Below are 134227 nucleotides of genomic sequence, written 5' to 3'. Positions count from 1 at the left end.
TCCATATCCTGGTCATCGTCGACGGCGATGGAGGTGTCGTAGCCAGCATACTTGTCGCTGGTGTCGTACAGATCCTTGTCGAAGTTTTCCGCGAGCGAGATCTTGTTGTTGTTAGTGCGCTGGCTGGAGGAGTCCTTGAAGCCTTTCTTCCCTGATGCCGCGTTGCGCTCCGCCTGCGCTTGGCGCACTTTCTCGAAGTCCGCTGTAGCATTTTTGTCAGCACATATCGCAGACCGCAGCCAGCCTGCCGAGTACTTACCGTCAGACATGTCGGCTGCGGCGGCGGACTTCCGCGGCGACAGCTATGTGTTGGTCAATATCAGACTGCGCGATCCAGACTGTCAGATGGTAAGTAGTACCTTCGCGGCAATCGCTGAGCGTAGTGCGTTAGAGGAGAGGTGGATGCTGTCTCGGTTTCGAAGGCGAAGACATCTAGAATCCATGTTAGACTTTTGCGGGACTTGCCGAAGCCGAAGCCGACAAACTTTCCCGAGTCGCGCCCTTTGCTTTCACTCTACCGCAACAAAATAAAATACGGAGGAACTTCAGCAGCAGAAATAACACATTGCGAGTCAACTGTGGCCCCTACGCAATGCACATATCGATAATCTGGCTGCTCCCTGCCATCTTAAATCCGCATGGCCTAACTACGATGTTGCCGCAAAGAAGAATATCGTCTTGTCACATGGAAAATCGAGTACGTGAATAGAATCAAGTCAAAGCCACCTGGCCCGGTCATAAAACGCATGCACTCAATACTGGAAGCTACTTTGACACTCACACACCTTGACGGGCTCGAAATGCCACTGCTCATGTCTTTCCATAGGCTCAGCTAGAGACCGAAATTTGGTGAACACCAACCTTTCCGGCATGTCGATTTATCAGCTGCGCGGTCTCCACATCATCCCTATACTCTGCGATCTCTTGGGGCGTATGATGGTGGTTGCCGGACCTCTGGCTCACATCAGCTCCAGCATCCAGTAAGAGTCTCACAATTTCGAGATGGCCACCTTCTGCTGCAGCCGCCAGAGCTGTGGCGCCCATATAATACCCACCGCCAGCATTGACTTCTGCTCCCGCGGCCATGAGCTTTTGGACCAGCTCAAAATTGCCTGATGATGCAGCTGCCTGTAGTGCTGTCATCCCCCTGTACTTCGAAGGAGGCGCATTAACATCGCTACCCTCAGCAAGCAAGCGCTCAGCAATCTGAGTATATCCTCCGCTGGCGGCCGCCTGGAGTGCAGACCTGCCAAAGTGATGCGCATACGGAGCATTTGCGTTGGCGCCTCTCTCGAGGAGAACTCTAACAATGGCTGAGTCTCCGCCTTCACAAGCTGCCTGGAGCGGAGTACGGCCCATGTATCTGTGGGCTTGTAAGTTCACATCGGCGCCGGCTTGCAGCAATCGAAGCACAATGGCCTCATGTCCGGCACCAGCGGCAAGGGCAAGCGCCGCATGACCGCCATTGCTTCCTCCAGGAGCATCGATGAATGAACCAGAGTCAATCAATACCTTCACTACCTCAAGATGGCCAGAAATCGCAGCCGCTTGCAAAGCAGTTCCTCCGTAAAAGCCTCTGGGCGGTTCGTTCGGCTCTTGGCTCTCCTTGAGTAGTCTGGTCACCAATACAATGTCGCCTTGGAATGCGGCAAGCTGTAGCTCGGTCCAAGCCTCTGCGTCGTCAATGTCATCGTCTTCTTCGGCAATCATTTCGTTGCGAATTCTTACACTGCGAAGCTCTCTGTTCGATAGTGCGAAGAAGTTCTACCATGACGCGCGGGGTCAAATTCGTCTGCCGAGCCGGTTTTGATGAAATGCTCCAAGTCTACGAATCCTACGGCAGCTTTTCTACTATCACGGACATGCTTGTTGCAGTCGGAGCAGAACGTATGTATGAGCATTGCTCATGACCTCTGAGCCTGAACGTCGACTTTTCGAGGAGCTGGAAAATATTGCCATGCAGTAACAAAGGTCCCGAAGATCTGTGCCAGACGTGTTCAGACAAGCGTCGACCTGAGTCCCAGACACCGACAGCCACTCACATCAACTGCGCGCGACTCTCCCATTTGCTTCAGGCCACGCCCGACGCACGATTGGAGCCCCGATACCCCGACATCACACTCGTCATACAACAAATTCTCTCACTGCTGGCTTCGGCACTGACACCGCGATCACTGCAGTTACTTCGCCTCATAGGAACAGTGATTGGCATCAACACATGCCTAAGCCCATGGCACGTCAGTCCACAAGAGCTCGCCAAGAACCACAAAATCTTCGAGAAAGCATCGATGCATCTACCGGATGTGACTCGGAGGCCCACGCACATGGCCAAGACCCTTGGTCCGCAATTCCTTACGACGCAATGCTTGAGCAGTCCAATGCTCGAAAAGTCGGAGTCTTGGCTATACGTGTCCAGCATGCCACCTGCAGACCCTACCGGGATATTGCTGTATGCTGAACGCCCAACCTTGGCAAAGTGGTCCGACTTGCCAACAACATCTCTTGGGCTTGCTTCTTGACCGCAACATGCTCGGTACGTGGTGACACGTAGAATGGCCGGACTTAAGGTGTTTCTCGCGATCCACACCTACTCCATTGTATCGCCAAGTATTCCTGAATTCTCATCAAGCCATACCCAGCTTTTCTTGACTGCATTTAGGTTGACGCGGGAAAGCGCCAAGCATCTCGCGACAAGCCTCCACTTCAAGAAGAGTCCTCCCGACCCTCCGCGAAGTGCTTGAATATATCTCACCCTCCTTCAGCATTCGGGATCTTGGCTTTACACGCGGGAGCCTCGGTAAGGATCGTCGCAAATCCAGATCTCTTGGCTTAGGATCACGCTCCGTCTGGCATTATTGCTGCTCCGGCAAGTACTTGCAGTGCCCAGAAAGACGGCGTCGAATTTACGTTTCAAAAGCAGAGCGTCGCAGCTACCCAGAGCTTGATATATTCTTCAACTTCAAGAAGAAGATCGACGCTAAGCAAATAGGCGTCTTGGCAAGGATAAGATTGATGTGCCGGATGCATTGGGTAACGACATCCTCTTATCTTTCGTTGATTTCTTCTTCCGTATGGCTCGCGCCGGTCGATCTTACCATTCTGATCTGACCCTTCCCAGTTGTAGGCTGTACAGGTCCTGCTTGGCCCGAGAAGCCATGCCATCATTGATGTCTGACGCCTCGGAGACGGAGCCATATGCACTCCCACACAGCCTGCAGGATCAATTGGAACAGATTTAACCCAGGCTACCTCTGATACTTCATAGAGTTGTGAAGTGGGATATACCGGGGTATTTCCAATAGATTTTGGTACAACAGGCAACGAATATATTACCCGCCGAATTGGCTACGAATACATCTTATCTTGAGCCTCGTCTCATTGCCGCGGAAAAGTGCAGAACAAGCAAAGCAGAACACATTCCCTGGCGTCACAACACGAAAATGGTCTCTTCGACTTTATGGGGTCGGCTCCTGCCGACGTGGTCCTTTCTCCCAAGCTGGTCACAGCCGGGCAAGGCCTTTCTCAGAGCACAAATCTTCCTTGGTGAGTCTTCTCTTGCCCTACTCATATAAGCCCCAGTCCATCATTCTACGATTTCTACAAGTCATTCAAACACGACAGCCCAACATCGCATCCATCCTGACATATCAGGAACCCAGACACCGACCACGAAAACTACGACGCAATCCTAAAACAAAACACACGTCGTAACTCCCTCAACCGACAACAAAGTTCAAAATCCCTCACACTCTCCTCAACAACAGCAGTCATCACCGTTGCTCCCATGCCCTCAACCATGCCACCTACCTCTTCCCACTGTCATCGTTGTTCAGGCGACGGCACCGTCCCCAAGCCTTGTCCTCACTGCAAAGCCTCTGGCAAAGTTCGTCGCACGTCGAGTTGTGTTGATTGCGATGCCGAGAGGAATGGATGTGGGAACTATAACTGTCGGAGTTGTGATGGCGTTGGACTCGTGCTGAGTGAGAGTGATTGTTGGAATTGTAATGGAAGTGGAAGTGGACTGAGGTTGAGTTGTGGGGATTGTGGTGGGAGTGGGGTCAGTGTAGTTGGTGAGGAAGGGAGGAGAGATTCGAGGGAAGGGTAGAGGTTGAGGGCCAGTCGGGGATCTAGATGTGGTTCTTTGCATCAAGGTGTTGGTCAATGGAAAAGAAAGCGATGGGGTCGGTCTGATGTAAGCGATGGGCGCTGGTTTTGGTGCTGGCTGATATGTGTCGGGATGCGATGTTTTCTGCTCTCTTTCTTGTTGGTATTGTGTATGATCAGTCTCTCGTAAATGACGCTTTCGATTTCTCATCATCTACATGTAGCTTCCATTACGTTTCGCGCGCAGGCCGATAACACCGTTCGTGCTTCAGCTTTCATTGATGACTTTCATTGTCTTCGCTGATTTGGTGAGGAGCGCCAGGCTGCTGTCGTCTCTTAGTCACATTGTGACTTCTCGCCACGTTCGTCTCCTGGAAATAGCTCAAACCTGTAGCGAGTGCTATCAATCAGGGTAAACGGACACTTCTCAATCTCTTCTCGTGGGCATCATTCAACGTTCACAATGACAATTTAAGCAGTCTCGTTCAAGAACGGAAGAATGAAACCTAATAAGGCATGTCGACTGCCGCCAAGATGAATGATGACATTTTCTTGATTAGTTCATGAAGCTACTATGCGTCGGCAGTTGTACAATGCCAAGCATGTAGTCATCTTGGTATTGCTGAACCGACACTCATCCTCTTGTTCAACGTATGACGGGAAGTGGATCCCGTGCATGGAAAAAATCCGCTGGATACATATGCAATCCAGTGATGGCTTCAAGCGGGAAATATGGTTGGCGTCAAGTTGCAGTGGAGCGTTATGTTCTGGATTGATGTAACCCGTCCAGACTCAGTGGAGTCCAGAATGGATAATGAAGTTCTCGCGACGAATTGCGCCAAGGTGATCGATTGCAGTGGCTCCGCTGTAGATGATGAAGTGTTGGAAAGCCTCGGGAATCGCAGTCTTCTCTGGTCATGGCAGGACGGTGTGAGAGTGCGCTCTCTCTTATGGCGATATACTCTCCAATTGATCGAGTCCAATCGCTTCGAGTGCTGGACATGTGCTGGATTCCTCCAAACAGTATCCCATCAGGAGACGAAGCGGGCCGTCTGCAATCGTGTCGGCATGCCGTCGCCATAGAAGCAGGGGCTATATCAGACTTTCTGCGCGCCGATCCGTGCCTATCTGTGATACAACCAGACGGGCAAAGTAAAAGATGCCCAGAAAAATACTTCGTTGACTGCGTCCGCGTGCTCTCCTCCCGTAAGTCATTATAAACCGATATCAATCAAAGGTGTACAATCGGCCGTGATCGAATTCAGTGGCTCCATCGGCAAATGTTCATATCAGAGTTTCCTTCAGAAGCCCGCTACCGGACCGTCCCTATCTTACACGTTGCTAAGGATCCACTATAGCCCTGGCCCAGGCACATTAGATACAGCTAGACCCTCGCTCCACACTGCAGGAAAACATACGTGTGACTCCATTGACTTCTCCGTCCTGTTGGCTTCTGTGCTGTCGCAAGCGTTCCACCGAGGCCCTTGGGCACTCTCATTACATGCCACAGGCGGAGAAGCAGAGATAAGAAAGAACGCAAGCGTTTCGATTTGGCGAGAGAAGATATAAGGCAGGCGCGCGGATATGTGGCAGAGAAAATATCATCAACCTTTCGTCCATCACCTACCATACCATTTCGATCAAGAGCGACAAGGCTCCACAGCCTGATGCCCTCAACTTGCAGATCTTGTCGAGGAGTTGGGCAGGTACGGACGCCATGTACCTATTGTAACAAGACTGGGCAAGTTCGACAGACGAAGATGTGTCCGCAGTGTCGAGGAGCGTCAGGAGAAGTCGACTGCGGGGAGTGCAGAGGAAGAGGACGATCGATCCGAGTGGTGGTCTGCCAGATATGCGAGGGCTCCGGTCGGCGACCAAGCTACGGCACTTGCGTAGACTGCGACGGGAGTGGAACCACTTGAGGGACGACCGAGGCGGCGAACAGGGTCGCGCTTACGGCAAGCTTTGATATGCGACCTGTGTCAAGCACGAGCGATTTGCTGAAAGAGAGCTAGCATCGCTAGCCGCCGGTCATGCAGCGTGGATTTTTTTTCCTGGGTTGTTGATTGACGCAGCTGCATCGTGGTGGCCGCACAGGAGGTGTGCCGCGTTCCAAGCTGTCGATCGAGCAGATGCTATCAGCCGCAACCGCAACCGATACAACAAGAGCACACAAGTCCCCCGGAGTGCGAAGCCCTGGAGCACAGTACACTGGAATTCTACGCCTAGCTCACAAAACCAGCGCACCGGAGCAGGCTTCTCTCGCAGCTTTAGCATCCGGGCCTGATCCGGACTGGCAATCCGTCCCGGTCTTTACCACTGTGAGAGCTGCTGTCATTGCAACACTTTCATATGTCATTCATCCGGCCTCGTGGCCGCTCAGAAGGTCGATATACGGTTCTGAGCGCCGCCAAGATGCAACCGTCCGACCAAGCTCGTCAGCTGTCCTCACAGCCTGTCGTGAGAAGGCCAGGCGAATGTCTCGCGTGAGCATGGATTGTCTGATCACGATGTGATCTGTCGACTTGGCCTGCAGGCCGTTTCATCAAGCAAGCTCGGCGAGGTCGAATTCTTCCATGCCGATCGGATTGAACGCACAAACAATTGCTCCTCTCGCAAGCGCAGACAATGTCGGTGGACCCATGGCAAGTGCTTTCTTTTCTCGTTCGATCGTCGCCTGCCTGAAATGGATGTCGAAGCGAAGTTCTTGCTGTTTTTTGGTTGTGATCTGTACAATACCGTTAGTGTGACAGAGTCGTTAAAGCGATTTTCTTGTTTGTCTAGCTCAGTCAGCCTGATATATACAGTTCACAGCGAAAGCTATGAAGCAAGTATCGATAACGCAATTGCTTTCACCTGTACGGAAGTTGCGAGCCTCAGGCCAAGATGCATGGCGCTAGAGAAAGCTTGATTTGCGGATGCAGGCGCGAGCCGCATGTCGGCCAAAGCAAGCAAGCCAAAGGCCTCCTGGCTTGTGTGGATGGTTATGGTTGTGCGCGTGTGAATACCGCTGGTGATTGCGCGCATTCTCCCATTTGCCCTTGCGATTTTTCTGGATATTGCCTCGCCAACTGCTGCCTCTTGCACGCACCTGGGAGTGCGCATACACACGGCCGGCGATGGATTCGAGCAGAAAGCGAAAAGCGGCGCCCAACGCGACTCCCACCAACACCGGGGGCAGCGCATCCAAGAAGATCAAGTTGCTGGTGAGTCGCCGCCGTTCTCTCGGTGTCTTCTGCACACGCGCAGTGTTGCGAGATGGATGCGGGCGCGGGCGCTCAGGAAGTGCGTGAGGCGGCGGAAGATGTTGTCGCGAAGATGCAGGGCGTGCTCGCGGTGACGAAAGGGAAGGGAGCTACGCGACGGGTTGAAGTGTCGAGAGCATGGGCGGTGGGCGGCATCTTGAACTACCCACCACTCAAGCAGCACTTCCGCCGTCCGCCGCGCTGCACCAGACGCACTGCACAGTCCAGAGAACTGCCAACCCGCATAGACCAAGAAATCCAGACTAACATGACATGTCTCGCTGCAGAACTCCAACCCGGCACCGCCAGCAAACGGCGACGGCAACCTGAGCGCAGTGCAGAGAGTCGGCTTCAAGCTGATCACGCAGCTCAGTAAAGCCAGCGACAAGACGTGCGTAGCATACTCACATTCAAGCAAGCTCGATCTCTTGTGCTGATGACTGCTGCAGGAATCGTCCCATAACAGATGCCTTCCAAGAACTCCCTTCGCGAGAAGAGCTGCCGGAATACTATCAGGTCACCCGCCTGCCAATAGCTATCGATACCATTAAGGAGAAGCTCCAGAAAGATGCGTATCCTACAGTCAGTGCTCTTGAGAGCGACTTCAAGCGGATGATCCAGAACGCGAAGGACTACAACGAGCCGAAAAGCATCATCTACGAGGACGCCGAGCGGATACGCAAGCTCATTTACAACTTCATGAAAGTCAACAACCCAGAGTATTCCCGGAACCCCAATTATTCTGCCGTTGCCACCCCGATTCCAGATGCTACTGCGCCGCCGTCGTTGACGAAGATCACGCTGACAAACGGTGCCCATGCCAAAGAGAATTATAAGCCTGTACAGTCTCGGGAAGCTGCAAAAGATGAGTCGGCAAGCAAAGATGCCAGTACGAAGCTGCGTCTATCTGTCGCCCCAAAGCTTTCAGAACCCCCTTCCGATCGCAAGTCGTCGGTTGCACCCAGCGCAGCTACTGGCGGAGACGACTTGGAGCAAATAGACATGGACTTCACTGGCAAATCCTTCCAAGAAGCCCAAGAGATGATCTGTGCCGAAGCTATTCAATACACCGATGAGGACGGCATGGCAATTTTCACACCTTTCGTGTATCTGCCGAGTAGGAAGCTGGAAGATTACTACAAGGTGATCAGACATCCAGTGTCAATCAAGGGTGTGCAGAAGCTTGTGAAAGGTGTACATGGACGCAATCCTCCAACAGGCCACACCGACTTCAAGACTTGGGATCAGTTTGAACAAGAGGTCAGCTTCATCTGGCGCAATGCTCGGGACTATAACGAGGATGGCAGTGACATGTATCAACTGGCAAATGAGTTCGAGGTAGGCAACGATACTATTTCGGAAGTCTTGTGATCTAAGCTGACGCGATCAGGCATACTTCAAATCCCGCCTCGCAGAAGCGAAGGAGAAGGTGGAAGAGCCAGCCAGTACAAGACTCAGGCTGGGAGGTCCAAAGCCGCCACAGAAGACTGGTATCACCTTAAATCTGTCGCAGCACCGCGGTTCTCCGACACCTGGGGTCAGCGTTGATAACGAAGCTCTGGCGCGCCAACGAGCAATGGTGCAAGCTGGTGCGAATGGACATCAAGCACAGCAGCGGCCAACGCCAACAACAAACGGTGTTGTCAAGCCTTCACCACAGCCTACAGCTCCTGATGCGCCGCGGCCGCCAAGCAGCGCTCAGCTCCCCGCGCCGCCTGGAGGCGCTTTCAGGAATGAGAAGATGTCGACAATGTCGCCTGCGCCTCAGCAGGCACTACCTGCACACCCCCTTACGAATGGCATGATGCCACCACCACTGATGCGGCCTCCAAGCGGCTCTCCGTTCCCTGCTGGAATGGCTGCCCACGCTCCAAGCTACCATTATGCGCCGCCTCATGCATTGCCCCAGACGGCTCTTCGAAACTACCCAGCATCGCAAGCGCTGCTCCCTGTCGTCAAGCTGTCGACGCATCCACAGCTCCGAAACATTACTACACCATACAGCTTGGACATTACGCCTCACGCAACTTTGTCACACCAGAGCACCACCATCACGCTGCCGTCAACGCATTACTATCTGTCCATCGCCCCGACAATCTCACGCGAGCTTGCGGTGGGTCGCGCATACAAGCTGTTCGTCAGTGTCAATGGGACTCGTCTTACGCAGCGGGATACACAATTCCATGCAGACACTGGCAAGCGGACGCACGTGTACGAGGGTAGTTTGGCGCAAGGTGTCAATAGAATTGAGATCGAATGTGCCGCTGCCAAGATTGGTGAGAATGGCGATGGCAAGGGCTTGGATGTTGAGAAGGTGACAGTGTTTGCCAATTTGCTCAGGGCGTAGGCATTCTCGCTCAGTATTGGTATGTAACAGGAGACAGCATAGCATCATTACTGAAGACCATCCCACTGGCTTTCGCTTGCGACGTTGCGATGCTTTGGACATGCGCAATCACACATCTTGCGTTCGAACTGCGGCCGGGCGAGGAAGGCAGTCCGCTTCCTCAAGAATAGCAGGAGCGAATGCCAAGACGAGTGAAGCACGCGCGCCTTCCTGCTTTACTGTCTCAATGCCTGCACATGGAATCAACAACCTCGAGTCTGCTCAACCCTTCACTTGTTTTAGCAACACACGTCGACGACAACAAACATTCGCTTCCACGACCTGCCATCTTCCCGGCACATCGAACCCCACTGCCGCTCTCGCTCCCACAAGCCCAAGCCAGCAACGACTTCTTCAGGCGTACCCAAGCAAAAAAGCAATGCATCAAGCTAACATCCTCGACTGGTCCACCCTCTCTCCCCGCGCCATCAAAGAAATGATCTTCCTCTGGATCTTCCTGCACGTCCTCATGCTCTATTACGCGTGCAAGCTTGCCAGGAGGTTTGAGGAAGCCATCGATGAAGCAGATATGGATGTGCGACTCGGCATGATCGAGGACGCAATCATCTCGGTGGGCGGCCGGTACTTCTTGCAACTCATCCTTTGGAGAATTTGTCTGACCTTGGTCGCGGCGCAGTCTTCTGATGGGCCGTTCTTTGGTTCGGTGGACTGTGGGGAGGGTGATGGGGCGAGGTGTTGTGTGCATGTGAGAGAGGTGGTGGTTAGGCGTGGTTGATTGAGGTGGTGAGTGCCATCTGGTGTTTACTAGGTAGGACGGATGCTAAGTGGCAGGCCGCTTCGGCCTTGGTCCTCCCTGGAAACGATGGTTTGTAAGGTTCTGCAGATGTGGCGAAGGTCGACGAAGGGAATGTCAAAGAATTGAGGGTACAATGCCGTTGCCGCAATTTTATCTGCTGTCTACGTTATCTCTGATCCTACCACATATCTCTCGTCCAGGTCGGACATTGACTATGCTGCGCATGTCGAGCATGTCTTTCCACAGCATGAGTAACTCAATTCTCCTGTACTGAGTAGACTACAATGTCAGGATGTCATTGAATCATTCTGCTGCTGCTCATATCTGCACAGCCAACTGGTCAGCCAGAGCCTGTACAATTATCCATGATGACGGTTCGTCTTTGTTGTTGCTCCAAGAGAAGGAAAAGTTGGAGAGCTACCTTCTTCTCGGGGTCTTCTTGTAGACTTCCCTCCACCTTCCACCTTCTTCCTTCCGCAGTGTGACTTCTACCTAGCGGAAAGAGCCTCCCTGCCACACAAAGACACTCCTTACGCTTAATCAGGAAGAGGCTGAAAGGGACATCGGAGATCGGGGAAGAGAAGTCTGTTCAGCATTTGCAGCTGTCGACTTGCACGATCCACGACAAGGGTTCGGGTTGCCCGCATATGCAAGTGTCACTTCGATACGCACACATGCGAGATGCCGTCTGAGCACTCACAAAACTGGAATGAATTGACTCCAGCAGGGATACTTCATGACCATTAGCGGCTTATTCTGTGAAGGATGAGGACCCAGTTCCTGGCTCAAAGAGAAGGCCTCTCAAATGGCACTTGTTACTATGATGGCACGGTATAAGCACAGTCATAGCCTCCTGGTGCTGATCAGTGCTGATCACAAACGGAGATCCATAGCAGCGCTCCATCTCTTCGGCAGCGAGTCGCTCTACCGTAGGATGTCAGTGACCGTCGCTCGAGGATGAGTAGGGTGAGAGAGCTTACTTGTGATCCAGAACTCCGCAAGTGGAAGAGTGACCTGACCAGCATCATGCTGCTCCAAACAGATATCGAACGGATGCTGCTTCGCGGTGGGGGTTGCGACTGCGATCTCCACGGGTGACCAGATGTCGAGCTTGCACGCTGTCGAGGTCATCAGTAAGAGCCGGAACTGGGGTAATGATACTCACCAGCAGCATTGAGGTTGCCGGTTGTGCGACGATAAGCCATCTTCGCTGTCGTCCCGTGGGCTGTCTATCGACGCTGAAGCAGGTGTTAGATGAAGGCGAGTGGCCCAGTTGTGGATCCACTTCGCCCATCTCGCTTGGCAACGGCGAACTGTGAAGCTGGAGGATTGCGCATCTTTTACGCTGCTGACGAATTTCACGACTTCCACTATCTACTACGCTTTCTTCGCATCGCGTTCTGCCTTTCTGAGCGCACGCTTGCGAATATCTACATGCATCTTTCTGTTGATGTTGAGCACAACTCCGTTCATGGTGCCTGCAAAGCTCGCAATTGCCCAGTGCATGATCCCATGTGACCAGTAAGGAGTGCTTGTTGCTGCAATACCCTGAGCACCGCCCGACCTTCCAATCCTCGACAGTGCAGCGCGAACGAATTGCTTGGGGGTCGGAATCAGTGCAGATGATCGCTTGATCTTGCTCATTGCTGAGGTGACTAGGTAGGACTGCACGAGCTGAACCTGAATGTTGTAGGGCGCAAGCTCGCCACTGAGAGCCGTCGACCACTGCTGCAAGAAGGCCTTACTGCCGCTGTAGGTTGCGAGCAGAGGTGTAGGCATGATGCCGCCGAAAGAAGCCATGGTCAAGATCAGCCCGCGCTTGCGCTGAATCATGCCAGGCGTGATGAGCTGGGTGACACGAAGAGTGCCGAAGCAATTGATCGTGATTATATCCTTCATCTCCTTCTCTGGTGTCTCGCTGAAAGGCACAGGTATGCTGTGACTTTGACCAACATTGTTGATGAGAATCGAAATGTCGAGATCACCGACTAGCTTTTTCAGGTTCGAAAAGTCCTCGTCTCTATTCGCTGCGAAGTCCATGGCGTAGATCTTGGTTTGAACGTTATGCTTTTGCTGAATTTCGGAGGCGAGCGTTTCGAGCTTCGATTGTGTTCGTGATACCAGCAGGATATTGAATCCCTTGGCCGCAAGCTGCAGGGCATATTCCTTTCCAATGCCATCGGAGGCGCCGGTCACCACCGCCCATGCTCCTTTCTTGCCAAACTTGGACAACTGTCACATGTCAGCAGTCATACAGTACTGTCCAAGGGGAATTGAATACCGAGATGCCTGGCAGGATAAAAAGTGACGCGATAAGTCGCCAGAAGGAGAAGATCTTCACCGAGATGAAGAGCAAGCCAATGAAAGCAAAGACGTGTGTAGAGGGCGCTGCCCAAGGGTCAATTGGCGATATACTCTCCATTCTGACAGTCCCTTGCTTCCTGATATTGAGAGGAGTGAATGATTCAAGGAGACGGCAGAACGTGGAAGAGCTCGACGTGACGTTTGGAGTGGCTCCTCCTCTCTCGGGCTTGGCCAACGCGACCACTGCGCGTGGATTTGTCTGCAGAACAGTACAACACCACCCAGACATCTGCATCGCGACCAGCATCTGACCCCATCACACACTCGAGCATTAAAAGCATGGCCAGCTCGATTGCGTCCTATCTGCCACCGGGCGATGGCTATCTGCCGAAGTGGCTGTTGTTTGTACGTGTTGCGCCCTTTCCTGGCCTCATTGTAGCCTATAATACTTACATATGCTAGATCGCTGTCGTTTCGACAGCCAACAGCGTCCAATGTTACATCTCCACTGCTGGATCCAGGCAGGTGTACGCTGGCAAGCCGCCTCTCAAGGCCATGAAGGGGTCCTCAAAAGGCACAGATCTGAGCCCGGTCAATGACCTCAGCGCCAGAACGTTTGGCACTTGGACCGCACTCAGCAGCATCATTCGTCTGTACGCGGCATACCACATTCAGGACCCTCTTATCTATCAGCTTGCCCTGTGGAGCTATGTGATTGCCTTTGCGCACTTCTTCAGCGAATGGCTTGTTTTCGGCTCGGCAAGATGGAACCGAGGCTTTGCATCCCCTGTGTTTGTGAGCACGTTCACCATTTCTTGGATGCTTTCGCAGTGGAGCTACTACGTGTCGTAGGCGTCCACTGCACGAAGTTCGAGTGCCGGCGTGCACACCTCAAAAACATCATCGAGCATTACAAATCGGGCCGAGATCTTGCCATTGGAGTTCTGGTGAAGAGTCTTACTATTAGTCATGCTTCGCAGCTTCATTGAGTCATCCTATGCTACTACTACGTGGACTTCACACTCTGGCCTTGAAAGGCTGAGAGATCCGATGAGCGAGTTACCGCTACCACTGGAGCTGCTGGAGCTAGAAGAACCCGTTGGTCCGGCCGCCGAAGATCCGCTGGAGCAGTCAATCGCATCTGGACATCGATTAGCTGACACGAGATAGAAATGGAAGGACGGAAGCACACTTACTGCACTCTGAGGTGCTCGAAGAGCTTGTGCTTTGTTCATCCTCGCTTGCAGCAGCAGAACCTAGATCACATTGTCAGTCATTCCTGGAGTGATTCTGGGACAGCTGATACCAACCTCCTGTCAGGCCGGGCAGAGTGCTGTTGTTGTTGGTAGTCGACGTTCAGGTGGAATCGGAGTTGTTTGTTTGTCGTGGCAGCAGAGCAGAATCGGTCCTGCTTCCAACCGGTGCAGCAAGTGCAAGACCAGACAACAGGGCCACGAGAACGAGAGAGTACTGCATCTTGATCCCGACAGATGATATTCTTTGAACAGCGCATGTGGTAGCGAAGGTGAAGCGGGAGATGCTGAAAGGGTGAATGAGACACGTCTGGGAAGATGCATCGAGGATTGATATATTGCCAAAATCAAGCCATCTGGCAGCCACAATGTCGTCGCTGGCTGCTTGCCCGCAATCGGCACACCTCTCCGTCTTCTTGGCTACAAGACTACAGCAGCTCTATGTGACTTGTGGCAATAATGTGCCGGTTGCAGTATAAGGGATTCCCTCCGCGCACATGCGGCTAGCAGAGCAGTGCGAACCTTGAAAGGGTGATGAAGTTCTAGTGTGGAATATCAGAAGGTATATGTTTACTATGCTATCTAATCAGAACCAACATGCCAGCACTAGCAGCGTTCCAGTTTGCAGTATCAAGCAAACTATAATGGTCCCAGAGGAATTAGTTTAATCTGTAGTAATGTTCAAAAGTGAACTTAGTAGAAGCACTCTAGCGTCCAACTTTCTTAATTAAGCCCTTATCGATTATAGTTACTACTATATTCTCAATTTTAAAAACCCCGGGCTTTTTAAGCCGCACTACTTCAGTTTTGCCTTCTATACTAATTTTAGTAGTAAACCGAACTATTACTATCGCTATATCTAGTCTATAGTTCTAATAATTAGTATTGTTACTTATTTATATTATTGCTATCGCTCTACCGATTTTCTACTACCGCCCTACGCTATAGACCTCGCCGTCGCTATAGCGCCCCTTACTAAGTAAGACAAGGCAATTATCGGCTAGTTGTTAATAGAAGGTATATCGGCGAAGGATATATAGTTATCGTAGCACTCGAAGAATAAGAGGGGGTCGTTTACTACTATAAAGCGTTATAGTACTAATCTAAAGAGATATAGTACAGTTAATAGCTTCTAAGGTAAACTAGGACGACCGAAGAAGGTGCTACCGCATATAAGAGACTTTATAATCGATATTCTAGCTGCTAAGGGCACAACTTAGATAGATAAGGTTTAAGACTAGATAGTGCTTAAATTTAGAGTATATATCGGCGTTACTACTATCTAGAGGTATATAAGGAATAAGGACTTTACCTATAAGGTAACTTAGCGACAGGCTTCTTAGCGAGACCTATAGGCGGAAATAGCGTACCTAGTTAATATAGAATACTAGACAAGCGAGCAGATTGTCTTCGTAGATAAGACCTATTATAGTAAGCGCTCTACTATCCGAAGGCGTAGATAGGCACCTAAAGGATTTCCTTGTATTATAAAGGACTATCTACACCGTCTATAGCGATATAGTATCTTACTAGTATACTTAGTCGACGGCTAGCTTCTAGGAGCAACACTTATTAAGCAAGGCAGTGTCGATAGCGACTTGTTTATTAAATTATTATATAGATCTAAGAGAAGGTGCTACTGCTTTGTAATCTATATCTAGGTCTACGGTCTATTATTATAATAGATAACTATACGACTTATTAACGAGAACGAGTCCGTAATCTCTGTCGCTTATATAGCGTTCTTACTAACTTCTTACCGCTATATTTACTATATCTTAACCTAATAGAGCTATTATTTAGACTCTTTAAAGGATAGATTAAGAGGCATTAGGATATAATGCCTAAATATAGCCGGACAGACGAATAGCAGTCTTAATTCGAGCGTTATCTATAGCTAGCAATCGATAGTTAGGGTAAAGGTATAGACTATAGGAAGTTGTTCCGCTACGCTAGTATAGCTTCCTAGTAAGATAGTCGATAGAATAGGAACTAACCGTTAGATTTAGGCGTTTAGATATAGATTCGAAAGGCCTCGGTCGGCGCTATAACCTTATTAAGAAAGCGTATTAATCTATATAGTACTAATTAAGTAGTGTCGATTAGAAGATAGTAGGTTACATTTCGTAAAGGGTGCTAAGTATAAGAACCTAAGCAAGTGAAGTCTCCTGTCCTGCCTTAGCAAGCCTATGTAACAATTATGTAATGTTATTATATATAGTACGATGCAGCCGCGCTAGCGATAAGCTTGCTTAGCGTATACGCGTAATGCTCGATTACTCGTACGGACATGCTCGGTAGCCGGCACGGCAGATATGCTATCCGTGCTAGGCCTAGTTAATAGTAGTCGCTCTGCCCTATTCTAAAAAAGGTACGGTTTAGTTCTACTTTCTACTACGGCGATTAGTAGAGGGTGTTCTATACGTTGCTATATACCTATTTTCTTATAGTTCTAAACCGTCTACCCTTCGTAGCGGCCTATAGAACCCCGAAAGATAAACGCAAGCGATCCGAACGCGCCGGGCGCGGGAAACGCGTAGAATAATACATTAGGAGCGCCTATAGTATTAGAAAACGACGCGGCGATATAACAATACGAGGCCGAATATTAGGCGCGCCGGGAAGCGACCCGCCTACGGCTCGAACGATTTCTAGCTAAGTAAGAAGTGCTTAGGCTAGAAGTATAGGCTTAAGAAGCTAAGCGAGAGAATGCGCGTCTTCGTGCCCTTAGGGACGCAGGCGATGCGCTAGCTCCGAGCAGCGGCACTACCGGCGAGGGTCCTACGAGGACTCTACCCCTAGACGAGGACGAGGACGAGGAAGAATTAGCTAATAAGTCGATTTAGAGGCCTGAATCTTAGAGAGCTAAATCTATCTCGTATCGACTACCTCTTTCCGGAAGTGCGCTAAGCGTAGCTACTATACTTAGCATAAGCTACGTAGTCGCTAGTCTTGCGGCTATTAAGCCTCGCCTAAAGGAACCTAAGCCCTTTAAAGGCAATACGATTAAGGAGTCGAGGCGATTCCTTAGAGAACTTTCTATTACCTTTGCACTATCCGGAGCTACCTATTATACGGACGAAAGTAAGGTGCTTTATAGTATTATATACCTCGCAGGCGATACGTAGGAGCGATAGTATAATAAAAACAGCCTTAAGGACCTGCAAAATTATACCTACTAGGACTTTAAAACCTTCTATCGGGACTGCGTCGGGGACCCTATAAACCGTATACTAGACGTAACCCTCGAGTATAAGGCGGCCCGTTAGCGTAAGGGACAGTTAGTCTAAAGCTTTGCCCTTAAGCTCGTAGTACTCGAAGATCAACTTAGCGACTATAGCGAGGAGTATAGGATCCGCTATCTCCTCGTTAAACTCTAGCCGGCGATTCGTAGCGCGATTATTAAATACTATACGGTGCTAACGACGCGTTACGAACTCGTAGAGCTTACGACGCGTATCGAGACCCCTAATAAGCTGTCTAGTAAACGCAAGGATCGTAACTACGATAAAACCGGAGGTAGCAAAGGCAAGAAGCGTCGATCTAATAGTTAGGCCCGTAAGCAGTAGTTAAATCGCGACCGTAGCATAGGCGGAAAGTATACGAAGGGCGATAACTCGTAAGGCGGATATAATATTAGTAAAGTCGAATATTATAGCTATCGCTAGAAAGGCTATTATAAGAACGCGTACCCGAACCGCTATCTCTAGAAAGACGATAACCCTACGGTGCGCAAGGTAGCCGCTAACGCTAAAGAAAAGAAGAACGACTCGAAGGCTAAGGGAAAAGATAAGGCACCTCCTAAGAGCTAGGGATAGGTGCGGAGTCTTAACTAAGTAGCTTAGTAGTAGTAGTACCTACGGGACGCGTACGCGGAGCAATCGTTACGTAAGAAGGGGAAGTGTCCGTCGAATGCTTATTAGATAATGCTGCTAATATTAATATAGTATCTCAAGAATTCGTTCTACGACACTAGCCTTAGCGGATTGTTAACGCCGTACTGCCTAGTACCGACAGTTTCTAGGGCGACCGAGGATACTACTACGGAGCGCATTATCTGCGCTTACGGATCGCCGACTCTATAGGCTAAGAACGCATTACTACCGGAGTGTTCTATACTTTCGAAATACCCCTCCCTAATATTATTCTTAGTAGGCCTTAGAGGCGCGATTAAAAGGTAATCGTCGATAGCTCGACGGATGCCTAGACCTATAGGAACGAAGCCGTAGCGCGTTCGATACGCGTACGGGAACTATAGGAATTCTAGAAGGATATGCGTAACGCCCTATACGTATATACGATTAGCGTTCGCTAGCTCCGCGATATCGCTAAAGGTTCCTCCTTACTAGAAGAATTTAAAGACTTCGAAGACGTCTTTATAATAACGCCCGAAGCGAGACGCAAGCTCCCCGAAGACGTAGAGTATACGATTAACCTAATCCCCGGAACGAAGCCGCTATATAAACCTCTCTACTATTCTTTAGGAAGAGAGCTTAGCGACCTTCGTAATTACCTAAGCTTAGCTTTAGACAACGATTGGATCTAGCTTAGTATAAGCGAGGCAGGTACGCCGATCCTGTTCGTACTAAAGAAGGATAGTAGTCTAAGACTCTACGTCGATTATAGGGGGCTAAACGAGATTACTATCAAAAATCGTTACCCCCTACCTCTTATTAGCGAAACGCTTAATAGGCTTAAGGACGCCGAATAGTATACGTCCTTAGACCTTTAGGATATATATTACCGTATCTATATTAAGCGAGGCGACGAGTAGAAGACTGCGTTCCGTACGCGGTATAGGCACTTCGAGTATAAGGTAATGCCTTTTAGGCTTACTAATGCCCCTACTACGTTCTAAGGATACATTAATAGGGCATTAGCTAGCCTTATTAATATTTGCTATATCGTCTACCTTAACGATATTCTTATCTATAGCAAAACGCGAGAGGACTACGTACGAGACGTACGCGCTATCCTTACGCGGCTCCGGAAGTTCGCCTTATATACGAATAGAAAGAAATGTTCCTTTTAAAAGAAAGAAGTCGAATTCCTCGGGTTTATCGTTAGTACCGAAGGCGTATCGATAGATTAGCGTAGGGTAAACGCTATTACCGAGTAGCCTCGCCTATTAACGCTAAAGGAGGTTCAATCCTTCCTTAGATTCTGTAACTTCTATCGGAGGTTTATTCTAAATTACTCCCGAATCGTTATACCGCTAACCGCCCTATCGAAAGGAGCCGTAAATAGCCGAAAGCTAGGGCAGGTCCCGTAGGGCGAAAGCGAGGAGCAAGCGTTCCGCTAGCTAAAGGCTGCCTTTAGCTCGGCCTCGATATTGCGATACTATAATCCTACGAAGCCCCTACGCATCGAGACCGATGCCTCTGCGTTTGCCTTAGCAGGGATTATATTATAATAGAGTAAAGATAGGAATTGGTACCCTATTACCTTCTAGTTACGAAAAATAGTCCTAGCCGAGACAAATTATAAGACCTATAACTAGGAGCTCCTAGCGGTTGTCGAGTCCTTTAAGCATTAGCGCCCGTACCTCGACGGCGCCTAGTATACGACCCGCGTAGTTGTCGACTACGCTAATCTTAAGGGCTTTATAAAAATGAAGCAGCTTATCGGAAGGTAGGCAAGATAGGCAACCTTCCTTATACCTTTTAACTTTACTATTGAATATCGGGCTAGTAAGCGAAACCTAGCCGATATACCTTTACGACGTAGCGACTACGAGAGCGAGTCGTAGGCGGTAAACAACCTTCTCCCTATATTGCAGTCGAAACTAGCTCTATAGTCGAATCTGCCCGAGGATATCGAGCCGATTATAAAACGCATCTCTATTATATATATAGGGATACGAGACGCTAGTATAGCGCTAGCGGAACGTAAGAGTTTTATTAGCAGTCCCGTAAGAGTAGCGGCTACTATCGTTAGGAATAATAGGCCCTACTACGAGACGCCTAATATAATCCTTAGTTTCGTACGCACTCTATAATAGTTAGAGTAAGCGAGAGGAGGAGGCTTATACGAGACAAGCTTACCGTCGGGTAGCTTAGCCTCGTTAAGTAGTTCTAACCTCCCGCCTAGCTATTCTCGTCGGGGTGACTTTATTTACTACGGCGATGCGCTATATATCCCTAAGGACTACGCCTTACGTACGCAGCTAATATGCATACACTACGACGACCCTTTAGCTAGATACTTTAGTATAGCTAAGACTATAGACCTAATACGCCGAAAGTACTTCTAGCCGAAGATAGCCGAGAATATTACGGCCTATATCCGTATCTATAGAATTTGTTAACAGTCGAAGGCGAAGCGCTATCGCCTATATAGCGAGCTCGCTGCTCTATCTATGCCGACCCGACCTTAGTAAGAGTTAACGATAGACTTTATTACCGATCTCCCGCCGAGCAAGCTCGGCGCCTACGTATATACTGCGATCCTCGTAATAGTCGACCGCTATACGAAAATAAGCCTCTTCATCCTAACGACGAAGAAGTATATAGCAGTAGAACTCGCGGATATCCTTTAAAGGGAGGTAATTAGGCATTTTAGAGTACTATTAGGTATTATTAGCGATCGTAGATCGCTATTTACTAGCTAGTTTTAGAGCGACTTCTGCTTCGAAGCGTATATAAAGCGTAGGCTTAGTATAGCCTTCTATCCTTAGACTAATAGGTAGACCGAACGCGCGAACTAGACCCTCGAGCAATACCTACGATATTATTGCTCCGAGAACTAGGATAATTAAGCTAAACTATTGCCTTAGGCTAAGTTTGCCTATAATAACAGCGTTTATCCTACGTTGCGTATAAGCCCCTTTAAGATACTCTACGGCTTTAACCCTAATTTGATACCGAGCGCAAATAAGCTGCTAGCTCGGGACGAGCTAACTAAGGGAAGGGTACTAGTAGCTATCGACGCTGCGGAGCGACTACGGAAAGCGTATAAAACGCTTGCGGAACGCTAGCAGAAAGTAGTAGAATACTAGGCTAAGCAATACAATGCACACTACACTGCTAAGACATATAGTATAGGCGACCTAGTCTTGCTATCGATAAAGAATATTAGCTTAGATATCCTAAAGAAGAAACTTAGCCCGAAGTATATAGGGCCTTTCCGCATTATTAACGCAGTTAGAGCGTAAGCGTACCGCCTAGCACTACCGTTAAGCACGAAGATCTACAATGTTTTCTATATTTCCCTCCTCGAGCCTTAGTATAGGCGCGATAGCGAGGAGCATAAGGTAAGTATACCTATCGCTAAAGGTAACGAGTAGCAAGTAGAAACAATCGTAGTAAAGAAGATAAAGAAGCGGAAGGCGTACTATCTTATTAAGTAGCGAGGTTGGCCTAAAGAATACAATACTTAGGAGCTAGCTATTTATATTAAAGATTCTATAGCGTTAGACGAGTTCGAAGCTTAAGCGAAGCGTAAGCGTAGGCAGTAATCAAAACAAAAGAAAATAAGACTTAAGAAAAAAAATGGTAGACACGTGCTCGTTTCGCTACTAAAAAGGGCCTATCGGCCTAATATGTATATAGATAGCGCCGCGCAGGCGCGGCGACGGCGGACCGCCTACCCTACTTATCCTTAGAATCCTTAGCCTCCTCCTCCTCTTCGATATCTATAGCGGTATCGATAGCGGCGACGGCCTTAGCGCCGACGCGCTAAGCGAGGTTCTAGTACGGTTAGTATACGAAGCGTAAGCGAAACGAGGCTATAAGAAAAACTATACCTAACGACCAATCTCTACTAAACTAGCTAGGTTAGTACCGATATACTCGAGGGCACCGAAGAGGTTAACGTCCGTAAGGGACCCGCTAGCGGCCCCCTTGCGGGCTAGGGCTTTACCGCCGGGGGTCACCTTATTCTTATTAGTATAAAAGACGTACAGCGCAGATAGGATAACTAACGTCGAGGTTAGTATACGAAGCGTAAGCGGAGCGTATAAGGAATATACGTACGACTATAGAGTCTAGCTCGGCCTAGAGTGCCTTTAAGGCCTCGTTAGACTCCTCGATAGAGTCGTAGCCGTCTAAGTTATATAGGTCGCGCGTAGAGCGTACGGCGCGAATGCGCGCTAGTAGCGACACTAGTAAGCGGGCCGTAAGCGGAGTATAGGTATAATAGCTGCCGCGGTAGCGATCGCAGTTGCGCTTAGTAGTAGGGTCTATATTGCTACCTATATAAACCTTAGTTAGGTCTACTAAAGCGAGTTAGTTGCGAAGCGCAAGCGCGTAGCAAGTAGCGAGAATACGTACCGTTAGCCGTTATATGCTTAAAGCAACGGGTACAGCCCTCTAGGACTTTTAGGGGGCGCTAGGTAGGCGTAGTAGGTATCGAGGGCGGAGCGCCTATAGCGCGCTTGCCCGAGGTACGCGAAGGAGTAGATATACTAGTAATGTTTTTTTGGATAGATGTTTAAAAAAGAAAAATCTTTAAGTAATACTAGGGGGGCGTAAGATACAAGTAGGTAGGGGGTAGGCGGGTAGTATTCGGAGCGCTTAGAAAAAGAAGAAGTTTTCAAGCGGGCTTCGAATGCTTTAAATACTCGCCTCGCTTTCGGATAGCTTACGTTCTCGCGTAGCTACCGCGTTCTTAGAAATTTAGGCAACCTCTAGTTAGTGCTAGAAGTAGCCGCGCTTTGAATCTACAAACAAACAAGCAACTACGAGGCAAATTATAACGTGCCTAGCAACTATAGCCTAGCGATAGGTACGCATAAGACGCGCATATATAGCGTAGAGTATAAGAAATAGTATAATTTACTATATTGCCCTATAGCTAGGATAGCTATACCGGGGGAAGGAGATAATTGTAAGAACCTAAGCAAGTAAAGTCTCCTATCCTGCCTTAGCAAGCCTATATAACAATTATATAATGTTATTACATATAGTACGATGCAGCCGCGCTAGCGATAAGCTTGCTTAGCGTATGCGCGTAATGCTCGATCACTCGTACGGATATACTCGGTAGCCGGTACGGCAGATATGCTATCCGTACTAGGCCTAGTTAATAGTAGTCGCTCTGCCCTGTTCTGAAAAAGGCACGGTTTAGTTCTACTTTCTACTACGGCGATTAGTAGAGGGTGTTCTATACGTTGCTATATACCCATTTTCTTACACTAAGACTCCGCTTTCTATAGTAAGCGGGGAAAAGTCTAGTCTATATATTTCGAGCGCAAAGAACACAATATACAGAGCTCGTATCGGTACGCAAATTTTTTAATAAATACTTTAATACATATAGAATACAATAGGAAATGTATATTGTATAAATACTATAATTAGGTAATATAGTATAGACATAAATGCGAAAAAGTAATAGAATTTAGGATCTAGAAGTAGGGTCTTAGCGGTACGATATAGAGAAGCTAGCGGTCGAAACGTATATAGTATATACTATACAAACTGAATATAGAAGAACTAAATAGACAGAATGTAAGGATTATATATAGACTAACTTAGCTATTATTTTCGTACCTATATCTTATATAGTAGTAGTACTGTATTGCGATCGGAAAGCTATCCTCCTTAGCTTGCTATAGCTTCCCCTTCTTCGACTATACTCTCCGGTAGACTCGATATATTAGCTAGAATACGACTCGCCCTATATTCCTTTAAGAACCTATTTACCTTAGACTCGAGCCTAAACCTAGTACTATTAGTAGATACGTCGTTAGCCTTTAACTCCTTAAACTTCGCTAGGTTCTTAACTATTTGTAGGTACTAATCTTCCTTAACTATCTACCTTTAAGCGTCTCTTATAGAGACGGCTATAGCTAGAAAGCGAGTACGAAGCTAGCGATAGTAGACAATAAGCACGGCTATCTCGGTCTCGTCGTCTATAATAGGTAGACTTAACCGCGGAGCGCCTTGTTATAGCGGCTAATAATAGTATAGCGGCGGCGGCGGCTAATAAGGCTATAGATTAATAGGCGGTTGCGGTTAAGGCGGTCTATAATAATAGTAGTATTGCTATTAGACTAACGGCTCTAGCTACTATTAATTCTTGCCCTTACTAGCCTTGCCTTACTCGTTCTTAAGGTGCTTTACCTTATAGTACCGCATTATCTCCTCGATAACCTTCTTATTTAGTGCCTCTACTAAGCACTTTTTATTAATTGCTATTTAATCCCTCTAGAAGCTAAGAATTGGTACTATAAGCTTATAGTGTTAACCTATTAGCTCGTAACAGCCTATAACGTTAGCCTATCGTCTAAGGGTATACTATAGGTCTATATAAGTATAGGCCTTACGAATAGCCTCGTACTAAAGCAAGCGGTTATCGGTCTCTTATAGGGTAAGCTTATTAGTATCCTTCTTCTTACTTGTTTTAGCTATTCGAGGTAGTAGACTAGAAGGCAGGTTAGGAGCATTAGAAGAGGCTTTAGTCGGTAAAGATAGCTGTTGCTATACTACTAGTTTATCGCTAATCTTCGGACCTAGCTTAGAAAGTAGTATATCGGCTCTATAGCTCTAGTATTTAGTAAGAAGGACCTAAATACTAAGAGGCTTTATCTAGCGGAAGTATTTAATAATACTATTACCTTTGCCTATCTATTCTTACTAGCCTCCGGTTATAAGGAAGTCCTTAGATTATAGCTTGCTATTCTTTAGTAATAAGGCCTGTATCTTATAATAGCGGCGGACTAGGCAATAGTTGAAGCCCTTTACTATAGTATAAGCTATTATAGTAGTCTTAGCAGCGTCAATTAATCGTCGAATACTAGTAGCGCTATAGCTTATAATACTATAGTCCTTACTAAGGTCTTTACGGTTAAAGTAGAGCTATAGCTCGAGATTAATAGCGTCTAGCTCTAGTAAAGGCTTCTTGTTTACTAAAGGGGTAGCTTCTATAGTAGTAGAAGAAGTAGTCTTAGAAGGCTTTAAAGAAGAAGAAGAAGGCTTCTTCTTCTTAGTCGGCTTCGGTATAGCTTCTTTAATAATAGCCTTCTTTAGAGGCTTCCTAACCCTCTTTGTAACCTATATAATAGTAACCTCTTTAGTATATAGTTCCTCTCCTTCTTATCTACCTTCTTGTCTACCTTCTTATCTACCTTCTTATCTACCTTCTTGTCTACCTTCTTATCTACCTTCTTATCTACCTTCTTATCTACCTTCTTGTCTACCTTCTTATCTACCTTCCTATCTACCTTCCTATCTACTTTCCTATCTACCTAGCAGCAAAGTATTACTTATTAGTAAGCCGATATCACTTTGCTAGGTCTTAGTAACCTTAGTTGCCTTAAATTAGACCTTCTTTGCCTTCTTCGAGGTACTCGCTATTAAACCTGCCCGTAAAGTCCTCCTTTTGCTCGTAGACTAGCTACTAACTAAAGTAGCGGCAACCTCCGCTTTTAGCTGTTTTGCTAGTAAATAAGCATCCTCGGCGCTCTTTAGCGTACGCTTCTTAAGTACTATAGAGAGAAGTAGTAGGGTTTGTAGAGCGTATTATAGAGTATATTGCGGTAGTTCTCGAGGTTAGCTTCGAGCCTAACTTCTCGTCCTTCTAGTCTACCTTCTTGCGTCCTATAATAAGGCAATATCTACTAGATCTCTTCTAGTATATATTAGTCCTTCGTCCGTAGCTATTAAATCGCTAGTATTATTATATATCGAGGCGTCGCTTAGTAGTAGTGTTTCTTCTAGAATTAGAGGTAGAGGAACCGTATAGATTTACGACAAGTCGGGCAATTTAGTCTAGTCCTACGTAACTATACCTTATAGTAGAGGCAATAGTAATAAAGATTCTCTTTAGATTAGATATTAACTTAGACTCTTGCGATTATAGTATGTATTAGTCTACTAGACCGACCGTAGAATACTAAGAAAGCTAAAAATAGGTGTTTAGCGGGTCCGCTTAGTAACTAGCTATACGCCCTATTATCTGCGCTATATTCCTATATAATAATAATACTACTAATTAGGTTGATATCTATATCAAAATAAAGCGGCGAGCTTATAGTATTTATTGGGAAATCAATGGAATTTATTGGTGTAGTATGCCGGGAGTGGTGGTAGAATTAGTGTAGTAGAACACATAGGGGCACCATCAGCTGCCCCGCGGCTAAAAAGCCCGGGGTTTTTGAAATTGAGAATACCCCGATTGGGCAGCCTCAACAACACCGCCTCCAACTCTGAAGGAACGCCCGGCACCTTCTGCATACCGATCAAGGCATCACACGGCGACTCGGAAAGTCAAGCCTGCAAAGCGGCTCAAGAGTCCGGAACGACGGGCGAGAATTGAGATGCTGACGTTCAACCAGTTCTTCCACAGGTCACGAGATCACAAGGATATGTATATGCAATTAAATGCAGAACCGCATCAAGAGCAAGAGCGACCTCGGTTGGGGTCTGCATTGGAAAGGGCACTTAGCACTCAATATTGACGGGCAGTGGCACAGGACGTAGAGGTCCTTAGACCTGCGGAGTTCCCATTTATGGATTGTGCCTTGCGGCGAAGCCAATTATTGACAACGTCCTGACGGTGTTGAAGATCTGTCATCAAAGCAGTGCTACCACCAACGCCGGCGCTGGAGAGATTTTCAAACCCCTGTTCGGGCATCCTAATAGTATCGTGATACCGTACCCCGTTCTCCTCACTTCTTCAAACCTTCTTGTCGACCTTGCCTCACGAGCCACAGGAGCAGATCCACCTTAGTAGCAACAGCGAGTGGCTTGAGTGAACCATCATTATCACGTTCCGTCACAATTGCAGCCGCGTTCCAAACGAAGAAGCGCTCTAGGTAGCTAAGAGGTGTTTCCATGGTGATCTCGACAAATTGGCGTTTGCTCTCTTCGCCTTCAGCGCCCTCAGGACTGACCTCGATGGGCTTGAACTCGTCGGTCTTCGAGAAGTGGAACATGACATCCGCCACCGGGCTTTTGATGTTCACCCGACCTGAGGACAAGTACGAAAGACAATTACCAAGCGTGACCATGCCCACCAGTCTTTTGCCTGATCCTGAGGTAACGGGAATCTGGTCGTAACCCTTGTCGCGCATGAGTTCAACGGCATCGTCGACGCTCGCAGTTTCAGCGATGGTTTGGATAGGTTTGAGTCGAAGATCCTTTATCTTGGCGTTGGCATGCTTCTCCTTGGTGTGGATGGGCAGCTGGGCTGGAGTTGAGGCGTCCGTATTAACGGCGTCTTCCGGGTCGATAGCGTGAGCCTTGGGCGTTGGCGGAGCAGTCAGAGGGTCTGCAGGTGGTAGCAAATCATTTGCTGCCAGCCAGTCATCGTCGACAAATTTGGACAGGTAGCTTCGAATGCTGTCTGGTAGAATGACTACCACCGAATCGTCCTCGCTGAGTTTGAGATCCTTGATTGCTCTCATACACGCTGCCATGGCTGAGCCGGAGCTTCCACCCACAAGTAGACCCTCTTCACGAATGAGTCGTCTTGCCCAGTAGAAGGACTCGCGATCATCTGTTTTGTACCAGACATCGACCTCGTTTTGAGCCAACACATCGGGAATGAAGTCGTAACCGATGCCTTCTACCTTGTAGGGAGAGTCTTTGCCATCGTCGTTGAGCTCGGCTGGCAGAGCCAGGATAGAGCCCTTGGGATCAGCGGCGACTATTTGCACCTTACTTCCGTGTGCCTTCCTGATTCCTCGCGAGATACCTGTGATTGTGCCTCCAGTACCGGCTCCAGCGACCACTGCAGCGAGGTTGCTGGGCAGCGCACTGGTCTGCTCAACAATTTCGGCCGCAGTGCCAAACTCGTGAGCCAGAGGATTGTTTGGATTGCCGTACTGATCCAGAATTACACCGCCTGGTATCTCTTTCTCTAGCCGTCGGGCCACTCCAATATGACTCTCCGGACTGTCCCATGCCGCGCTGGTAGGTGTGCGGATAATCTCAGCACCCAAAGCCTTCAGCACGCTCACCTTCTCGCTGCTCATCTTCTCTGGCAGAGTGATAATGGTTCGATAACCCTTGACTGCACCTACGAGCGCAAGACCTATACCGGTATTGCCACTCGTCGGCTCAATCAAGACACTGTAACCAGGCTTGAGGCGGCCTTCCTTCTCGGCCGCCTCGACCATTCGCAACGCGATTCGATCCTTTACACTTCCGCCGGCGTTGAAGAATTCACACTTTGCGTAGACTGTCGCCTTGACGCCGATCGACTGCGGCACCTTATTTAGGCGCACTAGAGGTGTGTTGCCGATGTTTTCCAAGATGGTGTGCATGACGGCTGGCGGGTTGCGCGGTTCTCTCGATGTTACGTGTGACATGTTGCCTGCGCTGGATCTGTTTGTAGGGAGGGTTGGTGTTTGATGAGAGCGAAGGCGAAGGCGATGCCGACGGCGAATCCAACGGCACTGGTAGGTGTCAGCGCAGGAACTTACTGAGGTTTCAAATGGGCCACTTTGGAGTAGCTATGAATCCCTCCATCTGCAGCTGCTTCCGCCGACTCGAAATGGTGATGCCGGTCCTGTGGAACATCTACGTCGCAACCAGGCCCAGGCATTTCTAAGGCCTCGCGGAAACGCTGAGTAAGTGGCATAAGCAGGAGTCCCCTCCGCACCTCTCACCTAGACTACTGGTCTCTCACAACACTCTTCTACACACACAACAAGATGGCGCCACGCTTGGCATGGATTGGCCTCGGCAACATGGGAAGAGGCATGGTGAAGAATATCGTCGAGAAAGGTGAATTTTCGGGCCCCGTCATTATCTACAATCGAACTGCTGCCCGAGCCGAGAAACTTGTGTCGACCCTTCCTGAAGGCAAAGCGAAAGTCGTCACTTCTATCCCTGATGCAGTCAAGGAGGCCGACATCATCTTCACTTGCGTCTCGGACGATGCTGCGATTGAAGAGACGATTGACGCAGCTTTGAAGGTGCCGGAAGCCAAGGGCAAGCTGTTCGTGGATTGCTCGACCGTCCACCCAGATACAACCGACAAGCTGGCCAAGAACATCAACAGCGCTGGTGCCCAATTCGTAGCAAATCCAGTGTTTGGTGCGCCAGCCATGGCCGACAACGGTCAATTAGTCTGCGTTCTTGCTGGACCAAAAGCACTGGTGGACAAGGTTCTGCCATACTGCAAGGGTGTCATGGGTCGGGCTGAGATCAACTACTCCGATCAGCCTCATGGAGCGGCAACCCGACTAAAGATCATCGGCAATACCTTCATCGTGCAAATGATTGAGGCATTATCAGAAGGACATACGCTGGCCGAGAAGAGTGGACTTGGAGTCGACAATTTACATCAATTTATCGAGACCATGTTTCAAGGTCCTTATACCGCTTACAGCAAACGTCTCATGACTGGAGATTACTACAACCGCGTGGAACCTCTTTTCCAGGCTAAACTAGCGCGCAAGGATGCAGGCCATGCACTGAACTTGGCCAAATCTTGCGGTGCGAGAATGCGAGCTGTGGAGCTGGCAGACGAACATCTCAAAGCCGTGGTCGATCACGCAGGGGACAAGGGCGATATCGCCGGCATCTACGGAGCAGTCAGAAAGGAGTCTGGACTTCCGTTCGAGAACAAGAGATGAGACTTCAGTAGATCCAGGGCAATACTTATATATGCAACATGACCAGAATGAGTCGGCCTTGCGTCGGTCAGAGGTCAATCTCATTCCATGTGCACAACCAAAAATGATGAATGCCATCTTGTAGTGTCCGCGTTGCTAGGCAGCATGGCAAGTGAAGTATGTATACTGTAATCTTGACTGTGTATCTGTCGAGCACTATGCCAAGCCAAACGATCTACTGTGCAGGAAGTACCCTGCTCCGAGGGCTGTTCTGTTCTGATTGGCTGCTTCCGTCCATGAATAGCCAGCTTCGACTCCTTCGTCCCGGCTTTCACTGTTCTTCGAAGCCAACCATACCACAAACATATGCGATCAGAGGCTCACAGACCATAAACATGAGCATGATGTCGTGTTCAATCTCTGCTTGGCTTGTCAGCACCCATACTTCATTTTCTGTACTCATGGATGATGAAGAGCTGCTGGATCCTGCGGGCTCCGCCACTGCAGCTGAAAGCCACCGAGAAGCATCACGACGAATGAGATCGTTGTAGGAATCAAGAGAGGCATCCAGCCTTACACTGCGGTAAGTCGTCATGTCTTCCACATCCTGTTCCTGGGAGCATCCAGACCCTTTCCTCGAACGACATGTCGCTATCAACAGCCCATGAAAGGGTGTCCCTCTTTCGTGAGGCTCCGATGGCTGCTGGAGACTTCTCAGATGACAAGAGCAGTAAGTCAATGTTAACATGTCGTTTGGGCTAGCTAACAGGCACAGAATCGAGAGGAGTCCAGAAACATCGCTTCAATTACAAGCCTGTAATACTCAGGACAATTCCGCTACTATGCCTGTTCGTTCTCTCTTTGCTCCTCATCGGACTGCTCCAGTGCGCTGTTGTCCAGCTACCGCATGGCGTGAATAGGCTGGGAGCCTCATCTATAGGTAGTCATGAGAAACGCAACTACGATATTTTTGTCCGGCAAGACAGTGCCTCGGCTCAAGATTCACAGTCAAGCATATCAGCGAGAGAGAGCACGACCGTCGGTTCCACATCGAGCAGCAGCACACCCACGTCAACGAGCCAGATCGACGTTTCTAATTCGCCATCCGAACGACCTACAATGTCTGCAGCGACCTCCGACTACCTCGATCAAGATCGAACCACTACTCTAGAAGTTACCACGCAGCAGACTGCGTACTTGACATCCTCAGAGACAGTCGCTTACAGCACGGCTGAGAGTGCTTACCTCGATCAAGATCAAACCGCCGAGTCCACGACCACAGGCAGCGACTACTTGACATCGAAAGAGACGTTCACGATCGTGCCGTCTGCACCTATCAGTCAGTATCTGCAGACAGGGAAGACAGTCACACCTTCACCAGCCTCTGCGGCTCAAAGCGAGTACGTCCAGACCAGGGAGACAATCCGTCCGGTCGCGACTACCTTCCTCGTTGTATCTACTTCGCAGAGCGCAGTGATAGTACCCATCACACAGTCATCGAGCGATCGGACAACAGTGCAATCGAATACTCGGTCGGCCTATCTCACGCAGGGCGACCATACTCGCACATCTACGTACCTTACCGTCGTAGCGAGTGCTTCCAGTACCGCGTATGTTCCGGTATTGGTAACAAGGACTGTGACATCCACATCTGGAGGACAACGACCGACAACAACATCTGGCCAGGACGGCGCCGACTCAGAACCTGTCGGTCATGGAAAGTCCACTGTGGTTGTAATTTCATGGAACCAGAGTCAGATATTTCTCAGCACTTATCTAGCCGTTCTGCTCGCGGTCATCTACCGACTGCTGTTCAGCGTGGTTCACAACATCGAAAGCATGAGCCCAAGATACCTGTGCATCCAGATACATTAGGGGCAAAAATGAGCTATCTAGCTGGAGCTAGGATGCTTGACGACTTTGAGGGCTCCGAATATGAGAAGCCAGCTGCACGGAATGCCAGGTTGCGTCTTCTCAGGAAGGAGTATGAGTTCAGAGCAACGATACGAAAAGATGGAAGACGAGCGTGGCTCGTTGACGAAGCCCACGACCAAAGAAGAAGCTATGAGAGCGTTTGACCGCATAATGATTGAGATACCCAGACCGCCACTTCAAGGCTGCATGCTACCTGATTTCGCCCCCTGTTCTCTAATCTCCAGGTACTTCCTATCGGGGTAAGTAAATGCATGGAGCGACGACCCCTCTCGAGGAATTAGGTTGACTTCGTCCGCCCCGGAAAAGCGAAAGTGTGGAGTACAGCCTCGCGTGGCATTCGGGTCACCATTGTGTCACAAGACCTTGCTATCAGCCAACCTCTGGGTAATCGCCGCCGCCGGCATTGGCTGGAGACGTGCCGGCCCTCATCAGCAGACCAGACATCTCTGCGACGGCACTCCTATTTCAGTCTTCGATCAGGCCCTTCTCGAGTTCCCAATTAGGTGCGCCAGTCCATACGCACCTCAATGGCAGCAGCACACCAAAAAGCGGCCACTATGGCATTGCATCGCGTTCCCCATCATCCACTTCTTCTGTATCCCAGATCACTCGACAAAGCAGCATCACAATCATGGCATCCTTGATGAACTTTTTCGGACGTGGCAAGGCCACAACCGAAGAGCCAAAGAAGAACGGAACAGTGCGAGCACTTCCTGCAGCATGGTACACCTCACAAGAAATGTACGAGCTTGAGCGTCGTGCAATCTTCCAAAGACGCTGGCTTTTCATCACCCACAAGTCCAGACTCCAGCAGCCAGGCGATTTCCTTCGCTACAAGATTGCAGGTTACGACTTCGTCCTCGTCGTTGACAGGAACAATCAGATCAATGCTTTCCACAACGTATGCAGACATCGCGCTTACAAGGTCGTTGAAGAGGAGTCTGGACGCAAGAACATCCTTGCCTGCCGATATCATGGCTGGTCGTACGGATTAAACGGAAAGCTGGCGAAAGCCCCAGATTACCAGCAGATCGAGGGTTTCAACAAAGATGACAACAGCCTTCTTCCCATCCACACTCACGTCGACGACAATGGATTCGTCTGGATCAACATGGATGCGGGCGAGAAACCAGAAATCTCCTTCGAGCAGGATGTCGGCGAGCAGAACGTCAAGCAGTCTCGATTCGAAAAGTTCAATTTCGACAACTACGAACTCGATCATGTCTATGGTGAGCACACTATATCTCTGATCTCGCAATTCGAACGCTTGCTAATTCATCGAACCAGAACTCAACGGCGACTACAACTGGAAAATCGCGTCGGACAACTTCAACGAATGCTACCACTGCAAAACCACACATCCCGACGTCCCAACTTTCCTCACAATCGACAGCCATAACTGCGAAGGCGACAACGGCCATCTCCAGCACGACCAAGCACCCACCAAGGAACAAATAGAGAAAGGATTCGATTGCAACAGCACTTACTATTTCCCACACGCCTCCATGACAGTCTCGTAAGTATCCATGCCCAATCCCAACTCCACCCTCCACTAACATTAGATCCCTCTAGGCCACACTTCCTGATGATCCAAAAATTCCTCCCCGGTGGCCCTTCCAAGTCCGTCATGCACTACGAAATCTACCGAAACAAAAGCTCGTCGGACGAAGATTTCCACGCCATAGCCGACACATATTCTCGCGTCATGGGCGAAGACAAAGTCCTTTGCGAGAGAGCACAGTCTAACCTCAACGCTGGGGTTTTTGTGAATGGCGAATTGCATCATCGGTGGGAGAAGGGACCGCTCTACTTTCAGCAGCAGTGTCGCGAGGCCATCACGGAACATTTCAATAAGGAGAAGGCGGCAGGTCGTGAACTGAATCCGGCGATGCAGAAATTGAAGGAGGGGGAGAGTAATAGTGATTTGGAGATTTGTGCTTCGCTGGCGTGCAATGCGAGGAAGGAGGTTTTGGCGTGGTAGAGGAGAGATGGGGATGTCGGTTCGGATTTGGGTACGTGCGGGCGTTGCTGAGCGTTCTTCGGACTTGGGTAGGTACGGAGGTGGTATTAAGAATTGGTCTACAGCGTCAACGCACATCGGAGTGAAAGTTAGCGTCCGGAGCCCTGGAAGGTGCATAATATTAGCACTTCCGGCACCGCTAATTGCAGTATCCTATACTAAATCGAGGTGTTAGCGCCGCGGCTAAGTATAGTACCTATAGAAAGGCTTAGCTATTAATTCCTCCGACTAGAGGGCTTAGAAGTTACGTATAGGCACTATCTAGGGCATATATAGACTATCTTTTAGTAGATTTAATAATATATTATTTTATAAGCTTTTTATAATATTAAAGAAAGGAAAAAGGAGTAATTTAGAAGTAAGCTAAAGGTCGTTATATAATTAGGAGTAGGTCTATACTAGATTAATAGTATTCGAGAGTATAATTATAAAGGAGGCGCGGAGGAGTAGTTAGCGATAAATAGGTGCTTTCGGTAGTATCTACGTATATAGAGTCCCCTATTAAATAGTTAGCTTCTCTCTCGTTCCTTTGCAATGCTATATACTTATACTAACGAGTAGTACGCGTAGTATAGCTATAGAAGGGGTTGTTCTAGCGCTATTCGTACTCGTAGTGCGCCGGCTCTTCGCGATTAACGATATACTAATCTTCTAGAGGTATACTGTCTACTAGACTAGCGCCGTCTAGCTTTTATTAAAGCCCTTAAATAAGGTAAGAAAGATAGAGCGTAGTTACGCCTACTTTCCGACGTTATTAGTAGCTATAGAAGTCTAATACTATTAGTTATGCCCTCTATCTATTTACTTAGTTTAATACCGGTATTTAATCTAGCTCTATTGCCTTATTAGTCTAGAAGTCTACTAAGGCTAGCTCTATCGTAGTTATCGCAATCTCGTCGCTCTTAGGTTTTATAGTTTAATAACCCTCTATGCTATTAATTCTATATCTAATAGCGCGACCGCATACTATCTATTCTACTACCTATTTACGACCGTCCGCTAGAGTATAATAAGTCGGAGATATAACTTCGAAAGTAGCGCAAGCTTAAATAGCAACTTCTAAGCTAAATACGTCGTTTATAGGTTAAAGTTATCGATTTAACTAAACAAGAGTCTCAATCTTTAGATAATAACTTAGCCTTAGTACGGATTAGCCCGCGGACCCGGCGATTCCTATTAGATCGGAATTAATTTCAATTAAAGCTCCGAAGGCGGGGTACTAGCTTCTTCTAACACTTCTAATATCTCCTTCTAAAGCGATTAGCTATTTCTATCGATATAATATACTAATTTATCGTACCCGACACTACCTACTATACTACTTGCAAATCGTCTATCTAGCTAGTTAACTCTACCGAGTATTAAATCCCTTCTTTTTAGACCGCTAGGGCTATTACTAACGTACGAAATCGCGACCTAACAAACTACCGAATAGCGAGTCTACTACCGAGCCGTGCTTCTATACAAACTACGTACTACTATTAAACAACTGCACCGAATAGCTAAATAGCCGCTTATTTATATCTTAGAGTAGTCTCGTAAGGCATTATCGACTATCTATTATATCGTTTATAAGCCTTTTACTCCTAGGCGCTACTAAGCCTACCGAATTAACGAATTCGACTATTCGCGCCCTATTCCTCGAGAGATTGCCCTTACCTACGTACTAACTCGACGACGTAGCTGCAGGCTCTATATAGACACCTAAGAGCGCCTTATCGTCGACTATATTACTTAGAACGCTACAACTCGTCGTATAACTTAGACGGAAGTTAGAGACTTACTCGGTTTAAATTACAGTCCTATAACCGTCTCTTGTATCTATAGAAGGTATAGTTATCGCCGCTACGTTATACGCCCTCGGCCCTTCTATAACGACTGTATTCGACGCCTACGCCTCGAATAGGCTTAATTCTATTAATACTTTACTAAAGAAGACTAGGTAAACGTTTGTTAAGGGCGGCAACTAAATGGTTCAAAACGAGTTCTCGAAGATGTCTATCTACGAGAGGCGCGCGAGAAGCGTAAAAACTATAGCGCTAAGACTTGATACCTAAGGCATCCTTAACTAGGAATAGGAGGGTTACCCCGTAACACTACCCCCCCCTTAAGCGGAGGTATTGCGACGCTTGTAAAAGCAAAGAGATATTGTACAAATCGTTATACTTGTCGTTAGAAGCGGCGCTAGCGGCGGCGCTAGGCGGCAAAGTAGTAAGTAAGTGCGATAGTGCGGTATCCTACGGACGATACGAGAGGTGTATATAGTCCCTTATAGTTAGAGCCTTAGCTAGAGTCTAGAAGAGCTATACCGGAGGGCTATACTAGTAAGGTGTTTAATACTTCGGCGGACGGGTTAAGCGGAAGGTATATTGCGTACTAAGCGGCGAGGTGCTGCGGCCGGCGGCAGCTTCTTAATCGGCTCGTATAGTATCTAGCCTGCTAGCTTCTTCTAGCCTAGTATAGGCCCTACGGTACGAGGGTTATCGTAATACTAGTTAGCGATAGCGTCCTCTACGGTGCCCTTTAGGTCCTTCGTGTACTTATTGTCCGTTAGCGCACCTCCTGCCTACTATACTATATAAACAACTTCTTTCTTACTACGGCTGTTCTTCTATCGACTAGTAACAACTTTGTCTACTTTCTATCGTTCTTTACCTTGTTCGTCTGCTTCTAGCGGTAGCTCGGTATCGGTTTAGTTCAGATATAGGTTGCCGTTATCGAGGCGTAGGAGTAAGGTATAGAAGCGATCGTAGATGCGTATAGTGTTAGGCAAGGCTAGTTAATATATATCTAAAGCGATTACTCGGGTGATTTCGAACGGACCTATATACTTATAGTCGAGCTTCTTTACTAGGCATTTAGTCTAAATATTGCGGGTGTCGAGCTATACCTTATCGCCGATCTTGTAGGCGCGTGCGGGACTATATCTCCTTGCTTTATCGTTAGCGGCGGCTATACGTGCTTAGGCATATCGCATTTGAGTAATAAGGTGTTCGTATAGAAGCTCTATTTGTTTCGCAAATTTATTAGCTTTAAGCTCGGACGTACGCGCGGGACTAGCCGCGGGTAGGTCCAGTTTTATAAGCTTAGCGGCTAATAATCGTATGCGAGGATTGCGGCTAGTAGTAGCAAAGAATCTACTAACTCCGGTAGTACTAGATTGAATACTGTTAGCGGCGAATTCTACGTTCGGGATCTAGTTAACCTAGTCGTCTTAGGTATAGTTAATATATACGCGGAGGTACTGCTCGAGCTCCTTATTAGTGTTTTCTAACTAACCGTCGGTAGTAGGATAGAAGGCAGTAGACATACGCTGCTTAGTGCCGACATTGCGTATAAGGCGACTAAAGAACGTTAATGTCTACTATAACCCGCGATCGCTATAGAAAACGTCTATATGTCCGATATCTCGCTATATGTACTAATACTAGAGGTTACTAGCGTATTCCGCGGTTATGTCCTTCGCTAGCATAAAGCGCTTACGTTTCGAGAGGCGACAGGTTGCGGTAAGCAGATTCTCGTAGGTATTATTGTCTAAGCGAGACAGGCTAGGTAGCAGCTTAACGATATAGTCTAGTGTAACCTACGTCTAAATACCGTCTAGAAGAGGAAGCTGTCGGAGATTGCCTTAGAACTAATTATGCTAGGTCTTAATGCGGCGGTAGGTAGCGTAGGCGTAGACATATCTGCGGATATTGTTATACATTCCGGGCTAGTAGTAGTCTCGTGAAACCAACTCGTAAGTTTTTTCGCGGCCTAGGTGCCCTATAGTAGGCTCGTTATAATATATACGCATAACTTCTTAGCGCAGGTCGCCGTCCGGTACGTAGATCTTATTGCGGATACGTATATAGCCTTTATTATCGATACGACAATCGACTAAGGAAATGCCTGCGTTAAGCTTAGCGAGAACCGTAGGACTAATGCGGTCTTTGTCTACGGCGAGGGCTTCGCGGATTGCTATCGCTAATAGATCATCGTCGTACGCGGCCTTAATAAGTTCTTCGAAGGATGTATTATCGCCGACGTTAATTACCTCTAAGGCGGCTAATGCAAGATAGTACTAATTATATACTAGATTCGCGGCTTCGGAAACATCGATTGTTAAGTAGGCTACTTATAGCTGCGCTATGCCTTCCGAGATATTGTGAGGCTTAAGAACGACTTGTTGTCTATTTCGTACATTATTAGTAGCGTCTTAGTCCTAAGCTCGGCGTATAAGGGCGTTAGCTTTGATATTCTGCTTGCCTAGCCTATAGTCGATCTTGAACCTAAAAGTAGAGAGGAACTCGCTCTACCTTACTTAACGGCGGTTTAGCTGTTTAGTAGTTATAAAGTATTAGAGGGTGCGATAGTTAGTAAGCACTTTAATGATATATTTACTCCCTATTAGCTCGGGCCTCTATTCTTCGAATGCTCTAACAATTGCTATTAACTCCTTATCGTAGATCTCGTAATTGCACTCGGCGGGTAATATCTTCTTAGAATAGAATGCAACTAGCAAGAGGATTCTATCGGCATTCGGTTGTAAGAGCACGCCGCCGGTAACCCTATCGGATAAATCGGCTTCTACGGTATAGGGTTTCTCTAGATTATAATGTATTAGCACTAGTGCTCTTGTAAAGGTAGCTTTTAAGGTCTTAAAAGCAGTCTAGTACCTAGCAGTCTAAACGAATAGCGTTCGTTGCTTTAGATCCTTAGAGTTCATGCCTTTAGTAAGTGCTATTATAGGCATTACGATCTTAGAGAAGGATGCGATGAATCTTCGGTAGAAGTTAGCTATACCTAGGAAGGCGAGAACGTCCTTAATGTTACGAGGCGTAGCCTAGTTAAGTATAGCCTTTACCTTAGCTAGGTCTATCTTAAGACCCTCGGATGTAATAATAATGCCTAGGTATTTAACTTCCTTAGCGAAGAACTTGCTCTTAAAGATATCGATCGGAAGTTCGTATTCGCGGAAGCGTTAAAGTACGGCCTTTATATACTATATATGCAAGTCTCTCTCTCTATCCGTAAAGATAACGGTATCGTCGAGGTACGCTAAACAGAACTCGTCGAGGAATTCGAAGAGGGCCTTGTTAATATATCGTTAAAAGGCTGCAGGCGTATTACAGAGTCTAAAGGGAACTACTAGATACTCGTATATACCGTACCTCGTAGTGAACGCGGTCTTCTACTTATTACCGGCCTTAATGCGGATTATATTAAAAGCTGCGATAATATCGAGAACAGTAAACTACTTAGCTCGTACTATACGTACTAGGGTCTCTCTAATCTGTAGAATAGGATACCTATCCTTTAGGGTGATCTTATTAATTGCTCTATAGTCGACGCAAACTCGGAGACCTCTACTAGGCTTCTTAACGATAAGGACCGGTAAGGCTATACAGGGCGCCGCCTCTCTAATCGTACCGTTAGCTTTTAAGTCGTTAACGTGCTTCTTAATTACTATATTCTCTTAGCCGCTTGCCGGTCTCGGTCTAGAGAAGGGCAGCTTAGCTCCTTCTTAGAAGTCGATAGTAAGATCGATACCTTCTCGATAGGGCGGTAGCTTCTTAGCTCGTTCTTGCTAGAAGCAGTCCTAGTATTCTTAGAACTCTAGCGGGAGGAGTTGTTTAACGGATATCTCGTCGATAGGCGCTTTACCCTTTATATAAATGCCTACATCTTCGGATAATAGGGAGCAAGCGTAGATCGCGACTACTGCAATAGCATCGTTAACAGAGTACGAAGAGTCAGTAAAGCCCTATATAAGGTAGCCGGAATCTTCCTTGTCTTCGAAATAAGCCTTACTAATAGTTATGTTAGCGATCTGCGGTATTAACTATGCCTAAGGGGCGTATATGTCGGAGGTAAAGGAGGGCGTCGTAAATACTAGACTATAGTCTATAGTTTCACATTTAAACTAATAGCCCGACCGGAGAGTAATAATGCCTACTGCTTAGTCGATATCGGTAGGTCGATGTCTAGTTTACTAGTCGACGCTAAGGATAAAGTCGTACTAGCTAATATCGGTAACCTATACGTTAATTTTCTCCTTTATACCGTTAAGGTCTAACTCGGTATACAAGACTTGCTTAATCTAGCTACTTCCGGCTTGCTTGTAATTATTAATGCCTAGCGGACGAGGTAGGCGGGTACGATTAGATAACAGTTTAGCCTATCGCGGATGCGAGCATATAGACGTATAGCCTAGGTCGATAAGGATTCGAGCGAGCCTGTTGTCTGTAAGGCTAGTAGCTACGATATGCTTACCGACTTTCGGTAGGAGGCTTACGTCGACGTATACGGCTAAGGAGTCAAGAATAGTAGGCAGGTCGCTTAGAGCTATAATAGCTTGAGATTTTAGCGATAGAGCTCGTTTCGGAAAGGACGCCGTTAGGGCTATAAGAGAGTATTTAGGAGGGTCTTTGCTAGGTATACGGATATGTTTAGGTTTACTCTAAGTAGTATACTTGTACTTAGAGCTTACTCTTTTAACTAATCCTCGTAGGTAGATAGCGGGTTCTCGATAGAAGTCGCTGCATTCGTAGGCTTCGTATTCACATTAGTGCCTCTGCCTCTACGGTTCTTATAGAATAGGAAGAGAGGGCAGGCAGTCTCCGTACGCCTATACTTGCTATCTCGATAAGCAAAGTAGGTCTCTCGCGACTTAAATAAAGCCTTAGTAATCGGCTTGTATTCGTACTTCTTGCTATTAACTGTTACCGGCTAATCGTAGTTATTACGCATATCCTCGTTAGTCTAGTATAGTATCTTCGACGGGCGCTTATTATCGTCCTTATCCTTGTCCTTGTCCTTCTCCTTATAAGATCCGCTACTACCGCTACCGCTATTAGATTTCTTCTATAGCTTCTAGCGGGTAGTATTAATATCGAAGATGCGGAGCTCGTCTCGTATAGTATAGAGTATATCGAAGAATTTAGACCGAATAGATTGCTTAAAGCTATCGTTAAGCTTGTCGCGCAAGTTGTCTATTATTTCTTTATCGTTGTTACTAAAGCTAAGGAAGGGCTAGTAATAGATAAAGCGAGGCTAGAAGTTCGAGAAAGATTTATCTTTTCCTTATTAGAGCTTCGTAAACTTAGCGCGCTTCGTATACTTCTAATACTAATTACCCTAGCGTTCTTCTATAAACTTAAAGGCATCTTAGTGCTTAGTAAACGAGTGGATAACTAGCTCGAGGTAGTTGAAAGCATTAGAGGTAGTGTTATTAAGTACGGCTCGGATCTTCTTCCTCTTAGACTTCTTGCTCTCGCCTAGTGTATATAGTATCTTACTCTTCTATTCGCGGAACGGCATATCCTTATCCTTAGCCTTATTATTAGCCGCAAATATAGCGGGCAACTTAGTAGACTTGTCCTTACGCTTGTACTTGCGGTCGCGGCTATTATAACGACCTCGGTATCGACCTCGGCGGTCTCGGTCGTACTCGTCGGACTCAGACGTAGAGCTGCTTAAGGAGCCTAGATTATCGTCTTTATCGCTAGCGGCGTACGTATTCTTAAGTTCTTCTCGCTAAGTGCGCTCTCGCTCTCGCTCTAGGCGCTTCTTAACCGGCGTATTGCGGGAGCTCTTAGTAGGAAGCGTTTATTCGCGCTTGCGACCGGTAGTACCGGTGCCTCTATTCTAGCGTATAGTAAAGTAAACGTTATCGGAGTCTTCTTCGAATTAGGCGAGGAGGTCTTCGTTATCGGTTTATAGCTTGCTACGGCGCTTCGGGGTATTGCTAGCATTAGCTTTAGCAATAGTAAGTTGTTTTTCTAAACCTTTAACCTTCTTCTAGAGTTGCTCGATCTCTGTCTTATCGGTATCTCTAATAGAACGGTACCGGGCAATACGCTCTTTAGCTTTCTTTAGCGCTAGTTCGTAGCGCTTACTCTTCTCGGTCAGCTCCTTTAGTTAAATAGTGTAAGCGTTATTAGCATTCTTTAGGTACTAGACGCGAGATATAGCGCTATCGCGTTCCTACTTCGCTTAATTCACTTCATTAATAGTCTGTTATAGAACAGCAGGTTAGTCGGCCTATAGTAGGGCAGCATTGTTAAGGAGGTCTAGCTACTTATTAGGGTACTTTTGCATACGCGTAGATAGGTCTTATATATCGGTGATATCCTTAAAATATCTAAGGTTATAACGTAGCACTTCCTCGCCGCGTAGATTCTAGTCGCATAGTATCTAGTCCGTAAGGTCTAGAGTCGACATAGTACGTGCGCGAGTGCCTTAGTCTAGATTGGGCTGAATTCTGCCGGAGCTAGTGCTAGCTGCTAGTATATATAGACGAGATCTTATTCTTAGGGCCTTTATAGACCTAACTAGGGAAGGAAGCTAGGAGCTGTTTGCGTCTTACTTACGTCTAGCCTACCGACCGCGACGCTTCTAAGGTAGGTCTTCCTCTTCTTCGAAACCTTAGATATCCGGCGGTAGAGGCGGCGGAGCGGGCTTAGTCGGGGAGTCTTTAAGGAAGCGGGCATCGTCGATATTAGGATCCGTGCGGCTAGTATAGCTTATACCTATAATCTCTTCGAGCTCTTCCTATATATACTGCCCCGGCTTTAGCTCGCCGATCGGAGCGTCTTCGCCGCCTTCCTCCTCTTCCTTATCGGACTAATCGTTAAGGCCTATATTAAAGTCGAAGGAATTGTTATCGTCTTCGGGGTTCTAGGCCGATTGCTATTAGAGAGTCTAAGACTAAGCAGACTACTAAGTGTTGCTATACTATAGAACTAGCGGTAGAGGTATCGAGCCGTCCTATTACTACTAGGACATATTGTCCTTACCTAATAACTTATTATTAATGTATACGAATGTATCTTCTAACTAAGAAGAGTCTATTCGAAGCACTAAAGACTAAAGCACCGTACTTCGCTTATACTATACCGTTTATATAGCGACGCGCTCCGGGCGTTAGGCCTGCGTATAAGTAGGACCGGGATACGACTACTAATTACCTAATAATAGCCGTATCTCGATCTATTTAGGGATCTTCGAGAAATGTTAAGGGCGGTAACTAAATGGTTTAAAACGAGTTCTCGAAGATGTCTATCTACGAGAGGCGCGCGAGAAGCGTAAAAACCACGGCGCTAAGACTTGATACCTAAGGCATCCTTAACTAGGAATAGGAGGGTTACTCCGTAACAACGTTCTATAGAGCGACGAGTGTGCTATACGTAATAGATTATACGAGAGGCTCTTTATTACTCGACTAGTTAGTAAGCGTAACTAAGACTACTATTCGAGGCCTCGCTTCTAACGCCTTCTATACTAGATAATATAGGCCTATATTAGTAGTATTAGCGGCAAAGGACTACTCCTGCTATAAGATAAGACGTAGGGCAATATTAACAAAGAGTTATACTATAAGAAGGTCTTGCTACTAGTTTAAGAAGAGATTAGTCGTATAAATAGCCTTATTACTAACTAAGAACACCCTCTCGGTTACGAGCCTGCCTTGCACTTAAGAACAGCACTCTTCTAATAAGACTCGGCGCCTATATATAGAGCTAAATATATACTTAATTAGTTACGAGCTCGCCGTATTATTCTTATAGACAACTAGCTACTTTTATTACTAGATTTAAACCCTATCGAGAACCTATAGCGAGTAATTAAGTAGGTAATTAAACGCTATAGAAACAGACCTACTAGCCGTAACCTTTAGCTAGCAATTGTCGAAGAATACTATAACGTACCTATAGAATTAGTATAATAATAGATTAATAGTATGCCGGCTCGCTATCGTATAGTAATTAACGCTAATAGCGGTTAAATATAGTAGTAGATAGTATAGCGCTTACTTAGTTGTCTATAGTTGTCTACATTCTTTAAACTAGCCTTCTATACAGCTTTAAATACCCTCGTTCTTAACCCTAATCGTTACTAAACTAGCTGTCTATACGGCTTTAAACTAGCCTTCTATACGGCTTCTAAAACACCCTCCTTCTTAACCCTAATCGTTACTAAACTAGCTGAAGAACTAAAGTTCCTAATAATCGCACTAATTAGCTTCTAATACCTAGGTATACTATACTTTGTATAGCAAGCGGTGCCGCTAAGTAAGGGTCGCGATACCCTAGAATGCATAAGCGCTCTTTTACTCCGATGTGCGTTGACGCTGTAGTCAGTGGTATGTATTTATCGATAAATCGAGGAGATCAACAGTTGGAGCGGGCGGTTATGATAATGTAGATGTCTATGTGGCACTGCATAGAAGAGTGTGATGCAATATGGCTTGGCTTGGCATCGATTGCGGCTTCGGCGGCCGGAGGCCGATGGTTTCGTCATGATCCGAGCTCCAGTCTTTGTAGCCGAGAAGTTCGCTGGACGGGAAACATTCTATCATATTACACTCTCTTGATCCCGCCCACCACGACGGAGAGAGCGAGGGCATACACCGAGTCACGAGAGCATGGTCTACGGACGAAGCCAGGCATGGCGAACATCGCTCCAGCAATCGCGAGCATATACCGTTGCCGGAGCGCCATGTAGAGCCTGCCAGGCTCAGCGGCTTGCGCCCAGTCTTCCCTTGCATAGGACAATCCCGCGGTCTTATCTGCCATCAACCACGCTGCTATCATCACGACACTTTTCTACATCGCCAGCAAGGAGAAAAGACAAGACGAGCGAGGACTTCTTCACCGCACTGACTGGGAGACCTGGCAAGAAAAGCGAAGACGCAGAGGCCAAGGAAGAGAGCACAAGCGAAGCGATAGAACTAGACGCGAAAACGAAGCCTTCTGAGCCGACGCCGATACCGAGCGATGGCAAGGCACCAAGCGCTGGAAGTGGTGCGGGTACTGGAGGCGAGTCTGGTAGCGGAGATGGTGGCAACCGCAAGAAGGGTGGCAAGCAGAGCAAGGAGCTCACAAAGCCCCAAGTGCCAGATGTCTACCCGCAGGTGCTAGCAATTCCGATTGCGCAACGCCCGCTGTTCCCTGGCTTCTACAAGGCAATCACAATTAGAGATCCGAATGTCATCGCAGCAGTTCAGGAGCTGTTGAAGCGAGGGCAGAGCTATGTGGGCGCATTCCTGCTCAAAGACCAAGAGAGCAGCCAAGATGTCATCAACGACCCCAGCGAGGTTTACGACGTGGGAACTTTCTGTCAGGTCACAGGCGCCTTTCCTGCTGGACATGGCGAGGATAAAGCTTTGCAAGCCGTCTTGTACCCACATCGGAGAATCAAGTTGAGCGAACTGATCCCACCCAACCGAGGCGCACCTGCAGCCCCAGAACCAGAATCACAAGTGGCGCAAGCGACCATTGAAAGCGCAGTGCCATCAGAAGAGCAAGGCGAGAAGCCAGAGACGGAAGAGAAGAAAGGTGGCGTGACAGCAAGCTTCGAGGAGCAGACGCCTGAGAAGGAGAAGGAAAAGTCTGAGGAAGGGGTCAAGGCTGCGATCCAGCCTACGGACTTCTTGCGATCTTGGCCCGTCAGTCTGGTGAAGGTTGACAATCTCAAGGACGAGCCTTTTGACAAACGATCGGAGACCATCCGAGCACTGATCTCTGAAATCGTGAATACTTGCCGCGAAATTGGCAATGCTAACCACTTGTTCCGAGATCACGTCTCTGCTTTCGCCATGTCACAGTCCGCCGCGAACATCGCCGACGAACCCGCCAAACTTGCAGACTTCGCAGCTGCTGTATCAGGAGGGGAGATGGAGGAAGTGCAAAGCATTCTTTCTTCCTTGAACATCGAGCAGCGTCTCAGCAAGGCGCTAGAAGTTATCAAGAGGGAGCACATGAACGCGCAACTCAGCAGCAAGATTTCAAAAGATGTGGAGAGTAAGATTCAGAAGCGCCAGCGAGAGTATTGGCTCTTGGAGCAGATGAAGGGCATCAAGCGCGAGCTTGGTCTGGAAAGTGATGGCAAGGATAAACTGGTTGAGAAGTTCAAGGAGAAGGCCACCAAGCTGGCCATGCCTGAGCCGGTGAAGAAGGTCTTTGATGAAGAGCTAAATAAGCTCACCCACCTCGAGCCTGCTGCATCTGAGTTCAACGTGACGAGAAATTACTTGGACTGGCTGACGCAGATTCCATGGGGTCAACGAAGCGCCGAAAACTTTGGTATCCAGCACGCTCGTGATGTCCTGGACGAAGACCACCACGGTCTGAAGGACGTTAAAGACCGCATCCTCGAGTTCATTGCTGTTGGTAAGCTTCGCGGCACTGTCGAAGGCAAGATTCTTTGCATGGTCGGCCCACCTGGTGTTGGAAAGACAAGTATTGGCAAATCGATTGCCAGAGCTCTCAACCGACAATATTACCGCTTTAGTGTCGGTGGTCTGACTGATGTCGCCGAGATCAAGGGTCACCGAAGAACCTACGTCGGTGCTCTGCCAGGCCGCATCATCCAAGCCTTGAAGAAGTGCCAGACCGAGAATCCGCTCATTCTGATCGATGAAGTTGACAAGATTGGCCGTGGCCATCAAGGAGACCCGTCAAGCGCACTGCTGGAATTGCTGGATCCTGAGCAGAACAATTCTTTCCTCGATCACTACATGGACGTGCCTGTGGACCTTTCAAAGGTGCTCTTCGTGTGCACAGCCAATATGACTGACACGATTCCACGACCACTTCTGGACAGAATGGAAATGATCGAGCTCTCTGGATATGTCTCCGATGAGAAGATGGCTATTGCTGAGCGTTACTTGGCACCACAAGCCAAGGAGCTGTGCGGTTTGAAAGAAGTTGACGTCAAGCTTGAGCAAGAAGCCATCACCGAGCTCATCAACAAATACTGCCGTGAGTCTGGTGTGAGAAATCTCAAGAAGCAGATCGAGAAGGTCTATCGCAAGTCAGCACTTAAGATCATTCAAGACCTTGGTGAGGACGTTCTCAGCGAAGATAAGGCACTGACCGACGAAGGCAAGGCAGCTGCTAAGGAATCCGAGAAAAATAATTCCGAAGTCAAGGACACGCCTGAGAACATCGAGAACGAGACGACTGAGAAGCCACGTGTGGCGCTCAAGGTGCCCGATTCAGTGCATGTCACCATCGGCAAGGATAACTTGAAGGACTACGTTGGACCGCCTGTCTTCACTTCCGACCGACTTTACGATGTCACTCCCCCTGGTGTTGCCATGGGTCTTGCATGGACGTCAATGGGTGGCGCAGCGCTATACGTGGAATCCATCCTTGAGAACGCGCTGTCATACAACTCACGACCAGGCCTGGAACGAACAGGAAACCTGAAGGCCGTTATGAAAGAATCAACACAGATTGCATACTCGTTCGCGAAAGGACTTTTAGCAAAGCAGTTCCCAGGTAACAAGTTCTTCGAGAAGGCACGGATACATCTGCACTGTCCCGAAGGTGCCGTACAAAAGGATGGTCCTAGCGCAGGTATCACAATGGCTACCTCACTATTGTCCCTGGCATTAGACAAACCTTTGGATCCTACGATCGCAATGACCGGCGAATTAACAGTAACTGGAAAAGTGCTCAGAATCGGTGGCCTGCGCGAGAAGACGGTCGCTGCACGAAGAGCAGGCGCAAGAATGATCATCTTCCCTCGGGACTGCATGAGTGATTGGATCGAGCTGCCAGAGGTAAGTCTCAACATATATCCACAACGCTTCACGTCTACTAATTCTGTATCAGAACATCAAACAAGGCATCGAAGGCAAACCCGTCGACTGGTACTCCGATGTCTACGACCTCGTCTTCGCAGACGTCGATAAAACCACCGCCAATGAACTTTGGAAAAAAGAGCTCGCCAAGCCACCGAAAGAGGAACGCGAAAAGGAAGAAGATGATTGAAAGAAGAAAGAAGAATTACCAGCCTCTTTCTTGTAAGATAACTATATGTTCACCTACCTGTAGTTACGCGACCACGTCAGCATTGGGTGATGGCGCCCTGGGAGTTGCCATGCCAGAGCGGATGTCGAATTTCCTTAACTCCGCTCTTTGTACATATTACTCGCGCCGCAGCCCGCCGGGGGAGGACAGAGGGCGGTGGGAATGACTTAGATATCAGAAGTAGATCATGCATGTAAAGTGGAAAGAAAGAAGGATCGTGAAGCATAAAGGCCGCCTTGGTACTCACAAAACATTCACTCGTTTCATAGCCCGCGTGTGATTCTCCGCACCGTGTCAGTCAATCAAACGAAGACGATCAATCCTGTACAACCATGCATGCCATGCCATGCACATCTATAAAAGTTCATATACACAAACAAGCTTTCCTTTCTATTTCTTCCCACATGATAATCAATCAACCAGCATTATCCGCCACAACCTCTGGCGGCGGTTTCCCATTAAGCCCACCATTAGCTTCCTTGCCCCGTTTCCTCATCCCATCACCAGAACTCCCATTCGCCGTAATCCGTACCACCACATCATCCTCCTCCTCCTCCTCGTCCCTAAACTCCACCCCTCTCACGAAAACTTCCGATAAAGCTTCAAGTCCTGCGACAAAAACACAAAGCACACTCGCGATGACAAACATACTAATACTCTCCCCAATCTCCAACCACGAACCCTCATCCCTGACTTCCCAGAAGAAACGGAGGGTCAAGTAGTCTCCGATTCCCATGACTACGGCGAAAAGTGATCCGCCTCTGAGACGGAGTCGTTTCGTCAGAATTCCAAGATTGGCGCTTACGAGAGCAAACGGAGCGAGGAGTTTGAGGAGGAGGAGGGCGCCTTGGCTGAAAGGATCGAAGACTGGGATGAGGCGGTAGACTGCGTCCAAGGAGAAGGAGGAGACGGATGCGATGTTTCCGGTGCTGAAGAAGGCGGATTGGAGAAGGAAGAGGAAGAAGAGGCAGATTCGAGCGTCGGAAAGGGTGAGGCTGCGGTAGTCACCTGTTGCGAGGGCCTTTTCTCGTTGTTTGGCTGCGGATGCGGCGGTGTTTAGAGGTGAGTGGATGTCCTTGAGTGCATCGCCGGATGAGCCGTTGGTGAGGCTGGACGTTACTGAAGGTTTGCTGAAGGATTGGTGGATACGATGTTCGAGACGGACCCAGGAGACTAGGGTGATCGAGATGGCGAAGTAGAAGAGTCCCTCGTATGAGATTGTGAGAATGATGAAAAGTGGACCGAAGGCAAGGAAGATGATTGCCAAGCGGTGTAGATAGTGATCTCGAGGTCGTAGCGCGTGTAGGAAGGGCACTGTCAAGGATGCAACTGTGATCATCGTCAGCCAATATGGACTCCTGGTATGTCGCGAGACAGAAACGACAGGTGATTAGCAGATCATTCTATGTCTGGCCCATATCATCGCAGTATCATTATCCCGCCGTGGCTCCTGACAACTGACGGCTCCATCTGGAGACGTCTGCCGGTGCTGGAGATCAAGCGTGGAGGGTGGCAAGTCCAATGGTGGTAAGCCTTCAAGACCCGATAGCCATTTATGGTATGGTATGGCCTCGCCGGACGAATTGCAACGATGATGCGAGGTCTCCTCCGAGCACCCATCCAGCTGTGGTGGCACGCGGATGATTTCGTCTTGCAGAGCGATCATGAGTAGCTTCCGACGAGGGCAAGCATCTGCTAGATCCGACCAGAACACGACATCATCTGTTGCGACGCGCCGTTTTCGATCGTTGCAGAATAGCTTGTGTGGCAGGCGAAAGCACACCTCTGCGATAGCGGCCAGGAGGAAAGCCAAGGGCAAATATAGCGTCAGGAAGAAGCCTAGAGGAATTCGGGTCTGCCATTTTAGTGCTTTGAATGACTTCCAAGGATGTTCCAGTACATTGAGCACATCGTCCAGTTTTCGGGCCTCCTTGACGTAAATGCCCATTCTCGGACGCTTTGGAAAGGTTGTGGAGAGGCGCCCACGACGATAGCAAGCAATATCGGCATATAAATGAAGGCAGAACAAATGATGCAGCGGAAGAAGATAGCGCTGCATGTGAGAGTTGCATTCAGAACAGAAGGGAAAGTGGCTTACCGAGTGTGGCCCAGCCCACGATCTGTGTCCCCAGTGGAAGGCCCGCTTTAGCTTGCAAGGAAGCTACGCTCGACCTTGTGACCGCGATGGCAAGTGCAACAAGCCCGACCTGGGTGGGAAAGTCAACCTCCCGACATAAAGTTCTTCATCGATATTACTTACCTGCACTCCGAGGATTGTTCTCGAGACGCCATCAGCGCCAGCAGCGGCCAAGCCAGAGTTAGATGGCGCACACTGGACCAGCAGACTCTTCTCGAATGCGATATACAGCACTCCCAGCATGAGAATGAGAAAGCCTCCAAGCGATCTAGAGCATGAAGAGTCAGTGCAGTCTTAGGCTGTTGACAGGATCGCCTCACATGAGATTGGAGCTTTCCACTTTCATAGCTGGTAACAAGGTGAAGATGCTCATGGAAACACAGCCCAGTGCCCAGGTAGCGCAGAGAAGCCAGTTCTTCTGGACAAATCCGGCACCATACAGCACAGGCCATACAGAGCCCGCAAGGTAGAGAATGGTGTAGATCTGACGATGGTAATAGCTTTGTACCTGTGAGGAGGTCAGTCTGCGATTCCGCCACTATGCAGTTGAGGTGCCGTCCGTACCATGACTTCTAGAAGGGCAAAATATGCTGCCACATTCAATGCCAGCTTAGTGGCATCGGCTGTGGTGAGTTGTGCGAAGAGCTTGTTTCTGCCCTCAATGAGTGCTTGTCGGCGTGCGAAGACTTCTTCCCAGAAGGCCACTGGAAAGATGGCGTAGGCATAATACGTGATTGGTGACGACTCCACGAATAGCAGGCTGAAAAGAATGACGAGAATAGAAGAAAATGCAATTATATGCCCCGTGGATCTTGCTGGCTCAATCTTGCCGTCTAACATGTAGACGTCCACGGCGGTGGTGAATGCAAAGGCAATCCAGCCTGCGTAGCCTGCTGTGACGAGAGTCCGGAGGAAGAGCCAAGCATAAGTCTGCAGGTATCGCAGTCCCTCCAGGCCAAGCTTGATCAACTCGTCTGATCGGGCGATGGCCTGCTTGTACTCACGCTTTCGGATGAGCTGTTCGATGCCTGCGAGCCTGTTCTCAACACTATGCTCGGCGTCGGCAAAGCCAGGATATGGCTTGTAGCGCAGGACTGTGGCCATCTTCTGTCGCTCCTTGACATGATACATTTCCAGGATCTCTTTGGAGTTGGTCAACATAGCTTGGGCTTTCTGCTCGTCGGTCGCATCAAGGAAAGATAGTGGAAGCTCTCCCACAGAGTTCACAGGAAACTCGAGGCCGGCCAAGTATGCCATGAGTGTAGCCACGTCGGCCTGATTGACATCATGGCGTTGCACATGATCAAGCCTCCAATCGTGTGAGAAGCCGTCTTCGTGTCCCGGTGCTTTGCCTCTGCGGACGGTGTTCGGCTTCGCGACACCAGATCCCCAAGCGATCAGTGGTGTCCTGGTGTTGTCTGGATGTCCGTCACCATGGCTCCCCCAGTCGCTCATTCCATGGTCTGCTGTGAAGACAAAAGCGGTGTCATGGTCGTTGTAAAAGTTGTTGATGATCTCCGTAATCTCCTGAACACCTTTGTCAACTATCTGAATGTTTCGCAAGTATTCTCTCGAATACGGACGATAGGCGTGTCCTGTCGTGTCCAACCCCAGCAGATGCAGGAAGAACACTATCTTCTCCTCGTTCAATTGCGCATTGAGAACGGGATCGGTCTCAGCATCTTTGAACAGCTGCTTCACACGATCGAAGACCCAGTGGTCAAGCTCCGTGGCATCCTTGCTGAAATCCTCAAATTCATGGCCATATGTGGCATCTGTTACTCGACCAGGAACAGCACCAGTTGAGAACATAGGCAAGATATCTGGACTTCCCCAACTCCATGTGTGACTGCTTCGATTAAAGACGCTGTCAAAGTTGACCGGGTTCAGCTTCCACCCTGTCGCGACCGCAGAGACATCCTCATAGAGTCCCGCTATTAATGCGACATGTCCAGGCCGTGATTCGGTGGGTACGCGAGTATGAGAGACACCGAATGTGCCATGTTCGAGGACGCGAGAGCGTAGGAAAGGTGCTAAAGGCACGAGCTCATCTGTCGAAGTATCGTTGGCGGGCCTTGATGGATCGGGGAAGAATTGGAACGCTTTGTCTGCTCGGAGGCCGTCGCCTTCGACATAACGTCAGTATGGTCTGAGGGATGGCAGTACTGTTTGGCAGCATACCAACATAAAGGACGAGTCGCTTGGCGGGTGCTGTGGGCGCATCGACTCCGTAGGCTCTCATTCCACGCACAATGGGTGAGACGAAGTAGATGTCGAAGATGGAGTAGGCGTAGATCAGGTGGAAGACGACGGCAATGCCCAGGAAGCCCAGCCGACCGAGCCTCGCCATGCTGACTGCTTGCGCTCGCTGTGCTCACTGCTCAGCGAGGGGAACATGAAGTGAGCGATTCTCCATTCTCGACCATCCCGTCCAATACCATGCGCGTAAACGTGCATGCCGCGAATCCATCAAGGTTCCTAGAGGATGCAGGGGTGCGCGCAGGTGCTAGCCGCTTTGGAAGGTGCCGCATTGCGACAACACCATACAGTACTCCTTCACGCTAGTTGCACTCTCACATGCATACATATCTATCTATATTCGCGGGCCCCGATACTAGTATATATATATATATTCCCTCGCCCTCACATCCATTGTTGATCACCATCCATCTTCTTCCCGCCAGTCGCACTCGCACTCGCACTCGCTCCCTCCCTCCCATCACCACCCGTCGGTCCGCCAATATTCGGCACAACCGCAATCAACTTCTTAAGCTGAAGCCTCCTCCTCTGCGCCTTATTCTCACTCCACCTGGCCTGGAAAGTCCCAAAAAGACTCGGTCTCCTAGAATTCAAACTTTCCTCACCATCATCACTCAGTCCAGCTTTACTGCCATCAAGCGCCCGAGCAGGTAGCGCAACATGCGAAACTTTGGTGCGGCTGGGCGTCAGAGGAGGAGATCTAGCATCATCGAAATCCGCCCCGCCGAGAGACATGTCATGAGATTTGACCGGGCTGGGGTACAAATGCGGTGATGTGGGCGAAGCTTTTGATGACACGGGTGAAGCGCCTCGAATGTCGGAAGAGCGTCGTCTGCCGTGCCGCGTTACGCCCTTTACGCGCTCGTAGATAGTCTTCTTGCTCTTTTCTGAGCTGCCGTTGCTTGGGCTCTTCTTGTGAAGACTGGATTTGACTGGATTGCTTCCGAGAGGTGACATTGGTGTCACATCTGGCGTTTTGACTGCGGTCTTTGGTTGCGCTGCTACGATTTCTGGGGGGAGCAACTTCAGGCCGGGAAGTTGAGCAGTTCCGGCATTGCCATCGATGCTTGCCTTAGTCTTTTCGAGCTCGCTCTTTTTCGAGCTTGCACGTCGCATTACGTGCGGGTAGAACTGTGATTCTCGGCTATTCTTACGATCTTTATGCTTTCTGGCCTGCGTCGGCGATCCAGGTGTCCTTGGTATCGGTATCGATGTTGCGGCATTCAGAGCTTGAGGCGACGTGTCGCTAATGTTTGTGGGCGGCGAGATAGGTATCATTCCAGTCGTGCTCCCTCCGCTACCCCGATTATACAATGACGACGGAGTAGGTGAGATCCGAAGAGGGAAGCTACTGGAATGAATGGACTCCTCGCTCTTCGTCCTTCTGTGCGAAGTGGACCCGGACGTAGCGCCACCAGGACTACCACGAAGCGCACCTGACTTCCGAGCAGGCTGCTTACCCATGAATAGTGGCTGCGGTACCATTTTCATATGCGTGCTGATACTGTCGTCCGAGTCATAGTTCGGAGATTCAGAGGGCCTGTATTGCTGGGCCAGAAGTGCATTGCACTGGTCGACCAAATTGCGAGGTTCACCTTCGCGGTCAAATTGGTAAGTCCCGACGCTGGAGGAGCTCCTTGCTGCCTTGGGCGATTCATTAGTGTACTGTCGGCTCCTCCGTCCCCTCTCTTGCCGCCGTCCACGTTCAGCATCGTCCACGAGGGCTGCGTGCTGCCTGTCCTCTGTAGATTGTCTTCGCTCCTCAGCGACAGGCGGCACCATAGACCTCACGGGTCCCGTCCCGACATGAAATGAATTCTCATAGGGCGCCTTGCTGGGTGCAGGAAATGGGAACTCTTGATGCGAAGTGCTGACAGAGGGTGTAGCCAGCGGCGTCGAGAGCAGTCTTTGCCTACCTTGATTGTCCACCAAAGTTGCGACCGTGAAGAGAGGCGGGGCCACAGGTGTGTGCACCCCTCCCAGTGCCTCCAAAGTAGCCATGCGCACATGCCCGTGCAATCTCCCTCTCTCGACAGTCTGAGCTCGAAGCTCTTCTGGGAGCAGTCGCACCGCACCGGGAGCATCTCTTGCTTCTTTCGCTTTCTCCAGGGATACCGTCTCTATCTTTCTCTTCGAGCCAATTGGAGGAATTACTGCTGGTGGAAGAAGTGTAGTTACAGGCCTTGAGTGAGTAGGCGAGGTAGGATCCGTCACTGCGCTTAGAGTTGGAGAAGGAGTATTGATGAGCGGCGAAAATACACGTGGCTCGAGCAATTGACCAGATATCCTGCTCAAAAGATCAGGAGTGCTGATACTATACGCAATAGGCCTGTGGTGTGCGAGAGGAAAGTCATCATCAAGGTCTTCCGTCCTCCACGATCGGTTCGAGTCTGTGGCCCACTGGCTAGGAGTACGACTGTAGACGCTTGAAGATCTCCTTCCAATTGAGGTATTGGCAGATGTAGTAGAGTCCTTGCGCACCGGGGTTGGTGGAAGTGGCTTATTTGGGTCGTGCTCGAGCGGTGGCGTTTGCCTCAAGAATGCCTGAAATGACGGTACCGCCTGATTCTCAGTGCTGAACGAGAATTGAAAAGATGCCGCACTCGGCAATTTCGGGTATTGGTTCGTAGTCGTCGGGGATGGCGAGCCTGAATTTCCACTTGGAGGCTGCTTGAGGAGCCCGGACGGCATATTCCAAGCAGGATTTGGTTTGAATGTCGATGCCGGCCTCGCATCCACGTACATGCTGAGATTGCCATCTATTGAAGCGTCAGGAGATCATCAAATGGCGAATAGGAAATCTAGAAGTCAACAAAGAAAGCATACGTCGTGCTCAAGCTCGTTGCGTCAGGACAATGAGAAATTGCACAAAGGCATATATCCATCGAGCCTAGTCTGGATCTCAAGGTGAACGCATTCTGGATTGTGTTCACAACACAGCGCCTTGCTAGGCTGGGCGTTCTACACCCAATCTTGGTTCGTTGACCGCCGCTGGTCTGACACTGGAAAGCCCCGAACGCCTGGTGAGGTTCAACTTGAATATCTCATTTTCATGTTTTGGCTACCGGTACAAGGCATCATGATCGCTATCTCGAAGTGGTAGCATCTCCGGAATCGTCTCTCGTCGCACCGGCCTTTTCAAGCTCCTCAGCCTGTGGTGTCTGCGGAATGTCGACTAGCACGGCAGGATCGGCTTGACGATTTAGGATCTGTTGAGCACGTCGCTAAAGAGCTGTGAGCATTGCGCATGAGCCGTTCTGCGGGTCATACCTTTTTCTCAGCAGGACTCAACCGTGGATCTGCTTCTATAGCCTCCAGAGCCGTAGCTTTGGACCCTCGTCGCGCAAGCCGAAGGGTTTCGGGAGATGCAGGCGTGCTATCGAGCTCTACGGGCTCATTATTGATAGATGCGATTGAGAGCGTAAGCTCGGGCGCCTTAGAAGTGACTGGTGAGATTGGGGTTTCGTGACTTTTTTCGTCGTTGTTCGAAGCCATACTCCGTACCGGGCGGACAGTGAAGCTGCTTGGGCCTGGAAAGAGGGGTCGAAGTCTCCAGATTGTAGGAAGGTCACCTCTAATTCTCCAAAGGAAGAGTCCAGGCGAAGTCTTATGGTAATTTCCTTGTAGTCAATATGCGAAACGAAAGCCTGTGACGGTCATCAGGAGAAGGTCGAAGCTCTGCGGAGAGCTGACAGCTCCTGGCGCGAACTGGCCAGGAATGCTTGGCGTACGACTCAGGGCCTCAGGCTATCGGCATGTCGCATGGGTACGTGCAAGGGACAAGGATGCTGACAAGAAGCAAAACGAATACGAAGTTTGGACGTGTAATGTCTTCATTGCTCAATTGGTATCAAATGTATAGAATCACGGCTCTAAGAGGCCGTCAAATATATCAGAATACAGAGTACAAATCGCCGCCTCTAATCCGAGATCGCCTTGATCGCGTGGTCGGCGTGATGGTGTTTCCCTGCGTGGACTTCAATGTTGTGAATCGCGGACTGGAGCGCGCTGGTGATGTCAATGTGGAAGAATGGCCGGTTCAAGCCTTGTACCACGGCAACCTTGACGTTCGTCGTGTTGTAGGCTTGAGACTTGTTCAGCTGGCGGTCAATGTCGCTGGCACCGCTGTCAGATGGGTTGATACTGTCCACCTCCCGGTTACCAGTCTCAACATCCTTCGTGTTATGGCGCTGAATGTCTCGGTTCTGCTTGTCCTCTGCTGCCGCTGCAGCGCTGGACGATCCACCGAGTTCAGCAACGCTGAAAATTGGCTTCCATCGTGAGAAACCGTCATCGCCGTCAACAGATGGGTACCCAAAGCCAGCAGACGCAAGGGCACGCTTCGTCCAACGATTGTTGATGCAGGCAAAGTGCCACTGCACACGATCCGGCGATGCATGCCTATCAAGCTGGTTCCTGACATCGATCAAGTTTTGGACAGATGTGAGATCAACGTTGTTCACAGAGGACATGTCGATGATGATAGCTTTCAGAGTCGGCCGGTGATCATCAACAGCGACTTCTTTGCCACGTCTCGGACCAGGGTCATTCCAAGGTCGATCGCCAGGTCTTGGATAACTGTGAGGGTCCGTCCTTTGGGTCTCCTTGAAAATGACATCAGTCATGTAGTCAAGATAGTGGTTTGCATTGGGGTAGTTGAACCCCTCCGAGAAGCGGTAGATGAAAACTCCCGGGTAAGGATGTTCGGCGTGAATGTTCGGGTTCGAACCGTCACCATGGTTGATCGGCAGGAAAACATTGCGAGCTGACTTATCTGGATCATTTTCGGCTCCAATAGACACGTTCCCAGGCTTGCCTTCCTGTCCCTCGACTAGATGGTCGCCTATGACCGAGTGGACCTTGACGCGACCAAGGAAGCGGCCTTGCGCCTTGAACGCTCTGAAGAGGAACAGAGCCATGGAAGATGCAATCGTGACGTAGACGCCGATCTCGATGGTTGAAAAGACTGTGACGATGACACCAGCAAAGAAGATGATCATCTCTACCGGCGAGACGCGCCAGAATTGGTAGACAGTGTTCGGTGGGGTGATGAGATCGCCAACAGCATGGATGATGACCGCACTGAGAGCTGCGCTTGGAATGTAGAAGAACACTGCTGTCAGAGCGTAGATGGCCAGAAGCACCACAAGAGCGGTGATGACACCTGCGAACGGAGTGCGTACACCGGCCTTGGATTTGATGGCAGTTCGCGAGAATGAGCCAGTCGCAGGATATGCGCCAACGAAAGGCCCAAGCAGGTTTGTAACGCCAATGGCCACCAGTTCCTGGGATGGGTCGATAACATAGTTGTTGACTCTGCCAAAGGACTTCGAGATCGAGATGTGTTCGATGAGAAGTACGATGACGGAGGCCGGAATCTCACTCGCAAAGTAGCTGACGATCTCGCTGTTGACCGTCGGGACTCCGGCATGCTTGAAGCCTCGTGGGACCTCGCCGAGGATGGCGATAGGAGAGTTCTTGGGATTGTGTTTCTTCAAATGTAGGTTCATCAGCCAGCTGATCAGAGTGTACAGAAGGATGACGAAGGCAGTGCGAAGAGTGTTGCAGAAGAACCAAATCTTCTTGCGGTTGGGTTGCTTTCGTGCCAGATAGTTGAATGTCGCTCGAATGAGATAAAGCATCGTCAGGGCGGTCAAGCCGAGGGCGGCGTCCAGCTTGGTGTGTCCCAGGTTCTTGAGTGTGTTGATAACGACAAGATATGTCGATGCCCTATTGTTGACATGGGCTTTCGAGATGCCCATCAAGCCTGGTACTTGGCCGACTGCAATGTTGATGGCAGAACCCGTCATGAATGCAGAGATAGAAGTGAGCGAGATGAGCTCCACCAGCCAACCAGCGCGTATGAGGCCAATAAAGCAGACAATGCCACCAGCGATAATGGCCAGGGCGCGAGCGACGGTTGCAGGATCGATGTCGGGTGCTTCTTTCTGCACTTTCAGCACGACGTTGCCGACAATCGTGGACATGACTGCGACGGGCTAGACTGTGTCAGTGGGAGAGCAAGCGACGGGCTTTGTTCGTGCTTACACCAATAGTGATGTCTTTGGAGGTGGCGAAGAACCAGTAAATCAGGACACCCATGAAGGATGAGTAAAGACCGTATTCCGGAGCAAGCTCCGCAAGCTTTGCGTATGCCATACTCTGGGGGACGACGACGGCGCCGACAGTGATACCAGCGACCAAATCTCCTGCAAGCCATTGTAGGTTGTATCGACCGATCCAGTGGGTGAAGGGGAAGAGGTTGTGGAAGTATTGCAAAAGGTCATGTCCACGTGGAATGACAGAGCGCAACCACTCGGAGGCTGTCGGTTCCTCTTCGACGTAGCTGTCGCCGCTGTCAACCGAGAACACGGACTCTCCCCGTGACAGCTTAGACGCTGGAGAGTCATTGCGGTACTCCAGCTTGATACCAAGCACTTTGGCCAGGCCGTGGCCAAGCTTGGTTCTGGCAGATGCCATGTTGTTGGAGAAGCGCAGCAAAGTGGGCCCAGGAATCGGAGAGGGTCAAGAAGTGGTGATATGTGAGCCCAACGTCGAGACTGGGTCGGAGCGCTATTCTAGACCGGAGAAGACTTCTGGAACAGATACGCCACCTTCAGGCAAGCGAATAACAACAATGCAGCCTCGTGCAGGAAGGCACGATCTAGGAGGGCCCGGATTGGTAGAATTAGAATTGTGCGGCGGCCGTGGCAGGGTGGCAGCAAGCGGTTGCCAGTCAGAGTTCTGATGAGGGCAGTTGCGAAGAATCACGACAGTCCAAAAGCAATTCCAAAGGCTCGGATGGGTAGGTCTAGGCGTCGTTGGCGATCGACTTGGATTCGCCGGCCTGCAGCGAATGAGCAAGCTGGAGGATTGATGGTGTGATCAGGGCTGGTGAATGCAAAAGAATGCTCGAGCCTCGAGGCTGATGAGATTGGCGAGCAGGCAGGGACTTGTATTCTATCTTGCAGCAGCAGCTGTGATCCAGCAGTGCTCTGCAGGGCAGATGAGTGATGACGGGACGCCAGAGATTGGTTTTTCCTCGGGCGTCATCACGCGTGGGAGGTGTCGTCGAGGAGGGCAATAATTATTATTTCACGCATCATCGCATTGCGGTTGAATGAAGAGCGGGTCTAGTGTCGCAGGGAAACGGCTTAGCATGAGCACGCAATAAATGGCTCGTCGGCAGCGCGCTCAGTGCTGAACAAAGAACACGTGCGCCAAGGGTCGCGTGCATTCCATTGCATTGCACCATTGTTCTCCAATCACAACGGCCTCCAAAGGCAAGGCGGCGTGGGTGAAGGCACTGATTCGATCTATGTGGGCGTGGGAGAAACGCGCGTGCGGTCAAGATGTCTGGTCGTTCTTTGGAGTCTCGTCTCTTCTCACCGTTGTGTCAATCATCATAACAAGCATTCCGTGGAGGACCAGGCAAGCTTTGTGATGAACATGCCTCGCCACGGCAATAATTAGAATCAGGTGCCTCGTAAGATCAGGGTGGCAGCCGGAAGCGCAGGAAGTATAAAGCATAATCAGGCGCATCACTGATCAGGCTGGTGTCGGCGGCGAGAGCAGGAGCACGAGCGCCGCGGCGTTGTTGTCTGCATTCCATTTCGCCGTCGCTGCAGAGTGTCGACATCGCGCGGACGAAGCATTCCGTGGTGGAATACGGCATCGCGGTCTTGGTGTCATGTTGATGCGTGGAGGTCGACGGTCGTGGCTCGTGGGCCTCAGAAGTAACGGTATCGCGGTCGCAGCGGTGAGGGACCCCATGTCTAATTGGCAACAAGAGTATGTAACTCTCGTGAAAGTTCAGAAGGGGACGTGTCCGTGTCCGTGTCCGTGTCCGTGTCACATGTCCGATCAGCTTGGCGGTGCACAGAAAGAAGGAGGTCATCAACACCTCGCACTCGCACGCGACGACGCGTCGGCACATCGCTTCGACAGAACCGACTTGACGCGACTGATCGGACACCATCATATCATACTGCTACATCTACTGCCGCCCCCGCCCGCGCCCAACATGACCCACCTCGACCAACTCCTGCAAAAGGCGCCCGACAATGGCGACCGCATCGCCGGCCTCGACGAGCTGCGCCGCGTCATTCTGCTCGACGGCGTGCCCTCAAACAGCGATGGCATGGTGCGATGACCAGCCAAGACAACTACCTCTGCCTCCCGACCTGCTCGGCTGACGTCCCTCTAGTCAGAATTGCGAATCTACGTCTGGCTCATTCTGCTCAACGCCCCGCCATTGCCGACGAGCAAATACCTGGACTTGGTCAAACAGGGAGCATCACCCGCCTACGCCAAGATCAGGAATGACACTTTCCGCACCCTCACCACCGATCCTCTATTTCGTCGACGCGTCACCGAAAACAGCCTGACGCGAGTGCTGAATGCCGTCGCCTGGAAACTGCACGAGCTGGATGAAGCTCGCGTCAAGGGATGGATGTCCCCTCCCACCTTGGCCTTGCCCAAAAGCCTCGATGGCAGCGAGAACATCTTCCATTCACCAGCCTCAGTGAGCACGCGCCACGGCCTGGGCTCAGTCACTGGCACCGATGGCTCTGAAGCTGGAGAGCCTACTGCACACATCGGCTATGTGCAGGGCATGAATGTCATGGCCGCGCCCTTCCTCTACGCTGCCCGCAGCGAAGCTGAGGCTTTTGCCGCCTTTGATCGCTACATCAATTTCGAGTGTCCGGGCTACGTGCGCGGCAGTATGGATGGCGTGCACAAAGGCCTTGCCCTCGTGGACCACATCTTGAGCATCGTGGATCCGAAGCTCGCGTCGCATCTGACTTCCAAAGGCATGAAAGCAGAGATCTACGCCTTTCCAAGTGTGCTCACCTTGTGCGCTTGCACCCCGCCCTTGCCGGAAGTCCTGCAGCTGTGGGACTTTCTGTTCGCTTTTGGACCGCATCTTAATCTGCTCTGCATAGTCTCGCAGCTGGTGCTGATTCGTGACTCTCTTTTGAATAGTCCAACGTAAGTGTGCGAGATATTGTCTTCGGCTAGAATGCGGCTAACATCGGCCAGACCCAAACCAGACTTCAAGCCGTTGCGAGCACGCAAGGTGATCGACTATACGGTCAACTTCGCGCGGAAGATCCCCGATCATCTGTACGAGCAAATGCTAAATCACGCAAAATAACTCAACTTTGCATGGCCCTTGCAACACATGTACGAACGCACCGCACCCTACGCCATCTGCTTCCTCTACATTCCATCCCTACTCAAATGGCGGTCTGCATCCGGCAACAATAATTATCTTGAGACCTGTCATAGTACACGCGCGTCACATTGCTCCGCTCGTGCCGGAGGCTCCGCGCGTTCGAATAGGTATCAGCCAAGCAACTGCATGTGACCAAAGTGCAACGGACGTGCTGGTTGGTACTGGCACACATCCTCAGAATGAATATTGAAGGAAACTTCTTCCCACGATTGAAGCGATGCCATCTGTTGGTCGTCCACAGCGACAGTGCAGAGAAGCACGACTATAAGCTCAGCTTCGGCGACTCATGACAACGAGCGTCCACTTCCTCCTCCCGCTGCCCTCTCCACGAAAAACCGCGCTTGGCGGCTGACATTCCGTACACGTCAACACCGCCAACGAAAGCGTTACAATCGGTAAAGCCGCCATCTTCCGGCCAGATGATGCTCAATTGCTGCGATACAGGGACTTGGCTTTGCGTTGTCTAGTGCGCAGCTAATGCGCACCTCGTCATTCCATAGCTCAGTATCCAGCGAAACACGCCTACGGCTTGGAGGGTTTCCCCCGACGGCCCTTCATTGCGCTTCTTGAGTCCGCATTCCATCGTTTGAACGCGAGGCATTGTAACCGGTCGGGTTGGAAGTGTAGATGTATGACACTGTTCGCGATAACAGGGTTTCGAATAATGCCAATCATTTCAAGGTCATCTCGTTGGAAATACGCGTTGACGATCTGCAAGAAATGCTCGTCGCGGGACGCTTTCAATAGTATGAGCTACGCGTCGGAGTGACGGTACACCTCCGGTTTGCAGCAAGTCGCAAGCCCGGTGGATCAGCTCGGCTGGCTGGTAGCTCAAGCAGAGACATTGTACGATGCTGGAGCTGTTCTCCTTGCAGCGCAGCAAAAAGGAATTGTCGGTTCATTCTCCACCAAGATGAACTCGACGAGTCCTCGACCGCCAGCGAAAACCATGATGCACGACGTCCAAAGCCCTCAGCGATATCCGACGGCCACGTTCTCCCGTGTAGCCGACAACCAATTGGAAGGGAAAGGAAGGGAAGGGGTGATTGATCGTCTAGCATGCCAACCACGCTAGAATACGTAATAACGTGAAAAGCGACGCTAGAATACCCATCAACTTCATCCCATCATCAATGATCTCTACTCAGCTCCCCATCCTCTCCCTCCCAAAAACCTTCTCATCCCTAAACCTCCTCTTTTCATAATTCCAAAGACCTTCTTCTCCTGGAACATAGACCCCATATCCGCAAGGTCGCTTTTTCCACTTCTCAAAAAAAAAAGATTTTCGCACTTTCAATTCGATAAACTTCTCAAGATTATTTTCACCTTGCACATCACTCTCTTTTTCTTTCCCCCCTATTCTGCATATCAAGGCTTGGTCTCGTCGATGATGCTCTCGTCAATTTTCTTTTTTTTTTTTGCGGCTCGGCTGTTTCACAACTTGCAACTTCTTCCCTCGAACCAGAAGAGAGAAAAAAAGATTGTGTGTGCTGTGATGTATACGTTCTTGTGAGGATTGGGAAGATGAGATTTTGTGGAGGTCGTGGATCAGGAGGAGGATTGAGATGGTGTGCTGGTGAAAACTGTTGTTTGGCTGATGTGTGAGTCGTGATTGCCTCTTGTGAGGCATACAAGGCTGTGACTCAGATGGCAAGGACGCGGCTGAGTAGCTTACCTTCCCGAACTATCATGTGTTGTTCGGTGATCAGCCCGGCTGGTCTGGAGCTTTCCATGCGATAAGTTGACCAGTCGTACATTCTGGGAGTGAAGAAAAGAGCATGACTGGTGAATACGAACTTCTGCGATTCACAAATGATCACGGATAGTTTGGATAATTTACTTGTAGCATTATTCCGAAAGTTCTTCATTCGTAAAGAGCGTCCTCGCCCCTCTTCGTGAAAGAGGGTTTAGTCCCGTCGACCTTTCTACATCCATTGTACATCATGTACATCCATCAAGTCTGCAGCTTGGAAATGGACCTCTGCTATGCAAGCTCTATGGGCTTACAAAAGGTCAAGGGAGATTGGAATGCTGATGGTGTTGCCGTTGAGGACGTCGCAGAGAACAACCTTTTGTCTCATTAGCCAAGTGGTCTGCAGCAAAGAGAATGGATTGATGCTTCTTACAAGACCTGCAATCTGGTTACAGCTTGTGTACTTGTCTGGCTTGTCACTTGGGCACGACTGCGAAGCTGGTCAAAATGTTAGCGATAACTATGCAGCGTGGCAGTCGCCATCATGAAACAGTGATGTGGGAAGCGTACGTTCGCAAGACGAGCAGCCGCTGTGCTTTCCCTTTGGACAGCAAGCACCCGATCCAGTGCGTGCAAAGATATTGGTAGCTGCGTCTTCAACTGCGGTGACTGGCGCCGCCTCTGGGACAGCAGCCGGGGCAGCGAGAGCAAGGGCGCTGAGGCCGAAAAGAGTGAAGATTGAAAGCTGCATCTTGAAGTAGCGAATTTGTTGAACAGTCAAAGGCCTCTGGATTGGATGGTGTTACTTTTGCTTGTAAAGCTATTGATTGCTGTGATGATTTGCTTTTCGTCGCAGACCTGACCTCTATTCTTATAGACAAGAGCTGCGCAAGATCTCCCGTCACCGGACGCCATCAACGTAACACTCAGTCCCAGCCTCCTGGAGAGGAATGTCCAGAGAGGAATGTGCGGAGAAGAATGTCGGAAGAAGCGACACGCGAATGCCACATGTTGTCGTTGAATCGTTGGTGTAGGTTCTGACAACGATTCAACGTCTGTTTCATGTAGTCCATGTGGCTTATCCGTGTCGAAAACTCGATGCCTACGAGCTTGTCCGTAAAGCAGATGCCAGAAGCTGACAGCGCATTGTCAATGCCTCGCCGTCTGGAAGATCCAGATCCGATTGCCGCCCAGCTTTTACAGCGACGGATCCTCGGCATGACAACGTGTTCTGCTGCAGATAATGTCGCGCTGTCCCCAGAAAATCATGCTTCGTGGCTCCAAAGAAGCGTCATAGCCTTCGCGAAGAGTCAGACCTGAGACGGGTTAAGTGAAGGAGCGATTAAGAGCAGGGGCGAGGGGTGAAGTGGGCTGACGCAACCCCGGATAAGCCAGATCCCAGGACATCCCAGCTATTGCATCTGAAAATCGCTTATAAAGAATCTATAGATATCTGTAACATCCTGCCCGTGTCGATCAGCGCTTGAAGTGGCTTACGAAAGGATGCGCCGAAGTAATATTACATAGAGCCAAGACAAGATTCGACGTGGCCCAACTGGAACGGCGTCTCAGTGGCTCGGCATTAAGTTCAATGAGTCGTAGGGCTGAACGAAGAGCGAGTGCTGTGAAAACGATCAACGCATACCAGCTCAGGATTCCGGATGGGTCACCGAGTCGGCCGGAGGCGGCAGTCGAAACTTCCATCTGAATGGTAGTCGGTGACTGCTGCGGTGTTCAAAGACGCCTAATCTCGTGAATTCTCGAGTACAGGTCTTGTGCGCGAAAGGAGCGCTTAATTTCGGTACCTGCGACGAACATCATATTCCTCCGTTGTGCATCGCTCTGGATGGTAAGCGTTGCGGTGAGGATCAGGCGCCGGTGCCGCGAAGGGCCTCCTTCAATCCTTCAATCATAATGTGGCCGCGTGTTTCCTGCTTCGTTGTCTCGGTCTGAGGAGGTCCAAGCATTTGTCAGGCAGGGCCCGAAAGCAATCAATGCGAACAACGCGCGTATGTGGCTTGCTGAATTATAGACTGAAAGGGGCCGCAGTTCGGGAGAGTAGGATATGGAGCCAGAGGATGCTGATATGCTGATCGCATTGCTGTTCAGCGCTGGACACTCGTGGCGCTTTGAGAGATATGGGGTGTTCAGAGTAATTCATGGCGATGATTCGTTCGGCCACAAGCATTGTGGTCATACATGGGCCTAGCCGGAAAATACATGTATGCCAATGATGACATGCGATATATCATTGTACGAAGGAAGGATGGATGGAAGCAGGTGGTGGTGAGTGCGCAGGGATCGGCGTGTCGGCTTGATGGCGGCCCGTGCATCCGAAAGTGAGGTCAGAGGTCGGCCAGGAATTGGTCCAGCTCCATCACCACCTTGTCAAGCTGCGTACGACGATGCTGGCCACGCAGAGGCTGTTTGGTGCGTCGACACAGCTTTTGCGGCAATCCTCTGCACTCAGTCGCGCGCAATGGCGAAGCGTGCAGCGCCAATGGCACCGCCAGCTCTCCTCAGACTCCCACTCCCTCAGAGCGCACCAGCCTCCGCGAATAGCACACCTCCTGCGCTCGCAAAAACGATACCAGTCCACAACTGAACAGGCAAAGACGGCGGCGACCAAGGCTGCTGTTGGCACAGCAAATACTGGATCACGGCTGATAGCGTACATCTATGGCACTGGGCTGGTGCTCTTGCTCTCCTTCGGCTACCTCTACATCACCGATACCCGCGCCAGCCTACATCAATACTTTGTCGTCCCTCTCATAAGGCTTGTCTACTCGGATGCAGAGGATGCGCATCATGCTGGCGTTCGCTACATCAAAGCTCTTTATGACTTCAATCTTCACATTCGGGAACGAGGCAACCAAGATAAAGAGCTCGGAGATTTGAAGGTGGAAGTATTTGGCCATGTTCTCCACAACCCACTGGGAACATCCGCGGGCATCGACAAAGATGCTGAAATTCCAGATGCGCTCATGGCATTGGGACCTGCAGTCGTAGAAGTTGGAGGCACCACGCCACTACCGCAGCTGGGCAATCCGAAGCCCAGAGTGTTTAGAATCCCTAGCCAGAACGCCTTGATCAACAGGTACGGCTTGAACTCTGAAGGAGCAGCCCATGTCGCAGCACAGCTTCGTGAACGGGTACGGCACTTTGCGTATGCCAGCGGCCTTGGGCTGGGCCCTGACTCGGAGAAGCTGGTTCTCGATGGCGAGGCCGGTGTCCCTCCTGGCAGTCTTGTACCAGGAAAGCTACTGGCTGTTCAAATCGCGAAGAACAAGACAACTCCAGATGCCGATATTGCAGCGGTCGCAAGAGATTACGTCTTCTGTGTCGACCATCTTGCCAAATACGCTGACGTCTTGGTTGTGAACGTGTCGTCGCCCAACACGCCAGGACTCCGAGATCTACAAGCTACTGCTCCATTGACTGCCATTTTGTCTGCTGTAGTAGACGCTGCCAAGTCTGTAGACCGAAAGACTAAGCCGGCCGTCATGGTCAAGGTGTCGCCGGACGAAGATACCGACTCACAGATTGAAGGTATTTGCTCAGCAGTCTGGGCTTCGGGTGTAGACGGAGTTATAGTTGGCAACACAACCAAGAAACGACCCGACCCACTGCCTCAAGGATATGTCATACCTGTGAAGGAGGCAGCGACGCTTACAGAAGTGGGTGGCTATTCTGGCCCGCAGATGTTCAAGCGTACTCTCGATCTCGTGAAGAGATATCGCATAAATCTCGATCAAGGCCCACAAGAGGATGCTCGAGACTCAAGTCAAATACAAAAGCAAGTGCAAAGTGTATTGGAGCCGGTGGAGGACAAGGACAAGAGTGTTGACGAGACTGTCACGCGTGATCAGCAGCGACTGAAACCCATGACTTCTGAAGCCGAGCAAGAAAGCAAGCAGCCTCTTGTTCAGATACCGGATAGACACCTGTCGGAGCCCACACAGCCAACCAAGAGCGTTGGTAAAGCCTCTGAGTCACATCCAGTCGCTGGGTCGTCGCCTAACATCCTGCCAACGACAGAAGGCAAAGCGAGCTCTCCTCGCGAGGCTGCTGAAGGCGCGGTCAAGAAAGTCATCGAGTCTGCTGAGAAGCCCACGGAAGCTGTAAAGAAAGTCGCTTCGAAGGTCTCCTCACAAGCATCAGCTCCAAGCTTTTCTCCAGCCTCAAAAGTCATTTTCGCCTCTGGCGGCATCACCAACGGCGAGCAGTGCTTGGAGATTCTAAATGCAGGAGCAAGCGTCTGCCAAATTTACACTGCAATGATGTACGGTGGCGTCGGCACGGTGACGCGAATCAAATCAGAAATGCGAGAAGCTATTAAGGGAGTTAGAGATAAATCCTCGTAGACTCGTGCGGCAGCAAGACAAAAAATAAAGCCATAGATGACGGGTGAGATTAGATCCCTAGACACAGGTGTATATACACTGTACAGTACTCTACCCAAATCATCGATAGATTCACAAAAGTCGCTTGTGGTAACAAGTGCAGCACAGCGTGTTGGCTCAAGCATCTCGATCATTTACTTCAGGAACCTGAACAACCCTCAAACACCAAAAAACCCTCGCTAAGAACAATCAACTTCGTTCCTCAATCGCTTCAATTCCATCCAATTATCCCCTGCCCAACCAAGATTTGATTTTGAATCAACGACACCCTCCTTCCAATAACCCCATCCCCTCCAACTCCCAAATCCATTCTCGGCGCCAGGAATTCGTCCTTCGTGACTTGGAATTCGTGCAGTACTGATGCGTCTAGCGGTTGCTGAGACGTCAGATCACCGTCACGATGGACTATGAAGTGGCCTCCGCCGTTCAGGCCATGGACGATGGCCGTCGTTTGGCTTTCTGAGTCGGTGTTGATGAGTCGTAATGAGAGTTCGTGGTGGTGTGAGGATGGTTGGGTGGGTTTTAGGATTGCGATTGTTCCGCCTTGGGATGGGCGGGAGGATGAGCCGTTGCACATTATGTATTTCTTCGGAGAGGTGTGTCTCCTATCAAGATTCTAGTCCATCTCGGCCGATTATTCTTGTCATAGGACTGGTCTTTGAGTTTGTATGTTGTGGTCTGCCGTCTAGGTTCTGTCAAATGAGTAAGTAGTATGCAACCGCACGTCAAGCGTTTCTAGCGAGTCGCGGTAAGTAAAGAGTGACACGCGCGTGCTATTATGTACTTTGATGTCCAACTGGGATGGTCTTCATTCCGTACACGTGACGAGATTGAATGAGTGCATTTTGAGCATGTTTACTGAGCACGTTTCTCATGTGGAAATGAGACTCGCGGGCGTCGAAATCTGCTGCCATCGCGATCGATGTGCTTTTCATCGTGGCTTCTCGGGAGGAATTCAGGATCGTTGGCTATGGCTGAAGGGTGTGTGAGTGAAAGAAGAAGGAGAGGTTTGGCGTGGTGGCTTATATAACTACACACGTGACAGCGCAAGGACCACACAACAACACTGCAAATTTAGCAGCGAAAGACACCTGATCAAGAACATCATCCTAGCATTTGATCCCAATTGCAGAGGCTTGACTCCTGCGCCCGGCTATCTGGAGGCATCAGAGCGGGATCGAGAAAAAGAATGGCGTGAATCGAGAAGTCGACGCTGTGATCTGCAGCGCTGCCCTTCGGTGGGCACCTTTAGTGATTCTTCACTATTTAGTGGCGCCGAGAGGACAATAGCAGGCTATATACTGCTATTGTAATCGGTTTCACGAAGAGCGCCTTTGCGCGGAGAACCTAAGGGATATATAGCGGACCTTCTTAGTACTTACAACCTCTAGGCCTATCTAAGAGGGTCGGATAATACGCTAGCTAAATGGCTCTTTATATATAAACCCCCCGACGGAAGCCTACTAGACTAGAGCCCTTAGGAGCGTCTAGAGGCCCTTTAAGGCCTACTCTCCTTCCCTTTTCTCCTCCTCCGCGGTATAGGTATAGCGGCGGTAGCGGCAATACTAGCTATAATAGGAGGGGCCTAGTAAAGAGATTTTTAGGGGCGTCCGAAAGGGGTACCGAAATTAGGGTTAGCAGTACCCCTTAGCGACGGTAGAATCGCCTAAAAGCCTCTAAAGTTGTATTAATAAAGATAATAGAACACTCTCGTAACGTAAGACCTAGCCTTAGCTATACTTTACGCCCGCCTTCGAGTATTTAACAATCTTTATCGAATTTATTAGTTACTAGTCTATCTAAGGAAGCTAGTAGACGCTTACGCGAGAATTAGCTAGATACTACTAGTAATAGTAAGTCCGCGAACGACTTAGACGCTACTCTAAGTCCGAGTAAATAGTTAGAGACTAATGCCTTCGTAGCAAGTTTCTTAAGGATAGCGCGCTAAGATCTAGGGGATTAGGCCGATAAGCCCTAAAAGGTCGAGGACTAACGTACCGCAAAGAAGGAACGGAAGAGTAAGAAGAAGGAGAAGCGGGAGGCTAATAAGGCTAAGAGAGCTAAAACTATTGCTACCGAAGGCTCTAATAGTAAGGCTCTAACTCGGCTATATAGACGTAATAGGTATACGAGCCTAGAGCACCTCCCGGCCGACTGCCCTAGCAGTAAACTAATCTCTAGTAAAATAGAGGTTAATAATTAAGCTGCTACCTAACCGACGCCGCGCCCGTTAACCCCTAACGCTTCTGCTTTTAAGCCGTTACTAATTAGACGAAAGAGGGGAACTACGCCTTTAATAGTAGGCTCCTCTTAAGTAGAAGTACCGAGGAAGAAAAGTAAAGTACCGAAGGATAGGCCCTAGAAGGCCTACTCTAAGAGCCGCAGTCGCTCTTTAAATGTTAAGGACGTTACGCAGTCCTTATTAGAGACGTCTGTCTTAGGATCGAGCTCCTCTAGGGCCGCTAGCTCTACTACGGCCCGACTAATACCGGCTATTTATAAGCTAAAGGCTACTCTTACTAAAACGTCTATAAGGGCGAAGAACGTTTCGAGTAGTCTTTTAGATAATACGGCTTATTAGTATACTAATAGAAGGCACCTATTTATTAGGTAGCCGTCCGCTCTATCGGACGACCCGCCTAAACGACTACACCCTTTTATTAAGGCGGCTTTTCGATCTAGTATAGTACTAGTCGGTAGGATCGAGGAGGCGGTATACTAGGTAGGGGGCTTTGTTATCGGTTTATACCGAGTTAAGGACGCCCGGAGAGCGTTAGGGAAAGACTTTAACTATAATAGTTATCGGATAGAGGTTAGTCTGTTTTAGACTAGCGGACCTAGGATATTCTACTATAAGAACGCCCCGCCCTCGAGTAGTTACCTAATTGCTACTACAATTGCTAGCCTTAAAGAGCGTCTAAAGGATATCTCCTTTTAGTTAGGTTAGTAAGTGTAAGAAGGGTTATGTTAGTAGGTAGATAGGGTAGTAGTAAATCAGTTTAGTATTCGATAAGGATCTAGGAGGAGAGGGAGGAAGGTAGGAGAGTTAGCCTAACGCTAAGCGCTAAGCCCTACCTAAGGCATCGAGACCCTAGCTTTACTCGGCCTAGTCACATGCCAATTACGTATAGCCTCTTTAGCCCTAATACACGCTTCCCTTTTAAAGGCCGCGCCCTCGTAGCCTGCCTATATTCTAATCCCGACCTCTATTGCCGCTAACTTAGCAAGTCTAACAAGCTGCTTAGCCGCGCTAAATTGAACACTTAACTACCTAATTATATAACTATATCAAACCTTACCTCTAAACAATACAATATACAACTCTAACTGCGCTATCCTTATATATAATAAAGTGAAGGGATATAAAGCTATAAGAATTGAGGACTATCGACCAATTACAATACGAGCGTACCTTCCCTACTATAATAGGTAGGTATACGGGATATTATAGCACTGCCCCCGTTCTAAGTAATGTCGTACCGAGTTCTCTACGTCTACTCTTAAAAGACCTAGAAATGTCCGCTTCCGAGGGTTGTCCGTTCCGAGGGATTATTCTTATTATTACGAGGGCTATTATTGTTCGTAGTTTCGCTAGCCCCAATTAGTTAGGTTTAGCAGCCTTCAATTGTCAATCTTATCTTATCTTTTAAAAAAAACACAGCTCGTCTAGTTTCTATAGGTAAAGGCTATTATAAGTGCAGTAGTAGAGGTTCGCCTTACTTAAAGGGTTAGATAGATCGAGGAGTAACCTATTGTCCGCAAGATCGACCCCGGCTAGCTTAGCTCTATAGTTTTGCCCTTAGTTAGTCTATTAGTCGCTTAATCTTTTGACTTAGTTAAAGTTTTAACTTAGCCTTAAAGTTTTAATTAAACCTTTAATAGGCTTAAAGCTTTGATTAAAGTTTTGATTAAAGGTGCCTTAGGCTCGTAGTGTAGGTAAGGTTGTGTCTATAGGCGTAGCGACAATAGCAAGTAATGTTGACAATAGTAGCGCTAGTCGTCTTAGCGCTAACTTTACCTTCTTTAACTAACAACAACTCGGCAATACCGTCACTAATATAGCGGTATCCTTCCTTTCTTAAACAGTAACACACCCCGCAACACTGTTACTAATATAGCCGCGCCGGCTACGCCGGCCGCGACGATTGCCTAGGCCTCGAGGCCTCGACGGAATAAGGGAATAAGAGGGGGACCTATAGGGCGCGTTAGTAAAGAGGTAGAATCCTTAAAAGAGTAGGCAATTAGTTAACGCGTCGTAGCGCGCTTGTTGACACTCGGTGCGCGTTTACTATAGTAGTATAGTCTTATTGTCCTTTGTTACTAACAATTGCTTGCTTCTAATTAGTTAGCTAATAGCACCCCGGGGGTAGCATTAATCCTAGGCCTTAGTAGTAACATTATAAGCTTTTAGCCTTCTTCTTGTTCTTTACGCTAGTCTAATACTTATCCAATAACTCGGTTATGTCCTTAAAGGAGTCTTTAGCTTCCTATAAGTCCTATTCTAGTGAATAGCCTTACTATCTTAGTAGGTACTCCTTCTTGCCTTGCCTAGTCCGGTGCTTTAGGATACGTTCTACAGACTATAGCTCTTCACTATCCGCTAGTATGTCTTCGTGTTTAGTAGGGGCTTTATCCCCCTCGCGTAGGTAATATAGCTTAAGGAGGGATACATAGAAGGTATTATAGATAGTATAATAAGGAGGAAGCTATAACTAATAGGCCTATACGGAGGAGCCCTTAACTTCTCGAATACGGAATAGACTAATGTATCTTAGTGCGAGCTTAGGCCTTGTTTTGCTATTAGGTAATAGGTGTTTGCGGATACGGAGGTTCTTAGTGCTTAGCATAACTATATCGCCTTACTTGAAAGTTATTAGCGTATAGTGTTTGTTATAGTAGGCCTTCTAATATGCCTAGGCCTTTGCTAGTTTGTTAGCTAACTTAGCGTGAATCTCTCGCATCTTTTAAACCCTCTTAATAGCCGCTAGTGTTTCGGGTACTTAACGCGCTTCCCTTTCCTTGCGCTCGGCCTCGAGCGACAGGGGGTCTTGTAGTATAGCAGCGTTCTAACCTATTATAGCTATATATAGCGAAACCTTAGTAGATGAGTGTACACTGTTGTTATATACGAATTCTGCAGGCTGTAGGAGGTTAACCTAGTCGTTAGGGTTCTCGTTAATGTAACTGCGCAGGTACTGCTATAGGGTAGCATTCTGCCTCTCTATTTGACCGTTAGTCTATAGATAGAAGGCTATTAATAGCCGATACTTTAGTCTTAGCTATAGGCATATCTCGCTCTAATAATAGGATGTAAATGTCGTGCCCCGGTTAGAGACTATCCCCTTAGGGGTTCCCTAATAGGTATAGAAGATATTGCTCTATAGAGCCTCTACTATGTTAATAGCAGTCTAATCCTTCCGTGCCGGGATATATCGAGCGCCTTTAGTAAACCGATCTACTATAACAAGGATAGCATCGAAGATGTCCTTACTGCCCCTACGTTTAGCAGGTAGAAGGCCTGTAATAAAGTCTATTATAAGCTCTACAAATGGCTTGTAAGGGATTAGTAATAAGGACAACTCGCTAAAAGGCTAATGTTTTAGTGCCTTAATACGTTAACACACGGCATACATGTTTACGTAGTCCTTTATATCCCGCTTACTATTTAGCTAGTAGTATGTGCGCGATAGTAACTCGTACGACCTCTCTATACTATAGTAACCGGCAAGCTTACTATTATAGTGTCGCTTAAGAAGCTCTTATCGGATCGAATGCTCGGCAGGGACATAGAGCCTGCCCTTATAGCGTAAATGGCTATTAGCATCGATCGACTAATTCTTACTAGATCTAATCTTACGGCCACTTCTAAGCTAATCTATACGAGCAGTAGTAAAAGCGTCCCTTTACTAAGCACGTAACAGCTTATCTATAAACGCTCGTCTATCCCCTTCTACAAGTTCGCTTAACAGCACCCTCGCTATCTTGCGTAGTACGTACTATATGTATCTAGTAGTACTAGTAGCCGGATCAACTGTATTAGTGCTTTAATCGCTATTACTATATATAGCGATATCGACTAGGGAGTTATTATAACTTCTCCTATCTGTATCCTTAGCCCTTGCCTTAATACGTACTATTAATATAGCAAGAGCATTAACATGCTTTAAGCCGTCGCGGAGTCCGGTAAGCCGCTTATCCTACGCTTGCTTATTAACAATACGGGCTATAGCAATCTTATGCTATAGGGTTGGAAACAATAAATTAATGGATTACTAAGTCCCGCTGTCGTAATTAGGTCGCCTCGATAGGCTATTAGCAGGGTTACTTACGCCTAGCCGATGTAATATATTAAAATCAAACCTAGCGAGGTAGACGGCCTATCTAGCCTGTCGACCTATAACTCTAGTAACCTTAGTAATACTACGGAGGTTGTTATAGTCTGTATAGACCTATATCGTATATTAGGCCCTATCGAGGTAATGCCTCTAATACTTAAAGGCCTCGACAATAGCTAAGAGCTCTTACTCGTAGGTCTCGTAGCGACGCTTAGCATTAATTATCTTCCTCGAGAAGAAGGCAATCGGGTGCTAGTAATTGTTATTAGCCTATTGTAACATAATAGCTAATATAGCAAACTGTAAAGCGTTAGTCTTAATGCGGATCTATTTGCTTAGTACGAAATAGTGCAATAAGGGGACTTTAGTAAAGCGCTGCTTTAAACCGTCAAAAGCGGCTCGCGCCTTGTTAGTCTATTTAAACTCCCTAGTCGGGTTGGCCTTGGTTTTAGTAAGCTCAGTTAGGGGCATTACATACCGTAAATAGCCCTTAATAAATCGGCGATAGAAGTTAGCAAAACCGAGGAACGACTACAGCTCCTTAATTAACGTAGGAATAGGCTATTTAGTAATAGTTTTGATCCGATTAGGATTAGCCTTAATACCCTTAGTTAACACGAGGAAGCCGAGGAATAACACCTCTTTAGCAGCAAAGGTGCATTTAGAAGGCTTGTAATACAAGCTATAGGCCCTTAGGCGATCGAGTACCTTGCGGACTATAGCCTAGTATTCCGCAATGTTAGGAGAGTGTATATAAACTAGGATGTTATCTAGGTAAACTATACAGAGGTAATCTAATAGGCCTAATAGGGCCCGATTAATATAGGACTAGAATGTAGCAGGGGCATTAGCTAGCCCAAATAGTATAACTAAGTACTTAAAATAGCTATAGCGAGTACGAAAGGCTGTCTTCTATTTATCGCCCTTGCGAATACAAATGCGATAGTATGCATCCTTAATGTCTAGTATAGTATAGTAGTAGGTACTAGAAAGGCGGTCGAGGGTCTTATTAATAAGAGGAAGTGGACAGCGATCTTTAATAGTAATAGTATTAAGTCTACGATAATCGATATAGAGGCGTAGGCTACTATCCTTCTTTAGTACGAACAGGATAGGGGCACTAGTAGGGCTGTTACTATACCGAATGCGGCCGTTAGCTAGGTTTTCCTCTAGGTATTTACGCAATACAGCAAGCTCTCGCTTACTAAGGTTGTAGAGGGGGCTAAAAGGAACCTCCTTGCCCTCTATAATATCAATCTTATAATCTATCTCCTTAAACATAGGCAATGTCGATACTAGGTAATGTTTGAATACATTAATATAGGTCTCTCGAATAGGCACTAGTATACGTTCGAGCTAATTAGGGTCTATACTATTAGGGGGTACAGGTTCATCGTTATTACTACCGAGTAGGTTAGCAGTCGGATTAGCTAAGGCGGAGGCTAGTATTAGGTTGCTAATAAACAGGACCCTAATATTATTAGGATACTCGCTAATATCGATATGTTTAATGTCCTCTTTCCTAGCGATTCTAAATCGCTATTGTTGACTGCCTAAGTCTATAACTATAGTATAGTACTTAAGAATAGGGTTGCTAATAACAATGTCGGATAGGAGGCTGTCTATATCTACCGCGTAGGCAGTAAAGTTTAGTAGGCGTTTATTTCCGAGGTTGTCTTTTAGAACTATAGGAACATAGTAGGCCCTATAGGTTAAGTGCCGAGCGTTATTAAACTAAGCAAGGGTTAGTAGGTTAGTTTTCGGCAGTTGTCGGAGGTCTAATTGCTTAGCTAGGCGATAGCTAATAAGGGCACTAACTGAATTTCCGGGATCTAGTATAACCTTTGCCTTATAGTTGGTGTCGCGCCTAGATATAAGACAGGTACGTATAATAGCTAGCATAATGTCGATAGTCTTACGCCGTATAAGGCTAACAGTTAGTACGGCGCTTACTCTTTTTTCGAAGGACTGACAGGGGTAGTATTAGCGGCTAAAAGGTGCTTACGGTGCTTAGCGGTAGTACGGTCGATTCGGGCCTAATCCTTAGGTTTGTCGTATTAGCCTAGTAGATAGCTAGTGCTATTACAGTTGAAGCACTTCAACCCGGTTAGTAGACTACCGTAGCTGTTGTTATTGTTAGCAGAGCGGTTAGCATTGTAGGGATACGAGCCCCTTCTACGGCCCCTATCGCGGCCTCCTCTATATAGCCGGCGGCTACGGCCTCTTCTACGGTTATTGTTACTGTTCCTATTGTTAGTATTGTTGTTATAGTAGGAACCTTGGTTTCCTCCGCGGCTACTACGATTGCCGCGGTTAGTACTAGCTAGTCGGATCCTCGATTCTAGTCGTTATTAGAGCTAAATAGCCCGTTCGGCTGTTTCTACTTCGACTATGAATTAAATGCGTATTAGGTTAGCCTGTTCGAATACACGACGGCGGTCTAATTTAAGGACTAATTCCTATCGCAATTTAGGGCGTATTTCGGAAATCTAGATAGAGTCGGTCTTAGCTAGTAAATCGTCCTTAAGGGTCTTTAAATAGGCCTTAAATAAGCGAGCCGATTGATTAGTCTTTTGTTTAGCTCGAAGGTATTAGTCCTAAGCATATTGTTGCCTTAGTATAGGGTTTCTAAGGGTGTCTAGTATAATAGTCTTGTAGTCTTGCTACTAAACAGCGGTCTAATTAGTAAGGGAGTCGAAATAGTTATCCTAGGTGCGTTTTAGGTCTCTATTAATGTATTGCATAGTATAGACGACTAGCGAATAGTCGTCTAGCAGGGCCCTTAGTGCATTCCGCTAGTTTAATTCACAATCACGTATGTAATCATTATACTACTTACGGCTAGAGCCATCAAATACGGTACAGTCTTTAAGCTTAGCATCCTTCTTTTGAATAGAAGGTACTGCTACTAGTTCTAGTCTAGCAGTAGTTGTTAGGGCTTCCTATAGGCGGCGAATCTCGAGGAGATTATCCTTTAGCTGTTATTCTTAACGTAGGGCAGTAAGCCTGTTTTAGGTAGCTTCTTAAAGTCTCGCTACTAGCTAGGGGCTAAAGGCTAGCTAGCTATATCGTCGATTGACAATGTTGTTAAGAATGTCGTTAACAGGTAATTCTAGATTATTACCTGGAATCGTAGGTTCTTCTTTAATAGGCTCTCCGGCAGGCTCTTTAGTAGGAGGTACTTTAGCAGGCACTTTAGCGGGGACTGTGCCACTAGCGTTGTCGTTGCTAGCGCTGCTAGCAGCAGCACGGTTGTTGTTTCGTAATAAACCGGCTATTGTAAGGGGCGACACTAATAATGTATTATTAGCCCCTAAGATACGGATGTAGCGGGATTAGTAGATATCGGCTTAGTATGCTTAACTTAGTATAATAGGCCGTATAGAAGGCCTTACTTGATAATTAGTACGGTTGTTTCGATAGAATAGTACGTATAGGTCCCGTTCTTCGGGCGTAATATAGTTAAATCGATGGTTTTCGTAGCTATACCGCTAAAAGCTTGAAATAAGGACTATCTAGCTACTACCCTTAAAGGGTAGATCGAATACTGTATAAGAAGGGTTATATTAGCAGGTAGATAGGGTGGTAGTAAATCAGTTTAGTATTCGATAAGGATCTAGGAGGAGAGGGAGGAAGGTAGGAGAGTTAGCCTAACGCTAAGCGCTAAGCCCTACCTAAGGCATCGAGACCCTAGCTTCACTCGGCCTAGTTACATACCAATCACATATAGCCTCTTTGGCCCTAACAGCAAGTCGGCTTTAGTGCCCGTATAGGCCAATTTGTTCTTTGTTTTAATAGGGTTTATAGTATCTAATAGGTTGAGATCCCCCTAGGGAAGGCTAACCTAGGACATACTAAACCATTTATAGCTCTCTTTGTAGCGGCAAAGCTTAACTAGTCCTATAATGTTTATAATAAGGCTTACCCTACCCTAGCCTGTCTAGAGGTAGAAACAGTTATTCTTACGAATAAATAGGGGGTCGAGTCGATACTGCCTTTTAAACCTAAGTTATAAAGGGACTTAATGTACGTATTTGCTCTTTGAATATTAACTCGGTACGCAATCCCGCTAGATTTCGTACGGTCTATAAGTTTATAAGAAGCCGCTAGTTTAATGTTATATTGCTTTAGGATACGCGCCTAAGTAATAAAATGTCTTTGTATTATAAGCTAATATTCCTAGGTATCCTCTTCCTTAACAACCCGTCGGTTGCGGACAGAGGAGGCGTAGGCATCCTAGTTAATAGCTTTACTACTGCGTTTGCTAAAGGCTTACCCCTTTACGCGGACCTAGATAGGAGGCTTTTAGTTTATAGGTTAATCTATAAAGAGGTCGTATTTACTGTCTCCTATATATACGCCCTAGCGAACATTAGACCGAGGCTTAAGTACTTTAACTAAGCGTCGATAAGATTAAGTGAGTTAGTAGAACCTATTAACTATAACATAGTTAGAGGGGACTAGAACTAGTGCTCCCTAGGCATTAATAGAAGGAGCGGGGCTCCTAGTCGGGTTTCGGTAGTCTTAGCTATAAAGCAATTTATAGGTAAACTGCGATCTAATAATACTAACTTTATTAATAGATAGAGAGAGCTCTATCCTAACCGCATTGAATTTACGTATTTTGTTCTATCCTCCGGGATATCGAGGATCGACCGTATTTACGTACGGGCTAACTAGTTTAGTAGGATAGCTTAATAGCGAATACTATCAAATAGCGGGATTTCTGACTATAAAGCGGTATCTGTTGAAATTGGACGGCCTAAATCTAATAAACGAGGACTAGGAAGATAGCGGTTACACCTATTAATACTAGACAAAAGATAGGTAGTAGCTAGCTACTACTAAGCTCTTGTCCTGTTACCCTATAAGGACCTTATTAGTAAATAGCCTAAGTACAAAGCGGGCATTCAAGCCTGCCTTCGCCTAATAATAGAGGAGCGGTATAAGCGATTACGCAAGCTCTCTAGGAATTTGACGAGGCAGCGCTCGACTTTGATAAGTAAGCGAAGGTCTAAAGTAGTAGATCGAGACCTAGAGCTTAGGATCGAGGCTATAGAGGTAAAGGAAAGTTACCTCGCTAAGTAGCAATTTAAGAACTACTCTTACTACGCCCTAGCTAAGCACTTGCTACTAGGAGAGCGGCCTACTAAGTAGTTCTTCTCTTTATATAAGGCAATAACGTATACCTATATCTCTAGCCTATTAGACAATAAAGGTATAGTTCGAACTAAACCTAAGGAACTCTTAGCTATTGCCGGATAGTTTTATAAGGAGTTGTATACTAAAAAGCTATCGGCTAGGTAGGCCCGCGATAGGATCTTAAACTGTTTAGATAAGAGGATTAGTACGAAATCGGCAAAGGACTATATCGACCTTAACTATATAGATAAGGTTTAGTTATCGCTTAAAAGAGTAGCCGTAGGGAGGTCGCCGGGGTTTAATAGCTTACCTACTAAGTATTACAAAGCTCTTATCCGCGTAGAACCGAGTACCGTACGAATTAGGACTAATAGGAAAGTAGAACAAGAACCGCTACTAATTGCCTACCGGATCGCTAAGGTTAGTAAGCAAATAATAGTTAGGAACGAGCTCCTAGAGGGATAGATAGACGGTATCCTTACCCTTCTCTATAAGGAAAAGGGCTCTCCCGAGGAGCTAAAGAATTACCGACCGCTATCTATAATAAATGTTGATTATAAGATCTTTACTAAGGTTCTTATACAAAGGATAGTACACGTATTGAAGGATGTTATCGGCCCCTATTAAAGTGCCTTTTTACTAGGGCGCTTAATTGACGACAATGTTAGGACAGTTTAGTTCCTAATCGACCGACATCGACCTCGAGGCAATAGACCCCCGATTAATAAAGAGCCTATCGCTATCCTCTTCCTAGATTAGGAGAAAGCCTACGATAGAGTTAGCTATACTTTCCTTTAGGCGGTATTAAGCAAACTCGGCTTCCTAGACTAGTTTATTAGGTAGATTAAGCTGTTGTACTCTAATGTACGTACTCGGGTTTACTTAAACGGCTTCCTTAGAGATTCGATTTAGGTTTACTATAGCGTACGCTAAGGTAACCCTATAAGTTGTCCTCTCTATATCGCAGCTATTAAGGGATTGGCCTAACTTATCCTAAGGGACCTAGAGAATAGAAGAGATTTCTAAGGTCTTTACGAAGGGACAGGTTATTAAGCTAATAATATATGTAGATAATACGGCGGTAGTTCTACGTAATTAATTAGAGGCAAACGCCCTAATAAAAGCGCTTAATATATACTCCGCAGCATTAGGTGCAAAGGTTAACTAGGATAAATCATACATCCTCTATATCGGTAATATCTAACTATTAGCTTTACCTAGTGTCTAGGTAGTCTCTCCGGAGCACCCCTATAAACACTTAGGGATCCTAGTAGGGATAGATATCGATATACAATTAAAGGACTTCTAGGTAAAGATCTAGGACAAGTTCGAAACGGTAGCCTCCTAATAGTTAAAATATTACCTATCTTTAAAAAGGAGAGTGTTAGTAGCGAATGCCCTAATAATGTCCTTACTCCGATACGCGATAAGGTTCCTTAAAGTCCCTATATCGACGAGAAAGGCGTTAGAAAAGGAGTACTATCGCCTAGTATAGGATAGCCGGAGATACACGATTACTAACCTAAAAGCCTGCTACGCGAGAAAGGAAGGCGGCTTAGGCTATATAGATATTAACTCTATTATTAATAGTAGTGTTACTGCTACTATAATGCGAGCTACTACTAGACCTAGTCTAGTATAGGCCTCTCTAGCGAACGAGGTATTAGTAGGATGCGCTAGTACCTAGTCTATTAATAATGCAGTTACTAACCCCTAGATCTAGGCCTTCTCTTCGCGAGTTTAGGCGGTTCTAGGTTCGGTAGGTTACCTCTAGAGAAGGTAGAGTTTACTCTATAACTTTACTAAGGAGGACTGTATTATCGTAATAGACCCGCCGAAGACTCGTAATAATATACTATCTACCGCATTGTTCTACTACCCCCTAATCTCTCCGGGACTAAGGGCGGGGGCAAGGCGGTAGAATAGTAAGGGATAGAAGCTACTCTAGAATATAGGGGCTCGGCTATTAGGGGACGTATAGGACCCTAATAAAAGAGCCCCTAATATTCCTACTACAATTGTTAGTAGAAGTAACATTAATAGGGCCCGTAAGGCTATTAGGGGCTTAATTAAAGCCCTACCGACGGATTAGCGGGCCCTACTTAATAAGAGGGATAGACCTTAGAGATCTCGGCCTCGTTATAAATACAAGTTTAGAACCTATAGCGACCCGGCTAAGCTTAGCAAAGTCGGCTTCGCTACGGCGTATAGGACTTTCGTTGCGAGGCGCCTAAAGGGATATAGCTTTAATAGGCTAACTTAGAGGTATCTCTAGGCATATAAGTTAATAACGGGATGTAAAATAGACCTAGAGGACCTCTAGAAATTACTCCGCCTCCTATACGGTACGCTAAAGGCAGGTAACCTACTCTAGCGGATCGTATATAGAAAGGTCTAATCGGGCTCTTAGCTTATATAGATCGAACCGGTATAGTAGATGTGCCCGGTAGACGGGAGGGATCTCTCCCTAAACTATATTTAGCTAGACTATAAGGTCTCTAAGGCGGTTTAGGAGGAGTTCTACTTAATATAGTATAGAGTCTCCTCGGTTTAAGTTCTAGAGGTAAGGACGTTAGACGGGCTAGTAGTCTTAACCGCCTTTTTACTAAACCTCCGTAGATTAGATAAAAGGCGCTAGCTCGTACTAAGCTAGGCTCTAGTATAGGGTTTGTAGAAGTGTTACCTATTATACTCCTTTACTAAGCCGGTTAACTATTAGCGTATCGATACGGCAGTTGAGTTTTTTAGGACATTAATTAGGAAATAGGTCTACGTTAATCGGATAGCCTACTTAACTAATAAGTATATAGGAAAGAAGTACAACGCGAGGACCTTTAAGTAACTCTAGGGGTAGGAACCGAAGCAGGTTAGGATCCGACGGGAGCCTCGGATCCTTTAGTAGGTATATATTACTAGAGGGCCCTTCTAGGCTTTAGTGTTGTTAGATTTAGAAAGGATTATATAGGATTAAGGTAGCGTAGTATTCTAGTCCTCGCACGCTCTTCCCTTAAATTAAGTAGGTGCGGTACTAATTACTATCGACGGAAGATAGTATATAGGGGAGCGATAGTAGAAGGGTTCGACTCCCTTAACGAACTGCCGGTGCCGGGTATCTCCTCTATAGCAGTTAATGAATGGCAGACAGGGTAGTAGCTGGCTGCTATATAGTTAGCTGCTGGAATAAAAACAATCTTATTGCTCGATCTGTAGCGCTGGTTACAATGTCAGTTTCAGAGGGTGCAATCCTGGCTTCCTGACACATGTGTTGGTCTCGCCGCCGCAGGCTATCCGAACTTGTTCACGAGTCTAGGTCCAAACAGTACCGGGCTAGCACCAATGTTGTGCCACTCGGTAGGTCAAGGGCCTTCGAAAGGGCTCCACGCAAGCCATCCGAATGACCGTGCCCACTGAGGAGGCTGTAAGAGATTATCCGGCATACTGCGAATCATACTTGCCGCGAACCGTCATGGGCTTACACTGCTCTTCGTGGTGCAATGGTGGTATGGAGGGTGAACGAATATGTGGTCTCTGGCCGGGGAGTGCGGCGCACGCCGATGTTGTGAGGAGAGAACCGAGATGGGAGGACTCCAGCTATCCGCATTGCAACGAGCAAGGTAATCGGCTTGTGTACTTTGGCAATGGATGGTCAAAAAGAGACATTGCGGCGGCGTCGAATCTTAACGATGCTGGTGTCGAGTTGACTCCCTGGTTGCACAAATGTAAGCATCTGTGCAACGGTTTCACGGTTGGTGAATGAACAGGTGAATAAACAACGACTAAATATAGGGTCACAGGCCGCTGTAGGCTGTAGCATTTGCCAACCGTTAGCATACACCCTCTTCGGGGGCTCTTCCAACGTTTCGGTGCTATGTATTATCATAATTATCTACACCCTGTAGAAGAAACTCCGACCCCTGCGGCTGCTGCTTTATCCAATAGGAGAAGCAGACTGTAGCGGCAACCCACATCGGACTCTATGCCTGTATTGAGTTACAATCTTCTACTCGGGCGGCGGACGCAGGGACGCTGGCATTCGGTTCTTGAAAGAGGGTGTATATAGGCCCTAGCTACGTTAATAAGTGCACTATCTACGGCTTAGCGGCCAGCAGGTAGAAAGCAGGATTCTGTTATCTGATTTGTTCTCTCCGCTAGATTAGAATAGGGCAAGCACTACACGGATAGAACGATACTTTATTATACGGAGGACAATAACCGGCCTTGTTAGTAAGGAGGTCCATCCTAGTGTGAGTTTCATTACTACTTTATTACGTCGAGGAATCGAGGATTACATTAAGGGTAAAGTGTTGTTTTCCCGGATACGAGACTGCGAGTACAAATAGTGCTTACGATCACTGTCTTTCGATCGATCTTAGCATTCACTAACACAACCTGTCCTCTACAGTCGACATCGCAAAACAGCAAGAACACTATGCGGTCTATACTCAGCGTCGCTGCGACTATTACCGTTCTCGCATCAATCGGTTCCGCAGCGGTAGCCGGAGATGAATGTAATTGCAGCTCTCTCGCTAGTTGCTAAGCACTAGGAGCTTTTGGATGTATACAGCTTCAGAGCCCAAGCTGTGTCGACGAGAGTAGTGGCTGTGCTTCCGATTGCCGTGCCCTATTACTTAGCTTTTCCTATACCAAGCACTAGTAAGTAGCGCATTTGCGAATTGTCGATCAGTTCTTAACACAAGATATAATAGGTCAAACGACAAGCAATGCGTTTGTAGCTTACAGAGCGCTAACAAGTGTTAGCAAAGGGATAGGGAGGCGGACATAGCCCACTGCTTTCCTAAGCAATGTGTACACAGCAAAAAATATGCCAGTCAAGCATCCGTTTGCGGTACCCACATGCGCATACGCCGTGGCGACTAGTACTTTTCTAGTCTTCTCAACAAGTGCAAGTCCGAGGGCCACACAGGTCTACACCCAGACTGTACAGCTCAAGGAAGGATGTGTGTTCAAAGCCTCGAATCGAAGGTTCAGGCCATCTTGTTCGCCACCAGGAACTCATCTTGTGGCGCATCGAATCTCTGGTCCTCCTGGTTGTCCAATATTAGGTAGTCTACGCAAATACTCATGATTCTATAAAAGTGACCCACAACGGCTCGAGGAACGACATAGAGATGGCGACAAGCGTAAGTAAAAGATCCTAGAGCCCAGCTCCCGAAGTTCTTGCTATTGTTTTGAAAGTACAGTCTCCTGTGGCGGCGGATAAACGGTAGTCTAAAGGCGATTCGAGGTTGAAACGAAGACGGGAGATGCGCCGGTTCGGTAGCAGTCAAACCATTCAGAGCTCATAGAGCTCTAATAAACGCCGTATGCTTAAGTTTCATCTACATGAGAAATATCGCTTTCGGCGATGTAGCCAAGTCCTTCGTTCAGCTTTTCCAAAACTTGTCGACCATCGTTTCCGTCATCCGTAATTCATCATTCCATATCTCAGTCGTAGTCACAACACTCGTCCTCGGCTTATGCGCCGTTGCCGTTGTAGGCAAGGTAGTTAGGGCTGCGAGCGCCAGCGGAAGTGATAACATCCTTGGTGCTCAAGTCCTGAATGCGTGAGCAAAGAGCGGATGGGCTGAGAGAACCCTCAAGGGCGATGAGGTAGGCAGCAAGACCAGCGATGTGAGGAGTGGCCATGCTAGTGCCAGAGATGGTGTTGGTGGAGGTAGTAGAACCGATCCATGAGGACTTGATGTTGACACCTGGAGCAAAGATATCGACGACTGGGCCGTAGTTGGAGAAAGAAGCCTTAGCATCGTTACTGTCAGTAGCACCGACAGTGCAAGCAGAAGTCTCGGATGCTGGAGAGTAGTTGCGAGCGTCCTTCCCGTCGTTACCAGCGGCGATGGCAGCGAAGACGCCAGCAGAAGTGGCTGACTTGACGGCATCGTTGGATTGCTGGGAGAAGCTACCGCCGAGAGACATTGAGATGACAGACTTGCCAACAAGACCCTTGTTCTGGGCGTCCTTTACAGCCCAGTCGATACCTGCGAGCACTTGCGAGTTGCTGCCAGAGCCGTTTGAGCCAAGAACCTTGACGCCGATGATGTTGGCCTTCTTGGCAACACCGTAGGTAGATCCAGCAACGGTGCCTGCGCAGTGCGTTCCGTGTCCATTTCCATCAGTAGCGGACTCTCCGGAAACAAAGTTGGCTCCCATCGTCGCACGACCACCAAATTCGCTGTGCTGAGTGTAGACACCCTGTATTGTCATTAGTGGAGCCTCATTCAGATCGAATGCCATGCACGTACGGTGTCGATAACGTAGACGGTTGTTCCGGCGCCCGCAGAGGTATCGTAGATGTAACCACTCTGACCCTTGGCTCTGTGGGATATTCTAGCAAGGCCATACTCTGCTCCGCTCTGGAGAGTAAGAGCACGCTTGACGAGCTCATCAGGGTTCATAGACACAGGAGCCGAAGCGAAGACCTTGGTATCAGGCTCAATGGACTTGATACCACCAACGGTGGAGATCAAAGCCAATAATGAGTCGGGGGCATCGAAGGCGAAAGCCTTGAAGCTGCCGATTTCGTATTGGTGTGATGGTGTGATAGCAGCCAGAGTTCGAAATGCTTGAAGAACTGTTGCTAGAGGCGAGTTTTCGTCGACGCGAGCGATCCATTTGCCTGCAATGGTATTCGGGGTCTGCCTCTTGTCGATGATTACATCGGCAAATGCAGCTGGCACTGCCAGGAGGAGAGTGAGGAATGAACGCATGTTCAGAACTGTCCTGGAGACTGCTTTGACGACGGAAAAACTGCTCTGAAATGCTGATTGCTGCTTAATGATTGATGCTGAGGATGGAATTGTTGTACCTCTTTATACTTATCTTGCCTACACACATTTGCACACGGCCGTCCGTGACACCTCTACCGTCCTGGGTTTGGTCTGGAGACGCCATGCCGTTATCATGGTGCCGTCTCGCTTGTGGCAATCTGTTGTGTTGGAAGATTGACAGTCCGCATCTTGCAGCCGTCTCTGCCACTGGCACTCGGAACAGAGTTGCGGGTGTAGCGACGTAAACGGTTTCGCACATCCGAACCTGCGCATGGTCGAGATCCTTACCGTCCAACGTAGATGCCCGTTTGAGACAAATGCGGCTCACCGAAAAGCTGGTTGGTTCGAAGAAGGTGCAGGTTGCAGACGGAAGCTACTAGTAAGGATGCACATGATCTGCTGAGGCGCATATCTGTACCATCACAGCTCAATTTTCCTATTCGGTGTTCGCCTGACCATCTTTGATAGTTCTTGGCAGCGGCACATCTGTTGCACATCATTGCTATAAGGCGTAGGCGACAAGCGTTTCCAAGAGTTGTAGATCGTTCCCAAGTGACGCCGCTCAAACGATTCGGGAAAAGCTGCCGCGATCTACGGACGATGGCATTCCTCGGCTAGAGCCAAGACAACCAGCGTCGAAGAACGGTGCGGATGACAACCACTTACCTGCCCTGTCCAGTTAGACAATAAGTTGCTATCTGTGATACAAGCAATACCATGCCAGTGAGCTTGTACAGTAGAGCTGCAACGGTCAGATGGCTCGAAGTGCTTATACTTCTGATTGCACTTCGTTTGCACCAATGAGGTCCTAGAAGGCAGAGGGAATCACGACCTAGTGCAGATCGCTTCCAGCCTTGCAGCACTGAAGTCGGAGGAGACTTTCCAATGCGTGGTAGTCCACATTCGACCGTGCGGGACTGAGCCAAATTCTGGTTTGGGTGAGTGTGCAGAGAGGACTGTAGTCGCTGAACGTCGTACAGAAGCTTTTGGGAGCGATTGGTGGTCTTAATAGACTCTGAGAAGAGCCACAAACGTGTGGGGAACATCGGAGTTGGAGAACGTGGCGGATGTCTCAAGCCAGCCCTAAGCGGAGACTGTGTACCAAGATTGCTTTCAGCTTTCGATGTGGCGTCGAGAATCCTAGATCTGGTGAATAGAGACTGCGAACGTTGAATATCAAGTCGTGTGTACTGCTAATGTTGCGAATACCTCTCGCTCACCTGCCAGGAAGTTTGCGCACCCCATAAACACAGCTAGGACCACGCTGCTTGCAACGTTCCAGAACATTTGGAGCGGTTCCTTGATTAAATTCGCCGAAGGCTACTGCACCTCTCGTGCACGCTATTCTCGCGTGCTGTTCGTGCGGTCGAACCTGTAACAATCAAGGTTTAGCAAGGGCTGCTACCAACTAGGCACGCCATACACTTCTGAACTGCATGGAAAGCCAAGGTCGTTAGTTAGGGCGCCATCGTCGGAGCACCTGAAAATCGCCGTAGATAGCCGTTGCTTGCAGCTGGCACAGCCTCGTATCGTTACCTTGAAATATCCTAAGCCCGAGCTGACAGACCATGGCACTATCCACGAATGGAAGGTGTGCAAGATATGGTATACAGTCGTATCTTGAGGCAGCGGCAGTTTACCCAAAGAAGAAGGCGCGTTGGGCTCAAGTCCGTCTAGCTTGACTGCGAAAGTGCTGATTGCTCATCGTTCCAATCCGAGCCACGATACGAAAGCTGATTTCGGAAAGCTCTCCTCACCGATGGCATAAATCATGGTAAGAGGCGCAATAGGGCGGCCAGACAGACGGCAAGATGAGCAGTAGTTCCTTGTAAGCGTCCCGCTCGGCAAAGACCACGATTGCGCCAGTATTATGCCATACGCGAGCTGGAGTTGTTGATTGACTAATCGCTTTACTGAGCGCTGCGCACATGCCTCAGCCCGGTGGATTCCTGCTGTCGATATTCTTGGCACCGGTCATTGTCCCAGCTCCTTCAGCTAATATGATGCCAAGGGTAGTCTGAGATGTTCGCATCGTAGAAATTCCTGCATCTTGCCATGCGGAACTTTGGTTGAGCATGCTCGGTGACGCTCTCGAATGATAAGATCATCGGAAATGCTGGGTGCCGTTTGGTACGCGTTGGAGAGCCATTCGCGTGCTTCGTCCATTTCCTTGGTTCATTCAGAGGCGGTGGAGGCGCTTGCCTTTCAGCTCGATCCGGGTCCGCTCTTCGGCGTCACGACCGCATGCGGCCATTTGCGGAATTGTCGAGGTCCTGTGTTGGTTCACAACGTGACGGTGTAGCAAAGGGAGAAACGTGAGATGTGGTTGAAATCCTGAGTCAATTTTTGAGCTTTCGCTTACGAATTGGTAAGCAGGGATGAAAGGAGGCCAACCTCAAATATGAAACTTCAGCTTCATAACACAGTTCGCCTTCACCACCTTCGCTCCATATCGGAACAATCGCATGGTCAGTCGCCTCCATCGCTTTAGTCTCAACATTGATGGGTGCTTCTAAGAGACCATCCACAACCGAATTCCACAATATCCTACTTCAGATTGTCATCCTTCTTCCCCTTTCCAACCCATTTCCATTTCCATCCCCATCCCCACCTTCATTCTCATTCTCATCCCTCCCTTCCCAAAACTCCTCCCAGACCTCATCCTTGGCCTCTGGCGAAAGAAGCACCTTGAGATGCCCCTCCAACGCCTCCCAATACCATCCAGTCAGCCTTTTGGCACCCCAGAGCTTCATTCTAAACTTCTCTATAAATTTCGACACAGCTTGGAGTTCCATAGCACGACGAGTTGAGGTCGGATCGAACTGAGCATGACGAGTCGGAAAGTTTGGCCATGAGACTACTGGAAGTCCGACCGTGGTGTAGGAATTTGAGGTTTGAACGTTATGAGTCGGAGCTTGTGCACTTGATCCCATGAAAGAAGTATTGACATCGTAGGGAGGCCGACGGATGGAGAATTCTGTGAAGATGAAGCGGACGCAGAGTGATCGGAAGGCGGATTCGCGCTGTCTGAGAAGGGGAGTGAGGGGGAGGTTGGAGTCGTGCTTGTGGAGGGGGACTTCGGAGGCTGTGGTCGAATGTTTAGATGGCTCTGGACGTGGTTTGTTGGTAGTCATATTTCTGATCATTTGAGAACGAGGAACCGAACGATGGTCGTGGCGATGACGAGACCAAGAGGCTTGTCATGACCAAGATAATTATTATGTTGTTTGCTGCTAGAAATGGAGGCCAACTGGTCTTTGAATGCTGACACAAGACATGATCTCGCTGCCTGCACGTCGCTCGCTCGCACTTCTCGCAAAGAGGCAGGGTCAGAGTGTTTGCCCCTTTCAAGTACGAGTATGTTCTTCGCCACTCCATCAAATTGGCAAGATCCGATGTGGTGTAGGTAAGTGGCAACTTCCACACTGAACGCCATCGCTGCCACATTCGCTGACCTGTGGCGCAGTGGCTAGCATTTCGGATTCTCAGCAGGCCTCTCATGAGGCCTCAGAAGCATTCCGGAGACCGGGGGTGAGTGATGATCCATGACTTGAGCGTGATTGAAGGCAGCCTAACGCGGTGTCCAGTTCAATTCCCCGCATCGGAAGAAATATTTTTTGCCATCATGTGAAAGTTCGTGGATCCATTGTGTTCAAGCTGAGCTCAACTGTTCGGGCTAATTTAGTTTTTGTTTGCGGAGGTGAAGGTTGACCGGGGAACTCGGGATTGCTCAGTCACTCGTCAATCGACCCAATTCCTTACTATCGTCCGGCGTCAAACAGTGTATATGTTCTTCTGTTTTTTCTATTGCAGAAGACTTCTTTTCAATATCTTCTCTTCTCATTCCAAACACTTTCATAGCTCGGGGGTGCCGCTCTTTGGTCATCCTCAGGCAGAGTCTCTAGGCTAGGTCGAGTCTCGCTCCTAGCTGGTGAAGGAAATCTCAGCGCCGTATTGATAGCCGTGCTAGCGACTGAGGCATCATCGCTGACTGGTGATCGAGGGTCTTCCAGCTCCTGGCGACCGCGCTGGACCGTCTTTTCCGGAAGCTCAGGCAGCGTCTCTTCTTTGACAGGAATCTCGTCTCTTGGATGATCTTCTTGCGATCTAGCCTGCTCGAGCTGAGATGGCTCCGTCTCTGGTTGCTGTTCGACTCTCCGACTGAAGCAACAGCATGGCCAGCAGCAGGGGATGTTCACAAATGGTGGTCCTTTCTTCATGACTGCGATTAAAACAGGTATGTCGCCCAGAACTTGGATCTTGCGGAGGTGTGCTACTCTTCAGAGCCTCGTGGTAAGGTCAATTGTCGGCCAAGCGATCTAGGAACGAGGGAGATCAAGATGTGTTATGTTGCTGCCTGAGCTGGGGTGTTCAGCTCATCTCACGATGTGCTGTGCCGCCAACCGAACTCTAATTGCTGTAGCACTACGTAGCCCTCGAGGGAGGCGAATTTAATACCGCATGCCCCCACGTTCCTAAACAGGATGTTTGTTTACTTCTCGGTATATATATATATATCTTCCTGTCGCGTTCTTCCTCTTTCTTATATTAACCTCGCTATCGCTACCGTAAGTACTGTCCCTCCCTATTTATCGCTAATTTTAACGCGTAGGACGATATATATCGCGTAGACGCGGTATATATATTTCGCGTTAGGGGTCCCTTTCCGGCATTTTAGCCGGAAATTCGACCTCGCTGTCGCCCCCCCCCCCTCTACCTCGGGATCCCGCTCCGCCCCGGGGCAAAGAATAGTAGGGGCCCCCGCTAGCCGAGACCGTCGGACGGCGGGGACCCTCCGAAGGGAGCCTACGACCGTAGGAAGGGGGGACCCGTCCGTAAGGTATACTCGAGGCGCAGGGGTACTATTCTGCGCGAGACACTGCCCCTTCCGCCGGAGGCTATTAGTATCTTTCTTTTTAAAAACGTCGCGAATAAACGTATATCAAAAATCGTCGTCTATACTCGTCCAAATTCTCGTCCAATTTCTCGTCTAATTTCTGTCTTCCTACCTCCGTATTCTGCAGTAGGTTGCCCTTCGCAACGAGCGTGGGGGTAAAAAGACCGTGCATGCGGTATTAAATACGGGCCCCCCTCGAGCGGTCGGATTGGCTGGCAGGTAATCCAGCCTCGGCATAGCGGCAACTACTTCGCAATCGCGTACGAAAGCAGGAATGGCGCTGTATCAAAATAAGTACATTCCGCTTGATGGGTATTGTAGCAATCCTTTTCTCTGCACCGTTCGACGTAAGTGGCGTGCCAGCCAGATGCCTACCTCCCAGAAATGCTCAAACGCCAGGGCTATGCAAAAGAAGAAGTAAAGATTCCATGTAGGCGACTATCGACCATCCTCAACGGACTGCAAATGACGCTTGAAACGCTCGGCCTTGGCCTTAAGAAGCCGCACAGAATCAATGAAAAGCTCGTCGCTGTCGAATTGACCAGTGCTCTCAATGCTGAAGATGAAGTGATCTCGTATACGGCCAAGCTTGACCTTGTCCTTGAACTCGTCGTATCGCAAGCACTCTCTGCTGACGGTGTCCTTGTATGGGTCAATGACAACAGCCTTCTTGCTGCCGCTTTCCTTGTCGTCCTCGAGACCGATCACACCGCGAGGAAAGCACTTCTGGAATGCTTTCGCGTCTGCGCCGACGATAGGCTTGGTAATTTTGATGTCTGGAAGTAGGCGATATGAGGCTGTGGCTACAGGAGAGAACTTGGCGTGGTCCGCACCAATGCCTTTGCAGCAGTGCATTCTGACGTTGATTGTCTGACCAGGTCGCAGCTTTGCGATCAATATGTTCGGATTGACTGGGCGGATGGCATTCTCGCCTCCAAAGTACTCCCTTTGTAGCTTTCCTTGCGGCTCAAATGTCATCTGGTGTGCGTAGACATTCGAATTAACATATTTCTCGGTGGGATCTGTGCTGCCCTCCTGTGCCACCTTCTTGCCGTCAATGCCATCCTCCTCCTTATTCTTCCACCTGCACGTCACGTTCAGGGTCATGACGACAGTGTTGAAGTCTGAGTTGACGGATGACGAAGTGTCACCCGACTCTTCTTGCTCCTGCTCCCACAGTGCTCGAGCTGCGTAGTCGGACTGAGGTGGAGGCTTCTTGAACCAGTGCATCCACCGCAGACCATCTTTGCCACCAGTGAGAGGAATCAAGCCAAGTCGGTGTGCGAGCACTTCGTCCTGGATGATGCTGGTGTTGTCGAAGATGAAGACATCCTCGATGGCGAGCGTGGGCAGTTCGGCGAGCAGTATTCGTCGATATGCATTCGCTATGCTGGCGTCTACGCCAATGAGGGAGAAGGCCGAGTTGAATTGTTCGTTCTGACGGAACTCGACTTGGAGATTATTTCTGAAGCGCTCGAGGTTCCATGTGTCGTCTTGCGCGGGGCCATAATGACCAGGAATATCGGTCGAGGCGGTATTGGTGACAGTCTCAGGGTTGATGTTGACGATGCGACGCTGCTCCAGCTGTTCTGCGGTCAGTGGCGCCCACGAAGGCATTTTGGCGGATGTCGATTGCTTGTCGCATACTGTTCACGTTCAAGCTTGAATTTATTCTGGGCCCTGGCTCACAGACAAAAGTTGACAGGCATGTTCGGCAGCGCAGCCGAGAGCTTTGCGGTCCGAGGCTCCCTCCCGATCCGTCTTCTCGTCATTGAATGTGCTGCTCTACCCATTGGCCATCCAGAATACCACCATCTTCACTCTGTGCTCTCCGCTCCCCGCTCTCCGCTCTACTGCCAATCTGCCATGCCGACAGTCACAATGGCAGCATCTCTCGCCCGACTGGCTGCCAATGGCGGCAGAAGAGCGGTGTTCCACCCCTCCCAGCGAACAGCGACCTCCCTTCGCGCCCTCTCGACAACGCCGGCAACTCGATATGCCACCCACTCAGAAACAGCGCCGCAGCCCCCAAACCCAATCCGACAGGCAGGAGAAGTACGGAGTCCGCAGTCGACGCGATTGATACCCGTGGATCCGTCCTTTGGCCACCCAGTCGACCCGTCAAAGATGAACTTCATCCAGCCAGATGAGGCAGCAAAGACTCCCGAAGAACGAAAGATCCGCCACTACACTGTCAACTTTGGCCCACAGCATCCAGCAGCTCACGGTGTGCTGAGATTAATCCTTGAGCTCAATGGAGAGGAGATTGTGCGCGCAGACCCCCATGTCGGTCTGCTGCACAGAGGAACCGAGAAGTTGATTGAGTACAAGACATATATGCAGGCTCTGCCATACTTCGACCGATTGGACTATGTCTCTATGATGACCAACGAGCAATGCTTCTCGTTGGCTGTGGAGAAATTATTGAACATCGAAATTCCCGAGCGAGCAAAGTGGATTCGAACAATGTTTGCAGAAATCACACGAATCTTGAACCATCTCATGTCGGTCCTCTCCCACGCTATGGATGTTGGTGCTCTGACGCCTTTCTTGTGGGGTTTCGAGGAGCGTGAGAAGCTTATGGTGAGGATCAATGCCTGTTTCGCCACACTTGCTATACTAACATTGCGTCCAGGAATTCTACGAACGTGTCTCTGGCGCCCGTCTCCACGCAGCCTATGTCCGACCAGGTGGTGTCTCCCAAGATATACCAGTCGGCCTCCTCGACGACATTTACCAGTGGGCCACTCAATTCGGAGACCGCATCGATGAGACCGAGGAAATGCTTACTGATAATCGTATTTGGATCGGAAGAACCAAGGGTATTGGTGTCGTCCCAGCCGCTGACGCTCTGAACATGTCCTTCTCCGGTGTTATGCTTCGAGGTTCTGGTATCCCATGGGATGTACGAAAGTCGCAGCCATACGACGCATACGACCAAGTTGAGTTCGATGTTCCAGTTGGCGTTAACGGTGACTGCTATGACCGATACCTTTGCCGAATGGAGGAGTTCAGACAATCACTACGCATCATCCACCAATGCTTGAACAAGATGCCAGCTGGCCCAGTCAAGTTTGAGGACTACAAGATCTCACCGCCGCCACGAGCTGCCATGAAGGAGAACATGGAAGCACTTATTCATCACTTCCTGCTCTTCAGCAAGGGATACACAGTCCCACCAGGCGAAACCTACTCTGCCATAGAGGCACCGAAGGGAGAGATGGGTGTCTACGTCGTGTCAGACGGAAGCGAACGACCATACCGATGCAAAATCCGAGCACCGGGCTTCGCCCATTTGTCATGCTTTGATCAAATATCAAGAGGGCACTTGCTTGCAGACGCCGTCGCTATCATTGGAACTATGGATCTCGTATTTGGTATATATCCGTCCCCCCCCCCCCCCCCCCCCTCTTCTGCCATTCACACTTGCTAACAATATCACAGGTGAGGTCGACCGATAGCGCGATTTCGAAAAGTAGGGAGGATTTGAAGCATCAGGTGTGTACATATGTTACATCATACCTCATCGGCGTTACACGGCGCATTGCGCCTAGACGCATACTTCGGCCTGGTGGCATGTAGATTCAAAGACCAAAGATTCCATTGTGTTCAAACTATTCGACTTCTTCATGCCTTCTGCACATCTCTGTGGCCTCCCCACGGGTAAGTCTCCTCAGCACCAGGCGTCGCCATCGAACACCCGTCCTCATTCTCAGTATTCACTGAACTAGAATCACTAGTCAAAGACGGCATCTCAGACGCAGCACCGAAACGACCATCCTTAAAAGCGTCGGGCCTGTAAGACTTGTAGTCGTTGCCTGCGAACGGGAGGTATTTCGATAGTTTTTGATAGAAAGAATGTTCGGAGAAGCCCGCAGACGTTTCAGAAGATTCAGAAAGCTTGGCGTTGAAAGACCACTTTGCCTTGACTTTTTCGAATTTCTTAGAGAGAATTTTATGGTCGTTAAACTCATAGAGTTTTCGATCCGATTCGGAAGTCGACCATTCTGGAACGTCCTCGGTTTCGAGGTTGTTGTATGTTTGACCGTGAGTGATGGCTGGAGATGATACATGTCCCGGTCTAGCAAGGAGATTCTTCTCTTCTTCGAAAATCTCAGAGAGAATGATATGGTCGTTAAAGTTGTAGAGTTTTCGAACCGACTCGGAAGTCGCCCATTCGGGAAAGTCCTCGCTTGGGGGTTTGTCGTACGTGTGACCGTGAGTGTTGATTGGAGATGATACACGGTTTTGCCCTGAAATGTATTCGGCGCGACTGTGATAGATCTTTTCTTCCGCTCCAGATTGGAGGTTGTAGTACATTCGACTGTGTGTGTCGGCGAAAATTGCGTAGTCGGGTGTGGTTGAAATTGAGAGAGCTTCGTTGTTGATGTCCTCTTGAACACCACCAGAGACACCATCGAAGTACTTAGTGACCTCCTCATAAGGTGGAGGAAGGATTGCGACAGAAGAGTCAACTCTTGACAGTGGAGCTGGGCATGCTGATTGGGCTTGGAATTTCCACCATGCGACAGCGGCGCCGCTGGTAGTGGTGTAGTCGAACATTTTAGTTCGCCTGGCACCTTTTGGTATGGTTGTTGAAAGTTGCCTGATTGTAGCTGGATTCTTCTTGACAGTGGCTTGGCTTCTCCTTGGGTTCTTTGAAAGAGAAAGAGTACAATCACAGGGTAACTCTTATACTACTTCGATCAGAGAACCGACCCATCTTGTCCTCATCCCATTCCTATCCCGAAACTCCAAAAGTGCGGTATGGAGGAACATTTCTGAGGACCATGAGGACCGTGAGGACACAGAGCTTATTCACCAGTAGCTGGTCAAAATTCTGTCAGCAGCACATGGAGCGATCGATGAATTGTGAAATGGAGGAATATGATCGTGGTAGGCGAGCTGGACCTGGAAGAGGGTGTATGTCGGCGGAGACAGCAAAATGTTTGCCTTTTGAGAAAACAGCGTCGTGTTTGTCAACGATCGATGCCAAGATTTGAAGAAACACATGAAAATCCTTGGCCTATCATTCAAAGGTCAAAATCAGCTTGGCCCACGAATGGCATTTTGGTAATCAGCCTTACCAGTGATTAGCCAGTAGCGAGTTTGCTCTTGAGATGCCATCGCGATAATCTGCGAATAAAGTCTTGGATTTTTCTCTCGCTCAATGCCGTCGCCATGATGGCAGTGTTTTGGTTGGAATTTAGAACGTCTTGCCGATGGGCCTGTGTGTAGTGATTGAGACCGATTTCGTCGACCTGCTATAGACTGACTACCCGCTACATATGGCACATCATTCTAGCATGTCTTTGGTCCCAACGTTTCTCCATCAGCTACTTTTGTGCGAATCGCAGTTCCCAGGGCATCCATTTTCTCGAATACTTGGACATTGCCCTACCACTGCGGCACTGTAACGTTAGAGAGCGTGATCGCCAGGAAAATAACAATCGTCGCGATCAAATGACCACAACCCAGGGCTGCCGCAGTAAGGTAGTTGTAGTAAGTCCACCATCCGTGGAAGCGTCTCCTGATCCAGTAGTCGAGAATCAACCCGACAACCGCCCATGAGGAGAACGATAGTGGTGTAGCAGGTGGCAGCCAGCCAAGAGCACCTAACATAACAGGCGCGTGAATCCACCGTATCTTCTTAGATGGCCAGACTCTCAAAATCACTCAGAACGCGATCGGTAGCAAAGCACCCACCAGCCAGACAAAATTGAAGGTGTGGTAGATGCCACCAGCTCCAAACACGCGCTTTGGGCCAATGAGTCCCTAGACGATACTGCAGGAGAAGAAGAATGTGCGCCCATTTGGGCAGGTAAAGTGGCCCTTCCGATCGGAGGTGCAAACGATATCGATTGCGCCTAAAGTCCAGTTCATCGTTGCTACCTGTAAGAACGCCGCCCGGATGATGGCAGCGACTTGGCACGTGAAAGTGGTCTGTGGCGGCACCTGGCGCTTGTCAGTTTCAGGTGAAGTGAGGTGAAGCTCAAATCGGTCACCGGTGTTCGCTTGACACTGACAGGGGAGGGGAGGGCTCGGCTCGGTCCATTTTGGGTTGCCGACTGCCGCTGACAAGACAGTTGCTCCCGGATCTTGACTTCTGCACAGCGCCACACCATCCAACCGTTTTAAGCGAAGTTCAACACGATGAAGAAGTCGTTGTCTGCGCGCCGAGTGCCGCGCAAAGTGGGAGGAGACGACGAAGAGGATGTGCCGGCGGCGCAACCAGGTACGTGCTTTCTTCGCATTTCGACCAGAGCAGCTCTGACACACTGTCCCAGCTCGCGACAATCGCTGACGGCGAACGTGACTCCAGATTCTGCAGTAAAACGACCAAACTCGAAACCGCGCAAGCCCTCATCTCTCCGACAGTCCTTTGGACCTTCAGCAGTGGACGATGGCGAGGACAGTGAAGCTGTAGTAACGCCGAAGCGCAAGGACCTTTCGCGAATAGCAGTCCACAAGACTGTTGCGAAAAGATCTTCGCTGCTAGCAACAACCCTTCCACGCCGAGAAGCAGAGTACGAAGACGAGCGCCCAAGCTACAGCGCCGCTTCTCTACAGCAATTAAAGGATAGCACACCTTCCACTCCGCAGAATTTCAGCTCGGCCACCAGCACAGATGTCGAGGATGTTTCGCAAGTTACCCAGTCTCTGGATCTGTCGTCTAAGTTTGGATCCTCGCTTGCGCGATATCAGCAGTCCTTTGCTTCTTCTGCAATACCTTCTGCGACCGAGATTGCCGAGAAGAAGGCGCGGCGAGCACGTCTGGCGAAGGAACAGCAGGCGGAAGAATATGTTTCCTTGGACCCGGATGACCCCGATCTAGACGAAGAAGACCTGGACCCAAATGTAATGCGAGATGAGCACGGAAAGCTCGTACTCAAGCCGAAAGACAAGTATGGCTTATCGGAGACAAGACTCGTCCGCGATGACGAAGACATCATGGAGAACTTCGACGAATTCACGGAAGATGGCCGCATATCACTGGGTCGCAAAGCAGAGGCCGAGGCCGAGCGGCAGAGACGAAAAGACATGGCAGCGCAAATCGCCGAGGCTGAGGGCGCCACGGATGACGAGTCGGACGATAGTGAGCGAGAGCGTAGAGACGCATATGAAGCAACGCAGACGAAGCATGGCTCATATGCGCGAAACACAGCAGATTCAGAAGGAGCTGACCAAAGACCGAAGACGCCGCCTATCATTACACCCTTGCCGACCCTTGATGGAGCTATAGACCGCTTGAGGAAGCAGCTTTCCGACATGCGGACGTCACGCATGCAAAAGCTACAAGAAATGGAAAATCTTCAACGTGAAAAGATCAGACTAGCTGAAGAAGAGGTGCGAATTCAACGGGCATTGAAAGAGACGGCAGAAAAATTCGAGCAGCTGTGAAAGGAGAAGGGCGTCAGCACTGGTAAGGGAACGGTGCCAGCGATTGAAGCGCCTCTTGCACTCAGGGCCAACGGAGAGAGTGCAGCAGAGATGCCGAAAGATCAAGACATGGACGAACCAGATGAAGAGGAGCCCGAACGGCCTTCTATCGGTGGCTCGGGCTTTGGCGCTGGACTGGGCTTCAATTCGGGGAGTTCGGGTCTCGGTGCCAACGCGAATGGGGCTTGTAATGAAGAGGAAGAGGAAGAGGAAGACTCAAGACCTGCCTTTGGCGGGCTCGGGTTCGGTGGCACAAGAGCCCACATGGCAGGATTTGGACTCGGGTTGAACAAAGCTTCCGACGATAATGAAGACGAAGGCGCCATCTGAGATATTTTGGGCGCACTATTCGATTTCCACCTGATGATATCCCTTCTCAAAAAGAAGTGCAATGAGCTGGTTTGAAGAGATCTATGAGCTGCCATGTTACAACACGGCACGCAAATCATTTCGATGAAGCTTCACAGTGGATCGTGGTGACCTCTGGCTCTAGACCATGGACTGCTTATGCAGCAGCTGTAGCGGCTTTTCGTTGGACTTACCGTGCACAATTCTCGAGATCAGAACTGTGGCTAGCTGTAAGCCTGAGCAGACAAAAGCGAATGGGACATGCAGGTGCGCTCCGCGTGGGTCTCCAGACGCAGCCAGTAGTATAGTCAGAGACATTAGCTGTCACGAGATCCATGTTTGACGTAACTGGCACTGCGATATAATGTAGTGCCATCTCAGTGCAACTTATTGAACCATGTTGCTTGAGTGATGTAGTCGTATCAGCAGCCGGCTGTGGTATTTACAGAGTCGAAATTCCCTTGCTGCTCTTTCGAATTGCCATGTTCATGTCTAATCATCGTGATATCTTTTTTATGAACTCAACCCCGCTGTTTGTTGCAAGTCCGGTAATGATGATTCCTCGCAAGGAGCTTCTATCTTCATACGCGCTTTGTCTTCGCTCGTTAGGCTTTGCCAGCAACGCTGTGTTCCATGTCCTTCGTTGCAAATGAGTTTCATTTGGCCATAGCTCATGTGGTAGATGGCTGAATTTGCGAGGTCGACACGCACGATGAGGCAGCGTCGCAGCGACACAAAACGTCGATTGCGTCCTATTCTCTATTCTGCGGATTCGTTTCGATGTCCCTCGTGCTTTGTAGGGTGCTCGCTGCGTGGCGCTATCTCGAGTATATGCCTGCATGGAAGGTGGCTAGGAGATATCAGCATCAGCAGATATGGCCGACAGCATATAAAAATTCCGGAAAAAGAAAGTGCATAAACAGAGTAATGCAGAAGCTCAGATCATGGCTGTCCGAAGCCGCGATCGACTCAGTTTCACACCACCAGACTATCAAGTTTTCATCTCGCCCTCGCCCACGCCAGCGCCGACGGCAATGTTGCGCCTCCGCCAAATTTTTTTCTAAGTCTGCGAAACGTCGATGGAGCCTCTTAAAAAGAGTCCGAGAGTGTTTTTACTCCGTCTGAAATGCTGTTGCGTTGGCGCTATGCATATGGATATTGGTGTAGGACGGCGGTGAGGGGGGCCCAGCAGAATTTTCAGTCTGCACACACAGATGACTCGGATACTGCTGAACGACTAGATTTGGCTGTATGAGGCTCGTTGGCGATAATGAGAGTGCTGTCGAGAGCATGGTGCTGCGACATGTTGTTCCGGAGATGAGAGATGAAGACATGAAGTCGAGAAGGGGTCGCGCGGCCCCTCTTTTTCTCTGGCAGCAGTGTCAGCTGCTTCGCCTGCATAGGGACAGATTTGCCTCATGCACATATATCCAACTCCAGTCACTCAATCATTTCAATACTCGGTCTTTTGAAGCCGTAGACACGTTCGTCTACTTGCCGCGGGCGCTCACGACGATTTTCGCGACCTGACAGAGTCAGAAGATACCAATCTCGGCACGATGCTTTGCTGAGCCGCCTCCCTCGAGAATCCACGCAGTTCAAAGCCATATATCACACATTGGCGGCGGCTATGGTGACAAGAACCACGTTACATACACTCTGCCGATTGTGTGGGTGATATATTTGGCGATATGGCAGCTGCTGCTGTGCATACTGGTCATATGGCGCAGATGGCCCCCGGAGCTGGGGTGCTGGGGAAAGATATCAGTACCACAAAGTCAACTGTAGTCGACGAAGACGATTCAAGCTTATCTTCATCTGGGACTGAGATATTTGATCGGAAATCGTCTGGGTCGACTCAAAAGGATCAATGGCAGCTTGATGCCAATGGCAAATGGCGGCGATATGGGTCCTCAGACTCGGCACCCAGTACTGGGATATCTTCGATATGTTCGTCTGTCGCTGCTGAAGATCCACCTGCCGACCGTTCAAGCAAAACGTCTCCGTCCAGGAAAAGAATGAGCGATGGGACTTTGAAAAGTTCATCTCGAGACGCTCCTGCCTCCGAGCCTGTACCAATCATCTCGACAGGGCTTGCACAAACTGCTTCCATCCAACCTCAAATGGAGGCACCACCGAAGAAGAAGCGCGGAAGACCACCAAAAGTAAGGCCGCCTGTCCCGGAAAATGATTCATCGCCAAAGCCTGGACCAAAGCCCTCACCAAAGACTCTGCGAGCACCTAGGTTAGCAAAACCTGACATTCCCATTCGGCCACGGTTTTCCATCCCATCTCGCCTACCTGCAGAAGAATTTGCTACGCAATGCATCGACGCAGCACATTCTTCTAGACTGGACCCATACGCTCTACATGTGGGCGAGAACAGGCTGCTTCGCGACTTGTTGATGACAAAGGAGGTAACAGTCTACCTCAACATCCGCAACGCAATCCTCAGACTCTGGCATGCGAATCCTCTCGTCAGTGTCACGCCTGAAGAGGCATCTGGATGTGCTAAAGAAAGTCGATTCTTCGGTCTGGCCGAGGTCGCGTATAAATGGCTTACACGGAATGGCTATATCAATTTCGGATGCGTCCAACCTCCGAAGGCTCACACTCTACCCAAGCGCTATCCGAAGGAAGCGAGGCAACGTACGGTAGTCGTGATCGGTGCGGGTGTTTCGGGCTTGACGACTGCACGACAACTGGAAAGCTTGTTCATACAAGAGGCAGCGAAATGGATTGGCATGGGCGAGCGACCACCCCGAGTAATAGTGCTTGAGGGGAGAAGACGCATTGGCGGTCGTGTATACTCGAAGCCTTTGAGAAGTCAAGTCACAGGAAGTCTACCAAATCAGCTACGAAATACGGCTGAAATGGGCGCTATGATAGTGACTGGTTTCGAGCACGGCAATCCCCTCGACACGATCATACGCGGCCAACTAGGTCTTCGGTATCACCTTATGAAGGATGCACTGACGATATACGACTGCGATGGTCGGCCGGTGCAGGAAGAGCGAGACACACTGAACACTGAATTGTACACGGACATCTCAGATCGGGCGGGAGATTACCGCGCAGAGCCACAAAAGCAAGACACCTTACGAGGCGATGAAGATCTTATCAACCGATGCCGTGATCCGGCTCCCGACGGGTTTGCTGCTTTCCAGCTCGAGCCGATACCCAGTGCGCACCTCAAGCCGCACATTCCAGCAGCCAGAAGAGGGAGAAGACGAAATGCACCGCCAGGCACCGAAAAGCTCACGGGCCGTAGTCAGGTCATCGAGGGCGAAAGTGCTACCGTGAGTGCTTCGCGTGCAGCCAAGAACATGGGCTGGGAAGTCAGACCAGGCGTCGCTCGAAATCAGAGCATCTCACTGAACAAGATCGCGAATGCTGGTGACTACCCCACACTCGGCACAGTCATGGACGAAGCCATTATACAATATAAGGACTTGATCGACCTCACGCCGCTTGACATGAGACTTCTCAATTGGCATCATGCAAATCTAGAATATGCAAACGCTGCGCCAGTCTCATCGTTGAGTCTCAGTGGCCACGATCAGGACACTGGCAATGAATTCGAAGGAGCGCACTCAGAAGTCGTCGGTGGTTACACACAGGTGCCTCGAGGTCTTATGAATTTGCCCACGAAGCTCGACGTGCGGTTCGGTCGGATCGTGGACAGCATTCATTACGATGATGGCAATGGCCATGATGAGCCTATTGCTACGAAAGTGGTGTGCACTAACGGCGAGATTTACGAAGCAGATGAAGTTGTGATGACGGCCCCTCTCGGTGTACTGAAGTCAGGTGCGATTGATTTTGATCCGCCGCTGCCAGGCTGGAAGTTCGGGGCGATTGATCGCTTGGGCTTCGGTCTGCTAAACAAGGTATGTCTCGTCGAAGCAGCGAGTTAGATGCTTGCTGACATTTGTGACAGGTCGTTCTCCTCTACGACAAGCCATTCTGGGACGATGATCGCGACATGTTCGGCTTGCTCAATGATCCCGAGACTCACGGCAGTCTTGACCCATCAGACTACGCCAGAAAGAGAGGGCGCTTTTACTTGATATGGAATGCGTCCAAGATCAGCGGACGGCCAATGCTTATCGCTCTCATGGCAGGAAATGCGGCACACGAAGCAGAATGGGCGGACACCAGTACACTCATGAATGAGGTTACCGACAGACTACGTGGCATTTTCCCCTCGGTCCAGGTTCCAGCACCGCTTGAGGTGATTGTCACCAGATGGAGAAGAGATCCATTTACAAGAGGCACATACTCCTATGTGGCACCGGAGACAAGACCTGGTGACTACGACCTAATGGCGCGTTCTGTGGGCAACCTGCATTTTGGCGGTGAAGCGACGTGCGGCACGCACCCGGCAACTGTACACGGCGCTTTCTTGTCTGGTTTGCGCGTAGCTGCCGATGTCATTGATGATATGGCAGGGCTCATCACAGTTCCCGAACCTCTAGTTGGACCTGGGCCTATCAAGCAAGACTTCTCAGCAAGCTACGGAGCGCATTTGCACCCCCCGTTCGCGCAAGCCGGTGTGCTCACCACCACTGAAGTGCTTCCTGTAGCCTTGGACGCAGCACCCGCACAACCATTCATCAAACAAGAAGAAGGTGCTACCGAAGTGCCCACGTTGCCGATGATACCTGCTCATGCCCCACCGCCATTGCAGAAGAAGCCCTCTGGTCCACCAGCCAAGAGCGTGTGCGCAGGTGACGCGTCTTTCTGGGTTTCTGCTAATTTCGATGGTTCCGACCTAGATTACGAAGCAGCTATCATGGCGACGATTCTCGGTCAGCTCGGCGAACGTCCCGTGAAGCCCACTCGGCCCGGAGTGAATCCCTTTTTACTGTTCACGAAGGAGAAATGGGACGAGTGCAAGGATTTCGTCACCAAGGAAAATAAGGCTGCCGGCCGCAACGTAATTCGTCAGACCATAGGCAAGTGGTGGCAGGGAGCAGACGATGAAGCAAAACAACCATACTTGGCGCAGAGCCAGCTGGCCCAAGAGCAGGCAGATTCGCTGCGTCGCGATTGGGAGATGAATGTGGCAAAGTGGGACCAAGAAGCAACGAGGTTGAGGAAGGAGTACATGGAGGCGCACCCTCGGCCGCAAGGCAGTACAGGTGGTGAGAAGGTGGGTGTCAGCAAGAGAAAGACAAATGTGAGCAACAATATTGTGCTGGACCATACGATATGATCCGACGGCGCCGATGGGCATTGACATATTTTGGCGGCCTGGGATCTACGGCATGGTTATGGGGATAATCGATATGTGGTGCTTGATAGGTATGCATAGCGTTGACATGGCTCTGGAGAGGAGAAGTAAATCCTTGAAGACGCCGCTGCGTTCTGTTCCGCCCAGACCCACTTGCAAGACAGTCAAAGCCAGTACTAGTAGTCTATGAGTCTATGAGCCGCGCTCGAGAATGGAAGCAGTCTACCCTGCCAACCTTGCTGAATCAGTCTTGACTTGTGACCTCTACCGAGTGGTGCAGATGGTATGTAATAATGCGAAGTCTCATGGCAACTGTGCTGCCTACCACGCACGTCAAGTAAGTGAATCGGCACGAATGCTACCGGTATGCCGTTGCCACATTGTCCTCGTAGCGACGTGAAACGGAGGATGGAAGCGGCTCTGTTTGCCGCTGTCCGCTCGTGCATGACAGTATCTCGCGCTTCTTTTCGTTCATCGACGTCTGCATCTTCAACTCGTTGGCTCGGAAGAATGCACCCCGGCGTCTGGGGATGTACATATGTACCTCTCCATGCTAACGACGGGCCCTGCAGGACAGCTCTGCAAGTAGCTCACGGTCGGCAATTGTCGGGTGCTGTGGTTGGCCTTCTCAAGATATGCTTCGCAGGCATGTGCGCATGGACATTGGACAGTCCGGCCTGGGCTTGTCGTTGCGAGGACCTGATCGGGCAGGACGAGAGTTGTGTTACGCCAACAGCGCGTAGCCTAGCAAAGTCAGCAGCGCGATGGTGGTGCGACGCCGGTATTGCTGCTGCTGCTGCTGCTGCCGATGCTGATGCCTCTGTCTGGCCGTGGGCGTTTGTCGCCAGCGCAGGTGTAGGTGTTGGTGTTGCCGGAGACATACACAGAATAATCCGAAATCCGGCGATCTCCACACAGAGAGACATGGATGCGCCACGAGACTCGACATTAGCCTGGCACGTGGTTTTGACAGTAGTAGTACCCGAAGCCAAAGGGCTGGAAAGGACAGCGTAGGTGTGATTGATCGAATCTCGTGCGCCTCGTTCGCAGGTAGCTTTGTATAGAATAATATCTCAGGAGGGCCGGGACCAGGACCAGCCCACCCATTGCCTCCTCCACTTCGCGACCCTGCAACATATGCGCATCCTATCAGTATCGTTGCCGGCTGCGGCTGTCCTGCCATTGACGATCCATACCGCGCATCGCTTCCGCCCGCGTGTGCCCGCTACTCCATACTGACACGCCTCTGCGACCCCGACATTCTCCACCGATTCCTTCATGCCTGGGGCGCGCCTCGCTAGCGTAGTCTACGCCGCTTTCTAGGTCTGAATGAGAAAAAGCCCCGCGAGAGACGAGACCGACCACCTGCAGTCACCAATGACCCGCCGCGCAACCGCTTCGGCCTGACAGAGAGCGCGCACTCCACGGCGTTAGTAGGATAGGCGAGCCGGTGCTACAGCCTCTAATCCATCTGGCCACCAGACCCAGAGGCTCCCGTAGCCGTAGCCACATTGTTGCAGTATTATTGTACCGTGCAAGACGGACATGACCGCTACGTCGTCATACTGTGAACGACAACGACCATTGCCATTATTGTCGCCCTCACCACCCCACCATCCTCTGACCCACCCTACTCTGGCACTAGCACACGTTACTGCCCACCGCCCACCCGCCGCGTCGAACACGAATTGCAGCTCTCACTCTCAGCATCCTTCCCGCGCACTGCAGTAGGCCGACTGGCTCGGACAAACCAAACCCGATGCTGGGAAAGAGGTGGACGAGCGCCCGCGAAGGATCAGGTTTCGTCACCAGATCGAGATAGCAGCACGAGAGCACGAAGCCTCAGGCGCACAACTGTGCGTTGCGAGAGAGGTGGCCAGGCTGCGAAACAGGCAGAATTCTAGCGCAGGCGGCGCAGCGTGGAGGAGATAGACGACAGACACGCTCGATCGTTGACGGTCTGTGGAGACGTCCCAATCCGACAAGATGTCCTTCTTTGGCAAATTTAAGACAAGCTCGGTAGGTGCTATCCAAAATGGAGCCTGGATATGGGTATGTAGCGACAGGCGCGTTGCGACTTCGGCTGACAGCGCATCGTGCAGAACGACGCCTCGAAGCAAGCCAACTCGACACCTGCGAAGAAAGATTCCAATGCGCCGCAATTGACGCCGCTAGAAAAGCATCTTGTCGATGTGACCGGACCGACCAAGCCAGATGGTAGTGATAAGTACTTTGGCTTTGAAAATGTGAGCTGCAATCATACGCATATATCGAATGCGGGACATACATGCTGACCATGACGACAGTACGGCTCTACATGGTATGCCTCTTCCCGCTGAACAAATGAGCAAACATCCGTGCGCATTTGTAAGATGCAAGCCACTGACAAAGACACCACAGCTATTGCAATTCCATAATACAGTGTCTCTACTACTCAGCACCTTTTCGCGAACATGTCATTAATTTCCCCTCCCCTGCATTTGTTGCACAGATACGCGCGAGTGAACCCAATGGCGCACCGCTATCACCGCGATCGACTTCCACAACACCTTACCCCAATCCGAACTCGCCCGCGCGCAAACAAAACGCACCGACATCACCGGGGCCTGGAGGCGCGCAGAAGCCTGAGGAGAGCAAAGACTCGCCTGAGTTCAGAAAGAAGATGGCATTGGCGGCAGGCCCTGTGCTTGACATGACCTCTGACAATTCGAACAAATATGGCATGGACGAATCGCTATTCACTTCATTGCGAGACATCTTTGACTCCATTGTCGGACATCAATCACGAATCGGTGTTGTCAGCCCGCACAGGTTTCTGGAGATTCTTAGAAGGGAGAATGAGATGTTCCGATCGGCCATGCATCAGGACGCTCATGAGTTCCTGAACCTGCTACTGAATCAGGTGGTCGACAATGTTGAGATGTTCGCCAAGCAACATCCAGAAATTGTTGAGGCGGCAAGTGCGAATGGACATGCGCCCGAGGAAGGAGCATTGGTCAAAGCACAATCGAAAGCGACACTCGACACACATTGGGTTCACGATCTCTTCGAAGGACTTCTCACATCAGAAACGCGATGCTTGACGTGCGAGAACACCTCGCAAAGAGACGAGGCTTTCCTGGACCTCTCTGTCGATCTCGATGCACACACATCGGTCACATCGTGCTTACGGAAATTCTCGGAAGAAGAAATGCTTTGCGAGAGGAATAAATTCCATTGTGATAACTGTGGGGGGCTGCAAGAAGCTGAAAAGAGGATGAAGATCAAACGATTACCACGAATCCTGGCTTTGCATTTGAAACGATTCAAGTACACCGAGGATCTCCAAAGGTTACAAAAGCTCTTTCACAGGGTTGTGTATCCCTTCTACCTGCGACTCTTCAATACAACCGATGACGCCGAGGATCCAGATCGACTGTACGAGCTCTATTCGGTGGTTGTACATATTGGCGGTGGGCCGTATCATGGACACTACGTCAGCATTATAAAGACTCAAGACAAGGGCTGGTTGCTATTCGACGATGAGCTTGTTGAACCTGTCAGTAAGAACTATGTTCAGCAGTTCTTCGGTGGCGACCCTGTACCTGGTGTCCAGGACGCGAAGCAGTTGGCCACGGCATACGTGCTATTCTATCAAGAAACCACGATGGAAGCCATGTTGAATGAACAAGAAGCAGAGGCCGGACAGAAGGTGCAGGCTGCGACGAGAGTTTCGGAGGGCGATGACAGCCGAACAAGCCTGAACTCTCCGGTAAAGGTGAATGGAAACGGGCTACATAACACCATCACAAATCTCCAGACACCGATCGTGGAAGAAGTTGATGAGCTCATGGGTCCGTTGAAACACGCCAACACAGCGCCCATCATTGGCTCCATACATCAACGCACGCATTTCGAACCTCCAGTGCCTCCAACGCCGAAGCTCCCGAGCAAGAGCAAAAAGGAGCTCAAAGCAGAAGAGAAAGCGGCAGAAAAGGCGCGCAAAGCAGCCGAAAAAGCAGAACAAAAAGCCAGGGAAGAGAGATACCACGAAGCAAGTCGAAAACGCATGGAAGTGTACAGGAACGCAGAAGAAGAAATGCGAAAAGTCATGGAAGAGTCAAAGCGCACTGCAGAAGCCGAAGCCGAAGCTCGAGGCGAACCCAAGAAATCCGACAAGGGAGGCCTCTCACGATTCAGACATGGCAGCATGAGCCTGAGCATGAAGGCGAAGCCCAAGATTTTCGGTGGTTCGGGATCTTCGTCTTCGAAGCAGAAAGATTCTGTGGAAGGGGCGCGACAACCTATCCTTTCTTCCCCTCCTCTTCCTCCACCTCCTCCTCCTGTTCCGGAGTCGAATGGGATTAAGGAGGAAGATGAAAAGGAAGAGAATGATGCTGAGGCCGTTATGGATTCTTCCGAACCCAGTGTGGGCGATCCAAAAGAAAGGGAGAAGGAGGCGAGAACAACGGTTCTTTCTCGTAGAGGCACGGGGTACGATACTCCCCCTGATGCTCCTACTGCTTTACCGCCTATTCCGCATCTGCCGGGGGAGAAGGTTAAGAAGCATAGGTTTTCTCTTGGAAGGAAGAAGAGTACGTTGATATGAGTCGCGGCTTCTTCGTTGTGCCTGAGATGAGTTGAGTTGAGATTCTTGTACATGTTGCCGAAAAAGATGCATGCATATGGGAGGGAATGGATGTGTGTGTTGTGTGCATTTCAAATGTGCATAGAATGGCGTTGAGATGCAGAAGTGAAGGTCGCAGCGCGCATGTGATTGGGATGATGGCAAGCTTCCTTCTCCGTTAATGAAGACTTTTCTCTCGGGAGGATTGGCGAGAAGCGAGGAAAGCTTGCGTTGTGGGATTGCTTGGCTTTCTAGTATTTTGAAGCTGGATGGCTATGGCATGGCATGGGCTGGAGCCGCAGTGGACCATAAATCTATGATGTGCACTGTGCTGCTCTGATCCTGTGTTGTTCCTCTCTCTCTCTCTCTCTACTCGTCTGGCTCGCACGGCCTCAGTGCCGCCTCACAGACAGCCACTTGCGTTTCATGACCGCCATGCCCATAGCCTGCGGGCATATTCTCCGAGCAGCGCCAATTGCGAGCCTCAAATCCTCCTCCATGCCATAACCAGACTCTGCCAATTCCCACCTCATCCCTCTCCAACAACCCATAAAAAATTCCATCCACATCTCCCTCACTCCCTCATTGCCTCCCATCTCCTCATCCAAACGCCAGCGCCCAAACAATAATCAAAACATTCAAAAAAATCAGCGGTATCCTCATCAGTGTTCGTATACTCGTGATCAAATTTATGATTTTCGACTTGATTGATTGCGAGTGCGAGTCTCCTCCGAAAGCTGGTTCCGAGGTTTGTTGGGAGGAGCTCCATCCGATTCGTGCGAGGAAGCGGTCTTCGGAGAGCACTGCGACGGCGTTGAGGAGGAGGATGGAGACTGGAGGTCATTGTTAGAATGTGGGAGGGGAGGGGAGGGAGAGGGATGCGGACTTGCCTTGGAAGAGTCCGCCGAAGGAGAAGAGGAGGGTTGCCATTTTTCTGGTCAGGTGGGAGGGGATGGTGAGGAGAGTCGCTGTTGTGGACGTTCCGATTTGGGATTTGTGAGGTCGATGGGTTATGATTCGTGCAAGTTGTCGTTCTGCTGGAATGGATCGTGGTGAGGTCGCTCGCGAAGCCCACGTTGCCGTTCAACGGCTGATCCCTGAAGGCCGCGTCGCGTTGCCTTTCTGTGCTGTGCTTTGCTTCCACATCAACAACACTTTCTTCCAAATGAACATCAATGTCCTTGTCGAGCCAATTCACTTGGAGAGCTCTGCAGATTGACTTTCAAGGAAACCGAGATCGTGGTGAGAGGAGGAGGTGGTGGAAGATGTCCAAGTCAATAGGTAGGCAGGCATTCATTATTTCAGTCACGGCGTCAGCATTATTTTGACGGCTTATAGGAGACATTGCCCTTGGATTGCTCCTGCCAACAGCAGTCCTTCTACATTTGTTCTCCGCGCCTTATACAAAGGTCGAAGAATCTTTCAACATCCAGGCTACGCATGACATCCTCGCCACGGGCGTCCCTTTCTTCAATTCGACCGCAATTCTCGCTGCCAACTACGATCATGTCGACTTTCCTGGTTCTGTGCCTAGGACGTTCGTTGGCGCTCTCGTTTTAGCCGCACTATCAAATCCATTCAAAGCATACTTTTCTTCGCCCGCCTCGCTCCAACTTCTCGTCAGAGCGATTCTCGGCCTGGGAAATTCTGCTGCTCTCCTCCATTTGAAGGGTGCAGTCGACACTGCGTACGGAAAGAACGCTGGGAGATGGTACATCTTGCTCCAGGCCAGCCAATTTCATCTCATCTTTTATGCTTCGAGGACTCTGCCGAATATGTTCGCATTTGGCTTGACAACAGTAGCTTTGAGGAACTTGATTATGGTCAAGGCTGTGGCCTGGAAGACTCAACGAAGCTCGAAGCGTAGAAGGCTTGCGCTGTACCTTCTAACGTTTGCTGGCATCGTGTTCAGGTCGGAAATTGCTATACTACTTGCGATGGACACCCTCTACCTGATTTTTCAGCAACGCATCTCCATCACCGAAGAGATTATCCCTGCTGGCGTTGCTGGTCTGATCATTGGCTTGATGACGACTGTATCCATCGACTCGTTCTTCTGGCAACGCTTTCCACTTTGGCCCGAGTTTGTCGGTTTCTACTACAATACCATACTCGGCAAGGCCTCCGAATGGGGCACAAGTCCATTCCATTTCTACTTCTTGAATGCACTACCCCGACTCCTGCTTAACCCGGTCACTTATCTGATTTGCATCCCAGAATCACTGAAAGGCCCGATAAGCAAGGACATTCTGATACCACATGTCGCATTTATCGCTCTGTACAGCTTACTGCCGCATAAAGAGTGGAGATTCATTATTTATACCATACCGGCCTTCACCGCTGTGGCTGCAGGTGGCGCCGGATGGATCTGGACGCGCAGATCTAAGTCATATCTTTATCGTGCTTACAGCATCTTGCTGGTCATCTCCACACTAGCTTCATTTTCGTCAGCTATGGCCTGTTGTACGTCTCAAGCTTGAACTATCCCGGTGGAGATGCTTTGAAAAGACTGCATCAGGACGCGCGCATGGACTACCGAGATCCTGTTCGTGTATATATGGACAATCTTTCATGCCAGACCGGCGTGACAAGGTTTCAACAACTTCAGCCAACATGGCATTACGACAAAACAGAAGATGAAAGAACACTTCTCTATCCTCTGTTCTGGCAGCAATTTGACTATGTGATGACAGAAACCCCCGAGCGCATAATTGGCGCGTGGCATCCTGTTGGGATCATTGCGAGTTTTGCAGGTGTTTCTTTGCGGCCAGAGAACGGCCACGTCTTGCTGCCTTGGCCAGGATATACAGGAGAGGGTCCGGCTTCCGAAACAGTGCAAGCTTTGCAGGATTTCTACCAGGCGTTCGCAACTCGGATCATGAGGTTTACAAAAGGTTACTGGCCAGCTGTCAAGGTGCAACCACGAATTTACCTTCTCGAGCGAGAGCCTCCGCCCGCTGAGCATGCCGACTCAGATCGCGCATAATGACTTCCTTCTTGAATCAAGATAAGCTTAGTGGCATCCAACTAGGACAGTATCATTCATCACTGAACCTCGAGCGAAGTCGTGATTTTGGTTCGAGCGGCACCAACCAAAGTATCAACATTGCTTACCTTTCCGACCCCAATTTCTGGAAGGTCGATTCTGCCAAGGCAACTCAATCGACCATGTCATGACTATCTCGAATTTGTTTCTGAGAAGAAGTACTCGAGAGCGCGGCTAGTCCTCCGCAGGATATCATCCTGGCGCGATGGTCACACATACACCTGGGCAGCACTCGGCGAAGAGACGAAAGAAATTCGAAATCAAGCTCACACCTGATTCCACCGTGCCGCAGATCCGCCTTCCAAAGTGCCAATGCTCCGGAAGACCGTTCCTGTCCCTATGCCTGACTTGCGGTCGGCGAACAGCAGTGACGGCACTGGTGAGCTCAGAACCAGAAGATGAGATATCCGACAGCGATGAAGAGTCTGTGGCCAGCGATTTGCCTGATATCATGTTATCACCAGCCACACAACGCGAAGCGGAGCAGCAACTTCCCCTGCAGAAAGTTATTTGCGAGGATACAATTCAAGCGCCCGGAACCTTCCCGTTCGAGCGACTTCCACAAGAGCTGAAGGATGCGGTATACGAACATTGCACCCTTGAGCACTTTTCACCACCAACCAAGCCGGTCCCTCCAATTTGGCAGCACACGCTTGGGAGAGGAAAATTTCCCATCTACTACCACTTGCGTCATGTCCCGTTTCCTGGTCTCCTCGGCGCGAACAAAAAGATTAGACATGATTACAAGAAGATAGCGGGACAACAAACTACGATAGTGTTCAACGACCACAATAATTTCAGATGGGCACCTCTTGAACTTTCGGGAGTACGCGCCAGACAACTTAGTGAAGTGCGGCACGCAGAGTTCAATTTCGACGGGATGTGTCGTTCTTCGCCATCTGGCTGCAAGGTCGTGAGCGATCTCGCCCATAGTCTTGCATGGATCAAGCGTACTGTCACGCAATTTTCTGGGCTGCAGACAGTCAGCATTCGACTCGGCATCTGGTGGTCCGAAAATTTACGCTACGACTACTCCTGGCCATCTTCGCCACACGATAATGCAATAACAGATGTTCTTGAGCAATTTACTGCCGTAGAGCATTTGGTCAAGATCGAGGTGTACCGCAAACCAGGACAGGATATCGATATGCATCTCACTCATGCAGAGATCGAAGCGGCCATGTGGGTAATGTGGGAGAAAGGCAGAGGGTTTTATCGTCCGTCGTTGGCACCTGGCGTGTACTGTAACAGCGAAGTCGAATTGCAGTGTAGAGGAATCAATTGTGAGCGGCCACATGTGCCTCTGCAGTAGAGTCGTCTATTGATTGCCGACTGCTACTCCGCGTTTGCTCTTGGCTGATGAACCTTTGCAAGCTCGAACGAACATCTTGAACACCAGCAGCAGACTCCAATCACAACACATAGACTACAACTTGCAACCTGTCTCGGCATGAAGCAAGGCTGTGCCGCTGCTCGTAGAGTTGGGGACCTCGTGCGCAATAGCAAAGATACAGGGTGAATCGTGAAGAATAGAGCAGCTGTTTTCGGGTACATGATGTCGTAGATTTGAGTATTCATCTGGCAAGAGTACACGTAACGTTATGAAGCAGAAGTCGGCATGGCAGGCGGCGCGGTGAAGGGCTGAGGCACGATTGGCAGACTTTGCCAAGGCGCTAGAATAAGCTAGGAGAGTGGCTTCTTTTCCTGCAAAAACCTTCACGCTTCTTCTTCAACACACAATCGAGAATTTACTGATCTGTCGTCGCGTCCAAATCGCTGTGCAGAATCAACAGCCCATCACAGAGCACACAGTCGCAAACTCCCTGCTCACTACTCATCAGGTGCACGAGAACTGTTGACCGACTACCCACGCCGCACGGTAAGCTCAAGACTTCTCCCTTCAATCTCCGCCCCTCACAAAATGATGAATCTTCATTACATCTTTCTGGTACCTCTTAGATGCATGGACGCGCAAGTGTCCAGATGACTTCAAATGGACTTCTGACATCTTTGTTCTTTCTTCGGCTCTGCGACCTGTTCACATGACGAGATGGGAGCACTTCGAGCTGACTCCGGTTCTAGCAGGTATTTATTTATATACGGTGTTCTGCTCGGCCTTCGGCATACAAATCGCCACGGGGGACCATATTTGTTAACTTTGATTCAAGCTTGCAGGACCAGGCCTGCTTGCCTGGATCAGGCTGGATGTGCCGTTTGTTGATGCTGATGCAGTCGAGCATTCCTCGCTGTTCTACCTAATGTGAAAAACCGCGATATCCTAGCGTCGAATGCACACGCCAACACGGCACACTCGCTCTAACTACAGCATGATAAGCGGATCGTCCAGACTTGAGAGTCCTCATCTCCAGGCCGCGCGGCGAATCACAACAATATTGCAGAGAAGTACGTGTGCAATTATCGTGTGGTGTGGTGTTTTCGGGACCATGCCGACTACTGAACCGATCAGACGCGCTTTTGCGTGCTAGTTACGAGATCGGCCTGTCCAGCAGTCGAGGCCAGCAGAGATGCATTGGGAGGGTAGACGTCCACATTCCACGCTGTGGCTCGGCCATCACATTCGAATACAACTTCATGCGGTGACCAGTCAGGCGGCTAGGCTGCCTAGCGATAGCACATGTCATATTCTATAGTGACAGGCAATACATAGGCAGTGCCCACTCGACAGCGTAATAATCGCATTGGACCACACGCATCCAGACTGCATTTTCGTCGTCGGCGACCCTTCTTCCAGCCCGCCAGAACTTCGCGCCGCGCCGCCGTCTGGTGTCGCAGCCGCAAATTAGATGTGGAGACGGCACCCGCTTTCATCCAATAAGCGCCCAGACAGGGAAGGTGCCCGTCCCTCGATCCTTCCCAATCATAACGGCTCGGGCGCCCGTTTCATATACTCCTGAGTCCTATTCTTGCTCTCCCTCGCATCCGTCGGCCACAGTTAGTTATTGTTGTACGTTGCTCGTGAGCGACACTCACATTCATTCACAAGCATCTCACCCAAAGTCGCTCATTATCCCACGCATCGCGCAGCGCGTCGCTCGCTCCACCAGCTGTTCGTTGCCCACGTAAACAAACGCGACATCAACAATAGCCACCGCAACGACAAACCCCGACAATCAGAACAGAACGAACGCAGCGCGCCGAACGAACACAGGCCTCTCCACGTGCAACCTCTGGAAGGTCTCACCTCGACACGCAAACTACCTTACGCAAGTGCCACGAGACAAACGCCCAGCATGAAGTATCTCTACAGCGCCGCGGCGCTGTTCGCCGCATCCGTGTCCGCAGATTTATGCGCCCACGGCAGCACAGATGTTAATGGCAACTGGTACTGCCAGGAGGTCAAGGCTATCACCTACTCCGGCGTTGGCGGATCGGGCTCGTACAACAAGGTCACCTCCATGGGCTCCAGCGGATCATGTAGCAGCACCCCATACGGCTACTCTGGCAGCATGGCGCCCCTGGATGAGGAGGTCTCGATGCACTTCCGCGGTCCACTGCGCCTCAAGCAGTTCGCATTCTATGCTCCAGGCTCTTCTTCCACCAAGATGGTCAAGGCAAGGAGCGCAAGGCCTAGCTCTCGTGAGCGCCGCAGCGCACTTGGTCATGGTCACGCTCACGCCCATGCACACCTGCACGACAAGCGTGAGGCTGATCCAGACGCTGCTGTTGGTGACCTTGTCACTGATGTCATCGACGGCAAGACCGTGCACTGGCTCAACACCTACGATGGAGGTGCCTCTAGCGCACCCGCCAGCGCTCAGTCTTACGGCTCGGGCAGGTCCAGCAGCAGTGCCTCGACTTCGGGCTCAGCGGCCAGCTCTTACTCTTCATCTGACGACACCATCAGCGGCTCTGGCTGGACTCGCCAGGGCTACTACAACGCTCAGGACCAGACTTCTGAGGGCATTGTCTTCCTCAACCACGAAGGTGGCTCAGGCTCTGGTGTTTTCGACATGACCTACGGTAACTCGCTCTCTTACGCCAGTACTGATGGCTGCTCTGGTGCCTCGTCCCCACAGATCCTCAAGGACTGCCAGCTCAAGTCTGACACCGAGGTTGTCATCATGACCGACAAGAAGTGTTCTGGTGACAGCTGCGGCTTCGTTCGCCCAGGCACTGTCGCATACCACGGCTTCAACGGCCCAAGCAAGGCTTTCTTCTTCGAGTTCAGCATGCCAGATGATGGTACCACTGCTGCCAGCATCTACGACCCAACCAACATGCCAGCCATCTGGATGCTCAACGCTCAAATCCCACGCACTCTCCAGTACGGTAAAGCTGACTGCTCTTGCTGGACCTCCGGCTGCGGTGAATTCGACATCTTCGAGGTCCTCGCTGCTGGTGACAAGCGCTGCAAGTCTACTCTGCACGGCAACATTGCTGGTGGTGACAGCGACTACTTCGCTCGCCCAGTCGATAAAACCATCAAGGCCGCTCTCCTTCTGTACAAGGACAACATCCACATTAAGATTCTTGATGACAGCACCCAATTTGGCAAGACCATGGATGACACCTTCCTTGACAACATGATGAAGGACACCATGACTGACAGCTTGGAGAGGCTTGTCTCGCATTTCGCGCTCAGCAAGAGCTCTTAAAGGCAGCACGAGTCTGCAGTGATTCTATCCCAACAGTATAGGGTAGCAGCAGGGAGTTTTCGGCGTTGAAATTGAATTCCTGGCCACGGCCTGCTTTTGCGAGCTGGAAATATGCTGGTCAGGTTGTCTTGCATTGGAGAGGTTGTCGCGCCGAGGGGGTGTGATTCGGACTCGACCGCGCCTGTACATAAGCTAGATGACAAGCCGTGCTGAAGCCGCAGACTCTCGAGGGTGCCTACGATGTCAGTATGTTAGAGGTACGAGCCTCGGCGGAAGTGCGTGATGAGTACACAGAGAGGCTGGTGGTACAGAGTACAATTCTGTTATTCGCATGAAGCCATGCATCCTCATCGTTTCCCATTTTACCCACATGTTCGCAATCATGTCTTTTGAATGTGCCTTCTAGTCATTCTAGCCATGGATGTCAGCGGAGCCATGCACTCTCGTGGCATAGATTCCTGCTCGTGCAGGGTGTGGTGTGGTGTGGCGTGGCGTGGCAGGTAGTACCAGGAAGAAGGATACGGTCAGGAAGAGCAATACCTCGGCTTATTTCTTGGCGGCTGCAAAAAGCGATCGCAGACGGAATGTTATCCTCATTGTTACTCGCAACTTTCCCCGAACTTCTCAACTTTGGCACTCTCGGTACACTTCTCTTACATTCACCACTCCCTACCTTCTCCAGTCCCACGCATTCAGCGCATTTGCCTGTGGAGTGTGTGGTTTCTACACCGAGGCACCCTTGTCCGCGATTCTCGGTTCATCGGCGAGCTTATCGACTCCGCACGACGACATCGCGAGAGATGCTTTGCGCGCGAGCAGCATAGGCAGCCAGCGGAGGCCAGCGTACATACGCTGAGAGAGCCTCGTCGCAAGCGTCGAGCACAATGTCTGCCGGCTCACCTCCCAAGCCGTGGGAGAGAGCGGCAGCCGGCAGCGGATCCGGTATGTTTTCAGCACCTCGGCGACGGCGACGAGATGAAATGGCTGACAAGGCTGTAGCGGCAGTGCCCACGTTGACCACAACGACTGCCACCGCAGCGACGCCGACTGCAAATGGAGCACCGACTCTACCGGCCAGAACAGATGCGCTGAACGCCGTCGCAACACGGACGGCCACGAATTACAGTAGTCCTTACAACCGGACATCGCCGTATTCCTCACCATATGGGTACGGCGGAATGAGCGGCATGAGTTCTTACAGCTCTCCTTACAATCGATTCGGCGGCATGGGAGGAATGTACGGAGGTGGCATGTACGGCGGGGGGTATGGCGGTATGGGTGGAATGTACGGCGGAGGAATGTACGGACAGCAGGGCATGCAGATCGGTCCAGACGGGCAGCCGACGAGCCTGACGCAGAGCTTTAGTAACAGCACGCAGGCGACGTTTCAAATGATTGAGAGCATAGTGGGCGCTTTCGCTGGATTTTCGCAGATGCTGGAGAGCACGTACATGGCGACACACTCGTCATTCTTTGCGATGGTCAGTGTCGCGGAGCAGTTTGGAAACCTCAAGCAGACACTAGGCTCGATTCTGGGCATTTTCACAGTCATGAGATGGATCCGAACGGCTATCGCGAAACTCACGGGACGACCGCCTCCAGCAAATTCGAAGGAATTGACGGCTGCGAATTTTGCTGCTTTCACTGGCAAGGCTGGTGCAGATGGTGCTCCTGGACAGCCAAAGCCAAGCAGAAAACCATTCATCTTTTTCATTGCCGCCGTGGTGGGTCTGCCGTGGCTCATGGGTAAACTCATAAGAGCAATGGCAGCGTCGCAAGAAGCAGAGCAGCAGCGTCAACTTGCGAACGCACCATACGGTCCAGATGGCCAGCAACAACCTCTGGACCCATCGAAGCTCGACTTTTGCCGAGCCATCTACGACTATCCACAACCGGGCCAGCAGTTCCAGGAAGGTGTTGATTTAGCCGTGAAGAAGGGCGATCTCGTCGCCGTACTTTCCAAAACAGATCCAATGGGCCAGCCATCCGAATGGTGGCGATGCCGAGCGCGAGACGGAGGTGTCGGATACATTCCATCACCATTCCTGGAGACCATTCAGCGAAGACCACAAGCGCAGATTGCGGCGAAGCCCAACGCAAGTGCGCCAGGCAGCGAAGCCAACTCAAGACTCAACACCATGACCACAGATCCGCAAAGTCGTGCAAACAGCATGAAGATCACGGATAAAGAGAAGGCAGAGGTCAAGAAGGCGCCAAAACACCTTCCACCGGCGATCAGAGGCAAGGCTGGAGATATTCCACTTGAGAGCTTTCAGCGGGGAGCGTTCAATTCTTGAGCGACAATGACATTCCAGCCATGTGTATAGCAACTTTCTCAGGACTTTTGCGAGGCGTTGGAGGCGTTCCTAAATACTGTAGATAAGCCGACGGCTCACGCGGGACATTGTTATCGTGAGTATTCAGAACCTTTTGAGGTAGTGCAGAAAAAGCACTTTCAAGTTTCAAGCCATCGCTTCATGCATGATGCGCATTTGTCTCGATATCTGCTCAAGACCACCGCGCTCTCATTCGGACCGCTAATCCTCACTCGGAACGCAAATACAAACCCAAGCTAATTCATCACCTCAACCGTCGGAAGCGCAGCAAACATCGCCGCCCCTCCATGCTGCAAATGCACCCAACTCTCCGTATCCTTTTGCTTCTGCTTGTAATTCATGACATCCTCACATCGATGCGGCGTCCCCACCGTCTCCCCACAAATGCACGTCCAAGCTCGAAGAGAATTGGTTCTGAGAGTGAGTGTCAATTTCACTTTCCTTCACTAAGCAACATCCCTAAACATCAGCAAATGCAATAAGGAGAGGGAGGGGGTCGGTGGAACGAACTTACGTCAACTTTCCCACCAACGCCTCTTTAAACTCCTTCACCATAGTTTCCGGCCACGGCTTCGTAGCTTTAGCATCTTTCTTACTGTCGTCTTTGAGGAGGAAGGCGTTCTTGTGGAATGACAGGACATCTACGGCTTTCGTCTTATCCTTGTCTTCGCGGCGGTTTACGACGGCTTGCAGGAATTTGTAGCCGTCGTTCCAGAATGCTTTGGCGGCTTTTATTGGGTCTCCTTCGGCGAAAACTCCGGTTTCGAAGTGCAGGCGAGTGAGGGTTGTGACTTCGCTGAGGTAGTGGAGGGCGTTGCGCGCGGAGGTTTTTTGGTAGGTTTTTATCTCGATGTTGGTGACGGTGTTGCGGAGATGGCTGTTGGCCATGAAGAAGTCGACGGTTGTTTGGGTTGTGTCGAAGCGGAGGGGGCGGGCGTTGAAGATTTGGAGGGCTTCCTTGTGGACCTGTGAGGGGTTAATGGGTTTGGTGTGGTGTGGTGAGCGAAAGGGTGGGACTCACTTGTTTGCTAACTGCTAGCAAGGCCACGCGCTGCTTGGAGCCATCGGCAAAGGCTTTGGCGAATGGCTCTTTAGTCGTTTGGCGCTTGCCGTCGATGATGATGGAGCCGTTGACGAGGGCTTTGGCGGCGAAATAGTAGCGGTAAACCAGATTGCGTGCCTCGACGGAAATACTCATGAAGTCAAATGGCTTGGCTGGGCGTACGATGATTGCTTGATGACCAGCGTACTCACCATCGGTGAGCATGACCTATAAGACATAAAGTTAGCATTCGATGATTCGATGGCTATGGACAACTTAATCAACCAACTCACCGACTTCTCGAGTGTGAACGCATTTTCTGCGGTCAGTTTGAGAATCTTGCCATACGGAATGCCTTTTGTGCGTAGTATGGCTTGTGGGTTGTTACCCTCGTAGCTGACGTCGATGGGTACCAGAGGTCCAGCTGTGTCCTTGGGGAGCGATTTGAATTCGACACTCTGACTAGTGGCGCGCTTCGTTGGGGTCTTCGTTGGGGTCTTGCTGGGAGTAGCCGTCTCAGCCTTCGCCTTGGGCTTTTCCGGCGTGGCTGGAGGCTTGTCCTCCGCCTTTGCCTTCTATGCAGCGTAAGTAGGTGAAGCAAGGGCAGATGTTATGCATACGTACGGTTGAACCTTTTGGCGGCATCTTCAACGTTCTGCCTTCCTTGGATCTGCGACCGAATTGTTGTTCAGTGGCAGAGCGGTTGCGGTTGGTCGATGTTGTGAAGTGGTGTTGACCGTTGCAACAAGTGCAAGTCGGAAGGATGGATATCCACTGAAGACAAACGTAGCGGACAAGCTCACTTACACGCTAAATGACAGAAGCAAGAAAGAAACGGCACGTGCAACTCACTGCAGTCAGGCATGCGGTTCGAAGTGAGTCTGATTGCATGGCCATTGGCTGATTGTTGTCCATTGGTGGGGGGTCAGATTGTAGCCTATCGATACTCATGCAGGGCCGTTGAGGTGAAATCATGCTTGATGGAACATCAGAAAAGATGTTTCTAGATCACTCAGAGCAAGTCAAAGCATGGGACATCGAAGTGGTTCTGAGCTTTCGTACCTGAGCCAAGGCTGGTCGGATGCGGCGCCTGTCTTCGCACCAGCATGTGACATTGCTATAAGCACCGAAGATTGATGGCGATGGCAGCTGTATGTGTGCTCTGATGAGTAAGAAGAGATGGTCCATGATTGTTCTTGCTGAGCACTTGGAGCGGTGCAGGTGGCACATCATCATATATGGACCGTGGCCTATAGCTCTCTTTCTTGCTCTCGTCCACAAGCTCCGTGGCAGCGTTTTCGAAGAATTGTCGATGCAGATATGAAGTGGTGAGGTGATGTGAACCCTGCATGCCAAGACTTCGAGACGCGCTTCTCGAAGAAGTCGCGACTCCAACTCCAACGGTGCAGCTCTCGTTTTCAAACACCATTAATCATTCTGTTCTATCACACGCTCACACATCATGGCGGACACAAATCGTACCAATGGCATTAGTGCTGATGTTGAGATGAAAGAGGAAGTCCCAGCAGAAGTAGGAAACTTGGACTTGTCCCCGTAACCTCCAGCTAACATGTCCAGACCTCCCTCAGCAACATCCAGCAAGCAGATCCCACAGACCCAAACCCTCCGCCTCAGGTCTCCGTCAACCCAACAGCACTCTCCCAGCCTGAGCATCTCTCCTCGATCGCTCCAGCAGTTGCTACGCCTCCAGCAGGCTCGAGCGCGAACAGACCCGGTTCTATGCCACCGCAGCCATCAGCTCGACCTGAGAAACCCGTAGCACACGGAGGCCCGACTAGGCAGTACCTGAACTCACACGTTACCCCGCATCTACTCGAAGCTATGAAATACTTGGCAGTGTACGAGCCTGAAAAGCCATTACTGTGGCTGTCAGATTTTCTCCGCGATCGAAGCAAGGAGATCGAAGGCTAGGGAGTTTTCAAGAACTGGTACAATTCATGGATTTGGCATAGCGACGGAGTTGACGGAGAGGGTTATGGATGGGATTGAACGGGCGCCACTGATTCTGGGAAGATACCCACGTGTTCATGATAACAGTTCGAAGCCTAAAGCAGGTTACTGCTCAGGTCAGATCCAGTCTGGACCTTTAGCGACTTCGGAAATTACTCGTTTTCACGCGGACAATGCCTTGTCGCTGGAAATTTAACAAAGAGTTCTCCAACAATGCTCTTTGTATTCACAAAGCTTGGGTGCGCCTCTGTTGTGAAGAATCGCCCTCTTCCACATAGTTAAGACACGGCGTCCCTCGGGCTCGACTCCACACTCCATCTACTCGGAAACTTTTTCTTCTGCAAAACATCGCTTTCCTGGTGAAAGCGTAGACTTGCATCAGACAGCTAAGTAGACTTGCCACAGAGTCTACACCAAATTGCATCTACCATCACTGCTTCGGACGACAAGCTCACTATCCTATCAATCACAATGGAAGAGATACGCGCTAAGACAATTCAGGCAGGAATCGAACGAATGATGTTGGACCGCGAGCGTTTCCGTGCTCAGAATGACATGGCCTTCGAACGATTCTGGGACCAGCGACTCAACGAGCTCAGGGGAATCGGCATGCCAGAGAACCACCCACAGTTCCAGGTGGTGATGAAAGAAGAACGTGCTGCATTTCCACGGTGGCAAGCTGCTAAGAAACGAAGAGACGAGCTCTCCGCAGCATTGAAGGCTAAAGACGATGAGCTCGACAGACTCGAAGCTGAAGCTGTGACGCTTGAAAAGGACCTCCGTCAGGAGCAGGAGCGCAAGCACTATCACTCGAAAAGATCCTTCCACTACACTGACATCCCGTACAGGTCGCGTGGTGGATCTCAGTCCGAGAATGACTACGGCTATGGCTCACGTGGACCATCTCAGACAGACAGGTCTCGAAAGCGTGGCGAACAGCGTCCTCTCCCACGACAGCAGAGCTCATACGAGCAAAAGTCTCGCCAAGACCAGTCGCGTGCTAATCCAAGCAGAGCGTCCGAACCTCAACCGTCTCGCAACTCGCCCCAGACTTACGCCTCCCAAGTCGAAGCTTGGTACAACTACACCGTTGCCGTATTGTCGAATGACAATCGTGCCAACCTCAAATATTTCCCGACTCCGCCCCCAGCACCATGCAAAACCAACGAATGCACCATCCAAGACAATCTCGCACCGGGCGTCTGTAGCTGCGCCATTCGATCTGCATTTCAAGCTGCGCCTATCACTACTGGGTATAAGAAGGAAGCCACTCGTTGGCATCCAGACAAGTTCTCTTGCTGTTCCGAAGCATTTCGAGAGCAATTGAAGCGACATGCTACTATGGTTTTCAAGGTTGTAAAGGATATGTAAGAGGTAAGTCCTGCTTTTGAACAAGCCCCGTTTTCAGAACTGACGGTAGGTATGAGCGGTCGTGCTGGTTTCCTAGAGCGCCACTTGTTAGTACAAAAATATCATCTTTCGATCCATTCTCATTTACCCTTTCCTCACGTTTCTATAGACCAATTATTGCATTTCTGCTGAGTCGCACTGAGATTAGCTCGCGATGAGGGCAAGCAAGTCTTCTCAATGAGACATACCTAGGCCATCAAGCACTCCTAATGAATGACCTCATGGGGAAGCGGCAATAGCACGGCATCAAACCTGGAACAGAAGAGAGTTCCTCGACGATACCCTGCATCCTGGCCAATCATTCGATCCCGAGAAGAGTGCTGTTGTTCCATTCGCTCAGTCAGCGATAGCATCCTACCACCAAAAACTCGCATATTTCCAATGAGAACCCTCATGGCAAACACTTTGGATATGGCTTGTCGTTGTGCCTGACGAATTGAATTTCGAACGCAGGGATTATCAAGAGCCTCACGTAAGTCTGAAGGATGATCAAGGTGAATGAGCGTGCTGACGCTGGGCATCAAAATTTTGTCCGCTCGACTGCTGAAGCAGTTGTACGGGAATCGCTCCATCTGAGGACATCTTTAGAAGCCTGGCTGTTTTGTTGAAGTTTGGTAGGTAGTGCAACAATTTAAGGGTTTATCTGCGCACGAGTCACTTCGATTGGGAGGCCTTATCACGATATAGGGCTCAATCGCCTTCAACTCATGTTGCACTTGCCCAACTGCAGTCTACCGCTGCGAATGATCAAGTGTCGTAACGCAGGAACAGCGCTTGCAAGATTCTTGGGTGACTGCCATCAACTAGGCAGTATTAGGCTCAATGGCTCTGAGGACGTTGCTAAGCTCATCGGTAAGACAAAGAAACTCTGAACCCGCAATGAGTCGACCACGTTGCTCATGTCGATCAGCAGCAAACCACGCGGCTTGCTACAAAGATCCTTCTTTTGCAACCCTTTCATCGGTGGATTTTCATGCCACATCAATTAGCGCATGGTACGCTGGTGCCAGAAATCGATGAGATGGTATTTAATGTTGGTATATGATTGTTTAATCCAATCGCACCGTTTCCTGGGTACAGTACATTCCTACAGTACAGCTTTGAATCCTTTGAAATAATCCTTTGAAGCGTGGCACACAGCCCGCTGGCATTTCTCATCAGCGCGCATGTATTACCATATATGTCGATCAAATGTCACAATGATACGTGAGGCGTTTGATGCGTTTTGAGCTGAGTTGAGGGTGGCAGCGAATAGCGAACAGTGAGCAGTTCTGTCTGACGATGTTGCTTTGCGCCAGCTTTTGAGCTGAGGGTTCTGTACGACTGACGGTGATATTCGGTGGGATTTGCACGTTTGACAGGATGCGACCCGTGGCGTGGGTCGCTGGCGTGTTCTATTGATCAAGGGCTGGGTTGATTGCAAGAAAGGCTTGGATATAGCAGAAGATGTCCTTTCTTCCTGTACCCTTTCAACTGATGTCTCTTCATCGATACGTTAGTGCGTTCAAAACATCAAGATGAGTTTTTGTGTACCACTGCCACCATCCTACGGCCGGTCATACTCATCCCTGTATTCGTTCCAACCTTTCACATCGAAAAAGATGTCAAGAAAGTCGAGGCCAAACTCAACCGACACCATGTCGCCAAGCAGGAAGTCACCCTGTATGTCTTCCACTGAGAGACAATCCTCAGATGTCGCTTCTTCGATACGAACAAGCAGTCCATTCGACTCAAAGCCATCTCTAAAAACGACCAAAACCAAGACCTCCTCAACCTCGCGGAAATCTACCCGCAGCTGGATCAAACGCATATTCTCCTCATCACCAGAAGACATCGACGACGAGGACCCGCGCGCCAAGGACAAGGAGAGGAATTCCATGTGGCGAAGCATGAGTCTGGGGTATGCTCACTACGCACCGCCGCCCTTTGCATAAGGTAACGTAGCTGATGGTCCAGATATGCAAACGTCGGGCTATACGCTGACGTGGGAGAAGTTACAGGAAGGTGAATATTGCATTCCTTCTGCATGGCTTATCGCTGTCGTTTCCGCATAATGGATATCCTTACTGAAGCTAGGTGTTCTGCCGTAGGGCTATGAGTTATGGCGGACCATGGTGAGATGGATCTGGAGATGAAGTAGGGTTGACGAGAGAGGCTGATTTTCGTTGTGAAGGTCGAATCCTAAGCCTTCACCATGGATGGGTGGATTCTGAGGGTTCGTCGCCTTCGGAGTCTGGGGTTGGAATTCTGATGATCGGTTCCTAGTCGGCAATGATACCCAGAATGCAGATACAATGGGTTTATATTAGGCAATCTCGATGCTGCATTTGCCAAATCCCTGTAGGGCTGAGGTCGCATGCGCGCGACTGCTCTTGAGTTGGGACCACCACTAGATGTTCACGGCGCATCTTACATGCAACTGTCGAAGTCCATGATGGACGTGCTCAAACCTGATCATATTGTCGACCGGGTCTACAGTGCCCTCACACCGTCTTGCTTATCGCAGAGCCGTTGTTTCTTGGCCAAGAGGACAGCCTAGGCTTCGTCATCAGTAGAAAGGCTAGACGAAAATGCTTGGAGCGGGATGTTGGGAGCTCCCAGACGTCGTAGGTAAAACGAGAGCATTCTGCCTATATCTTCGTTATGGCCCTTGCCGGTGCAACAATGATCCATCATCCGTGGAGCCAGCCAACAGCGGACAGCACGACGGTGGAGCGTAGGCAGACCAACATGCATAACGTTGCCTAGCACGGGCCCTACAATAACTGCAGAGCAGTAAGAATAGCCTAGCTCTAGATACCTTAGGCTATTACTCTAGGCACCTGAAAATGGTCTACATCGTCTCCAGTATACCAGAGTAAACACAGATCGCACGAGAAAGTCTGGGCGAACCTTTGCAGCGGGTTGGCAATCGAAGAGGCTCATCGAAGGGATTGCTCTTGACAGCGCCTTCTCGCCTCCAGAGTGACAGAGTCCAGACCATCAGGCCTTGCGGGGACATAGCAGCCACCTGTTAACATTGCAAAGTTATTATCTCATTTAATTCGCTCGGTAAGACGGAAGCGCATGGAATGTTTCCAGCAGTTGGTTCCTAAGATGGTCGCCTTTATTATTCTCACTTTCCCATCGCGAAAGTCGCTGTCGCCTTGTGCAAAGAAAGTAGCAAGCAACGCAAGTAGGAGGGCTGGCGACATGCCCCTACAACCATGGCGTCGGTACTTTGAGCCGTTCCACTAAGGAGCAGAATCGAGGTGATGGTCAAGCAGCTCGAGGTGTGTGCCACCAGTCAAGTCGAGACTGTCGAGTTTGAAGTTTGAAACACGAAGTCCTGGTGGACTTTGGGAGAGACAGCCTTGTAATTTGCTGTATCCAGGATCTGATCGAGATGTGGAAGCTTCGCTTAAGTAGTCGCCTCCCCCTCGCCCCTGCTCGGGGATTTGAACTATACGTAAAATCGCACTTTCTTAGTAGGCTGTACGTAAAACTCAACGACAGCAATGTTATAGAGTATATACAATAGGAAACTAAATATAGGTACGATAAGGGATAAGAAACAGTAGATTTCTAATATACTAGCGACTAAATTATAACTATAGGACCTTAATCTAGCCTCTTAGCAAACCTCGAGTCTACTATATAATTAATTACTTTATATATCGGCCTATATATCTATTATATAACTACTACCTTTTCTTATTAAGTAAATAGCTAACTACTATATCTACTATCTACTTCTACCTCTTCTAGCTTAATAGAGTTATTCTTACTACTAGCGACCGCGCCTCTATAATAGTTAGATTTCTTAGGAACGCTATAGCCTATAGAAATAGCGCTTGCTTTATATAGACTCGTAGTAGCGACGAGGAGGTACTAGATAGGGCTAAATTATTATATAGATAGTATTTCTATCTAGTAGCGCCTTATCTTATTATAGCTAGTCTAGTCGAGTATTAGGCTCTTACGCAAATAGGCTATTTAGCTATCGCTTTAGCTTAGTAGTCTATACTATAATATTACCTTCGTTATAGGCTTATAGCCGTAGATATAACTTAGTAATAGTAGTATTCTTAGCGGACTCTAGCTATAAGTAACTATACTGCTATTAGATATATTAGTACTACGCCTATAATTGCTAAGAATAGTCGTATATAGATTACTAGTCTTCTTTAGGATATTATTATTACTACTATTATTGTTTAGCTTTAGGCGCTCCGCTAAAGCTTTCTCTATACCTAATATAGTTAGTATCGATACCTAAGGATATAGAATTACGTAGAAGAATCTATAGCACTCGGAGCGCCTAAAAGGAGGCCTCGCTACTTCCCCGAGCCCTAGCTACCCGCCCGAGCCCTAGTAATATAGTAGATTATAGAATCCGCTATTCCTAACAAAATCGCGTAGGGAAGCGATTTCCGGATCCCTATAACTACTACCGACCGGGCAACTACTTCTATACTGCTACTAGCTATAAAGCTAAAGTTTATTAGCAAATTAGTAGTATAGCAAAATTTAAGGTGTTATTAGTTGCTATCTACTTAGGTCTAAGCGGATTACGACCTACAGCCTTGTAACTACGTAATGCTATATATACTAGCTTATATTAGTCCCTTATTTGCTAACTAGCCTACTACTATATATAATACTACTACTAAGTGAACTAATAGTACCATTATTATAGCACCTAGTAGTAAAGTAGCCGTACTATTAGCTATATAAGCGACTATTGTTATTGTTATTGCTACTAGTACTAGTAGTGTTGCTAAGCAGCCTATCGTTATTGCTATTTAAACAATGCCGCCTACTGTCGGCTATATTTAATCTATTACTAAGTGCGCTATTCTTTATGCGCTCGAAGGTTATTAACCTCTTACTATAGACAGTCTAGCTTAGAAGGAGGTTGTAGTTTAACTAGAAGTGCTTCTTACTATAGATTATAATAGTTAAAGCCTATAGGGTAATAGGCAGGTCTATAGGTACGGTTAGCCTTCTAGTAAGGGTATAACTAAGTACGGCATTAGCTCTTAACGCACTTATAGTAAGCAATAGTAGTCCTTAACTAAGTAAGAGATACGCCTAGCTCTAATATAAAGTCTACGGTCCTTGCTATTGCTGTCTTCTGCTTCTTAGCTACTACTATCTTATTTAAGTCGTCTAGTTCTCGAGCCGTTACTATACGCTTTGTTATATACAACGTCGCTCCGCTAGTAAGAGGTTTGCGGTTGCTATAGATTACTTATAGCTCTCGAATACGATACGAGTCGAGGAGCCGTACCTTTCGGAAGTCGACAAACTAGTAAGCGTAGAAGTAAGAAGGCAATAGCACTACGCGGCTATCCTCTATCTCTAAAAGCTTTATAATATCGTAAAGATATAGATAGCTATAAGTCTTAGATAGGTAGTCGTTGCAGCGGCACTATAGACAAGAATACGAGTAAGCCAAGTGCTTAATCTCGTTGCTATTAGCATTAACTATAGCCTTTAAAAGCGAGTTAGTACGCGAGTATAGAGCCTATACTTCGAGAAGGCAATAGTCGCTAATAACTCGAGTAATAGAAGACTAGAATAGACCGATTAAGGCCTTAGAACAGCGCTTTAGGTTATTAGCGAGTATAGCACGGCAGCGGTCGTAGCCTTAGTACTACTAGTTAAGAAGCGACTCGAAGAGGGTAAAGATATCGTATCGACTGCTATAGTTTAACTACTCCTTAATCCGACCGTAGGTTGCCTCGACTCGTAACGTTGTTTTATAGCTAAAGTGCATTACTTAGTTAGTCTAGAAGTAGACAATCCTCTCCTTATAATACTACTAGTTGTTATTTAGATAGGACTTAAACTATAGAAACACGTTGTCTAGCTTATAAGCCTTATCGTTAAATTCTTCCTCGGTCTAACTCTAGACTATATAAGTAAACAGCTTTATAAACTAAGTAGTCCTTGGACTGTTGGTCTACGAGCTATCGTTAGCCTTTACCTATACAAAGTCGCCTCGTTCTTTACGCACTCGAGTTAATATATCTTATTATAGGTACTAGTCGCAGACGATATTCTTAGATTCTAGATATACCTCGTTAATAGCTAATATAAGAGCCGCTTTACGGTTAGTGCTAAAGACAATAGGTAGTAGACAACTATGCTTCTCGAAGCTATTCCGGATAGACTATAATAGCTATATAAAGGCCGCTTTGTTAGGCTTCGGTTTAATAAGCCTAATACCGAGTTTAATCGTATTATTTATCGGTCTAGCGGCTATAATATCTAGCAACTCGAGGTTGTATAGATTAGTACTATAAGTCGTGTCTAAATAGATAATATATAGCGTATCCTTATAGGCAGAGAGCGACTATAGATAGAGGGCAACTATTAACCGAATTGCACTATTCTTAGGATTAGTTGTTATCTCGTAGAAGATTGAATTCTCGTCTAATAACTTTACTATTCTCTCGGCCTAGTTTAACTCTCTTCGCGCGATAGTATTACGGTTAAAAGCAATATTATATATATCGTATAGATTTAGAATAACTCCCTACCCTCGGAAATAGGCTAGAATCTTCGAGGTTAGCATTCGTAACTACTATAATCGCTCTAGTTGCTTAAGGAATTACTAAGACCTCGTACGGACACGCATATTAGTTAATAAGACAACGTCGTTAGGTCTATAGTTATACTAGCAATATAGATCTTTAGAAGAATAGCGAATATACTACTAACTCTCTAGCTTACGAGAGTTAACCGCAACGGCGTATGTTAGGGCTAAAGAGGCTATACGTAATTGGTATATAACTAGACCGAGTAAAGCTAGGGTCTTAGTGCCTTAGGCAGGGCTTAGCGCTTAGCAATAGGCTAACTCTCCTACCTTCCTCCCTCTCCTCCTAGAGCCTTATCGAATACTACCTATACCTACTACTACCCTATCTACCTACTAATATAACCCTTCTTATACAGTATTCGATCTACCCTTTAAGGGCAGTAGCTAGATAGTCCTTATTTTAAGCTTTTAGCGGTATAGCTACGAAAACTATCGATTTAACTATATTATGCCTAAAGAACGGGACCTATACGTACTAGTCTATTAAAACAACTGTACTAATTATCAAGCAAGGCCTTCTATACGGCCTATTATACCGAGTCAATCGTACTAGACCGATATCTACTAATTCCGCTATATCCGTATCTTAGGGGCTAATAATATATTATTAGTATTACCCCCTATTATAATAGCCGGCTTATTATAAAGCAACAACAACCGCGGCGCCGCTAGCAGCGCTAGTAATAACAACTCTAGTAGCATAGTGCCTACTAAAGTGCCCGCTAAAGAGCCTACCGGAGGGCCTACTAAAGAACCTATAATTCTAGGTAACAATCTAGAATTACCTATCGACGATATTCTTAATAACATTGTTAATCGTCGATATAGCTAACTAGCCTTTAGTCCTTAACTAGTAGGGAGACTTTAAGAAGCTACCTAAAACAGGCTTACTGCCCTACGCTAAGAATAATAGCTAAAGGACGACCTCCTCGAACTTCGCCGCCTTTAGGAAGCTCCGATAACTAAACCTATAGTAGGACCTTCTTTATTATCTATTTAGAAGAGGAAGGATGCTAAGCTTAAGGACTATACTGTGTTTAACGGCTCTAGTCGCAAGCAATACAATAATTATATACGTAATTGTAAGCTTAACTAGCGAAATATACTAAGGGCTCTTCTAGACGACTATTTACTAGTTGTCTACGCTATATAGTATATTAATAGCGACCTAAAGCGTATATAGGATAATTATTTCGACTCCCTTAATAACTAGACTGCTATTTAGTAGCAAACCTACAAAACTATTATACTAGACACCCTTAGAAACCCTATACTAAGGCAATAATATACTTAGGACCTGTATCTTCGAGCTAAACAGAAGACTAATCAATCGGCTCGCTTATTCGAGGCCTATTTAAAGACCCTCGAGGATAACCTTCCGGCTAAGACTAATTCTATATAGATCTCCGAGATACGCCTAAAACTTAGATAGGAGCTTATCCTCGAATTAGACCGCCGTCGTATATTTAAATAGGCTAACCTAATACGCATTTAATTTATAGTCGAGGTAGAAACAGCTAAACGAGCTGTCTAGCTCTAGTAACGACTAGAATTAAGGATCCGACTAGCTAGTACTAACCGTAGCAACCGCGGTACTCGCGGAGGAAACTAAGGTTCCTACTAAGATAATAATACTAATAATAGGAACAGTAACAACGACCGTAGAAGAGGCCGTAGCCGACGGCTATATAGAGGAGGCCGTAATAGGGGCCGTAGAAGGGGCTCGTATCCCTATAGTACTAATCGCTTAACTAATAATAGTAGCAATAGCGGCTATAGCAATCCCCTAACTAGATTGAAATGCTTTAATTGCGATAGCACTAGCTATCTACTAGGCTAATGCGACAAACCTAGGGACTAGGCCCGAGTCGACCGTACTATCGCTAAGCACCGAAAGTACCTCTTAGTAGCTAACGCTACCCCTATAGGCTAACCTTCGAAAAAAGAATAAGCGCTATACTAACTATTAGCCTCGTACGGCGTAAGACTATCGACATTGTACTAGCTATTATACGCACCTGTCTCGTATCGGACTCGTATAGTACTAATTATAAGACTAAGGTTATACTAGATCTAGGAAATTCAGTTAGTGCCCTTATTAGCTATCGCCTAGCTAAGTAATTAGACCTTCGACAATTGCCTAGGGCTAACCTACTAACCCTTATTTAGTTTAATAACGCTCGGTACTTAACTTATAGGGCCTACTATATTCCTATAGTTCTAAAAGACGACCTCGGCAATAAGCGCCTACTAGACTTTACTGCCTACGTAGTAGATATAGACTAGCTATATAGGGGAGCTACTATTATTATTAGCAACCCTGTCCTTAAGCACTACGCTATAACTATAGACTTAGGCCTTTAATAGTAGCGATTTAGAATCGCTAGGAAAGAGGACATTAAACATATTAATGTTAGCGAGTGCCCTAACGATATTAGGGTCCTATTTATTAGCAACCTAATACTAGCCTCTGCCTTAGCTAACCCGACTACCGATCTACTCGGTAGTAATAACGATAAACCTGTACCCCCTAATAGTATAGACCCTAATTAGCTTGCTCGTATACTATAGCCTATTCGAGAGACCTATATTAATATATTTAAATACTACCTAGTATCGACATTGCTTATATTTAAAGAGACGGATTATAAGATTAATATTATAGAGGGCAAAGAGGTCCCCTTTAGGCTACTCTATAACCTTAGTAAGCGTAAACTCGCTATATTGCGTAAATACCTAGATAAGAACCTAGCTAATAGTCGAATTTAGTATAGTAACAGCCCTACTAGTATACCTATCCTATTCGTACCGAAGAAGGATAGTAGCCTACGCCTATATATCGATTATCGTAGGCTTAATACTGTTACTATTAAGGACCGCTGTCTACTCCCGCTTATTAATAAGACCCTCGATCGCCTTTCTAGCGCTTACTACTATACTAAACTAGACATTAAGGATGCGTACTATCGTATCTACATTCGTAAGGGCGACGAATAGAAAACAGCCTTCCGTACTCGCTATAGCTATTTCGAGTACTTAGTTATGCTATTTAGGCTAGCTAATACCCCTGCAACATTCTAGTCCTATATTAATCGGGCCCTTTCGGGCCTATTAGACTATCTCTGTATAGTTTACCTAGATAACATCCTAGTTTATACCTATTCGCCTAATATTGCGGAATATTAGGCCGCCGTACGTAAGGTGCTTAACCGCCTACGGGCCTATAGCTTGTATTACAAGCCTTCTAAATACACCTTTGCTACTAAAGAGGTAGCCTTCCTTAGCTTCCTCGTATTAACCGAGGGTGTTAAGGCTAATCCCGATCGGATTAAAACAATTACTAAATAGCCTATTCCTACGTTAATTAAGGAGCTATAGTCGTTCCTCGGTTTTGCTAACTTCTACCGTCGTTTTATTAAGGGCTATTTACGGCATATAATGCCCCTAACTAAGCTTACTAAAACCAAGGCTAACCTATCTAGAGAGTTTAAATAGACTAACAAAGCATAAGCCGCTTTTAACGGTTTAAAGTAACGCTTTACTAAAGTCTCCCTATTGCACTATTTCGTACTAAGTAAGTAGATCCGAATTAAGACTAACGCTTTACAGTTCGCTATATCGGCTATTATATTATAGCAATTAGATAATAACTATTACTAGCACCTAATTGCCTTCTTTTTACGGAAGATAATCGATATAGAGCGTCGATATAAAACCTATAAGCAAGAGCTCTTAGCAATCGTAGAAGCCTTTAAGTATTAGCGCTATTATCTTAATAGTGCTTAGTATACAATTTAGGTCTATACAGACTATAACAACCTACGTAGTATTACTAAGGTTATAAGGGTTATAGGTCGATAGGCTAGATAGGCCGTCTACCTCGCTAGGTTCGATTTTAATATATTATACTAGCTAGGCGTAAGTAACCCTACTAATAGCCTATCGAGGCGGCCTAATTACGATAGCGAGACTTAGCAATCTATTAATTTATTGTTTCTAACCCTATAGCATAAGATTGCTATAGCCCGTATTATTAATAAGTAAGCGTAGAATAAGCGGACTTCCGGACCCCGCGGCGACAACAAATACTATAGCGGAGTTATCGTTCTTCTAGTACGCGTTAGAAAGGACGTAGATCGCTCGAGCTATAATAACTCGATTAAAGATATTGCTATCTATAGTAATAGCCTATATAGCGATAGTACTATAGAAGAGGTTATAGTAGTTCTAGCTACTAGTGCTATTAGATATATACAATACGTACCTCGTTTAATAGCGAGGGTACTATTAAATAACCTTACAATTAGGGATAGTTAATCGTTTATAGATAAGCTATTACGTACTTAGTAGAGGGACGCCTTTGCTGTCGACCGTATTAATAGGCTTGTAAGTAGACGGGCGACTTAATCTAGTAAGAGTAATAACTAGTCGATCGACGATAAGGGTTACTTAAAGTTTAAGGGTAGATACTATATCCCCGCTAAACAATCGATTAGACAAGAGCTTTTAAAGAGGCACTATAATGGTAAGCTCGCTAGTTACTATAGTATAGAGAGGTCGCACGAGCTACTATCGCGTATATACTACTAGCCGAATAGTAAACGGCATATAAAAGAATACGTATAGACCTACGTAGTATGCTAGCGTATTAAAGCACTAAAGCACTTGCTATTTAGCGAGTTGTCTTTACTTCCTATTCCTAGGAAGCTATTCGCAGAGCTTATAATAGATTTTATTATAGGCCTTCCTCCTACTAAGCGTAGAGGTAGCAAGGACGTATATAATACTATCCTTATTATAGTAGATCGATTTACTAAAGGCGCTCGATATATCCCGGCGCGCAAGGATTAGACTGCTATTAATATAGCAGAGGCGCTATAGACTAATATCTTCTGTACCTATTAGGGAACCCCTAAGGGGATAGTGTCTAATCGTAGATCGATACTAATATCGCACTATTAGAGCGAAATATGCCTATAGCTAAGACTAAAGTATTAGTTATTAACAGCCTTCTATCTATAGACTAATAGTTAAATAGAGAGGCAGAATGCTACCCTATAGCAGTACCTACGCAGCTATATTAATAAGAACCCCGAGGATTAGGTCAATCTCCTATAGCCTACGGAATTCGTATATAACAATAGCGTACACTTATTAACTAAGGTTTTACTATACATAGCTATAATAGGCCAAAACGCTGCCTTGCTATAGGATCTATTTACCTCGCTCGAGGCCGAGCGTAAGGAAAGGGAAGCGCATTAAGTACCTAAGACACTAGCAGCTATTAAGAGGGTTTAAAAGATACGAGAAATTTACGCTAAGATAGCTAACAAACTAGCAAAGGCCTAGGCCTATTAGAAGGCTTATTATAACAAATACTATACGCTAAT

General features: G+C 48.8%; 37 protein-coding genes across 37 annotated transcripts in view; 22 read left to right on the top strand and 15 right to left on the bottom strand.

Moving 5' to 3' along the window:
• The window catches only part of MYCFIDRAFT_216436 (uncharacterized protein), a gene marked incomplete at its 5' end in the record, with an annotated part of 5679 nt that extends 3969 nt beyond the window's left edge, over positions 1-1710 (bottom strand). The window contains 4 exons of the mRNA XM_007931945.1: positions 1-202; positions 260-302; positions 786-806; positions 862-1710. The exon at positions 1-202 is cut by the window's left edge and continues 3969 nt beyond it. Of these exons, the coding sequence (XP_007930136.1) occupies positions 1-202; positions 260-302; positions 786-806; positions 862-1710 (1115 nt within the window). The remainder of the gene's footprint in view (positions 203-259; positions 303-785; positions 807-861) is intronic.
• Positions 1711-5528: 3818 nt separating this feature from the next.
• MYCFIDRAFT_212216 (uncharacterized protein) lies at positions 5529-6948 on the top strand. The gene has a single exon (XM_007931944.1). It carries the CDS (start codon positions 6237-6239, stop codon positions 6618-6620), a length of 384 nt encoding a protein of 127 aa, XP_007930135.1. The 5' UTR covers positions 5529-6236; the 3' UTR covers positions 6621-6948.
• Positions 6949-7223: 275 nt separating this feature from the next.
• MYCFIDRAFT_90064 (uncharacterized protein) lies at positions 7224-9696 on the top strand (the record flags this gene model as incomplete). The annotated part of the gene is made up of 5 exons (XM_007931943.1): positions 7224-7310; positions 7637-7740; positions 7799-8238; positions 8350-8687; positions 8740-9696. The coding sequence occupies 5 exons, from the start codon at positions 7224-7226 to the stop codon at positions 9694-9696; spliced, it is 1926 nt and encodes a 641-aa protein (XP_007930134.1).
• Positions 9697-11826: 2130 nt separating this feature from the next.
• MYCFIDRAFT_50782 (uncharacterized protein) lies at positions 11827-12959 on the bottom strand. Its single transcript, XM_007931521.1, has 2 exons — positions 12774-12959; positions 11827-12724 (listed from the first exon to the last, which is right to left on the bottom strand). The coding sequence occupies exons 1-2, from the start codon at positions 12912-12914 to the stop codon at positions 11870-11872; spliced, it is 996 nt and encodes a 331-aa protein (XP_007929712.1). The 5' UTR covers positions 12915-12959; the 3' UTR covers positions 11827-11869.
• A 176-nt stretch (positions 12960-13135) lies between these two features.
• Positions 13136-13648, top strand: MYCFIDRAFT_79511 (uncharacterized protein; the record flags this gene model as incomplete). The annotated part of the gene is made up of 2 exons (XM_007931941.1): positions 13136-13201; positions 13259-13648. 2 exons carry the CDS (start codon positions 13136-13138, stop codon positions 13646-13648), a joined length of 456 nt encoding a protein of 151 aa, XP_007930132.1.
• A 13011-nt stretch (positions 13649-26659) lies between these two features.
• On the bottom strand, positions 26660-28303 carry MYCFIDRAFT_79512 (uncharacterized protein; the record flags this gene model as incomplete). Its single annotated transcript, XM_007931939.1, has 1 exon — positions 26660-28303. One exon carries the CDS (start codon positions 28301-28303, stop codon positions 26660-26662), a length of 1644 nt encoding a protein of 547 aa, XP_007930130.1.
• Positions 28304-28648: 345 nt separating this feature from the next.
• Positions 28649-29575, top strand: MYCFIDRAFT_34015 (uncharacterized protein; the record flags this gene model as incomplete). The annotated part of the gene is made up of 1 exon (XM_007931413.1): positions 28649-29575. One exon carries the CDS (start codon positions 28649-28651, stop codon positions 29573-29575), a length of 927 nt encoding a protein of 308 aa, XP_007929604.1.
• Positions 29576-30673: 1098 nt separating this feature from the next.
• Positions 30674-31429, top strand: MYCFIDRAFT_199173 (uncharacterized protein; the record flags this gene model as incomplete). The annotated part of the gene is made up of 1 exon (XM_007931938.1): positions 30674-31429. The coding sequence occupies one exon, from the start codon at positions 30674-30676 to the stop codon at positions 31427-31429; it is 756 nt and encodes a 251-aa protein (XP_007930129.1).
• A 691-nt stretch (positions 31430-32120) lies between these two features.
• On the top strand, positions 32121-33470 carry MYCFIDRAFT_34621 (uncharacterized protein; the record flags this gene model as incomplete). Its single annotated transcript, XM_007931450.1, has 3 exons — positions 32121-32718; positions 32777-33005; positions 33062-33470. The coding sequence occupies 3 exons, from the start codon at positions 32121-32123 to the stop codon at positions 33468-33470; spliced, it is 1236 nt and encodes a 411-aa protein (XP_007929641.1).
• Positions 33471-43586: 10116 nt separating this feature from the next.
• On the top strand, positions 43587-47537 carry MYCFIDRAFT_204812 (uncharacterized protein; the record flags this gene model as incomplete). The annotated part of the gene is made up of 3 exons (XM_007931937.1): positions 43587-43612; positions 44286-47061; positions 47114-47537. The coding sequence occupies 3 exons, from the start codon at positions 43587-43589 to the stop codon at positions 47270-47272; spliced, it is 2961 nt and encodes a 986-aa protein (XP_007930128.1). The 3' UTR covers positions 47273-47537.
• An 81-nt stretch (positions 47538-47618) lies between these two features.
• On the bottom strand, positions 47619-51798 carry MYCFIDRAFT_167284 (glycosylphosphatidylinositol anchor synthesis protein; the record flags this gene model as incomplete). Its single annotated transcript, XM_007931935.1, has 7 exons — positions 47619-48332; positions 48432-48640; positions 49410-49518; positions 49572-49716; positions 49769-49956; positions 50013-51574; positions 51630-51798. 7 exons carry the CDS (start codon positions 51796-51798, stop codon positions 47727-47729), a joined length of 2988 nt encoding a protein of 995 aa, XP_007930126.1. The 3' UTR covers positions 47619-47726.
• Positions 51799-52091: 293 nt separating this feature from the next.
• Positions 52092-54452, bottom strand: MYCFIDRAFT_79518 (uncharacterized protein; the record flags this gene model as incomplete). Its single annotated transcript, XM_007931934.1, has 2 exons — positions 52092-52936; positions 53168-54452. 2 exons carry the CDS (start codon positions 54450-54452, stop codon positions 52092-52094), a joined length of 2130 nt encoding a protein of 709 aa, XP_007930125.1.
• Positions 54453-55525: 1073 nt separating this feature from the next.
• MYCFIDRAFT_50787 (uncharacterized protein) lies at positions 55526-58699 on the bottom strand. Its single transcript, XM_007931522.1, has 2 exons — positions 57756-58699; positions 55526-57706 (listed from the first exon to the last, which is right to left on the bottom strand). Exons 1-2 carry the CDS (start codon positions 58185-58187, stop codon positions 55628-55630), a joined length of 2511 nt encoding a protein of 836 aa, XP_007929713.1. The 5' UTR covers positions 58188-58699; the 3' UTR covers positions 55526-55627.
• Positions 58700-59730: 1031 nt separating this feature from the next.
• On the top strand, positions 59731-60864 carry MYCFIDRAFT_71912 (uncharacterized protein; the record flags this gene model as incomplete). The annotated part of the gene is made up of 4 exons (XM_007931612.1): positions 59731-59850; positions 59914-60231; positions 60292-60698; positions 60750-60864. The coding sequence occupies 4 exons, from the start codon at positions 59731-59733 to the stop codon at positions 60862-60864; spliced, it is 960 nt and encodes a 319-aa protein (XP_007929803.1).
• A 438-nt stretch (positions 60865-61302) lies between these two features.
• MYCFIDRAFT_204809 (uncharacterized protein) lies at positions 61303-62077 on the top strand. The gene has a single exon (XM_007931933.1). It carries the CDS (start codon positions 61859-61861, stop codon positions 62018-62020), a length of 162 nt encoding a protein of 53 aa, XP_007930124.1. The 5' UTR covers positions 61303-61858; the 3' UTR covers positions 62021-62077.
• Positions 62078-62729: 652 nt separating this feature from the next.
• MYCFIDRAFT_204808 (uncharacterized protein) lies at positions 62730-63462 on the bottom strand. The gene is made up of 3 exons (XM_007931932.1): positions 63209-63462; positions 63072-63136; positions 62730-63014 (listed from the first exon to the last, which is right to left on the bottom strand). The coding sequence occupies exons 1-3, from the start codon at positions 63387-63389 to the stop codon at positions 62949-62951; spliced, it is 312 nt and encodes a 103-aa protein (XP_007930123.1). The 5' UTR covers positions 63390-63462; the 3' UTR covers positions 62730-62948.
• A 1581-nt stretch (positions 63463-65043) lies between these two features.
• Positions 65044-67002, top strand: MYCFIDRAFT_190321 (uncharacterized protein; the record flags this gene model as incomplete). The annotated part of the gene is made up of 3 exons (XM_007931931.1): positions 65044-65068; positions 65309-66421; positions 66800-67002. 3 exons carry the CDS (start codon positions 65044-65046, stop codon positions 67000-67002), a joined length of 1341 nt encoding a protein of 446 aa, XP_007930122.1.
• Positions 67003-67025: 23 nt separating this feature from the next.
• Positions 67026-67775, bottom strand: MYCFIDRAFT_212209 (uncharacterized protein). Its single transcript, XM_007931930.1, has one exon. The coding sequence runs from the start codon at positions 67616-67618 to the stop codon at positions 67253-67255; it is 366 nt and encodes a 121-aa protein (XP_007930121.1). The 5' UTR covers positions 67619-67775; the 3' UTR covers positions 67026-67252.
• A 14098-nt stretch (positions 67776-81873) lies between these two features.
• MYCFIDRAFT_7885 (uncharacterized protein) lies at positions 81874-82167 on the top strand (the record flags this gene model as incomplete). The annotated part of the gene is made up of 1 exon (XM_007931397.1): positions 81874-82167. A coding segment is annotated over one exon (294 nt), but the record flags the coding sequence as incomplete, so codon positions are not given.
• A 1826-nt stretch (positions 82168-83993) lies between these two features.
• MYCFIDRAFT_35047 (uncharacterized protein) lies at positions 83994-85243 on the bottom strand (the record flags this gene model as incomplete). The annotated part of the gene is made up of 2 exons (XM_007931481.1): positions 83994-84728; positions 84779-85243. The coding sequence occupies 2 exons, from the start codon at positions 85241-85243 to the stop codon at positions 83994-83996; spliced, it is 1200 nt and encodes a 399-aa protein (XP_007929672.1).
• A 2408-nt stretch (positions 85244-87651) lies between these two features.
• On the bottom strand, positions 87652-89607 carry MYCFIDRAFT_212208 (uncharacterized protein). Its single transcript, XM_007931929.1, has 2 exons — positions 88652-89607; positions 87652-88065 (listed from the first exon to the last, which is right to left on the bottom strand). The coding sequence occupies exon 1, from the start codon at positions 89521-89523 to the stop codon at positions 89128-89130; it is 396 nt and encodes a 131-aa protein (XP_007930120.1). The 5' UTR covers positions 89524-89607; the 3' UTR covers positions 87652-88065; positions 88652-89127.
• Positions 89608-90638: 1031 nt separating this feature from the next.
• MYCFIDRAFT_216428 (uncharacterized protein) lies at positions 90639-91835 on the bottom strand (the record flags this gene model as incomplete). The annotated part of the gene is made up of 1 exon (XM_007931928.1): positions 90639-91835. The coding sequence occupies exon 1, from the start codon at positions 91815-91817 to the stop codon at positions 90639-90641; it is 1179 nt and encodes a 392-aa protein (XP_007930119.1). The 5' UTR covers positions 91818-91835.
• A 196-nt stretch (positions 91836-92031) lies between these two features.
• On the top strand, positions 92032-93817 carry MYCFIDRAFT_167272 (uncharacterized protein). Its single transcript, XM_007931927.1, has 3 exons — positions 92032-92783; positions 92836-93577; positions 93645-93817. The coding sequence occupies exons 1-3, from the start codon at positions 92067-92069 to the stop codon at positions 93659-93661; spliced, it is 1476 nt and encodes a 491-aa protein (XP_007930118.1). The 5' UTR covers positions 92032-92066; the 3' UTR covers positions 93662-93817.
• Positions 93818-93827: 10 nt separating this feature from the next.
• MYCFIDRAFT_79526 (uncharacterized protein) lies at positions 93828-94763 on the bottom strand (the record flags this gene model as incomplete). Its single annotated transcript, XM_007931926.1, has 1 exon — positions 93828-94763. The coding sequence occupies one exon, from the start codon at positions 94761-94763 to the stop codon at positions 93828-93830; it is 936 nt and encodes a 311-aa protein (XP_007930117.1).
• Positions 94764-96339: 1576 nt separating this feature from the next.
• MYCFIDRAFT_87356 (uncharacterized protein) lies at positions 96340-97601 on the top strand (the record flags this gene model as incomplete). Its single annotated transcript, XM_007931925.1, has 2 exons — positions 96340-96435; positions 96523-97601. Exons 1-2 carry the CDS (start codon positions 96354-96356, stop codon positions 97599-97601), a joined length of 1161 nt encoding a protein of 386 aa, XP_007930116.1. The 5' UTR covers positions 96340-96353.
• A 98-nt stretch (positions 97602-97699) lies between these two features.
• On the top strand, positions 97700-98451 carry MYCFIDRAFT_212206 (uncharacterized protein). The gene has a single exon (XM_007931924.1). The coding sequence runs from the start codon at positions 97710-97712 to the stop codon at positions 97968-97970; it is 261 nt and encodes an 86-aa protein (XP_007930115.1). The 5' UTR covers positions 97700-97709; the 3' UTR covers positions 97971-98451.
• Positions 98452-99882: 1431 nt separating this feature from the next.
• Positions 99883-103366, top strand: MYCFIDRAFT_216426 (uncharacterized protein; the record flags this gene model as incomplete). The annotated part of the gene is made up of 4 exons (XM_007931923.1): positions 99883-99938; positions 100080-100153; positions 100326-101878; positions 101929-103366. The coding sequence occupies 4 exons, from the start codon at positions 99883-99885 to the stop codon at positions 103204-103206; spliced, it is 2961 nt and encodes a 986-aa protein (XP_007930114.1). The 3' UTR covers positions 103207-103366.
• Positions 103367-103517: 151 nt separating this feature from the next.
• Positions 103518-104238, top strand: MYCFIDRAFT_79529 (uncharacterized protein; the record flags this gene model as incomplete). The annotated part of the gene is made up of 2 exons (XM_007931922.1): positions 103518-103561; positions 103797-104238. The coding sequence occupies 2 exons, from the start codon at positions 103518-103520 to the stop codon at positions 104236-104238; spliced, it is 486 nt and encodes a 161-aa protein (XP_007930113.1).
• Positions 104239-105344: 1106 nt separating this feature from the next.
• MYCFIDRAFT_142699 (uncharacterized protein) lies at positions 105345-107812 on the top strand (the record flags this gene model as incomplete). Its single annotated transcript, XM_007931921.1, has 3 exons — positions 105345-105470; positions 105531-105544; positions 105625-107812. Coding segments are annotated over 3 exons (2328 nt in total), but the record flags the coding sequence as incomplete, so codon positions are not given.
• A 259-nt stretch (positions 107813-108071) lies between these two features.
• On the bottom strand, positions 108072-108835 carry MYCFIDRAFT_87357 (uncharacterized protein). Its single transcript, XM_007931920.1, has 2 exons — positions 108721-108835; positions 108072-108663 (listed from the first exon to the last, which is right to left on the bottom strand). Exons 1-2 carry the CDS (start codon positions 108758-108760, stop codon positions 108431-108433), a joined length of 273 nt encoding a protein of 90 aa, XP_007930111.1. The 5' UTR covers positions 108761-108835; the 3' UTR covers positions 108072-108430.
• Positions 108836-109170: 335 nt separating this feature from the next.
• On the top strand, positions 109171-110816 carry MYCFIDRAFT_34652 (glycosyltransferase family 22 protein; the record flags this gene model as incomplete). Its single annotated transcript, XM_007931451.1, has 2 exons — positions 109171-110216; positions 110282-110816. Coding segments are annotated over 2 exons (1581 nt in total), but the record flags the coding sequence as incomplete, so codon positions are not given.
• A 2993-nt stretch (positions 110817-113809) lies between these two features.
• MYCFIDRAFT_212204 (uncharacterized protein) lies at positions 113810-115845 on the top strand. Its single transcript, XM_007931919.1, has one exon. It carries the CDS (start codon positions 114128-114130, stop codon positions 115490-115492), a length of 1365 nt encoding a protein of 454 aa, XP_007930110.1. The 5' UTR covers positions 113810-114127; the 3' UTR covers positions 115493-115845.
• A 497-nt stretch (positions 115846-116342) lies between these two features.
• Positions 116343-117936, top strand: MYCFIDRAFT_156680 (uncharacterized protein). Its single transcript, XM_007931918.1, has 2 exons — positions 116343-116434; positions 116492-117936. Exons 1-2 carry the CDS (start codon positions 116377-116379, stop codon positions 117787-117789), a joined length of 1356 nt encoding a protein of 451 aa, XP_007930109.1. The 5' UTR covers positions 116343-116376; the 3' UTR covers positions 117790-117936.
• Positions 117937-118077: 141 nt separating this feature from the next.
• MYCFIDRAFT_177985 (uncharacterized protein) lies at positions 118078-120306 on the bottom strand (the record flags this gene model as incomplete). Its single annotated transcript, XM_007931917.1, has 13 exons — positions 118078-118175; positions 118200-118264; positions 118294-118337; positions 118381-118705; positions 118729-118844; positions 118877-119098; positions 119164-119445; positions 119495-119680; positions 119712-119770; positions 119818-119846; positions 119883-119960; positions 119998-120265; positions 120297-120306. The coding sequence occupies 13 exons, from the start codon at positions 120304-120306 to the stop codon at positions 118078-118080; spliced, it is 1782 nt and encodes a 593-aa protein (XP_007930108.1).
• Positions 120307-120610: 304 nt separating this feature from the next.
• Positions 120611-120802, top strand: MYCFIDRAFT_34011 (uncharacterized protein; the record flags this gene model as incomplete). Its single annotated transcript, XM_007931412.1, has 1 exon — positions 120611-120802. One exon carries the CDS (start codon positions 120611-120613, stop codon positions 120800-120802), a length of 192 nt encoding a protein of 63 aa, XP_007929603.1.
• A 510-nt stretch (positions 120803-121312) lies between these two features.
• MYCFIDRAFT_79537 (uncharacterized protein) lies at positions 121313-122212 on the top strand (the record flags this gene model as incomplete). The annotated part of the gene is made up of 1 exon (XM_007931916.1): positions 121313-122212. The coding sequence occupies one exon, from the start codon at positions 121313-121315 to the stop codon at positions 122210-122212; it is 900 nt and encodes a 299-aa protein (XP_007930107.1).
• A 285-nt stretch (positions 122213-122497) lies between these two features.
• On the bottom strand, positions 122498-125252 carry MYCFIDRAFT_177983 (uncharacterized protein; the record flags this gene model as incomplete). The annotated part of the gene is made up of 21 exons (XM_007931915.1): positions 122498-122586; positions 122613-122764; positions 122793-122847; positions 122880-122908; positions 122932-122940; positions 122968-123024; positions 123056-123180; positions 123232-123251; positions 123316-123395; positions 123427-123717; positions 123763-123786; positions 123814-124156; positions 124192-124273; positions 124319-124406; positions 124445-124498; positions 124530-124640; positions 124672-124701; positions 124739-124786; positions 124818-125007; positions 125074-125143; positions 125196-125252. 21 exons carry the CDS (start codon positions 125250-125252, stop codon positions 122498-122500), a joined length of 2004 nt encoding a protein of 667 aa, XP_007930106.1.
• Between the last annotated feature and the right edge of the window lie 8975 nt (positions 125253-134227).

Source organism: Pseudocercospora fijiensis (assembly GCF_000340215.1).
Source record: "Pseudocercospora fijiensis CIRAD86 unplaced genomic scaffold MYCFIscaffold_8, whole genome shotgun sequence".
NCBI lineage: Eukaryota > Fungi > Ascomycota > Dothideomycetes > Mycosphaerellales > Mycosphaerellaceae > Pseudocercospora > Pseudocercospora fijiensis.
This window is presented reverse-complemented; position numbering and strand designations above follow the sequence as displayed.

Excerpts from the sequence above, each read along its gene's own strand:
- MYCFIDRAFT_212216 (XM_007931944.1), top strand. The coding sequence starts at position 6,237 with ATGCTATCAGCCGCAACCGCAACCGATACAACAAGAGCACACAAGTCC.
- MYCFIDRAFT_50782 (XM_007931521.1), bottom strand. The coding sequence starts at position 12,914 with ATGGAGAGTATATCGCCAATTGACCCTTGGGCAGCGCCCTCTACACAC. Across the intron at positions 12,725-12,773 it reads TTATCCTGCCAGGCATCTCG|TTGTCCAAGTTTGGCAAGAA; the intron begins GTATTCAATTCC and ends GACATGTGACAG.
- MYCFIDRAFT_50787 (XM_007931522.1), bottom strand. The coding sequence starts at position 58,187 with ATGGCATCTGCCAGAACCAAGCTTGGCCACGGCCTGGCCAAAGTGCTT. Across the intron at positions 57,707-57,755 it reads CCAAAGACATCACTATTGGT|CCCGTCGCAGTCATGTCCAC; the intron begins GTAAGCACGAAC and ends GACACAGTCTAG.
- MYCFIDRAFT_204809 (XM_007931933.1), top strand. The coding sequence starts at position 61,859 with ATGAACTCGACGAGTCCTCGACCGCCAGCGAAAACCATGATGCACGAC.
- MYCFIDRAFT_204808 (XM_007931932.1), bottom strand. The coding sequence starts at position 63,389 with ATGCAGCTTTCAATCTTCACTCTTTTCGGCCTCAGCGCCCTTGCTCTC. Across the intron at positions 63,137-63,208 it reads CGGCTGCTCGTCTTGCGAAC|CTTCGCAGTCGTGCCCAAGT; the intron begins GTACGCTTCCCA and ends CATTTTGACCAG. Across the intron at positions 63,015-63,071 it reads GTAACCAGATTGCAGGTCTT|GTTGTTCTCTGCGACGTCCT; the intron begins GTAAGAAGCATC and ends ATGAGACAAAAG.
- MYCFIDRAFT_212209 (XM_007931930.1), bottom strand. The coding sequence starts at position 67,618 with ATGTGCAACGGCTCATCCTCCCGCCCATCCCAAGGCGGAACAATCGCA.
- MYCFIDRAFT_212208 (XM_007931929.1), bottom strand. The coding sequence starts at position 89,523 with ATGAAGAAAGGACCACCATTTGTGAACATCCCCTGCTGCTGGCCATGC.
- MYCFIDRAFT_167272 (XM_007931927.1), top strand. The coding sequence starts at position 92,067 with ATGCCGACAGTCACAATGGCAGCATCTCTCGCCCGACTGGCTGCCAAT. Across the intron at positions 92,784-92,835 it reads AGGAGCGTGAGAAGCTTATG|GAATTCTACGAACGTGTCTC; the intron begins GTGAGGATCAAT and ends CATTGCGTCCAG.
- MYCFIDRAFT_212206 (XM_007931924.1), top strand. The coding sequence starts at position 97,710 with ATGGACGAACCAGATGAAGAGGAGCCCGAACGGCCTTCTATCGGTGGC.
- MYCFIDRAFT_87357 (XM_007931920.1), bottom strand. The coding sequence starts at position 108,760 with ATGGCAACCCTCCTCTTCTCCTTCGGCGGACTCTTCCAAG. Across the intron at positions 108,664-108,720 it reads CTTCGGCGGACTCTTCCAAG|TCTCCATCCTCCTCCTCAAC; the intron begins GCAAGTCCGCAT and ends AATGACCTCCAG.
- MYCFIDRAFT_212204 (XM_007931919.1), top strand. The coding sequence starts at position 114,128 with ATGAAGTATCTCTACAGCGCCGCGGCGCTGTTCGCCGCATCCGTGTCC.
- MYCFIDRAFT_156680 (XM_007931918.1), top strand. The coding sequence starts at position 116,377 with ATGTCTGCCGGCTCACCTCCCAAGCCGTGGGAGAGAGCGGCAGCCGGC. Across the intron at positions 116,435-116,491 it reads GGCAGCCGGCAGCGGATCCG|CGGCAGTGCCCACGTTGACC; the intron begins GTATGTTTTCAG and ends ACAAGGCTGTAG.